The 141,148-nt window shown below is 47.8% G+C and overlaps 5 protein-coding genes across 7 annotated transcripts; 3 read left to right on the forward strand and 2 right to left on the reverse strand.

The window, feature by feature from the left end:
- Nucleotides 1–14,399: 14,399 nt before the first annotated feature.
- On the forward strand, nt 14,400–17,099 carry Tomm5 (translocase of outer mitochondrial membrane 5). Of its 2 annotated transcripts, none has more exons than XM_075967303.1 (2): nt 14,400–14,614; nt 16,873–17,099. In XM_075967303.1, exons 1-2 carry the CDS (start codon nt 14,494–14,496, stop codon nt 16,905–16,907), a joined length of 156 nt encoding a protein of 51 aa, XP_075823418.1. In that variant the 5' UTR covers nt 14,400–14,493; the 3' UTR covers nt 16,908–17,099. The 2 variants fall into 2 exon arrangements, with proteins under 2 accessions (XP_075823418.1, XP_075823416.1); XM_075967301.1 differs by lacking the exon at nt 16,873–17,099 and adding an exon at nt 15,629–15,710 and having other exon boundaries at nt 14,400–14,618.
- Nucleotides 17,100–34,792: 17,693 nt separating this feature from the next.
- Nucleotides 34,793–81,008, forward strand: Fbxo10 (F-box protein 10). The gene is made up of 11 exons (XM_075967436.1): nt 34,793–34,893; nt 56,179–56,769; nt 59,050–59,883; nt 64,386–64,535; nt 66,497–66,633; nt 68,597–68,667; nt 70,463–70,615; nt 71,413–71,682; nt 72,758–73,071; nt 74,056–74,237; nt 79,192–81,008. Exons 2-11 carry the CDS (start codon nt 56,185–56,187, stop codon nt 79,364–79,366), a joined length of 2,871 nt encoding a protein of 956 aa, XP_075823551.1. The 5' UTR covers nt 34,793–34,893; nt 56,179–56,184; the 3' UTR covers nt 79,367–81,008.
- A 1,620-nt stretch (nt 81,009–82,628) lies between these two features.
- On the reverse strand, nt 82,629–95,566 carry Polr1e (RNA polymerase I subunit E). Its single transcript, XM_075967304.1, has 12 exons — nt 95,403–95,566; nt 94,852–94,955; nt 92,107–92,183; nt 91,456–91,541; nt 88,924–88,982; nt 88,042–88,186; nt 87,605–87,712; nt 86,780–86,876; nt 85,698–85,831; nt 84,296–84,377; nt 83,565–83,696; nt 82,629–83,062 (listed from the first exon to the last, which is right to left on the reverse strand). Exons 1-12 carry the CDS (start codon nt 95,521–95,523, stop codon nt 82,903–82,905), a joined length of 1,305 nt encoding a protein of 434 aa, XP_075823419.1. The 5' UTR covers nt 95,524–95,566; the 3' UTR covers nt 82,629–82,902.
- Nucleotides 95,567–104,161: 8,595 nt separating this feature from the next.
- Zbtb5 (zinc finger and BTB domain containing 5) lies at nt 104,162–122,818 on the forward strand. 2 transcript variants are annotated; one of them, XM_075967305.1, is made up of 3 exons: nt 104,177–104,267; nt 105,330–105,520; nt 118,674–122,818. In XM_075967305.1, the coding sequence occupies exon 3, from the start codon at nt 118,678–118,680 to the stop codon at nt 120,679–120,681; it is 2,004 nt and encodes a 667-aa protein (XP_075823420.1). In that variant the 5' UTR covers nt 104,177–104,267; nt 105,330–105,520; nt 118,674–118,677; the 3' UTR covers nt 120,682–122,818. The 2 variants fall into 2 exon arrangements, with proteins under 2 accessions (XP_075823421.1, XP_075823420.1); XM_075967306.1 differs by lacking the exon at nt 105,330–105,520 and having other exon boundaries at nt 104,162–104,267.
- A 571-nt stretch (nt 122,819–123,389) lies between these two features.
- Grhpr (glyoxylate and hydroxypyruvate reductase) lies at nt 123,390–131,241 on the reverse strand. Its single transcript, XM_075967307.1, has 9 exons — nt 131,105–131,241; nt 129,628–129,758; nt 128,775–128,847; nt 128,238–128,354; nt 127,492–127,580; nt 126,544–126,648; nt 125,627–125,762; nt 124,987–125,117; nt 123,390–123,677 (listed from the first exon to the last, which is right to left on the reverse strand). The coding sequence occupies exons 1-9, from the start codon at nt 131,185–131,187 to the stop codon at nt 123,556–123,558; spliced, it is 987 nt and encodes a 328-aa protein (XP_075823422.1). The 5' UTR covers nt 131,188–131,241; the 3' UTR covers nt 123,390–123,555.
- Nucleotides 131,242–141,148: the final 9,907 nt, after the last annotated feature.

Below are 141,148 nucleotides of genomic sequence, written 5' to 3' on the forward strand. Positions count from 1 at the left end.
CCCGTGGGCATGTTAGACTGGGTTTCTGCTGCCAGCCCTGAGGGACTGGCTACCAATCTTTATCTCCTAGTGTATTGCTGAGCCTAACAGTGCCTACCCTAACTCCATTTGCTGGGTTCTGTTGTCTTGGAAACATTCAACAAGACCATTTACCTTCCGACCTCAGGCTGTGTGCTAGAGGCACAGAATTTGAGTCGTGTGCAACCTTGAAATGTCACGACTGCCTTGAGGTATAGTGATTAGTCAGGACACCTCTCCTATTGAACCACCTAGTCTGTATCCACGCTCTACAAGTTACCTCAGGTGAACACTTAACTTTTCTATCCCTGAGTTTCCCACTTGTAAGTACTTCCAGAGTGCTGGTGTGATCACTATAGTCAATGATTTCGAACCACACCTGACATGGAGTTCTCAATTGTGTTGACTATTACCACTTGTGTGTCTTGGCTCCTTTTTCTGGGACCTCAAGCTTACTCCATTTTCTTTTCCTCTCGGTTCTAGCTGTTTCCTCTCCTCCACTCCCCTGCCCCAGGACTTTTTATTTTGCTTCTGGTCCACATCACACATCACTGTTGATCCTCTAAGAAGGACACGCGGCCATCCTATTATTTGGCTGGTGCCTTTTCTACTCGAATTCAAATTCAAAACCTTCAAGAGAGTAGGCCAGTGACGCACATGAATCATTTTGTAACGATTTTTCTAAGGAACACCAGACCTGAAAGGAATCGCCCTAAGCCTATGTTCCTGAGGAAACCTTAGACCTTCGTGCTTCCAGTTCTTTCGAAGACATGGAAATTCTGATGCCGGGGAACAGACTCTTCCCAGAATTGTTAGACCATGATACTGGCCATGATGACTTATCCATGTTATCTCAGAGGTCTTACCTAGCTGGTTATGACATAGTCACACAGTTAGACAGATCTTCTCTCATTTCTTTTCTTTGTATGACAGAGATCATTGTGTAGCCCAGCCTGACCTATATAGTTCAATTTAGCCTCAAACTCACAATTTTCCTGGCGTAGCCTATCAAATACTGAGATTATAGTCATGTGTGACTACGCTGAGCTAGACGTTTACTTTTCCTTGTACTTCCCAAGAAACCTTTAATGTCCTTACCAAAGCCATTACCACCACCCTGAAGAAACTGCTCCGGTCCTGGGCCCAAAGGTGTGAAAGTCGGTACACAACAGAGATACATGCACATTTGTGTTTATCACGGCATTATCAACCACAGTCAAGCTAAGGAATCAGCCCATCTACCAGGCAATGGGCTAAACAAGTGCAATATGTACAAATATATGTATATATTTATATACACACACAAGATATACACACACACACACACAAATTGGAGTTTTAGGTAACCATGAAAAAGAATGAAATCGTCTTTGGGGGAAAATGGTCAGAAATGAGAAGGATGGTGTTAAGTGAAGCAACCCTTAGGAAGACAAATACCTCACATTTTCTCTCCTTAGACTAAAAAAAGAAAACACATGAAAGGAGAAGAGAGAAGTTAGCAAAAGGAAGAAAATCAGCAGGAGGCAGGAGACAGCACTAGAGAGAAATGGGGGTGGATATGATAAAAATAGTGTATAAAATAAAAATAAAACCCATTATTTTGTACCATCAGTACACACAAATAAAATTATTATTATTATTATTATAATAAAAATGAGACTCATTTTTAAGATACTCATAATCAACGAACAGGCAAACTTCAAAACAATTGACCGTTTTTAAAAAATTCTAAATTGTTTAGAATTCTAAATTTCTATAACTTGGTTATTCAGACCCTCAAGCTACAACTAGCCACAGTTAAGGATTTCAACAGCTCAACTGTGTTCTAGGCGGGCCACTGCAGCAACTTCAATATGCACCTGGATAATTTCAGCATTCAAGGCCAATGCTTAAAACTCTCAGCTGACACACATAAAAACTTTCCCCAAACATGGACGTCACATTACCTGCCACAATCTGCCCTCTCCAGTCCTTAGAAGGACTTCTTCCCAATAGACTCCAGTCAGATTCTTAAGACAGCATGGTGAGCAGCTGTCCCCAGAGTCCCACTTCCAGAATGCCTAGCATGGCTTCTTGTTACTGAAGATGTCAGTCAAACCTGGAGCCAATGGTCCAGGTGCCGCAGGCTCCCAAGACACACTTACTTGCTTGCTCCCACAGCTGTCCACAGACTTCACAGGGATCGCCAAGCATAGATCCTGGAAGGAACTTCAGAGACTGCCCAATCCAACCTTTCATCTTACAGACACTGACACTGGAACCCACAGGAGGTAGATACTTAGTCTAGCCAAGGTCAAGCACCTCATTGATTCAAGGACTGAGGATAGAATTGCCCAACTGGAGATTCACGTCCTTGTGTGTCATTCTTCTCCCAACCCGTTTTTCTGCTCTCCGCCCCCAGTCGGCTTTCAGACACTTGACACATTCGCAGTCCACGCCCTCCTGGGATGTGCCGGCAGCCCGCCAGGCTCACCAGGACTGAACAATCCCAGTTGACCTGGGGCTCTTTCCCTTGGAACAAGCGTGGAAGTGTAAACACCGTGTAGGGTTATGAGAGATTTTCTAGTCTGTCCGTCACTGTGTCTGACGAGCCGGTCAGGCTGTCCCACAGGCAGCGCCTACAGGTTGTTATGATCTCGGAGGCTTCTCAGTTCTTCCTCTCCTATAATTTCCAGTTAACTTTGGGACTGCCCCACCACCACCACCATTGTATACAACAGCAAACATTTATTTAGGAGACACTGAGCGCTTATCATTTGCTAAGCACTGTCCTGGCTTTGGGGACGCAAGAATGAGAAGGCATTAAGGTGGGTGCTTTGATATGGTGATAGAATTAGGCATAAGTCTCACAGACAGGCCGGGCGGTGGTGGCACATGCCTTTAATCCCAGCACTCGGGAGGCAGAGGCAGGCGGATCTCTGTGAGTTCAAGGCCAGCCTGGTCAAGAGCTAGTGCCAGGACAGGCTCCAAAGCTACAGAGAAACCCTGTCTTGAAAAACTAAAAAAAAAAGCCGGGCGGTGGTAGCGCACGCCTTTAATCCCAGCACTCGGGAGGCAGAGGCAGGGGGATCTCTGTGAGTTCGAGGCCAGCCTGGTCTACAAAAGCTAGTGCCAGGACAGGCTCCAAAGCCACAGAGAAACCCTGTCTCGAAAACCAAAAAAAAAAAAAAAAGTCTCACAGATAGGCATATGGGAAGGCCAGATTCTTCCTCCCCTTCTCCCTCCTTCTCCTCTTCCTCCCCCCCTTATCACCTCTGCTTCTTGCTTCTGTTTCTTGTGCTTCTCCTTTAAAAGATATTTTTTTTTGTAACTTTATTTTATGTGCACTGGTGTGAAGGTGTCAGATCCCCTGCAACTGGATCTTCAAACAGTTGTGAGCTGCCATGTGAGTGCTGGGAATTGAACCCTGGTCCTCTGGAAGAGCAGTCAGTGCTCTTAACCACTGAGCCATCTCTCCAGCCCCCTTTAAAAGATATTTTTAAAGACTTTTAAAGGTCTCATTGTGTGTCCCTGGATGTCCTTGAACTCATAGAAACCATACCTGCTTCTGCCTTCCAAGTATTGCAATTAAAGGAGTGTGCCACCATGCCAGGCTTTTATAAAACTTAAAATGGTCTGAGGTGTATGGCAAAGCCGTGAAAATCGGGCAGAGAATACTGTATACCCTCAACTCTGTTACCTCTATATGAATATCTTACAAAGAGGGTATGATTTTGGGTTTTTTTTTTCTAATTTTTATAACATTTAATTGTTTTACTTTCTCTGTCTGTCTGTCTCTCTCTGTGTCTCTGTCTCTGTCTCTGTCTCTCTCTCTCCGTGTGTAAGGAGGTTAGAGGACCATTATTTCAGGACTTGGTTTCTCCTGCCACCATGAGGGTCCCAGGGATCTAACCCATTAGACTGATCAGTAAAGGCCATTCCCTGCTGAGCTGTCTTGCCATCTCTGACATATTTTATATACAACACTGACATCACACACAAAAAAATGTATTTAGAAATATCATGTGAATTCCAGGGTGGGAAATGCGCTAGCAGGGATAATATAGAAGGTAGGCTGGTGGGCAGACTCAGCAAAAACCACAGCAGAAAGAATGGAAAGAATATAATGGCTTCTAGGTATACTAAGATGGTATGATTGATAGAAAATAGAGGTTAAAGAACCTAAAGGTGGGAGGTGAATCAAAGTTAACCAGATTCCTGGCTTTAGGACTGAGCAGCAGTGGCCGTTATTAGGCTATGTGACTGTGGTTTGAATGTACCACACTCTCCCCAAATTCATGTAGAAAAAAATGAATCCCTGAAGCAGCAGTGGGTTGTGGAGCGTAACAGGAGGAGTTCAGGGTGTGACAATTCTGCTCTTGGGAATGAATGAGTGCTATTATGAACAGTACCTTCAGGAAGGACCTCTCTCTGCCCCTGCCTCGATGGGGCTCCTCTCTGCTCCTCTGCCTCTCAATTGGGCCTCTCTCTGCCCACCTGCCCCTCAATGGGACCTCTCTCTGCCCCCCTGCCCCTCGATGGGACCTCTCTCTGCTCCCCCTCCCCTGCCCTGGAATGTGAGCATGCGGCAAGCCTACCAGGCTTTGATGTTGACCTTCTCTCCAAGATAGAATAAACACCTGTTCTTCATAAAATACATAGTTTCAGATATTCTGGAGTAGCCTCAGTGGGCTAAGATGGAAGGGAAGATGATTGGTTCCACCATGAAAAGGTGATGTGTTGGGTACTCGTGGGTAGGCAGACAAGACAGTGAAGTCATGCCATCAGGTAAACCAGGTATGATGATAGTCCCATGCAATCCAGACACTTGGGAGGTAGAGACAGGAGGAACAGGAGTTCAAGGTTAGCTTGGCTACATGAGATCCTCATCCAAAGTAAATCAAAGAAGATATTGGTTGTATGTGCAGGCCTGTGTTTCTGGAAAAATATGAACGAAGTCATGTGGTATAAATCACTGTCCTCAGGATGGCGGTGGAAGCCAGACTAGACTGCATATTCGTGTAGAGAGGAGGATCCAGGAAAGGACCTAAAAGAATACTGTCGTTGAAGAAATTCCTAGAAGGACAGGTGTAGAAAGAGGCTGCAGAACATTGGGAAAGTTTGAAAGGATTAGAGAATGTGGCGTCCCTCATGCAAGGGGAACAATGCTCTCTGGAAAGCATCATGTGACCAGTGGTGTCAGATGCCAAAGACAAGCTCAGAGCCTCAAAAGGCCTCCAAGGTAAGCAGCTCCAGAGATGGGAGGGAGCTGCAAACCCAATCTGTCTTTGGGCTGCAGACTGAAGAGAAAGCAAGGACTTGAGGCTATCGGCATCTGTCATTCCTTCAAATTTACTGTCAGCTAGACGACAGTGATAAACGGGACTGGAAAAATGACAATAAATATTGTTGCTGTAAAAACAATTCGTGTTCCATCTTGAGTATGACTGAGCCACGATTTCCCTACTAAAAAATTATGTATTAGGAGTAGCTATCATTATTAAGTGACCACCGCAAGTCAAGCACTTTAAAGGTATTATCTTATCAAGCCCTCTCAACAGCACTTTGAATGGACACCATCGTCCTCTGATACAGAAAGAGCAAGACCATAGGAAGTCTCATATCTGACACTGCTTTCAACATCACAGAGGAGCTAGAATGTAAACCCAACCTCTGCTCCAAGGGTGTCCCCTTCCGTTGCAGTGACACCACCTGCTCTTCACAGTTTGAAGATCAAGATTAGAATGGGGGGCCAGAGAATTCCATCTGTCATGGGAAGAGCCATGGACTAAAGAGATGGATACCCGGATGCACACTTCTTGTTCCAGGACAATTGCTGGGTAAGAAAGTAGAGTTTCTGGCTTTGAATCCCAGTGTCCCCTTTGAGGCTGTGTGCATGTGTGCACCAATGTATGTACATGAGGGTGCAGAGCCAGAGAGCACAGAGTCTCTCAGTCCATTTTGTTGTTAGATAGAAAAGTTAAGGTTGTGGGCTAGGAAGCTGACTTGCTGGTAAAGAGCAGTGGTTGCTCTTCTAAAGGACCCAGGTTTAAGCTCCAGCTTAGTGGCTCACAACGATATGGAGCGCCATTCCAGGGATCCGATGCCCTCTTTTGATCTCAAAGGAAATCAGGCACATAGTGCATAGGCATACATGCAAGCAAAACACCTATAAAAATAAACAAAAAGTTTAAGAAGGAAAAGTTAATGTTGTGCATAAGAGAAAATCCCAAAACTGTACAAGCATTTTGCAAAATGTAGTTTATCCTGGAGACAGGACGTTTTAAGAAAGATTCTAGCCACTCTACAGAGTCATGAGGGAAAATGAAACAATTTCTGGCAGATGGTCAGGAGGCTATAACTGGGGATATTGGGTACATGGTATGGAGAAAGAGAGACATACCTGTCCTAGAGAGCTGGGAAGTCCCCAGAACTGGAGGTGCTCACACAGAGGCGGGGTGCTGAGTCGGTAGCCAAACACCAAAGGCAGCTTATATTGTGTTCCCAGTCTGAGACTGGAAGTGAGCCTCCAAGTACATATAGGACTGTACGTGACCAGCCTGGCCTTGTTCTCCGCTGATGGATTCCAGGTGTTATGACACGGAAAGACCAGCATGTCCCTCCCCTCACTGCCCGTATAATACAGAACAACTGAACTCTGATATGCTGGGAGCAGAAAAGCATTCTCACCTTTAGAAAGATGTGTCCTTCTTTTCTAAGGTGAGAAGAGTAGTGTATGCCCCACCAGACATGCCCGTCATGCTCTAAACGGCAGGGGCACAGTGGGAAATGGAAACTTGGAGAAACTCTGAAAGGATTTCCATCAATATAACAATAGTGGCTGTGGGATTGTAGGGGATGGCTTTCTTTCTTCCTTAATTCCATATTGTATAAAATGGAGAGATGGATGGAGAGATGGCTCAGTGTTTTTTGGTTTTTTTTTTTTTCGGTTTTTCGATACAGGGTTTCTCTGTGGCGTTTTGGAGCCCTTCCCGGAACTAGCTCTGTAGACCAGGCTGGCCTTGAACTCCCAGAGATCTGCCTGCCTCTGCCTCCCAAGTGCTGGGATTAAAGGCGTGCGCCACCACTGCCCGGCCTGGCTCAGTGTTTAAGAACACTTGCTGCTCTTTTTTTCTTCTTTAAGACAGGGTCTCACTCTGTAGCTCTGGCTGCCCTAGAACTCACTGTGTAGACCAGGCTGGCCTGGTTTCACAGAGATCCACCTGCCTCTGCCTCCAGAATGCTGAGACTAAAAGTGGGCACTACCACACCTGATGACTTGCTGTCCTTCAGTTCCCAGCACCCACATGTGATTTCACAACCATCCAAAGCTTCAGTTCCAGGAGATCAGAACCCTCTTCTGGTATCTGAGAACAAGGCATACACGCAATGCACGTACATGCATGCAAATTTGCCAAACACTCATGCAAATAATATAAGAATAAATACATCATTAATATAAATGAATAAATATATACTATTAAATTAAAAATGAGTGATTAAAAACATCAGATGGGTTTCAAATAATTATATTGTTATCGATAAATAAAAGCAATAAAATGTAAAGGTCAGAGTTTAAGCTGTCTTCATTTTATTTTTATGTGTATAGGCATTTTGCCAGCATGTATGTATGTGCACCAGAAGCATGCAGTGCCTTTGGAGGCCATATGAAGGCGCAGAATCCCCTAAAACGGGAGTGACAGGTGATTACCAAGCACCATGTGGGTGCTGGGAATTGAACCAGGGTTTTCTAGAAGATCAGTCAATGCTCTTAGCCACTAAGTCACCTCTCCAGCCCCAATAATACTGTTTTTCAGTGTGCATGTGTATATGTGTGGTATATGTATGTGTGTACATATGTGCGTTCTTATGTACACATGCATCCTGTGTACTTATGATGACCAGATGTCAACACTGGATGTTTTATTGCTCTCTTATGTTTTTGGATTTATTTTTTATTTTCAGAGAACAGCTTGTAGGAATTAGTTCTCTCTTCCTCTGTATGGATCCTGGGTATCAAACTCAGGTCACTGGGCTTGGGTGTAAGAGCCCTCTCTAGGCCATCCTGCTGACCCTCTCCACCTTATTTTTTGAGACAGGGCCTAACATGGAACCTGGAGCTCACGTTTCAGGAAGACTGAGTGGCCAATGAACCCCAGGAATCCTCCCTCTTCTCTGCCTCCCAGTGTTAGGGTTTCAGACTTGGGTCACCACATCCGCCTTTTCCACGGGTGCTGGCATATGAACCCAGGCTCCCTTTCCTTGCTTCAAGGTAAGCACTTCACCTACAGAGGCATCTCCCCAACCCTACAGGTCATTTCTTACTTTTGTAGACGACTAGATTTTTCATCAACAGATGTCTAGATAAAGGAAATGTGGAACACACACACACAATGTCCAGCATGAAGAAGAAGGGTGTCTCTCAGGAGAATAGATGGAACCAAAGGCTATCTGGATAGGTAAGATAAGATAGACTCAGAAAGTCAAACGTGAAACTTCTCTATAAAAATACACACATAAGCCGGGCGGTGGTGGCGCACGCCTTTAATCCCAACACTCGGGAGGCAGAGGCAGGCGGATCTCTGTGAGTTTAAGACCAGCCTGGTCTACAAGAGCTAGTTCCAGGACAGGCTCCAAAACCACAGAGAAACCCTGTCTTGAAAAAACCAAAAAAAAAAACACACATAATACATCATACATACATACATTAATACATAGATATGACTCGAAAGTAGAAAATTAACTACTTTATTTGGGCAAAGGAAGGGTCCTAGTTTGAGTACGGACACAGGAGAGAGCAATGGGACAAATTATTGCAATAGTAAATAATATATTTGAATGAAAGTGTCATTATGTCAAAGAAATCCATTACTTTGTATGATAAATATGCACTAACAGGAATTTTTTAACTAAAAAATATGCTGAGCAGATCTTTGTGAGTTCAAGGTCAGTTTGGTGTACTGAGCTACTGAGCAAGTTCTAGGCCAACTCTAACTATACAGTGAGACCCTGTATCAAACAAACAATGGAAAAAAATGAACTGGCAGATGGCTTCGTGGGTAAAGGCACTTGCTGTCAAACCTGATGACATGAATTTGGTCCCCAGGACTCAGGCTTGGCAGCAATAGCACTTACCCACTGGGCCATCTCACTGGGCCCCGATTTTCCTCAGCCAAACAAAGCCAAATTACCAAAGCTGTAAGAACTATCCTTATTTAGAAATATAATGAATACAATTTGGAATAAATTTCTTTGGGAACTATTTCCTTTCAGCCTAATATATACATGGCCTTTCATTCATTCATTCACTCAACGAATAGTGAGTTTTCATCACATATAAACACGAGCCCCCAGTGACTGAGGGACTTGAGAAGGACCAAATGCTCCTTACACTTGAGTTGCTTCCAGGCTTCTTGGAAGGGGACCATATACTTATAAATCATTCAGATGGTGAAGGTCTAACTACCAAAATGAGAGTAGATGCCAGTGAGGTGGAGTTTATCAAAATTACTTTATTCTTTAAGGGTCAAAAGAGCCCCTTCCTGAAGATGTCAATCTCTCACTAGGCAGTAATTTCTGTAACTATGATACCTTATCTATTGGAAGCATCTGTCATAGAGCAATCTCCGTGTTGCTGTTGTTTGACACAGGGTCTCATTATACAGCCCCAGCTGGCCTGGAACCCACTCCATAGACACGGCTGTCACATCTGCCTGCCTCTCCCTCCTGAGCGCTGGGATCAAAGGTGTGCATCGTCACACCTGAGCAGCAACATCTCTTTAAACTTCTTTTATAGTGTTTGTTCATTTGTTTGTTTACTGTTGAAGGCACAAGTATAGAGGTCAGAGGACAACTTGCCGGAGTTGTCTTTTCATCATGGGGGACCCAGGTCATCAGTCTGGGCAGCAAGCTCCTCTGCCTGCTGAGTCATCTGGCCGACCCCACACTGCAGTCTCTGAAAGTCCAGGCCTCTCTTCCTCGTCATGAGTCTTGCTTCATTCATTCTGAGTCCTGAGTAGACTTCAAAGTCAAGTTTATTTTTATTTTGTTTTGGTTTTCTTTGATGTGGGGTCTCAGGTAGCCCAGGATAACCTTGAACTTGTTGGGAAGTAGAGGGTGGACTTCAATTCCTTATCTTTCTCCTTCCAGCACCATAGAGGTAAAGGAATGCCCCCAACACACCCAGCACCTGTCCAGGGAGTGCTAGGATGCACCCCTCCCCTGAAGAGTGAGGAAGGACAGAATTGGAGTGGAATAATTCAGTCCAGATCAGCAGCCTTCACGGGTGTGGGAGTGTGGAAAGGGGGCCCCTGCTGGGTAAGCCCTGCCCTTCCAAAGGCAGAAAGGGCCTCCATTCTTTCTGTCCTTATCTCTTGGGGGAGAACTATCAATGAAAGTATTCACACTAGCAGGAGACCACGGGAGGAAATGCAGAACTAGAGGCCAGAGATCTACCCAAATCACTCTTACCTTAACTAGCTCCTCTCTGGGCCCAAGTTTCCCTGTAATGTTAAAAAAAAAAGGTTGAACTGTTCAGTACCCAAAGTCTATAGTTTTCTATGGGTCACACAAAGCACAAGCTCACTGAGATTTTATATTGTGTTAATTTCTCAATCAAGAATCACCCGTGAATCCCTGACCATACACAAATAAATTCCTCCCCAGTGATGGAGATTAAAATACTTAATTCTCTTACAGTTTGGCTGTACACTTCAAACGCTTACATGAGAGTTGTCTGGGAAATTGAGTCAAAGTAATGGCTCCTAAGTCCCTCCTGGGATCTAAATGGAAAACAAGACAGGCTATGACATCAGCTGCTATTTCCTCTGTGATCAAACTAAAGAACACAAATATCAATATTAAATTATGTATGCATACTTCTTTATTTTTGCTTCTCAGTGCACATCACAGCAAATCCTTTGCTCTTAGCCTTTAATTCATTATACAGAAAGAACAGAAAACATGGTGAGCTTGGAAATACAGCATTTGAGAGTTACCAGTGACTTCAAAGATGAGACTTAACTCATTCAGCACCCAGAGAAGGAAAGTAATGAGGAGTCGAAGATGGAAATTGGCTCCATTCGATACTGACTTCTGGAGGCATCGTATTTCTTAATTTGCCTCACTGTAATTGGATGAGACCGTCATCTATATGCTTATATATATATATATATATATATATATATATATATATATATATATATATATATCACTATCCAAAAGCCTAAAATAGGGAGCCTGTTTTTATGGGTCTCCTCCAAGATGATTACAGGGGCCATGCAAAGGCAAGGAGGCCAAGTTCCCCAGGATGAGCATCCTTGATGCAGAAGCAATCCTAGATCCAGACTAGGAAATGGGGTTGCACAAGCCAGTTAATGCCTCTCCCTCACATGAGGCAGCCAATAGACCTTCTTAAGGGATCTTCATACGAACTGCATTGCCCTGGCACTGACAAGGAGCCTCAGAGGCCAAGAGCACTTGCTGCTTTCACAGAAGACCCAAGTTCCATTCCCGGCACCCACAAGGAGGCCCACAACCATCTGTAAGTGCAGTTCCAAAGCATTCAACACCTTCTTCTGACCTCCTTGGGCACCAGACACACACATGGCACACAGATATCTTTGCAGGCAAAAATGCTCATAAAATAAAAATAAATAAATCTAGGAATGACATTGCCTTTTAGCAGGCCAGCCATTTGCTACATGGACATAAACAGGGGCCTCTTTAATGGAGCATTAGATAAACTCAATTCGAGTGTTAAATATCTACATTTTTTTAAAATCAATGAGCATAGCTTTTGGCTAATTTAATACCTTCTTTGACGTTCTGTGAAACCAAACTACTCAAAAGGATCTCAGTATAGGCAAAATAAAAAAAGAAAAAAGAAAAGAAAAAAAGGTATTTCTACATCTAAACTCAGTGTTTGGAGTCTAAGTTACCAGAATTATGTAATTAGGTATTTCCTTCCCAATCTGCTTCACCCACTTTTCAGACGAATATCTCCTTGTTGATTTGTTTTTTAGAGACAGGGTTTCTCTGTGTAGCCCTGGCTGTCCTAGAACTCACTTTGTAGGCCAGGCTGGCCTGGAACTCAGAGATCTTCCTGCCTATGCCTCCCACGTGCTGAGATTAAAGGCATGAGCCACCATGTGTGGTAAGATCATCTTATTTAGATTCTTTCATACCTTGGAGAATACACATACGGCTATTTTGTTACCTGTTTTAATTTGGCTTTATTCATGTGGTAAATGCCATAACCAAAAAGAAACTCGGGAAAGAAAGAATTTATTCCATTTTACGGCTGTCATCCATCACAAAGGGAAACAAGGCAGGAATTCAAGGCAGGAACCTGGAGGCAGGGACTGAAACAGAGGGCATGGAAGAATGTTGCTTACTGACTTGCTCAGCAAGCTTTCTTATACAACCTAGGATCAACTGTACTGCTCATAGTAGGCGGGGCCCTCCCACGTCAATCATTAATCAAGAAAATGCCCCACAGACTTGCCCACAGGCCAATATGAAGGAGATATTTTCTCATTTTAAGTTCCCTCGTCCCAGATGACCCAAACTTGTGCCTACTTGACAAAAATCTAGCCAGCACACTATCTGGCCACAGTGATGATGTATTGACATCCACACACTCCAAACTACTCTGCCCTCTGTGTTACAACTAGGGTCAAAATGCAGAGATTGTCAGAACTGGGAGGGAACCTTAGAGCATCTAGCCATAGGCCTTCCCTTTGCTACTGAAAAACTGGAGTCCCAATGGAACAGAGACTTGTTCCTGACTATGTGGGCGGTGGCAGGCATTGCTTTAACCCTTGAAGGCTGGGTTGGAGCCCTTCCTTGGGAGTCAGCCCCTCCCACACCAGAGCTGCCTCCTCGCTGGTCCACGGTTGCAAATGTTTACTAAATCTTGAGTATGCAGATGAGGATTTTTTTTTCCTCCCTAATCCCAGGGTCTTACACTCTGTCAATCAGGAAGGTGGAAAGTTATGCTAACACTATCATTTGTTCTACTAAATGATTGTTCTTATTTAACCCCCAACTCATTGATGTTATACAGTGTGCACTCAAGAAAAGACAATCAGGTATTGAATTATGTAAAAAATCCAGTTAGCTGATTCATGTCTGAGAACTCGGCCAGTGCGGTTGGTTTCCTCTCATCTGTACAATGTTAATCAGATTGAATTTGGCTCACACTTGTGTTCCAAGGTCTGCCTCAGAATGTGTAAGGATCAGCTAACTCCAAAAATGAGGGTACAGAAATGATACGGGAAATGTCCAAAAACTCAGTCTTTGGGGTTCTAGAAGTCTAACTAGGTTTGAAACTCACTGATAAACTTGAAACTGTTTTTTGTTTTGTTTTGTTTTGGGCAGGTCATTGTTTGTTTATTTTGGAGTTGTTTGTTTGTTCTTTGAGACAGCATCTCTAGTCCAGATTTGCTTTGTAACCCAGGCTGGTTTTGAATTTGCGGTAATTCTTCTGCCTCTGTCTCCTGAGGGCTGAGATTAAGGGTGTGTGACACTGTTCCCACCTTGACCTTGAACTATGATCCTCTTTCCAACCACGAGCGGGGAACACGGGTGTGCTGCACTACGCTGAGTAGTTTTTGTCATCTGGGCACAAACTAGAGACACCTGGGAAGAGAAAACCTCAATTGAGGACCGGTCTCCGCCAGCCTAGCTTGTTGGTGGGTCTGTGAGGGGCTTCGCCATGACCACTACTGGAGGAGAGTTTAGCCCATGGTGGGCAGTGCCAACCCTCGGTTGGTCTTGAGTTGTGTAAGAAAGATAGTTGGGGAGACCAGGGCAAGCTAACAGATAAGGGCAGCATCCCCTCCTTGGTCTTCGCTTCAGTTCCTGCCTCTAGATGCCAGTTTGAGTTCCTGCTGTGGCTTCCCTGGATGAAAGACTATAACAGGTTAGGGGAAATAAACCCTTTCCTCTCCAAGTTGCTTTGATGCCGCTTATCACTACAGAAAACAAACAGCTACACACGAAGTTTACGCGGTGCTAGGGCTTGAACTCAGGGCTTCATGCCTGTTAAGTAAACGATTTGGCAAATGAACTACATTCTCAACTAAGTTTTTTCAGGCTGGTGTATTTTAATTTTCGTATCTAGAAAATGAAAATTATAATGTGCAATTCACGATATACTGTCTCTGGTACTCTATAAATGCTAGTTATTGTTATTTATGGTGGTCCACGTTCAGATGCCTCCTTACTGGAAATCATAAAACAACTTTACAGTTGGTACAGACTAAGAAACAGTTCACCAAGACTCTGAGATTTAAGACTGCGGTCGCCCCCTGCTGGTCTCCTTGCTTCAGATGCACGCCGGCTGGATGCGGATTGTCCCTCGCCGGTTCCCGTCGCAGGACGGAAACGAGGGGTGGGACAGGAAGTAGTGTCTGGCTGAGTTCGGGTGCGTGCAGGGCGGCCGCTGGAGGAGGGGAAGGTGCAGCGCCTGCAAGCTTTGGAGAAAGAGCCGCGATGTTCCGGATCGAGGGTCTCGCGCCGAAGCTGGACCCTGAGGAGATGAAGCGGAAGATGCGCGAGGATGTGATCTCCTCCATTCGGAACTTCCTCATCTACGTGGCCCTGCTGCGAGTCAGTGAGTGTCCTTTGGGAGTGTGGCCGTGAGGCCACACGTCCACCCCAGCCCTGCACGCTGTCGTGGGGCCTTGAGCTGAGCATCCTAGGAAGAGCAGGGCGGGCTGGAGGGCTCCTGCATGTCCAGGGCGACCCAACTGCGTGCCCTCTCTAGAGGTCTGCGGGTCCTGAGAATGTGCCAAGTGCACGTGGTGGCCGAGGGCGCATGGCTAAGTCACCTTTGCTCGCCCCACGTTTGTGCTTGAAGATCTTTAGGTGTTATCCCTTGAGCAATACCCACATTTGGCAAACCTAGAAACGGTCCCTGGGAAGTGGATAACCCAAGGTCATTTTGGCGATTCAGAATAAACCTGACCTAGAATCCCGACCTCTTACTCTGTACCAGGCACTTCTCTTCTTGCCTTTAAAATCCGAAAAGATTTGCTTTCTTTGTGTTTATCTGTACAGAGGGTGAAATAAATAGTTGGTTTTCCTTTTTCCAAAAAGAGAAAGGATGGGCGTCTGAGGAGCTACCGAGAATACCTGAAGTATTTGATTTCACCATTGCGCCAAAGTTAATTTCGTTAGTTGATCTCTGTTCCTTTTACAACCGAGAGCTTGAGTTCAAGGGGCACATGAGGGTTAAAGACAGACTGACAAATGGTCTCTGCCTCCAAGCTGAATCCACGCTTTTGGTGGCAGGAGAGAACCAATTCCCGGAAGTTGTACTCTGCCCTCCACACCTGCACCGAGGCATGCAAGCACGCGTGCACACACCACAGAACACACACAATAAATAATAGTGGTTTTCTGAGGGGAAGGAGAGGGGTTCAGACCGGGTTTCTCCGTGTAGCGCTCGCTATCCTGCAACTAGCTCTGTAGATCAGGCTGGCCTCGACCTCAAAGAGATGAGTTCGCCTGCCTCTACCGCCAGAGTGCTGGGATTAAAGGTGTGTGCCACTACTGTCTGACAATATTTTTTAAAAAAAATTAAAATTAGTCCTCTAATGATTTAACAGAATTGACTGACCCTCAGCCGGGCGATGGTGGCGCACGCCTTTAATCCCAGCACTCGGGAGGCAGAGGCAGGCGGATCTCTGTGAGTTCGAGACCAGCCTGGTCTACAGAGCTAGTTCCAGGACAGGCTCCAAAGCCACAGAGAAACCCTGTCTCGAAAAACCAAAAAAAAAAAAAAAAAAAAAAAGAATTGACTGACCCTCGATCTCAGTACAGTGTCCTTCTCATTGTTCCGTGCTTGGCTTGTGTAGAGTTGGCTGCTGTGCAGGCAGAGGCAGGAGTGGCTCAGGTGTGTGAAGAACACACCGAGGCTGGCCTGGAATTCGCTGGGGTGGAGGCCTCATTCACTCACTTCTTCTGTGTTCTCGGTCTTGCTGGCCTCTCCAGGAGAGATGCCCAAGTCATCTTGCTCATCCACAGCTTCTTGAAACTGCTTCCTTTTCCATCCTCTTAACCTTTCCTTGTAGAAGAACTGCCGAGAAAACGTCAGCTTCATGGTCTTTGTGTTTGATGTGCACCAGTTTATCACTCTTTAAAGATTTTTTATTTGTCCACCTGTCTGTATGTGAACCACATGCCTGCAGGTGCCTGCACAGTCCAGAAGAGGGTGTTAGAACCTCTGGAACTGGAGTTAAAACAGGTGATTGTGAGCAGCCAGATGTGAGTGCTGGAATCTGAACTCAGGTCCTCCTGATTGACAACGGACAGGTTTAACAGCTGGCTCATCTCTCGTTGTAGTAATGTCACTTAGTATTCCACACAGCTCTTGGTACACCGGTTATCACACCAGCATGGAAGGGCATAAGTGACTGGTCGGATCAGAGAAAACAGCGGGCGTCTGCTCTTTCAGGGTTTCCCTACCCCATGCCTTCTTCCAGTCATTGGTTTTCCCAGGATTGGGAATTGAACCTAATTCTCACTTGTTAGGATTTTAGTCTGTTTATTTAGGTTAGAGTAAATCCCCAGAGCTAGAGGTTTCCCTTGGGAAAGTGCTTGCCTGGACTGTGTAAGGCCTCTCCCAGTACTGCAAAATAAATCAAAGGTCCCCACAGTCCAGGACCACTGGAGTTGTTTATGACCTGGAGGAAAGAGGCTGATTGTAAGGGTATACTCTATGGCGATGGCAATTGAGTCACACTGGAATCCCTTGTGAGAGTGATCCTAGTAGAGGTTTGGGAGTTGTTTCCAAAACCATATTTCATAAAGCTTTTTCCTTTACTGTGGACTCATAGAATAAAACCTAATTTGGGGTTTTTCTTTCAGCTCCGTATATCTTAAAGAAGTTGGACAGCATATGAGGATTGGGAGTCCCGCGGATGCATGGCATGAAGAACCTGGTGACAGTTTCTCCTCCTGTCTGCAGATGAATTGGCCCAGAAAGGTGTAAGACTGATTAAATGGACATAAAAACTCTCCTTGTTAAGAACACGTCGGGCCTTGGGAACTGACCTTCATAGCTGAAATATAAAAGTATTTGGGAAGTGCAAAAAGATGTCTTGTGGTCATGGTGTGCCCGCGAGCCCGTGCTATCCATCTCTGTGAGTGTTGATGGGACTGTCAAGATGTCAGACTCCGAGGGGCTTGTGTCTGAAATGGCAGTCGTTTCTGTTTACAACTTCCGCTCCAAGTGTATTTGTGAAGAGCCTGTTTGGGAGTCAGCACACACCCACAGTGACACTTAGGCACAGAACCATCAGTCTATATTTTTAATAAACATTCTGATGAAAAAGCTTGGGTTTCTGGCTTTTTGTTTGTTTTGGTCCCACTTTTTGCTGATGATGTCCGTCACTACTGCAATATCGTGACTATTGCCCCCGTAGTGAGTTTCTTTTGAACTTTATGTGGCAGTATGCTTCTCTGCCAAAATCTTAATGAACTGTGCTTGATGCTGAAAATACAAACATCACGAAAAATAGGGAAATGTCTTTGAAAAATCAAATAGTTCTCTAAGTTTGTTGGCTAAAGGGGCAGTCTTCCAAAGCAATTGCTCATGTTTACCTTTTTAACTTTTTTTTTTTTTTTTCAGTTTTCCAAGACAAAAGTTTCTCTATTAGCAGTCCTGGTTGTCCTGGAACTCGCACTGTAGACCAGGCTGGCCTTGAGCTCACAGAGATTCCCCCTGCCTCTGCCTCCTGAGTGCTGGGATTAAATCTGTGCACCATCACCACCCGACTCTATTTAACTAATGTCTATGAGTTTTGTTTTGTTTTTAAGATTATTTTATGTATATATGTGTCTGCCTGCATGTGTGTATGTGTACCATGCAAGTACCTGGTGCCCATGGAGGCCAGAAGAGGACACTGGATTCCCTAGAACTGGAGTTATAGGTGCTTATTAACTGCCATGCGAGTACTGGACCTTCTGCAAGACCAGCAACACTCTTAGCCACTCTCCAGCTCTACCAGTGTGTCTCTTAGTAACGTGATGGTGCTGTCATAGTTTCTGTTTTAGGTATTGCCCGCTTCCTGTGTGATTTTGGTTAGACTGATGGTTTTCTTTTCCTACATATTCTTCCTTTACACCCCCCCCCCATTTTTTTTTTTTTTTTAAGATTTAACTTTCCAGTGAACTTCCCACTGGATTAGCTCACTTTTTTACCAGGTACCAAAATTGTTCCATTCTGTTGTCTGGTTAGACAGCGCGTCTCCTCATCTTCCCTAGGGAATCTCCAAGGGAGCCTTTGCTGCTCCCTCTAGACTGTGTACGGCTATAACTTGGGAACAGCCTTTTCTGGTCCCGCACTGGGTCTCTTGTTTGCTAATGTTTGTTCTCATGGTGCCCTGACATAGGAGGTAAACATGTCTAGACCTATCTGAAGTGAAAATTGCTTTTTTTCTATTCACATGTTTGATGCATGTAAGAGTTTTGGCTTGGGGCTGGAGAGATGGCTCAGTGGTTAAGAGCGTTGCCTGCTCTTCCAAAGATCCTGAGTTCAATTCCCAGCAACCACATGGTGGCTCACAACCATCTGTAATAAGGTCTGGTGCCCTCTTCTGGCCTGCAGGCATACACACAGATAGGCTACTGTATACATAACAAATAAATATTTTTTAAAAAAAAAAGTTTTGGCTTGGAACCTTGGGACTTTAGGAATTGAAGGCACTGAGACACTGGCTGTGGGTTAGAGTCTGTTGAGAAACCTGAAACCATTCTGAGTCCTGGACTTTGTGCAAGGCCTAATTCTTCCTTCCCAAGAAACAAGGATCTGGTGTCCTAGTCGTCCTCCACGGTGACACACTGGGGTGTGTATTTAATTCACTGTGCTGAGCAGTGGATCACCATGTTAAACCTTGAGTCATACCATCCGTTAGTTCTCTTAAGTTTTGTGCTTTGTTTTGGTTTTTGTGCGTTGTTTGTATTTTGGTTTTTTGGGGGTTTTTGTTTTTGTTTTGGTTTTTCGAGACAGGGTTTCTCTGTAGCTTTGGAGCCTGTCCTGGAACTCCCTTTGTAGACCAGGCTGGCCTTGAACTCACAGAGATCCGCCTGCCTCTGCCTCCGGGGTGCTGGGATTAAAGGCGTGCGCCACCACCGCCTGGCTCTATTTTATTATTTTTTATTTCTTGTTTTGCTTTGCTTTTTTTCATGCTGTTGGCTTTTGCTTTCCAGCTTACAACTTTTTGTAACTGTTGTCTCATCTTCTGCCCTTTGAGATTTTAACCTTAAAGTGGACAGAAACCTTTACTGTTACTGAAGGGAGTTTCAGGAGAGAGGATATGCGTTCAGCCTACTGTCTTTACCCAGACAACATACATGTTTTAATCCTGTTATCTGGTGTTGTATGTAGTAACTTACATCCACTCCTTATTTACCGGTGTGCAGTTTTCAACACCATGGTTGTGAGCCCTGCTTGGGTCCTGGCTCTGGTGCCTGAGATGCACAGCTTTTGGTGGCTGAGCCCCTGAATTAATTTTCAGTTGTGGATTGGGGTGTAGAATGCCTGTCAAGGGGGAATATCTGGCACTATGACTTGGCACTTGGTAAAAGCAATAGTTATTGACGGTCAGTCTAAGTTTCATTCCTGGTTCCAGATGTGTAGAGGTAGCCTGTTGATCCTGATGTATTCAGACTCCAGAATTATCAGACACTGATAGGCAAGTGTGGTGCCACCTCCTAGAATCCCAGCAGGAAGGATTCTAGTTTGAGGCCAGCCTAGGCTGCTTGAAAACAACAAAAATCACTTAAATTCACTACTAAAAACGAACCTTGACCAGTCAGTATCTTTTAGCAAATGGTCAAGTTTAGGTTGAAGTTTCAGTGTGGTATCTAGATAGCTTGCCAAGTCGCCGGAAACTTAAGAGTTCAAGGCCAGCCTGGACTACAGAGTGAGTTCCAGAATAGCCAAGGAAACCCAGTCTCAAAAGAAAGAAAGAGAGAAAGAAAGAAAGAAAGAGAGAGAGAAAAAATGCTGCTATGGTTCAGTTTTTAGTGAGTGGCTTCTTTTAGAAGCGGAGCCTTGCTGCTACATGGTCTTGGTGAACCTTGAACTTTGAATGCTGCTGTCTCTTCCAAGTGCGCAGTTCTGTTCTCAGACTGTAAGTAGCTTTTTAAATTCAGGCTATCCCTACTGGGAGTATTCAGTGCTTGGAATAGACAGTTCTGAAATAATATACTAGGAAATATTTAGGGGGCTGATATCTCAATGTAGTATGACTAATAAAAACCCAGAGACAGAAATTGGGGTTCAACCTGAAGGTCAGAAAAGCAAAACAGCCAGCCATTGGCTCTTGCCGCCACCTCAGTCCAAAATGGCCGTCCTGCCTCCAGGAATCCCCAGTTCCACTCTTTTACTCTCTGAACTTCAGGCACGCTTTATTTATTACAACACAAAATGAAATATCACTAGAACTGAGTAAGGTTAAAAGCCATGGCTGTTCTTACAGGGGACCCAGGTTCAATTCCCAGCCCCCACATGGGGGCTCTCAACCTTCTGTAACTCCAATAACTCCATGTCTAACAACATCCCTGGACACAAGGCATAAATGTGATGCTCAGACATCATGCAGACAAAACGCCCATAAGCATAAAATCAATACTTTGTTTTGGATTTTCGGGACAGGGTTTTTTATTTGGACTATGTACATCGCTGGAGTATGCAGTGAATCATAGCAGATTTACATTGGGGAAATGGGGAACAAAAAACTTAATTTCTTCTAATTAGTAAGCGGGTAGGATTTCCATGCTTAGGTCAGCAACTGCTAACAGTGCAGCATTACGAAAACACGTTTTCCTTCCCTTTATGGTTGGTTACTGTTGAAGCAGCACCAGCCTTGCGGTCGGTATATTCGGTAGGTCTTGGGTTGGCAAACAGGAGCCTCCACTTAGGGTGCAGAAACCTGACCTATTCGCTTGCTTGACACGGAAAAGAAACCAGCTGATGTCTGACCTTTTTGTCCTGTCATGACTACTTCATGAACTCGGCATATAGCTCAGACCATCAAAGAAACCACAATGTCGGGCCTGGCTAACTTTGCCCTGGGTCAAATGGCAAATATTTCAGATCTCCGGGTCTGCACAGCTTCTCCTGTGCCAAGTCGGCGATTGTGATGTGAAGAGCAGTCAGACTGTTCAAATGAGCAAACCTGGCTGTGTCCCAGTCACACTTCACAGAAACAGATAGCTGGCACCCGACTAAAGTAAAAAGCATGCCCCTAAATCACAGAGCCTTGACACTAAAGATAAGCTATTCAGGGGTTGGGGAAATGGTTCAGTGGATAAAGACATGTGCTGCCAAGCCTGACAGCCCAAGTTCAATTCCTGGAACCCTGGAACTGTGTGATAGGAGGAGAGGACCGATTCCCACGGGTGTCCTCTGGCCACCGCGCACGCGCATGCAGGTATGAACAAGTGTAATAAAGTTTTTAACATTTTATTTTGTGTGTTTGTGTGCCCCTGAAGGCCAGAGGTGATGGATCCCTCTGCAACTGGAGTTTTAGGCAGCTGTGACCTGCCTAATATGGGTGCTGGTGACTGAACTCGGGTCCTTGGAAGAGAAACATACATTCTGAACCACTGAGCCGTCCATCCAGCCCCAAATGAATGTGTTTTCACAAGATGAGCTATATAAGCGGAGTATTTGTTTTGAAGCCTGGCTCCACAAAGCTCCAGAGATGGCAAGTTCATTCATCCTGAGTTACCCAGCTGGCACTGTGGACCAGGCACTGGACTAGGAGATTTGCATATTGGGCAAAGAGGCTGCCTTTTGAGATCCATCACCCACCCATAGGAGAGTGGATATGTGTGAAGGTGTGTCTCTATCCTTCCTCACCTGCCTAAGGCCTTCTGATTGGTTTAATAAAGAGTTGAACAGCCAATAGCTAGGCAGGAGAGGATAGGCAGGACTTCTTGGGAGAGATAGGAACTCTGGGAAAGAATCTGAGGTGTAGGAGATTAGCCAGTCACATGTAAAGAAAATCAGATGTATAGTATTGAGGAGAGGTAACGAGCCACATGACAAAATGTAGATTAATATAAACAGGTTAAATTAAGGGTTTTTTGTTTTTTTGAGACAGGGTTTCTCTGTAGCTTTGGAGCCTGTCCTAGAACTAGCTGTTGTGGACCAGGCTGGCCTCAAACTCACAGAGATCCACCTGCCTCTGCCTCCCGAGCGCTGGAATTGAAGGCGTGCACCATCACCTGGCAAGTTTTAAGAGCTAGCTGGAAACAAGCGTGAGCTAAGGCCAAGCTTTCATAACTAATAAAAAATCTCCATGTCATTGTTCGGGAGCTGGTGGATCCAAAGAAAGACCTGTTACAGATGATAAAGATAGTGAAGCAAAGGTTTTGGAACTATGGTTGGTGAGAACAGAAGCTCAAAATGATCACTTTTATCGAACCCTCAGTTTCATGTGAAAATAACATAGCAGATTTCATTTTACATTCATTTAGTTGCTTTTTTGAGGTTGGTCTTTATGTATCCTAGGTTGGTCTCAAACCCACTTTCTCTGTAACGAAGAAAGCTGACGTGGGGCTTCTACCTCTCGAGAGCTAGGATTAGTGCGGTGCTGGAGATAAAGCCCAGGACTTCATGCATCCTCAGCAAGCACTGTACAAACTGAGGTACAGCCCCAGTTCTACTATATTTTAAATACTCACGCTTCTTTGTTGAAAAAGAACTCCATTGCAAATGCCTCTTTGCTGTGACCTATATAACAGATCTTCTGATCATATCCTATTAATAGTAGATAGGCCCCAGAGGTCGTATACCTCATATACCTGCAAACCAAAGAATGCATACTCAGGGAGTTGGAAGGACGATTATACCCTGGAGCACCCGGTGGTAAGCTCCCTGTGAGAGTAGAGGTTCAAGTCTAACAAGGAAAACATCGCCTGTACTGTTACGTAAGTTTTGGACATCAGGTGCTGAGGAGCCTTCCAAAACAAACTGCACAGTAACGTCACCTGGGAGGCTTTTAACAAAAAGTCTATCGAAGCAAAATCGCTGTGGATGAGACCCAGAAATCTGTTTCTCATAAGCATTCAGGTGATCTCATTGGCTCGGGATCTGCTCTGGATAACTGATAAATTTATATTAACTTCAGGTCTTTTTCTAGTTATGCAATTACATGATCGTTCAGGAGTAAGAAGCGAACGGAAGGACGTGAGTAGCTGTAGATTTCGTTAGTAAAATTGTAGCGCGGAGGACTGCTAGGTGGGGCTGCACACACCTGCAATCCCAGCATGTGGCAGGCAGAGGCTGGCGGAGGGTTCTGCTTGTTTGAGGTCAGCCCGAGCTGCACAGCAAGACCCTCTCTCAAAGAGGTCCTCTGCAGTGACAGATGCTTCAGAATTGGCCATGCGGGCGCAGGTGAAAGCGTGGTTAGTACAGGAGGACTGGAAACCAGGCTTCCCGAGAGAAGATGGAGGAACTAAATGCAGGTGCTTGACTCAGAGACTATCTTAGGTGCTTGAGAAACTGAGATTTTGTTGTTTTTCTGTATAGACAGGGTCTTTTTACATAGCCCTGGTTGTCCTGGAACTCACTCAGTAGACCAGGCTGGCCTCAGACTCACAGAGATCTGCCTGCCGCTGCCCCCGGAATACTGGGATTAAAGGTGTGTGCCACCATGCTTGGCTGAGAAGCTGTTTTGAATTACATTTCTTTATTGTGTGCACTCACACTCGAGCGTGAACACTTGTGGAGGGGAAAGGACAAACTTTGTGGAGCTGACTTTCTCCTTCCGCCACCACGTGGGTCCAGCTGAACTCAGAACCTCAGGATTGCCAGGGCGCTGTTTTCACAGGTGAAAGGGGCTGCCTTTTCAAAGGGTGATTATCCCAGAAGGCAGAGGAGGAACGCCATACTGAAGCTAAGCAGGAGGATGCCTTCCTGAATCCATAGCTGTGACAAGACAGGCTGGATCAGGGTGGGAGTCTTCCACTGGAAATTAATGTGGATACCCTTTGGGAGACAGCTAAACAGCCCTTTGTCATGGTGTTTTCCCTATTGCCAAAACCTGCCTTGTACAAGTTCTGTCCACATCTCTCTGTTACATCTTAACGAAACGAAGGGATTGACTAAATGACAACTTGAATTAAAGGGGGGAAATATTGACTGTGAGTGCAGCCTGATATCCAGGTATCAAAAGCCATCTACTTAATTTGATGCTCAGAGTCACAGGTCTTTCTCTCATTGCCTGCTGTGCACCAGGCATCACCAGGTAGGAGATGACAGAACTCAACCATCGTCTTTGTTGTGAAGAGACACCACAACCACAGCAACCTTTTTTTTTTTTTGAGACAGGGTTTCTCTGTAGTTTTGGAGCCTGTCCTGGAGCTAGCTCTTGTAGACCAGGCTTGCCTTGAACTCACAAAGATCCGCCTGCCTCTGCCTCACGAATGCCGGGATTAAAGGCATGCGCTTCCACCACCCAGCCACAGCAACTCTTATAAAGGAAAACATTTCGCTGGGGCTGGTTGACAGTTTCAGAGGTTTAGTCCATTCGCCGCATGGCAGGAAACATGGCAGTTTGCAGGGAGACATGGTGCGGGGAAAGGAGCTGGGGTTCTCTATCTGGATCATCAGCAGGCAGCAGGAAGAGAGAGAGAGAGAGAGAGAGAGAGAGAGAGAGAGAGAGAGAGAGAGAGAGAGAGAGAGAGAGAGAGAGAGGGCGGGGGGGGGGGGGGCCTGGCTTGATCATCTGAAACCTCAAAGCCCACCGCCAGTGACACCCTTCCTCCAACAAGGCCATACTTCCTAAAGTGCCACTCCCTATGAGCCTATGGGGACCATTTTCATTCAAACCAGCACAGCAGTGGTCTCTGACCCTAAGAGGCTTGCAGAACTGGAATGATTAAGAGAATTGACTGCTCTCGCAGGGGACCTGTGTTTGGTTCCCAGCACCCACATAGCTGCTCACAACACAAGTACTCCAGTTCAGCTCCTGCATGCATGGGGTGCACACAAATTCACATGGGCACACAGATAATACTTTTAAAAAGAGAGAGAGAGAGGCACATGCCGAGCTTTTAATACTAGCATTTGGGAGGCAGAGGCATGTAGGTGTATATCTCTGTGAGTTCACGGCTACATATTGAGACACTGTCTCAAAAAACGTAGGAAAAAAGAAAATAAAAACGAAAGAAATGTGTTATGGAGTCCAGCAGACATTGCATCACCTCCCCCCTTCATTTCTGATGACCTCATTATGTTAATGACTGAGAAGAAGGAAGAGAGCTTGGACCCTCTTTGGTTGGGGAAGAAGCACAGCAGGCTCTGTTGGGAAGATACAGCAAGTAGCACTTTGCCAGAGAAAGATTGGAGAGTGTCTGAGAAAGCTGAGGCAGCGTGGTTGGGGATTGATGAGCAGAAGAGAAAAAAAACCTCAAGCTTGCTGAGTTCTATTTTCATGCTTCACTCTCAAATCGACTCCCTGCTGACATCTGCTGGCTGCTGCGTGCACTGCAGCTATAGATTCCGCGATACAAGCCTCCACAGTAAACCGGCACCAGGCTGGCTTCAAACTCACAGGGATCTGCCTGGCTCTGCCTCCTGGTGCGGGGCTTAAAGGATGCGCCATTACAGCCAGGTTCACCACCTTTCTATTACAGATTGTAAAAATAAATTTGAAAGGAAACCGTTGTTCAGGCCAGTGAGACGGCTCGGGAGTGAAGGCACTTGCCGCCAAGTCTGAAGTCCAGAGCTCAACTTCCAGGACCTAAACGATGGAAGCAGAGAACTGACTCCCACATGTTGTCCTCTGGCCTGCCCACATACACCACAGCACACCCCCCTCACACACACATACACATACAAACACACACAAAAGCACGAAAAGGGAAACAAGTTAGAAACAGCACACTCTTCCCCTACCCTGCTTTGTGGCCCTCCCTGGAGTCTTTGTGGCCCTCCCTGGAGTCTAAATAGTTGCTCCTTCCATGTTTTCAGGATTAAAGGATGCTTGCATGGTGCCAGTTGTCTACATTAGCACAAATCCACCCAAACATGGAAGCCACATGTAAAGGTGCTAGACTTGCTACTGAAGCATTAAACCATTGCGAAAACATTCACACCCTTCATCTTTTTTGGTAAGAATGTGTGTGCAGGGGCTGGAGAGATGGCTCAGTGGTTAATAGTACTTTCTGATCTTGCAATGGACCAGAGTTCAAACACCGACACTGAACGGCTTACAATTCCAGCTTCAGGGGAATCTGACAACCACCTTTGGCCTCCAGAGCACCTATACACACAGACACATAAATAAAATGAAATTTTTTTTTAAAAAAAGATGTTTGTGTGGCATGCACGTATGTGTGGCTTGTGTGTTTTTGCATGTTGGTGCACATGTGAAAGCAGGCCTGAAGTTAAAGTAGGTTGTCTTCTTTGACTGCTCTCTAGTTCGTATGCTGAGGTAGAGCGTCACTCAAAGTGGAACTAGTGTTTAGGCTGCCTCTGCCAGTCAGTTGGGTCAGGAGAGCCCGCACTGGTGGGCAGCAAGTACCTCACCCTCCAGAGCCACCCTCCTAACCCATCTTCTAGTCTGATATAATATTCTTAATTTGTCTCTTTATGACTAAACCATGAGCTGGGGAGATGGCTCAGTTGTTAAAGCGTTTACTGCTCTTTGCAGAGGACACAGGTTTATTTCCATGCACCCGTGACATACAGTGAGACATACAATCTCACTCCGGTTCCTGGGAATCGAGTGCCCTCTTCTGGACTCCACAGGCAACTGCATGTGCACACACATACACACACACACACACACACACACACACACACACACACACACGCAGACACATTCGCATAATTCAAACAATAAACCTTTAGAAATAAAACATGCAAGGCCTGGAATGGTGGCACACACATTTAATCCTAGCACTCAAGAGGCAGAGGCAGTTGATTCAAGATGAGCCTAGTCTATATAACAAGTTCCAGGCCAGGCAGGGCTACTTGGTGAAACCCTGTCTCAAACAAACTAACTAAAAACAGGCGCCTGAGTTGGGCTGCAGCTCAGTAGCTGAGAGTTTGTCTGGTGTTCCCGAGGCCCTGCTTGATCCTCAGCACTACAGAAAGGAGGAGGGGATCGCTCTGTAAGGCTGAAGACAGCCCTAAGAGACCCGCTGGCCCTCCTGTTCTCAGTTACATTAGTACGTTTCATTTCTACTCATGTCTTTAAAGAGGAAAAATGAAAATAAAAGGTTTTCAGATTACATAGAAGAGGGCTGAGGAGGTGAGTGTCTGCTGGACCAGAGAACCTGAGCTTGGAATGAGCCGGGCGGTAGTGGCGCACGCCTTTAATCCCAGCACTCGGGAGGCAGAGGCAGGCCGATCTCTGTGAGTTCGAGTCCAGCCTGGTCTACAAAGGGAGTTTCAGGACAGGCTCCAAAGCTACAGAGAAACCCTGTCTCGAAAAACCAAAAGAAAATAAGAAAAAGAAAAGTTGGAATGAGTGGCAGCTGGGAGTCTGTAATGTACCGTTGGAAAGGCAGAGACAGGAGGATGCCAAGAGTTCAACGCCCAGCCAGTCTGGCCTAAACAGTGGACTCCAGGCACAGCAATGATGCCATGTCTCCACAAATAAAGGCGGAACACTTTGGCCAGGGAAGCAGGCAGGCTAACTGGAGACTTTCACCTCTCCCTCCACTCCTTCAGATCTAATCCCCCAGTCTCAACCCCAGATCTGTAGTGAACCACCTGTTATGGTCTCTCCTCACTCTCTGTCCCTATTCCCAGGGGACTAAGCAGTAGGACACCCTGCTTTTTTCTCTTCTGTGGACCCCTTTTCCCCCAGCCCATCCCCATTCCTAAGTGTCAGTTTTTAATACTCAGAAGCACATTTTACCAGGAATCCCAGTGACCACACCTATCAGGATCCCAGAAGAATTTCCTACCAGGCAACTCAGCCACCACACTCTCCTAACAACCAGAGAGAGCAACGGAAACCAAGGAACAACACATGGACCCAACAAAGACAAGACCAGATATCAGCACCCAGAATGACGATCTCCCCAAACCTAGATGCCTAGACATCATTGTAAAAATACAATAAAAACCAGGACAACATGTCTCAACTAGAGCCGAGCAACCATACCACAGTAGGCCCTGAGCATTCCAGCATAGCTGAAGCACAAGAAAAAGACTGTAAAACAGCCTTTATGGATATGACACAAGTCCTTAAAGAGGAAATGAATAAATGCCTTAAAGAAATCTATAAAACCCAAATGAAAAGTGGGATAAAATAAATAAAAACCATCCAAGACCTGAAAGTGGAAATAGAATCAATAAAGAAAACCCAAACTGAGGGAAATCTGGAAATGAAAAATTTAGGAACTTGAACAGAAACCTCAGAGGCTATTCTTATCAGCAAAATACAAGAAATGGAAGCAAGAATCTCAGATGTGGAAGACAGGATAGAAGAAATGGATATATCAGCCAAAGAAAACATTAACTCTAAAATCCTGGCACAGAATATCCAGGAAATCTGGGACAGTATAAGAAGACCAAATCTAAGAATAATAGGAAGAGAGGAAGGAGAAGAAACCCAAGCTAAAGGCACAGAAAATATTTTCAACAAAATCATGGGAGAGCTGGGCAGTGGTGGCACACGCCTTTGATCCCAGCACTCAGGAGGCAGGGGCAGGTGGATCTCTGTGAGTTCGAGGCCAGCTCGGTCTACAGAGCAAGTGCCAGGACAGGCTCCAAAGCTACAGAAAAACCCTGTCTCGAAAAACAAACAAACAAACAAAAAAATCATGGGAGAAAATTTCCCTAACCTAAAAGAGATGCCTATCAAGGTACAAAAAGCTTACAGAACACCAAATAAATTGGACCAAGAAGGAAAATACAGGGTACAGAATTAAACAGAATTTTCAAATGAGAAAACTCAAATGGTTAGAAACAAAGAAATGTTCACCATCCTTAGCCTTCAGGGAAATGCAAATCAAAACTACCCATCAGAATGGTTAAGATGAATGAAAACAAGTGTCAGCTCATACTGGCAAGGATGTGGAGTAAAGGAAACACGCATCCACTGCCGGTGATACGCAAACTTGTACAGCCACTGTGGAAATCAGTGTGGCGGTTCCCCAGGAAGATGGGAATCAATCTACCTCAAAATTCAGCTGTTCCACTCTCGGGTATATACTCAAAGCACACTCCATCCTACCACAAGGACACTTGCTCAACCATGTTTATGGATATTCTATTCATAATAGCCGGACATTAGAAACAACCGTAGAACCACTGAGTGTAGGTATAGAGCAAGGGACTAAGTATGATAGCTCTCCCTAGGAAAAGGAAACAGAATAGATAGTTATGGACTGGTGGGGGCGGGGCTGGAACAAGAGGATCAAGTGGTGAGGGGAAGCGAAGGGAAGTAAGGGGATAGACAAAAAACAAACAAACAAACAAACCAAAAACAACCCAAAAACCAAGGCTCATTTGAGGAGTAGCATGAAAACCTAATGCAAGAGAAGTGTCCTAAAATACATGCATATATGAAGACAATCTAAATGAAATTGCCAAATAATGGGGAGGCAGAGTCCCAACTGGCCATCTCTTGTCACCAAATGAAGCTTTGAGTATTGGGATTGGATTACAATACATCTAATTGAGTTGTTGGCCAAAGGTGTTCATGGGAATCCCACAAACAACCCAGGATATTGCCAAGACAAAGACATGTTGGGCTTTACAAACTGACAGCAAGGTCCCATTGCTAAAGACAAAGCCTAAGCCGGGCGGTGGTGGCGCACGCCTTTAATCCCAGCACTCGGGAGGCAGAGGCAGGCGGATCTCTGTGAGTTCGAGACCAGCCTGGTCTACAGAGATAGTTCCAGGACAGGCTCCAAAGCCACAGAGAAACCCTGTCTCGAAAAACTAAAAAAAAAAAATAAAAAATAAAAAATAAAAAAAAATAAAGACAAAGCCTACATAACTCACCAAACATGGAGAAGTCAGGCTGGTGCCTACGTAGAGCCTTCATTCTTCCGTTCCAGCAGCTTTGATACAGGAAGATGTTCTGCATGCTACCGAAAGAGAAATGTCAACACCAAGCTAGCCACAAACCCTCTGATCTACAGTGATATTCTGCCTGCAGAATACGCCAGGGCAACAGTGGCACAAAGCTTGTGGTAGTGACTAGCCAATAGCTGATTTGACTTAATGCCCACTCTAAGAGATGGAACCCATACCTAGCATTACTTGGGTAACCAAGAACCAGAGACTAAAGCCGGGCGATGGTGGCGCACGCCTTTAATCCCAGCACTCGGGAGGCAGAGGCAGGTGGATCTCTGTGAGTTCGAGACCAGCCTGGTCTACAGAGCTAGTTCCAGGATAGGCTCCAAAGCCACAGAGAAACCCTGTCTCGAAAAAACCAAATCCCCCCCCCCAAAAAAAAGAACCAGAGACTAGATAGCCCAGGGACCTAAGGTAAAACCAAATACTACTGGTCTTAAAAAATGCAGTGTTAAAATTACTCCTAATGATAGTCTGCTACACTTATAAATCAGTACCTTGTTCAGCCAACCAGACTCCTGTGGCAGCAGATGGGAACAAATACAGAGACCCACAGACAGACGTTATTCGAGAGTGAGAGGCCTTGGAACACTCAGCCCTACTGGGAAGTGTACACCAAATCCGTCCCCTCAGGGTTCAAAGAATCCCTTAGAAGAGGTTGTGGAAGGAGTGTAAGAGCCAGAGGAGATGTATCAAGAAAACAAGGCCCTCTAAACCAACAAGATCAAAGCTCCGTGGACTCTGCCCCCGTCTGTACCAGGTCCTCTGCACGTGTATTATGGCCTCCAGTACAGCGTTTTTATGGGATTCCTGAGTGTGGGAACGAGTGGGTCTCTGAATTTTTTTGCTTGTTTTTTTTTGTCCAACTCTGTTTTATCTTATTATATTTTTTTATTATTCCTTAGGAAAAAAAAGCCTCCCCCCCCAATGAGAGACAAAAGAGAATGGGTCTTGTTGGGAGGAACTGAGAGGAATGGGGGACGGGAAACTGTAATCAGGATATATATTGTATGAGAACAATTTGTTTCAGTAAAGGGGAAAAGGGAAAATTAAGGCGAAGAACAATAGAGAAAGCTGCTCAATGGTGACGTCTGCCCCCATTCATGTGCACACACACGCACAAACAAACATGCACATACATCCCAGAGAGAGGGAGAAAGAAGAAAATGATATAGCAGATGCCCAGTATTTCTGCCTTTGAGATGTTCTGCTGACAGTCGCCTCCCTGTGAAGCCACTCAAGATGTTTATTTTCAGCTTCCATAAAAATTCAGTTCAAAAAAAAAACTGATACACAGACATCAACACAGAGTGTAAATATTGTGGATGGCTGGGACATGGCGATATGAGCGTGGAAAGAACACAAGAATCTGGAGTTCACAGTCCTGGCTAACAGCTTCAGCGTTTTAATATAAATTATGTGAGTCTGTATTCTTAGTTGCAAACATCAGACTCCATTTTTGGCAGTAGTAAGGAAAATATTTCATTAATAAGATAAAAGGAACGTCAGGATCACCAGAGAATCGGGTTTCCCGGGAGACTGGGAAGCTGGACCATCTCTGTTTGTCTGTTGATGATCAGGTGCGAACACTTACTCTGAGGGATGCGAGCTCACAGCTTCCCTGGTACCCGGAGATGCTCTACATCATGTTGCTGACAGTGTTCCAGAGATGTTGCTATATATAGCGTGTAGGTCTCAATTCTGCAGGGGGAGTATTTATTTGTAAAGTTAGAACTGCATGGAAAGACAGAGGAAGCACCTGGTGCCTTCACTTCCATAACAAGCTCATCAATGAGGAACCCCCAAATGTAGAAAGAAAGTTGAGATCTGCAGGTGGCTGAGAAGGATGATGGCTGTCCTGTTTTTGGACAAATGACTCTGCCTGACTCTCATCTTTCTATAAAGAAAAGGTTCACGTGGCTGAGGAGACAGCATATCCACTTATCCACTTGCCATAAATACAAATTATGTGCCAGGCTGCTAAGATGAGCAAGCCCACTGCAGTCCCATGAAGGAGAAAAGTCAGCCGACAGGACGGGAAATCACTGTGCACACGGAGGGACGGAAGGCTGTACCAGACAGATCAGAGCAGACAAACAGGAGCAACCAACTGCCTACAAATGCCATTCTTATGCACCAACACACATGCAGCCAAAGCACCCTTTGGCACCCAAAATCCCTCACGTGGCACATGACGCCTGCAGCACTAATGAAGAGGACCGACAGCATGCCGCGGCAGACAGCCACCACCGTTCCCCTTTGGAAGTCCTACCTCTTTTACAGAGATGCCAAAACAAACAATAACGTTTGGTGGCACAAATCCAGGAAGTCGGGATTTTCACTGCTTATTGAAATTCATATCCAGCCTGCTGGTTTCATACAATGGGGCACTTTTCAAAGGATCAGACATGTGATGGGTTTGCCAGCCGTCAAAAGCGAGCAACCTCACGGAGTTAATCGTAGTATGAGTGTATCCTGTTCTGCACTGCACTTGACCTAGGCGTAGCCCTCCCACTACATCTGTGGGCCTGGGGTACGGTTTTCAGTCTTTAAGTGGCTGCTTTTAGGTCTGGGAGTTTGGTTTGGGCTTTACCCAAATGAGCAGTTGAGGGCTGGAATTTGCTCCAAAGTGCAAGATCCTGAATTTGCTCCAACCACTACAGAAAACAAAACAACCAAAATCCCTACAGCTACATGGTAATGTACGCCCTACCCCATCATGCCAAATTCATCATATAGTAGTAATAGATGAAATGCATTTTAACAGACTATGTTTTTTTTCCCCTGTAGACCTAGGAGTCAGCAGAGGGCAGTGGGACCATGGGGGTCAGGTGTAGGAACTTCTCAACATTCTTGGTGAGTTGGGTTTTTGCACTTGACAGTCTCTTCCTTAATTCAGATGCTTTTGAAAAATTCTTAAAATTATTTTACGTGTATGTGTGCTTTCTTTATGTGTATATTCGTGTACCACATGTGTTCAGAAGAGGGCATTCTGGAACTCAAGTCATAGAGGATGGCGAGCAGCCATATGAGTGCTGAGAATCAAACCTGGATCTTCTGCAAGAGCAGCCAGTGCTCTTAATGGCTGGGCCATCTCTCTGGCTCCCCCCTCACCCTACCCCGCTACTTTTTGAAATCAATGACCTTGACGCTACACAGGCATCACACACTGAAAAGGTTAAAAACTGAGTTAACTGAGTTACTGATCCTCCACCTCCATCTGTGTTCTGCTTCCAACAGTTTCATTTCTGCGGGCAGCACCTTCTGGAGCTGTGGCAGTCCGTTAAACCAGAAGACGAGATTCCTCCTAGTTTTCCCACAACCCAAATCTGACTCTACTGCAAAACCGTCTCAAATCTGTGTGCCCAAATCCATGACCAGTACTTCAGCCCAATCTCTTGCTTTTTTTCTCACTACAGAATAGCAGTGTCAAAACACTCACGTTCTCTACCCTTTCAATGGCTTCCATGTACATAAAGGAAAACCTTTATCTTGCCTTATGAAATACAATGGCCTCTAATACCCTTTGACCTAAGACTGGGTAGGCCGTGGGGTGGGCGCACATGGCTGGAGAGTCGGCTTAGGGGTCAGGAGGTGTAATGCTCTTGCAAAGGATCCACTTGGTGGCTGGCAACTGTCTGTACTCCAGTTCCAGCAGACCCAACTCCCTCTGCTGGCTTCCGGTGGCCTCTGCAAGCACACAGTGCACATACACTCAGGGGCACACTCATACACATAAAAATAAAACATCTTCTTTGCTGTTGTTAAAAAAATCCACAACAGGGGCTGGAGAGATGGCTCAGTGGTTAAGAGCATTGCCTGCTCTTCCAAAGGTCCTGAGTTCAATTCCCGGCAACCACATGGTGGCTCACAACCATCTGGAATGAGGTCTGGTGCCCTCTTCTGGCCTGCAGACATACACACAGACAGAATATTGTATACATAATAAGTAAATAAATATTAAAAAAATCAAAAAAAATCCACAACACTTTGTATTTCTCTAAGGAGCAATCTTGCCTCCCTCGGCTCAGGAACTTTCTCACACTGACTTCCCCTGCCCCTTTTCCATATAGCTACTCTCATCACCTCTCCCAGCCCCAGGTTTTAAACCAGGGCTCTTTTCACGTTACTTCAGATAATTTTAATTACATATGGACTTAAATAGCGGTTTGTATTTACCGTCTCCAGCATAGAATGGATTTCAGAACAGGGGCCATCACAGCTTTTTTTTTTTTGGTTTTTCGAGACAGGGTTTCTCTGTAGCTTTTGGTTCCTGTCCTGGAACTCCCTTTGTAGACCAGGCTGGCCTCGAACTCACAGAGATCCGCCTGCCTCTGCCTCCCGAGTGCTGGGATTAAAGGCGTGCGCCACCATCGCCCGGCAATCCATCACAGCTTTGTTATCCTGGGTCCGTAACTAGTAGCTGGAGCTACAGCGACTACACATCACTGACATACATCGTGCTTTGTCTGTTCGCAGGGTGAACCCAGGTCCTGTGTGCTCATCCGCACAAAGCCAATGGGGCTGTTAGGCTACTGGTGCAGGGAAGGATCCGCGTTGACCCTGGGATCCTCCTGCAGTTCTCGCCCACGGATGCTATTCCTGCCCCTTCCGAGGCCACGCTCGCCCTTCGCGGAGACCCGCTAACTCCACCTTCCCTCCAGTCTCCCGGCTCTGCGCTCCCAGTCGAGCTCCGCCCCCGCACCACGTGACAGCCGTCGGGGGCGGGGCTCGCGGAGAAGTCGGTTCTCCTGGCGGCGCGCCGCAGTCCTCGGGCAGCCCTGCGGCTTCCAGGGCGTCGCGGACGGGGGCGCGCAGCGCCGCTCCCTGAGGTAAGAGCGCGGGCTCCTCGACGCGCCCCGGAGGCCTCCCGGGAGCCCGCTGGTGCTCCAGGCCACCGGCCGCTCTGCCCTGCCGCGGGCCAAGCCTCTGGATGGGCTGCGGGGACCCGGCCTGGGGCCGTGCGGGGGTGGGGGGGGCTTGGCCGCCGGAGCTCCAGGAGAGCCTTGCCTTGCCCCGCCACCCCCACCCCGGGGACCGCCCGCGGTCGCCTCCAGCCCCAGGGCTTTCCGAGAGTGCGAGAGAATGAATTCTACTTTGTGGATGGCAGCCTTCACCTGAGATGCAGGAGCGAGTGTGCAGTCGGGCACCCAGTGGGTCTGGCTTTAGCAAGACATGGAGACTCGGTTTCTAAAATCTATGAAGGAAGAGGGGTAACCCCTGCCCGGCCTCCCTCCTGCACCCAAGAACTGATGGCAAAGCCATTTGGTGAGCCAGAACTCCGGAGTTGGTTTTAGTCCCACCAACCACTAGCCAGACAACCTTAAGCCACGTCGATGGCGCTTCTGTTAAGAGTAGAGAGATGAGTACTCCGGCCAGAGGCTGCTGTGAGGATTAAGCGTGAAGCGAGATGAGCGCAGTGCGGACCCAAGGGCTCCTTAGAGAGTGCTCTCAGCATGGGCATTATTAAAATAGACTGAAATACCCGGCTAGAGAAACTCCAAGAAAGACGTCTTTCTTGCAGTAAGCACAGCGTCCACTGTGTGTGTATGTGTATCTGAGCCCAAGAACAGTGTTGTTGGTTTTTTTGACTATAGAACCCTCGCCCCTTTCCCAGGCCCCCTTTGCCTTCTGTTTCCCATTGGCATGTGAACCTGTTGTTCCTACAGAATGAGTCAGGATGGGAACGCTAATTTACTAGAGCAGATGGGTATCAGATTCCCTCTGAGGGGAGAGAAAACTGCCAGGCATGTGCTACCACCAAAAAAAGCACAGTAGAGTGATTGACTGTCTCCTGGAAGATGCCTAGGAACCCATGTAATCCGCTGTCTCCTGCACGTAAAGAGACTGCGCCCAGAACGAGGCCAGCACTTTGATTCTGCTCAGACTTCAACGCTGTTGGCACTGGGTAGTAGGAAGAAGGCTTGTGCTTTCCCGTGTTCGTTTATTCCGGCTGCCTGTTTGTACATCTACAAGGAGCTGGATGGAGAGAAAGCTATGAACCAGACAATGGTGTTTGCCCCCGTGACGCTGTTTCCATAACTGACTATGTCAGTTTGAGGTTATATAAAAGTCTCTTTTGTGCACGTGTGTGTGTGTGTGTGTGTGCACACATGTGTGTCCCTCTGCTGGGTCTCAGTATGTTTTAGGATAACAGGGAGTTCGCCTCACTGCAGCTGCTCCCAGGGGACTGGCACACAAGAGAGGTTTGAATTGTCTCAGGAACCTTGTCGGGTCTCCAGCCCCGGTGGAAGCCTGCTGAGATTTAGAGACTGAGAAAATGGTACTCTGTTGAAGCTGTTAGGAAAGGATTTCCTCTGGCCTAGAATGCCTGCATCTCTTTGTTTCTCTGGGTTCTGGCCTCTTATTGCTATCGAAAGAGAGCAGCCTTCACCATAGTGCCTTCGTTTGGTTTCCATGGTTATCAGGGGAATTACATTTTCATGATAGCACCAGCGGCCAACCACCAGTCACTCAGTCGCCAAGTCCTGCTTTCTGGTTTCGTTTTTCAGTGGTAGTGCAGACCTAGGCTCCCTTTTCCCTTTCCCCCGTCTTTCAGTCTCCCCTTCGGTGAGCGGCAGTGTGAAGAGGGATGGGAAGAAGAACAGATAAAATAGAGACAGACCTTGGCCTGAGAGATTGTAGGATCCCAAGCCACGGATGAGGGCATTGGCAGGGGTGAGGTGCGGGGTCAGTGGACCTCTGGAAAGGTGGGAATGGTGAGCCAGCAAGAGCTCACGGGCAGAGGGACAGTTCCCCGGGGTGACAGAGACCGTCTTACCCACTTTCCAAAGAGAGAAGTGTGAGAGAAGCATGTTCTCGGTCATAGAGGAACACTAGCGAGCACAGCGTCATCTTGTTCCTCGAGTTTGCCCTCATGGGTGACCCTTCTCCTCCAGTCACCTGTCGTGGGCTTTGTGTGAATGAGCTGCGGCTTTCCCTGCCAGCTTGTTTCCCTGCTCATGTGACAGTGTGGGTTGTTGGTATAAAGGGGCCAGAAAAGCACCTGTTTGGGACCCACCAACTTTGTTTAGATGTTTCCCCTCTGTGCCTCTTTTCTCGGGGTGGGCACTAATGCAGTCACACATTGTTTTTTCAAGTACCCTTTCGAGTTTCCCAGAAAGGCTCATTAGGAAGGATTCTAAGCTCTCTAGAGGCCTCTGCAGCCCAAAGAGGGCCTTTCAGAGGAGGGAGAGCAGTGGGTGGGGACTCAGATTGGTATCTACGTGGTGTCACTGTGGAAGAGTTGCCCTGCACGGGTCAAGGATGTGTGGTAGTCGCTGCTCAGTGCCCTTTAGGGACCAGCTCCATGCCAGCACAATCCCCTGCTTGGACGCTGAGGTTAGAGCTTTTTTTAGTTCACACGCACGTGTTTAGCTCTGTGTCCCCAAAGCACCACTTGTTGGGCCTTGCACTGAGCCTGCTATTAGGCTGACTGCCTCTAGCCTTGGGGGATCAGCGCAGATCATCGAGAGTCTCTTTTCAAGCCTTTTATCTGAATTTAAGAGCCATGTCTGCCTTCCTTCCTTTCCCCAGTCTCAACCCAAATTCCTTTGGGAAACTGGTTCCACATTGTCAGTAGGGTCTTACCTATAAGCAAAGATGCTCAGGAATGGCAAATTGATTTTTTTTGTTTTGTTTTTTTCGAGACAGGGTTTCTCTGTGAAACAGTCCTGGCTATCCTGCAACTTACTCTGTAGACCAGGCTGGCTTTGAGCTCACAGAGACCGTCCTACCTCTGCCTCCCAAGTGCTGGTATTAAAGGCATGTACCACTGCCCAGCTAGGAATGGCAAATTTCAAGAAGATACCACCTAGGTCTGTGGGTACCCCTTCAGCCTTGTTTTTCCAAGTGTATGTGGGTCCTTGGGTGTTGTGTGGCAAAGCATCCATCTGTTCCCAGGTGACTGTTTCCACCTGCAGTCCTAAGAGGTTAGGCAATTGCAAACATCCCCTGCTTAAGCTGGGGTGGTGCATACTTGCAGTCCCAACATTCTGTAGGTGCAGGCAGGAGGAGCAAGAGTTAAGTCCACCTCCCTTACATGAGACCTTATTTAAAGAAACATAGAAAGAAAATAGGCTTACTGAAAGAGAAAATGTGTTTGGTATGTACTCTGTTAGGAATTTGGGAAGCAAGGTTTCAAATTAAAAACAAAGGTCATGATTGGCAGGGTGACATGGTAGCTCTAGAAAGGCTGAGACAGGAGGATTGTTGGACCTAGAAGTTAGAGTCAGTGTGGAACAATCTCAACTCAGAAACAAACAAAAAGCTGAGTACAGGTTTTTTTTATGACAGTTTTTGTGTCCTTTCAATTTTTCTAAGAATCAAAATATTTATTTATTTATTTTATTTATTTTTTTTTTTGTGGTTTTTTCGAGACAGGGTTTCTCTGTGGTTTTGGAGCCTGTCCTGGAACTAGCACTTGTAGACCAGGCTGGTCTTGAACTCACAGAGATCCGCCTGCCTCTGCCTCCCGAGTGCTGGGATTAAAGGCGTGCGCCACCACCGCCCGGCCAAAATATTTATTTTGTTATATTTGTTTGGAATGTTTTTTACTCTGAAGGGTACAATATACAGATGGAGTGTTGGCTGAGGTTTCTGTCCTGCCGGATTTCTGCAATCATTAAGTCCCAAAGAAATCACACAGAGGTCTACATTAGTTATAAACTGATTGGCCTAGTATCTCAGGCTTCTTATTAACTCTTATAACTTATATTAGCCTGTGTTCTTATCTGTGTTAGCCACATGGGTTGGTACCTTTTTCGGCGAGGCAGTCACATCTTGCTTGCTCTGTGTCTGGCTTCCTCTCAGTCTGGGTGAAGACTGCAGATTGAATCTTCCCTCTTCCCAGAATTCTTGTTGCCCACTCTGCTTTCTGCCTGGTCACCTCGCCTATACTTCCTGCCTGGTTACTAACCAATCAACGTTTATTTAAAATACAAGTGACAGAGTATAGACCATTGTCCCACAGGGGACACAAATGTATAGTTTAGCAAATAATTATGAAGGAAATGACAATGTAAACACTGCAGCCTCAAAAAGTAGAACATGGTCCTGGCGGTGGTGGCACATGCCTTTGATCCCTTTGTTCCCAGCACTCGGGAGGCAGAGGCAGGCAGATCTCTGTGAATTCAGGGCCAGCCTGGTCTAAATAGTGAGTTCCAGGATAGGCTCCAAAACTACACAGAGAAATCTGTCTCAAAAAAAAAAAAAAGCAAAAAGAAAGGAAGGAAGGAAGGAAGAAATTAACAAAAAGAAATAGAACATTGTCAATGCCTACTTCAGATTTTAACCTCCTCCTGAGGGACTGTCATCTTGACCTGTAGACGACCACACACATTTGTGTGTGTGTTGCTGCACGGTACCATTTAGTTTAACTAGTTTAATTTTATACATGCAAGATCACCTTGTCTGCATCTTGTGTTTGGCTTCTTTTGCTTAGTGTATCACTTGGCATGCATCCATGTGGTAGCCCCATGTCTGTCGCCAACAGTATGTGCTGGTGTGAACAGGTCACAGTAAGTTCAGTTAGTGGTAGATCGGCAGTGGAGTGCCAAGAACATTTTCAGACATATTCTCTCTTCTAAATTGTATTTACTCATTTGTTTGTTTAGTGGCGGAGGCATGCACAAGTTGGCTCTCCTTTCGCTGTGTGGGTTCCCAGGATAGAATCAGATCGTCAGGCTTGACTCCCGAGCCATCTTTCCGGCCCTCCTCAGGCATATTCTGTTGTGCCTCTGAACAAACTTCTTTAGGTTACATTCCTCTAAGTAGAGTTGCTTTGTTAGTGGTGGTAACGTGTCCTCCTCCCTCCCCCGACATACACACCTTGATTGGTTGGTTTGTTTTTTGATACAAGATCTTACTGTGTAGTTCAAGCTGTTCTGGAACTCAGTATGTAACCAAGACTGACCTGGAACACACAGCAATTCCCCTGCCTCATACCTGTAGTCGGAATCTACAGGTATGAGCGCCTATGCCCAGCTTCTAAATTTCTGTCTTACTAGCTGTTTATGAGTTCTACTTGCTTCTAAAACTTGGAGATTCTTGCTTCGGTCAGTTTATTTAACTATTCTTGTGAGTATATCTCTCGAGACTTTAACTTGCTTTCCTTGGTTATTGCTGATACTGAACACTTTTCTATGGTTAATACGATGGCATCATCAGGCTTGTTTGGTAATGTGGTTCCAGGTTGGCAGGTTGGCGGGCACTTTATCCACTGATCCGCTCAGCTGGTCCTGCAGGTACTTTAAGTTAAGCATACACTAGGTCCACATTTCAATGAAAACACGCAGTGTTTGTCCTTCCCAAGTCTCGCTCAGTTGCCTCGGTGTCATTTTTTCCGGGCTCATCCATTTTCTTTCATTGTGTACGGGTACCATGTTTTCACTGTTGGTGACTCTAGGCTGTTTCCATGTCCTGTCTATTGTCAAGAGAGCAGCGTGAACACGGATGAGCAGACATCTCTGTGGTGGGGTGTAGAGTTTTTAGCTCTCTCAGGAACCTCCACATTGATTTTCATAGTGACTGTACCACTTTGCTTTCCCAACAAGTGTTTTTCCCCATACATCCTTGCCAACGTTTGTTCTCATTTGTTTTCTTACTATTGGCCTTTCTTACTTGAGTAAATGAAATGTCAAAGCATTTTAATTTGCATTTCCCTGATGGCTAATGCAAATGTTAAATACTTTAAAAGATATATTTTAGACATTCGTATTTAAATTTTTTTTCCAAAAAAAAAAACTGTGCGTGATGATTCAACTATATTCCCCATAGTCTCAGGCATTTAAATTCTCTTTTTGAGATTTATTTATTTAGTTAGTTACAGTCTTCTGTCTGAATGTTTGACTGCACACCAGAAGAGGGCAACAGATCTCATCATAGGTGGCATTTAAATTCTTGGTTCCCATTTGGTAACACTGTTTGGTGAGGTTTAAGAGATGTGGCCTTGTTGGGAAAAAGTCTGTCACTGGATGTGGCTTTGAGGATTTAAAAACTCACACCCTCTGCTTTCTGCTATGGTTTAAGATGCGAGCTCTCAACTGTTCCACCTCTCACTCTGTCACTGTGGATGCCAGCCCTGTGGAACCACAAGCCCAGATAATCAGTCTGTAGTTTCCTTGGTCATGGTGTCCTATCACAACAGTAGAAAAGTAACTAATGAACTGTTTCTCCCAAGCAGCCTGGAATTTGCTATGTAGAATAGGCTGGTCTTGAACTAACAATGATCTACATGCCTCTACCTCTCAAATGCTTAGATTAAAGCAAATGCTACCAAGTGTGCTTGGTTGTCATCATCATCTTCTCTTCATCTTTGATTACATTTGTGTGTGTGTGTGCGCGCGCATGCACAAACATTTGTGCGCGCACACGCACATATGTGGAGGTCAGAAGACAATTTTCAGGAGAGGGTTTTCTTCTTCTACCTGTCTGTTCCAAGGATGGAATTCAAGTTGTCAGAGTTAATGGCAACTGCCCTTACCTTCTAAGCCATCTTGCTGGCCCTTGTATTTTTTTTTTTGAGAAGTCTTTCTTCAGTTCCATTAGCAAGCCTTTATTTTTTTAAATTGGATACTGTGTTTTCTTGATGTTTAGTTTTTCTGAGTTCTTCATATATTCTAACCATTTCTCTGTCAGATGTATACAGCAGAGATTTCCCTCCACATTCCGTAGGCTGCCTCTTCAGTTGATTAACTGTTTCCTCTGCAGTGGAGAAGCCCTTTAATTTCATGAGGTCCCTCTGGTTGGTTGTTGGCTACTGGGGCCCCATGGGAAAACCTTTACCTAAGTAAGTATGTCACCAAGTGTATTCCCTGCTCTCCTTGTGGATTTCAGAGTTTCAGGTCTAATATTGAGATTTTGACCCATTTAGAATTTTCCGCAGGGTGACAGATAAGGACCAACTTTCCCCACAGGACTCAGAGACCTTCTCAGAAGAGGGAACAGAAGGATTGTAAGGGACAGTTTGGGGAGGACTGGGTGAAATAGTATCTTTTGGATATTACAGGATTGATGCACACATAGACCCACAGAAGCTGTGTTACCTGACAAGATCAAGCTGGTCAATATTCCAGCAGAGAGTGGGAGGGTCTTCACGCCTCACCTTTAGCTGAGGAGCTATTGACAGTCGATGGCTTCCGTGGGAAGGCGAGTCAGTTTTCCTTAAGAAGTAGCTCTGAGCCAGGTGGTGGTGGTGCATGTTTTAATCCCAGCACCATGGAGGCAGGGACAGGTGGATCTCTGAGTTTAGGGCCAGCCTGGACTACAAGTGGATTCCAGGATAGTCAAGGTTATACAGAGAAACCCTGTTTTGAAAAACCAGAAAAAAAGAAGAAGCAGGAGAAGAAGAAGCCTCTGGTAGGCTGACCAGTGGGCTGTCCCATACCCATGCATATATGGCCAATATGAACATCAGACTCACCTCTGCCGCCTGCCAAGTGCTGGACATTCATTTCGTGAAAAGAGAGCAAGCAGTTAGGTGGAGGTTAGAGGACATGTCTGGGAGGAGTGAGGGATGAATGCGGTCAAATACGTTTGTCCTAGTTCTGTGGCTGTGAAGAGACACCATGGCCAAGGCAACTCTTACAAAAGAGAGCTTACCATTTCAGAGGGTCAGTCCATGATCATCATGTGTGTAGCATAGCGGGTCAGTCCATGATCATCATGTGTGTAGCATAGCGGCAGGGAGACGTGATGATGAAGAGGCAGCCGAGAGCTCACATCTCGTCTGCAAGTTGCAGCAGACTGAGAAACAGGTACAGAGAAAAAGACACTCTGGGCCTGGCTGTGGCTGGCATGGACTTTTGAAATCTTTGTGTGTCAATCTCAGGCCCCCTGGGGCACACCTCTTCCAACAAGGCCACACCTCCTAATCCTTCCTAAACAGTTCCAGCTGGGAAACAAGCAAATATGTGAGTCTGTGGGGCCATTCTCATTCAGACAACACTGTATACTGTATTAAATTCTCAAGGAATTAATAAAAATATTAAAGAAAATCTCAGGCTAGCAAGATGGGTCAGCAGGTAAAGGTGCCTGCTGCCAAGCCTAATAACCAATCCAATCCCTAAGAACCACATGGTGGAAGGAGAGAACTGATTCCCACAAATTGTTCTCTGACCTCCACATATATGCTATGAAAGGTGCCTCCTCCAAAATAAATAAATGTTTTTTAAAAAGAAAGAAAATCTCTTTGTCTCTCTGAATCCCCATCCTGCATCCTTTAATTTGGCTTCGTCCCTCAGGTGATCTTCCCCGAGTTTCTCCCATTCCTGACAAGGACCATGAATATTCTGTCTACTTTGGGTCAAATATCTATTCTATGTGGTGTCTTGCCCTGGCTAAAGCACTGTGAGTGACAGCCCATCGGCTAAATGGACTGGGAACACAGTTCTAAGGACGAGGAAAATGCTAGGTTTGGTGTTGCAGGCCTGTAATCTCAGCTGCTTGAGAGGCTCAAGAGGAGGATCACAAGTTCAAGGCCTGCCTGGGCAGCAGAGTGAGCCAAGAGACGTCTTGGCAATTTAGTAAGGTTTGTCTCAAGAGAAGGGGACTGGGGATATAGCCTAGCATACACAAGACCCTAGGATCATTGCCACTACCAAAAAATACATGAATAAAAACGAGGAGGAACATACACTGTTGGGGCTTGTGTGTAGAAGTAAAAAGTTTGAGGCCAGCCTAGGTAACACAGCAAGATCTTTTGTGAAAAAACAAAAGGGAAAGGCTTGGTAATGTGTGTAACTCAGTGGTAGCAAGCTTGCTTCACGTGCACAAGGCTCTGGGTTCAATCCCTAATGCCACCAAAACAAAATTATGTAGAGTAATAGTCAAAGGGGACTGGAGCAGTCTGCGGGTCTGACTGAAGGCCTTGTGGCTGCCAAGAGTCCAGACTTTCCACTGTGTTCTGGAAGGCCCCGGCATAAGGTCCTTAAGTGCTACCGTTTGCTCCCTTAATTGTACTTGAAAAATGAAAATAAAAAAAATCTTCCTAGAATTTGATATTTGGAACTTGGGTCCATGCCCATCCGGGTGAATTTCTACTGCCCGTGCTGTTCCAATCCTGTTGCGAATAAGAGAACTTGATCTCTTTGCCGTTTGATGGTCAGGACCCAGGAACCTCCTTCCTAATCCAGATACAGTAAAGAATTGTTGGGGCTGGAGAAATGGCTCAGCATCGAGAACACTTACTGCTCTTTCTAAGGACCTGAGTTCAGTGGCCCTTAGGAATTCCAGCTCCAGAGGACCCAGCACCCTCTTTTGGCCTCCTCATGCATCATCACTCAAGTGTACACAACTCACAGAAAGACAGACATAATTAATATTCTTTTCTAAAACAATCCTTGGCAAGCACTGCTAGTGAGAGCTGATCCTGGGCCAAGGAAATGGATAGTCAGCACTGTCCCTTCCGCATTTCAGGCGTTTTTATTTCTTATGAAGATGCTGAGAAAAGGGCTCAACATGTGGTGAAGGAGAAGAGGGAGGCATGTGATTTAGGAAAACATTCTAGGGAAGGAAGTCCACTGCTTAACTGTGTGTTTACTGTGTGTCAGGCGCATGGTAACTGCTTCCCAGGCATCTTTCATCCGCCTAACAAGTCCCTAAGGTCATATTATCTCCGTTTTTATAGATGAGGCCGGCTAGAGACCAGTCTGACTCCATTGAGTGTTTAATGTCACCAGTAAAGTAGCAATCAGTTGGTGTGAAAATTGCCTCAAACCGAGCATGATTAAAGAGAGGTGGCTGGAGTGGTGTGTGGCAGGTTGGGAGGCAGAAGGTGACAATCTGATTGACAATGTTTAAGTGGTTGGGGTCTCCACTCTGCAGGGAAGGTGCCCTGAACTTTTGTAGATTTTGATTTGAAATCCCAAATCTTTAGACTTCCTGGTAGAATGCTATCAGTCCAAATTAGACATTTTACGATGCTCAGTATCAATTGCAGGACTGATTTCATCTTTGTTACAGTCAGTCTGCATATACATCTGTGATGCATGGTCAGGTGTCCTGTGCCATCACTAGCCCTGAAACCCAACATTGTAAAAAGGAACCTGGACAGCAGGTGGTTGCACTCTGGGGATGTTGGACTTGGTCCAGGATAGGAATCCAGGTAGATTCCCGCCAGATTCTGGGGGTGAGATTTGCAGTGCGGTTTGCGTTGAGTGCACACCGAGATGACACAGCTCCTTAATAAAGTAAACCCTCAAAATACCTTCCTGGGGGGTGTGGTTATCCACACCTACTACTCAGGGATGTAGTTCTTGAATTAGAGGCCTACCTGGGCTACAAAGTGACTTTCCAGGCCAAACAAGGCTTTATTGTGAGGCTCTGCCTCAAAACAAAACAAAACAAAACAACAAAAACAAACCAATAGAAACCCCAAAACATTCCCTCAGCCTTTCAGGTCTGTGTATTGAGTTAGTGATCATCAGGACTAAGGCTAGTTGAAAGGATTCCCAGATTCATGTTTCTTCCTACATGAACCTCAGTGAGCAGGCCCTGGGCTGACAGAGAAGGGGGAAGGGAGAGCCTATGCAGCCTAAACCTCTCAAAGCTCCTGACTTAGATCAAGTGCACAGTGTTCTGAATTACAGCATCTGATTTCCACACTGAAAATCTCATCTCAGACCGAAGAGAACTGAGGCTCAACGAAGTGATGGGATGCCCAGCTGAGATTTGCTACCCCAGAGTCTTGTTTTTTCTCTGTTGTCTGTGGACGTGTGTGGAAACAGGCCTGTGTGTGGCCTTTTTGTGGCTCATACATTACTCTGTATTACTTCAGAATGGATTTGAACTAAAATCTGCAAAAATAGAGGCATCTCCCTTGATTTGAGATTTTAAATCATTAACCTATTACCGTGGCTCTGCTGGGCAGTTTGTTCTTATTTAACTGGTGCTTTGTATGCCTTGCAGTGTGGGTGGAGAGTCCTGTTTCCCCTCCACCACCTCCAACATGGACACTAAAGGTTTGAGCTTCCCTAGATCCTTTGTTCTTATTGATTTTTTTAAACTAAATCTAATCTCCCACCACTTTGAAACTAAGTAGGAAGCAATTGGTTTTTGTTGTTTGGGTTTTGTTGAGACACCAGGTCTACAGCCCAGACTGGCTTCAGACTCACTGGCCTCCTGTTTGCCACCACCCAAGAGCTAGGATTGCAGGTATGTGCAACCATGCTGGGCCATTTTGTCGTTATCTGACCAGAGAACATGAAAGCAGAGTTCGGTCACCTGCTAAAGGTTAGCCAGTAAAGGGGAAGCAGAGCCCAAGCTAGAATGTGAAGCCCACTGGGCTCTTATAGTCATTTCACCATGATATGTAGAACCTTTTGTGCAGGGACTCAGGGCAGCTCCCCAGGTTAACCAATGCCTCCAGTTGCTGTGTCTGTGGGAACCAGCTAACTTTTCTGGCTGACCCTGGAGCTGTATCAGTTTCAGAATGGGTTCCCCTCAGGCTTTTACTGACGCCCAGCTTCTCTACAGACTTTCTTCAGCCTTACTCCTGTCCACATCTCAGGTCCTCACTCACCCATGCAGCTCACTGCCGCCCTGATCCTCTGCTCTGCAGCAGTGACTTGGGCAAGTCCCCTGTCACTTGCGTTCTCTCAGGCTGAGTTCCTCCATATATCTGTAAAATGAAGACGGAACTACTTTAATTCAGGGCTTCTCAAGCTTAGAGTCTACACAGGTTCCTTGCTGATCTTGCTAAAATTCCATACCTGGGGCCAGAAAGATGGCTCAGCAATGAAGAATACTTGCTGTTCTTGCTTGGGCATGATTCTGCACACACCTGTAATCTCAGCACTCAGGAGGCAGAGGCAGGCAGGTCTATCGAGAGAGTGAGTGCCAGGATTGTCAGTGTGGAGACAGAAAAACCCTGTCTTGGAAAATTAAATGAATAAATAAATAAATAAATAATAAAGTACTTGCTGCCAGAATCTTAAAAAAGTGTTACATCTGATCCAGTCAGTATGTGATGACATCCAAGGTTCGCGTTATAACAAACCTCTAGACCCTGGGAATGCTGTTTTGAATTGTTCACTTCAAAGAGATGTGAAGAGAAAAAGATGAAATAATACATTGTAGCACAAAAATAAAAACCCAGAGATAGATACTGGGGTTCAGCCTGAAGATCAGAAAAGCAAAGCAGCCAACTACTGGAGAGTCCTTTTACCTCTACCAAATCTTCAGACCAAAAGGGCGAGATCCTATCTCCATGAATCCTCAGACTCCTCACTCCACTGAGTTCCTGTCTCTTTCCCTCTATATTCCTCTCTCTGTCCAGCCATTTCACTCCTGTCTTCACCTCCGTAGTGCTGGGATTAAAGGTGCGTGAACCCAAGTGTTGGGATCACCTTTGTGTGAGCTCTGTTTTCTGTTTTAGACAGATTTAATTTTGTATAGCCTAGGGTGGCCTTGAACTCACAGTGATCTGTCTGCCTCTCTCTCCTGAGACCTGGGATTAAAGGTGTGTGCCACCACTCCTTGGCCTGTATGGCTGGCTAGTATGGCTGCTTTGCCCTCTGATCTTCAGGCAAGCTTTGTTTCTTAAAACACAAATAATATACCACTATAATACACTGGGGAAAATAACATTTTGTTTGAGACAGGGTGTTGCTTGGATGCTTAGATTGGCGTAGACCCTTTGGTCTCCCTCAGTCATCTCCTGATGGGATTTCAGGTGTGTCTGTCATTCCAGCAGGTTTTTCTTCTCTGGAGACATTGCGTGCTCCTCCATTTATACTGTGTTTTGTTTTGTTTTGGTGATGGATGGCCTTGTTTTGGTTAGAGGATATAGTGGGTTTTTTTTGTTTTGTTTTGTTATTTTGTTTTGGGGTGTTTTTTGTTTTGTTTTGGTAGATGAATCTTTGTCTTTTGTTGGGTAGGGGAGCAGGACCCTTCCTGCTTCCCCACGGACTTGTGAACCCAGCATGTGGTCTCAGACATGGCAAGTGCTGTGCACAGGCTTCCGTTTGTTTCCTGGTTACACAGGCATCTGTGGCAGTGGTCTGAAGTCTCAGCAGTGCCCGTCCTATCACAGTTTATTCATTCAGGACTAATACCCACTGTGGGCAGAGTTCTAGGCAGATTACACGTGGTCATACCGAGTTCCTCCCCTTAAGGAGCTTACGGTTCACTCAGGAAAGGTCAAGAGGAGGAGGAAGTCTCTAGACAGTCTGTTTTGGGGAGTGTCAGTCTAGGTGGGCAAGCCGGGGGTCAGGAACTGAAATATCCCAGACTCTGAGGCTAGGGCGGACAGATAGCCTTTGTTCTAGCGCTTTCTATGGGGAGACTACCACAGTGCTCAACGTCTGCTATGTCCACTTTCTCCTCCAGAGTCCCGATCCATTGCACGTCCTGTGCCTGCTGAACTGGCTGAGCACTTGGTCTCCAGACTTTTCTCTCTCTTCATCTGTCACATCAGGGCACTTTGCCAGAGACCATCCCTGACAGCCTGTCTAAAATAGTCCCTGGCAGTTGTTCACACACGCACACACAACTCCTGCTTCCCTTCTCTGTGGCAACTCCCGCATCCCTTCTCTGTAGTGTTTGTGCTCACACACACATGCACACGCACACACACACACACACACACACACACACACACACGCAGCTCCCGCTTCTTCTCTGTGACGTTTGTGTTCACACACGCACACACAACTCCTGCTTCCTTTCTCTGTGACGTTTGTGTTCACACACGCACACACAACTCCTGCTTCCTTTCTCTGTGACGTTTGTGTTCACACACGCACACACAACTCCCACCTCCCTTCTCTGTGGCGTTTGTGTTCACTTTTGCTGAGTTTCTTGCCTGTCTCTGAGGGTAGGGACTTTGTCTTCTTTTTTGCTCTTCAGTACTTGGAACAGAGCCTGGCTCATAGTGGGCAATCAAGTATTTGTTAACCAAATGTTACTTTTTTAGAAATTGTCAAAATCTGTACACTGTGGCAGAAGAGCCATTTTGTGAGAGGTGCTTTTCTTGGTCTGAAGGTGAGGAAGTAGGCTTAGAGAGGTTCAAGGCCTCTCTCTTTCTACCTGCTGGGAGCTAAATCCTCTGCCCCTCTTCCTGAGGCTGGGGACGCCAAGTGGCCTGGAGGCATGTGACTCTCCAGTGGGAGGCTGGAAGAGACCACAGGAACCCTGAGCTCGCCTCTTAGGAACATGTTAAATATGGAAGTGTTGGGAGCCTCCCTCAGGACCTGCTTTCTCACACACTGTTTTTCCAATTCTTAACAGACGTCACACTACAGGCACACAGGCCCTGGGGACTGGTGTTGCTTTGTAATTCCATGCTCAGAGGCCCCAGTGGCAGAGAGGAAAGGCAGAACTTGTAGAGCACACTTTTAAAACAGTGTTAGCTAGTTAGAGAAATCCCCTTGCTGCATGGCTCCCAGTGGACAATATGAGGCTCGCCTACATAACGCCAAATAGAGCAATAGGGAAGAGACAGTGGGATGCAAGGAGACCCTTATCTGAGCTTCGGGGGACCCTGAAGGGAGAATTATTGGTCCCAACCTCATTCTAGACTCAGACCCCTGGAACTGGGGACAAGGGTGAATCTACAGGAAGGATAGAACTGGCTGCCTCTTGAAAGGCCAGCAGCTAGAACGTTTGCTTCCTGAACCCCGGAGCCCTGGTGGGGTCCATGTGAGATGTGGTCTTTTTCTGTTTCCATTGCTACAACACAATATTTCAGTACGGATTTTTTTTTAAAGGTAAACAGGGGGCTGGAGAGATGGCTCAGCAGTTAAGAGCACTTGCCTGCTCTTCCAAGGGTCCTGAGTTCAATTCCCAGCAACCACATGATGCCTCACAACCATCTGTAATGAGGTCTGGTGGCCTCTTCTGGCCTGCAGGCATACATGCAGATAGAACATTTTATACGTAATAAATAAAAAATATATTTAAAAAGCTAAACAGATTTATTTAGCTTATGGATACATATGGACACATGGGATGTGCCTGTTCCTAGCGACTTGAGAAGCTGGGACAAGAGGATCAGTTGAGCCCAAGAGCTCACCTGGTGTAACAGACCGAGACCCCTATCTTAAAAATTAAATCTAAGAGCATCTACTCTAGGAAAGGCCCCTTGTTCCGAGATAAAACAGCAGGGGTCATTGCATGCTGAGATGGCCAGGGAACTGTCACTAACGCCGTGGTGAGCATCCTGCTCTAACAACCTCATCTAGTGGTAATTAGCTCCCAAAGGCACCTTCAGATGCCACTGACATGATTTTGGAGATTAAGTTGTTGTTGGGAGACATACTCAAGTCATTACAGACACCTTTGCTCAAAATTTTCCAGATAACCCCATGTTCTGAGGGAACATGTCACCATTTAGTATTTGCAAACTCGTGAGCTCCCACCTTCACTGTTCCACTTCCCTCTCCTGGATCATCTTAAAATACAGCTCCACCCAGGCCACGCCCTCCTGAGAAACCTGCGCTAGAGTTCCAGGTGCTGAGTGTGTCACTCGAGGTCTCGGCCAGGCCAGCATGGATGCTGTAAGAGTAGCTCCGGGGAGGCAGGAGAGACGAGCTGAGGAAGGGACTAAGAGCCAGACACCTGCTCAGCTTTGAGAAGAGAGCTGTGGTCTCTGCAGAGCATCCGTGGAATGGGCAGTCTCAGGACTTCCAGAGGCTTTGCCATGTGCCTTTAGAGCAGCGATTCTCAGCCCTCTGTCTCCAAAAATATTTGCGTTATGATTCATAACAGTAGCAAAATCACAGTTCTGAAGTAGCAATGAAGTGATTCTATGGTTGGGGTCACCACAGCATGAGGAACTGTATTAAAGGGCCACAGCGTTAGGAAGGTGGAGAACCCCTACTCTAGAGTCTCACCTGCTCTGCCAGCTGGAGAGGACTCGACTTTCCCATCTTAACAGACTGGCCCCTACGGTCTTAGCACCTTCACTCAAAGAGAGACAGACTCTCACGTGTAGACCAGGGGGCAGAACCAAACAGATCCGTCCGCCTCTGCCCCCTGAGTGCTGAGACAAAGGCGTGCCCCACCCCTCAGGGTTTTCACTCTTTGATTCCTTATCCACATTGTTACTGGAAGAATTTCTGTAGAGAAATTCTAGGTCAGTCTCATTATACATGGGAGGGGGTTTGCAAAGCTACAGGTATATGGTAAATTATTCACCTGAAAATTATTCACCTGAAAATTGGGGTGGAGACTTGACAGATTCACCTCTACCTGTTGATATATTTAAAACTAGTGTAGTAAGCTTGTATTTTGTGCTCAGTTTTAGATGGGTTTTGCTGTCGTCTTTGTAACTGAACTGTGGCCTAGGGCATTCTTTCTTACCAGGCTACTACTGAAACCCATCTGGGACAGAAATTGGCATGCTGGGTACTGCAGCTTATCACATGGGCCACACGATGAGTTGTCTCGGTCAAACACTTGTCTAGTACGCTAGGTTGAAGCTGTACTTAGCATGACCAGTGACTGTAATTGGGTAGTTGTGATTTGGATGTCTTTTAACATCTCTCCTAGAAATGGGGTATGAGTACTAGTCCCCAGAGGGACCCTTGTGGACAGATGTTGCAGGCTATATAAATTAGGATTAAGCCCTCACTCCGGAGCACCTGCCAGTGGTCACTTGTAGAAGTAAAGGACTCAGTGGATAAGGCATCCTGGGAAGTCCCTCCTGACATGCAGTGCCCCCGACAGAACAGCGCACAGTTAACTCAAGAGAGCCAGTGTGAGAACATGGGACATGGAGACAAGGAAAGTGGGTGGAGAAGTAGGTCAAAGCCCCAGGAGTGACCAGAAGATATTCTCTCTAGATGCAGCAAGCGGTCCTGATTCAGATGAGCACGGGCTCTTGGAGACGTTTAGATGATGAGTAGTTGCGTATTTCGAAGGAGAAATGTATGGGGATGTAGTCTTTATGATGCTTTTAAATTCAAGTCACAGATAACAAAAGAAAGCCAAGTGAGAAGTAGCTAATAGAATCTCATAAGTGAACTTCTCTTTATAGGGAGAGAGAACAGAAAAGTAAAGGGTGTGACCAGGGCTCTGTTAAGTGGACGGAGACTGAGTCTGAGCCAGGAAACAGAGATGTAGCGTGAGTGTGTCAGAGCTAAGCAGAAGAAATGAAGAGTGTGATCCCAGGGGTAAGGCAGGAGGTTGCAAATTGCAGTCCTGCCTGGGCAGTTTAGTGAGACCTTGTCTCAAATGAAAAGCAAAAGGAGGACGTGGATTAAAGTTCAGTGGTAGAGCACTTGCCTGGCGTATGAGAGGCACTGAGTTTGAGCCCCGGCATAGCATTGGTGAAGGGGGGAAGGGGAGCAAGAGAGAGCGAGCACAAGCATACTAGCGTTTGGTATTAATAACAGAAATTGGAGTGGTCAGCTTATGCTAAAAGAATACTTATTTATGAGAGGGTCTCATAGCCCAGGCTGGCCTTGAACTCTTGATACCCCTAAGTGCTTGGATTAGAACTGTGGTGACCACACCCAGTCCAAAGGGGAATTTATTAGAGGGACGAGGAATTAACTAGCATTCAAAGGCAGAGGGCAAAGCTGAGCTTTGAGATTGGCACCGTGACCTGCAGAGAAACTGGGATGTCCCTTGCTTTCATTGCTTTCTCTGGTTCATTCTCTCAGTGCCCCTCAGCTTCTACTTCCTGTCCCCTATTGGAAAATGGTCACCAGTACCTACTCCAGAGTTTATTCTCAGGAAAGAAGTTGTTGGTATCCTGTCACCTGAGAAAGAAGCCAGCTAGACTGCCAACTCATGCTCATCTAGAGACGGACTCAGCGGGCCATTTGTGTCCGTTGCAGCCCATTAGATGCAGCCGGAAAGCTGGGCACCATTTTGTTATGTCCTTTCCTTCAGAGACCCCCGGCTCTGCAGTCATGTGGTATGAATTGTTGGTAAGGAGCAGGATATTTTCCAAAGAAAGCAAGGATGCAGACAGTAGGGCAGCAAGCCCAGTAGATGGTTAGGACATTGGGATTATATCAGGGAGTAGCTGAGCCAGGACCAAAACCCACATAGCCTTTCTTAGGGACTCAATAGTGATTAGTTGATCTGGACGTGATAACAGAAAAACAAATAGGTACTTAGTTCTCATTCGTATTCAGGACATCCAGACTCTTAAGACCGTTGCCCTCTGTATGAACCCCAACTCTATCAGGTAGATCCCAGGATTACATACTTTCCATACAGACACCTGCCCTCACCTCTTCTTCCACCTCGTCTACCTAGGTCATCTCTACTCCTTTCTTATGGTTGTTACACTTGTAGTGATTTGAGTGAGAATAACCCTCATGGGATCCCCTGTCGGTAGCACTGTTTGGGGAGGCTTAGGAGGTGTGGCCTTGTTGGAGCAGGTGTATCACTGCAGGTGGGCTTGAGAGTAAGGGTGTGGAAGACAGCAGTGCTCAGAACTGTTCAGACTGTGGAGGCCCAGCTCAGTGTTAGCAGCTTGGCTCGTGACCTTTCTGTGATGCTTGGCAGCGTGTGGCTACTCCACTAGGGTGACCATTCAGTTCCACTTACCACGTGGAATGGCTTTTTTTTTTTTTTACTTTTTCGAGACAGGATTTCTCCGTAGTTTTTGGTTCCTGTCCTGGAACTAGCTCTTGTAGACCAGGCTAGCCTCGAACTCACAGAGATCCTGCTGCCTCTGCCTCCCGAGAGCTGGGATTGTAATGGCTTTTTTGATCCAAAGTTCCAAAGTCCTTCCTTCAAAACCCATGATCAGGTCTGTCTCAGCAATAGTACCAACTGCATCAGCCGCTTTTCTCTTGCTGTGGTAAGAACAAGGCAGCTGATAAAAAGGAAGAATTTGTTTGAGCTATGGTCATAGAGGGATAAGAGTCCATCGCTATCATGGTGGGGAAGCCGGCAGGCAAGGGGCAGGAACAGCTGACACCTGGCAGCTTGAAAGGCAAGCAGGTTACAGAGAGGGTGAACTCAAAGTGACAGGAATCTGTAAACTCTCCAGCTCCCCTCCAGTGACATACCTCTTCCCCAACAGTCCACCAACTCGAGCAAGCGTTTAAACATCTGGGTTTATGGTCATAGAGGGATAAGAGTCCATCGCTATCATGGTGGGGAAGCCGGCAGGCAAGGGGCAGGAACAGCTGACACCTGGCAGCTTGAAAGGCAAGCAGGTTACAGAGAGGGTGAACTCAAAGTGACAGGAATCTGTAAACTCTCCAGCTCCCCTCCAGTGACATACCTCTTCCCCAACAGTCCACCAACTCGAGCAAGCGTTTAAACATCTGGGTTTATGGGGCCCATTCTTACTCAGATTACCACATTCTACTCCTTGGACCTCATAGGTTTAGAGCCATATCAACATGTAAAATACCTGCAGTCCAACTTCAAAAGGCCCCATAGTCTCTTCTGAGACGCAAGGCAGTCTCTTAGCTGTAACCTCCTGTAAAAGCAAAGTACATACTTTTAGAGCATAAAATAGATAGATATGCATATTGCCATTCCAAAAGGGAGGACAGGGGACATAGTGAGGACGTATTGGGCTAACGCAAGACTGATAGTACCCAGCAGGATAAACGTTAGCATGCCTGAGGCCTTAGATGGCTCCACCCTTCCTGATTTGCTGCCTGCAACACTACCACAAGGTTTTCTTCTTAAGGTGGGGACTCTGGTTTCCAGGAGTTCTGGGATCATATATAGTGGTATATTATTTGTGTTTGGATAAATAAAGCAGCCACACTAGTCAGCCCATACAGGTCAGGGAGTGGCGGTACACACTTTTAATCTCAGGAGTCAGAAGACAGAGCAGACAGATCTCTGTGAGGTCAAGGCTACCCTGGTCTACACAAGATCCATCCAGAAACAGATCCAGGTGATGGTGGCTTACACTTTTAATCCCAGTTTTGGGAGTCACACACTTTTAATTGCAGCACTAGGGAGTTGGAGACAGGAGTGATGTGGCTGGGTGGAGAGACAGGAACTCAGTGGAGTATGGAGTCTGAGGATTCGTGGAGACAGGATCTCGCCCCTTTGATCTGAAGATTTGGTAGAGGCAAAAGGTCTCTCTAGTGGCTGGCTGCTTTGCCTTTCTGATCTTCAGCTTGAACCCCAATATCTGTCTCTGGGTTTTTATTATTCGTGCTACAATCATATTCTTAGAGTACCTGACCAAAGAGAGTAGAGACTAACCTCCTACTGGCAGGTATTAGGTGGAGTCTATCGTAGTGACTTTTCTTGTCATTCTGACCCAATACCTGACAGAAACAAGCTAAAAGAATTGCTTATTTGGGCCCATGGTTTCAGAGTTGACAGTTGCTCCTAACTATGTGTGGTTGGGCAGAACATCAAAACAGAGAGTAAGTGGTAGAACAGGTTTGTTTGTTTGTTTGTCTGTTTTAAGACAGGGTCTCACTACTAGCTCTGACTGTCCTGGAACTCACTGTGTAGACCAGGCTGGCCGCAAACTCAGAGATCCACCTACATCGCCTCCCAAGTGCTGGGATTAAAGGGGTGTGCCGCTATACCTGGCTTATAGAACAGGTTTTTAAGAGGAGAGTTAGTTTTATGTGTAAGTTTGTATGTTCATTTGAGTGCAGGTGCCTGTGGAAACCCGAAGAAGGTGTGGAATCCCCTGGGGCTGGGATTACAGGTGGTTGTCAGCCACCTGATGTGGGTTTTGGGATCTGAACTCAGATCCTCTGGAAGAGCAGTACATTTAACCTCTGAGCCATCTCTCTGGCCTAGAACAGGTCCTTTACCTCATGACATATGGAAGCAGAGGAAAGGGTATTACTGGAAGAGACCAGGGCAAGATACAGCTCCAAGGACATGTGACCAGGTCCTGCTTCCAGTAGCTGCCCTACCTCTGATGATGCCATCATAGTGTGCATCTATCAAGGGATTAGCACATGGATTAGGTCCTCCTGGCCTTCTTATCCCTGGAACTGCATCACAGAATCCCCCAGAGGCGCGGTTTCCAATTACTTATCTGCTTCTTCATCAACAAGTTAACGACCAAGATTAGCCATTACAGATGCTTGTTGAGGAAGTGGAGCCCTCTGATTGGCTGTGCCTTGTTCACTTGCTCCTCCCTGGGGTCAGAGGGTGTTATTTTTAAAAAGGAAACAGTAAAAGGGGAGTAGACAAAATCTTCTTTTGTGTCTTTCCCCCAGGTGATCATGGAAACAGGTGGCCTCCCCCTGGAGCTGTGGCGTGTGATCTTAGCCTACCTGCACCTGCCTGACCTGGGCCGCTGCAGCCTGGTTTGCAGGGCCTGGTATGAGCTGATTCTCAGCCTGGACAGTACCCGCTGGCGGCAGCTGTGTCTGGGCTGCACCGAGTGCCGCCACCCCAACTGGCCCAACCAGCCCGATGTGGAGCCTGAGTCCTGGCGGGAGGCCTTCAAGCAACACTACCTGGCCTCCAAGACCTGGACAAAGAATGCGCTGGACCTGGAGTCCTCCATCTGCTTCTCTCTGTTCCGCAGGAAGAGGGAGCGCCGCACCTTGAATGTTGGGCCAGGCCATGAGTTTGACAGCCTGGGCAGTGCCTTAGCCATGGCCAGCCTCTATGATCGAATCGTGCTCTTCCCAGGTGTGTACGAGGAGCAAGGCGAAATCATCCTGAAGGTGCCAGTGGAGATTGTGGGCCAAGGGAAGCTGGGTGAGGTGGCCCTGCTTGCCAGCATTGACCAGCACTGCTCAACCACACGCCTGTGCAATCTTGTCTTCATGCCAGCCTGGTTCTCACCAATCATGTATAAGGTGGGTGCACACTGGGTGCCACCCAGACTTGACCACACAACCGTGCCCTCATCAGTGCGTTTCCCTTTTGGGTTAGAGCTGAGAGTTTAGTAGTTAATTCCTATGCGCACATTCCCGAGAATTGAGCTAGCCGAAAAGCGGGCTCGCGGGTCAGTATAGTACAGAATCGTGCTTCGTACCTCACTTCCTTTAAAACTGCATTAGAAATGAGACGTGGGCTAAGGACAAAACTTTCTATACCCATTCTGTTCCTAAGCAGATCAGCTAGAGCACCGGGTAGAGCAGTGAGGTGGCCAAGTGTGCAGCATGGTGACAGCAGCACGTCCAGAGAGGGGACAGTGGCCCTCAGCACCTCAACCTCATCCTGTGCAGGAGTCATCGCTTCTCAAGGGTACCTGGAGTGAGAGGCTGCAAATGTTAGTCCAGCACGACCTGCGTTAGCACAGAGTGGGCACGTGTGGAGGAGCTGGTGGTCCTGCAGAAGAGCATGGCGCCTGTGCATTGGCGAAATGCACCTCTGACGGCAGGCTTGTCTGTTGTACTGGTCAGCGCCTCACCGGCCCTTTGGGTCACTCAGTGTGCACCAGACGTGTGCTTTATGGCCGTATCTCACTTCCTCTTTCCTACAGCCCTGAGAGGAGGTTGCATCCCTTGGCTTTATAGATGAGGGAAACTGAGGCCTAACAATACAACATAACCAAGGTTTCAGGCTTATGGGCGGAGCTTGGATCCAAAGCCTTATTAATACTCAAGACAAGCTTCCGTCTAAGCAGACATCTGTGGTGATCAGTAGCTGTGCTGCTTTGGGCAAGTGTGGGAAGTGTTAGCAAAAGTCAGAGACGCTAGTAAGTCTCCCAGGTGGGTAATTAGTGAGGTTAGAACTCAAACCAGGTCCTCTGATTTATAAAGTTATATCACGCCAAAGTCTTTGGGAGCCCCAAAGCCTGCTTTTTAGCTCTAGGATGTTTCAGAAGGAATAGCGGGTGTCCCTGTGCTGGTGTGCAGACCTAGGAGTAAAGCTTGCCCTAGAAGCAAGGCTCCCTACCTAACCCTCATGCCTTGAAATTCACTGATAGAAGGCTTCATGTCTTGAAATACATTGATTGCCACAGTGAATGCTCATGTCGGTCTCTGCTGCTGCCTCAGAAGCACAGCTGCCGCCCCTCGTTTTTACAGTCAGCATATGTGAGTGCTGGGTCCATGGCAATCTTCCATCTAAAAAGGTACAGAGGTCTGAGATGTCCTTGCCTGAGAACTGAAAAGGCCAGGACAATATTTCACACAAACAGTGATCTCTTATGAGAATGCTAACTCTGACTGCATCTCCAGAAAACTGAGAGGACCAAGGAGGGAACATGGCTTCACTGGCAGCAGGGAAAGTCGTGGAGGGATATGGAAGCACCTAGAGCACCTGGGGTCAGGGATGTCACCCTCCTCCAAAAACTGTCAAGGCAGGTCACTGATAGAGAGGCTTTTAATTGCTCAAGGGGTCATCTGTTTGGGTTGTGGATTAGACTCATTGGATGCTGCTTTATCCTATGGTTGAGATATAGGTAGAGTTTATGCAAATCCAGAAAAGGGTATAAAGCAGTTTGGTCTCCCCAAGCTTAGCTGTCACTCAGGCCCAGGGTCCCAGTCGAATTAACAGGTTCTGTGCTTTCCTGTCCTTCCGTCAGACTCCTGAGGTCCTGTGTCTTTGATCTCAGATCGGCTAATGTCACTGAGTACCGTCTTTTGATTTATAAACTAGCAAGCCCCATACTACACACAGGAAAGCTGAGGCTTAGCGAGGTGAAGCCGTTTGTCCTGGGTAACGCGGCTGGAAGAGCAGAGCTCTGGTCAGCTGCCAGAGCACACCCCTACCCCTGGCAGCAGTCCCTGTCTTTCTCTTTGAAGACAAGACCTGTCATTTGCTCTGCTCCGCCACACACCAGTAGCCGCACAGACTGGTCTGTCCTAATGCCTGTGGCTGGGCCAACCCAGTAACCTGTCCCAGTCAAAGGAGTGCTCAGTCCTTCTTGCCAGTTTCTACTGTGCCCTTTAGAAGGATAACAGAATTAGAAGGATGCAATGATTGGCAGTTTTTCTTGTGCCTCTTTGATGCAGACCTACTCCCCAGGTCCTCAGAGTGACAGCTGATGGCCAAACCTTTTACAGGAGAGTAGGAAGTGAAACCAAGGGCCTGGTTTCCATCTCTGTCTCCCTGGAGGAGTAGCTTGGTGATGACTGTCAAAACCAAGGATAGGCTTCTCACCGTATGTTCTCTTTCTTTTCCTCCAGACCACGTCGGGTCACATCCAGTTTGACAACTGCAACTTTGAGAATGGTCACATTCAGGTCCATGGCCCAGGAACCTGCCAAGTGAAATTTTGCACCTTCAAAAACACCCATGTCTTTCTGCACAATGTGCCCTTATGTATGCTGGAAAACTGTGAGTTTGTGGGCAGCGAAAACAACTCTGTAACTGTTGAGGGTCACCCATCGGCAGATAAAAACTGGGCCTACAAGTACCTGCTGGGCCTTATCAAGTCCTCTCCCATCTTGCTTCCTGCAGAAGACAATGAGTTTTTAATGTCCTTGGACCTAGAGAGCCGGGACCAGGCCTGGAGCCCAAGGACCTGCGACATTGTCATCGAGGGCAGCCAGAGTCCTACGAGCCCAGCCTCTAGCTCTCCAAAACCGGACTCCAAGACTGGCTCCCAGGAGGCAGAAGTGGGCAGCGATGGGGAGAGGGTGGCCCAGACTCCAGAGAGCAGCGATGGTGGCCTGAGCCCAAGCGGGGAGGACGAGGATGATGAGCAGCTCACGTACAGACTGTCCTACCAGGTGCAGGGCCCGCGCCCTGTCTTGGGCGGCTCCTTTCTGGGCCCTCCACTACCAGGAGCATCCATTCAGCTGCCCAGCTGTCTAGTGCTGAACTCGCTGCATCAGGAGCTGCAGAAGGACAAGGAAGCCATGGCACTAGCCAGCTCTGTTCAGGGCTGCCTCATCCGCAAGTGCCTCTTCCGGGATGGGAAGGGTGGCGTCTTTGTCTGCTCTTACGGCCGAGCCAAGATGGAAGGAAACATCTTCCGGAACCTGACTTACGCAGTGAGGTGTATACACAATAGCAAGGTACTGTCGAGGACCGACACTGTAGACTCTGGAAGTGCCGGGCCCTAACCACATGAGTCCTTACAGGTCATTGGCAGATCACTGTCTCTCCCATATCTGTGTGTGGTGGGGCTTTTTTTTTTTTTGGATTTATTTATTTGTTATTTGTACATCATTCCTTCCATGTGTGCCTGCTTGCCAGAAGGGGGCGGAGATCTACATTACAGATGGTTGTGAGCCACCATGTGGTTGCTGGGAATTGAACTCAGGGACTATGGAAGAGCAGTCGGTGCTCTTTTTTTTTTTTTTTTTTTTTTTTTTTTTGATTTTTCGAGACAGGGTTTCTCTGTAGCTTTTGGTTCCTGTCCTGGAACTAGCTCTTGTAGACCAGGCTGGCCTCGAACTCACAGAGATCCGCCTGCCTCTGCCTCCCGAGTGCACTCTTAACCACTAAGCCATCTCTCCAGCCCCTGGTGGGGCTTTTCTTGAATGTGTTCTAGTGTATGAAGCCCAGGTGGGGAAGGGCCTCCGGTCTGGTCTTTTTCTGCCAACCCAGGGGTAAAGCTGGCTTTTGTTTCCCCATTCTCCTCTTTCCTGTGGGTCCTGGGGTGTGTTGCCTTTACCCTACTATTTAAAGCAACTTCTGTGGAAAGTTAGAGGGTCATCCAGGGCAGGTGTGCCAGCTAGTTTTCTGTCAACCCAAGCTCGAGTCGTTAGAGAGAAGAGACCCTCAAGTGAAAAATGCCTCTTTAAGGTCGGGCTGCAGGCAAACCTGCAGGGCATTTTCTTAATTAGTGATCGATGGGGGAGGCCCAGCACATTGTGGGTGTTTCCATCCCTGGACTGGTGGTCCTGGGTTCTATAATAAGAAAGCAGGCTGGGCAAGCCTTGTGAAGCAAGCCAGTAAGCAGCACCCTCCATGGCCTCTGCATCAGCTCCTGCCTCCAGGTTCCTGCCCTGTTTGAGTTTCTGTCCTGACTTCCTTTGATGATGAACTGTGATATGGGAGTATAAACCAAATAAACCCTTTCCTCCCCAACTTGCTTTTTTTTCTTTTTTTTTTTAAATTTATTTATTTTACGTATATAGTATTCTGGGCACCAGATCTCATTATAGATGGGTGTGAACCATCATGTGGTTGCTGGGAATTGAACTCAGGACCTCTGGAACAGCAGTCAGTTCTCTTAACCTCTGAGCCATCTCTCCAGCCCCCCAACTTGCTTTTTATCACAGCAGTAGGAACCCTAATTTAAGACAGTGGGCACGGTACCTTACTCAAAGTGTCTGCCCTGCTTGCCCCCAAGTATGCCCTATCCTGTCATACTTCGGTTGAGGTTTTGTTTTGGAGACACAGTCTCACTGTGTAGGCATAGCTGGCCTCCAGTTCACAGAGATCCTCCTGCCTCTGCCTCCCAAGTGCTGGGATTACAGGGGTGTTCATTCTTCCACACGCACCTCTGCTAGAATTTTACTATAATGAAATAATTTATTAGTAGAGTGATTTATCTTAATATAAAATTATTTAAAACAATACATATGTTTATACTTATTACATATAAGAAATTGTAACAAGAAACATCCCTTTATGTGGGAGCTACACTGTGCTACACTGTTAAGAGACTTCTTACCATGCGGATTTCTGACCCTCTGGTTTGTTGTAGGAGGTCTTTTTGTTGGGCTACCAGCTCCTCAGTGAGATTTGTTATTATGAAAACTTGACCTTTAGCTTGGCTTGTTCTCAGCTTGTTCTTATAACTTAAATTAACCAGTTTTTAATCATTTACGTTCTACCACGTGCCTTTTTCCCTCTCATTCATTTTGTACGTCTGACTTCCTCTGGGTATGGCTGGCATCTCCTCGTGCACCTACATTCATCCTGAGTTCCTCTCTCTGCCCGGAAGTCCCACCTAACCTGGCCATTCAGCTCTTTATTAAACAAATCAGGTACTTTAGGCGAATACACAGCTTTACAATGTACAAAAATATTATCCTACAGTCTTTCTCCCTTTTTGTCTAATTAAAAGGAAATTTTTTAATTCTAACAGAGTAAAACTATATACAGTAAGAACAATTGTTAGGTAAGAATTACATTTACAGTGTTCAGTTCATTGTATTTAGCAAATTCGGAGAAATTACTCTACTATCTATCCTATGTTGATGAATCCAAAGTTTTATACCTGAACTACTTTCTATTAACTCGTAATCTCTCCTGCCTCACTATTGGCCTTGCAGTTCCTTATTAAACCAATCAGGTGCCTTAGGCAGAGACAACATCTTTTTTTTTAAAAGTATTTATTTATTAATTTTGTATACAATACTCTGTCTACATGTATGCCTGCAGGCCACAAGAGGGCACCAGACCCCACTACAGATGGTTGTGAGTCATCATGTGGTTGCTGGGAATTGAACTCAGGACCTTTGGAAGAGCAGGCGAAGCTCTTAACCTCTGAGCCATCTCTCCAGCCCAGAGACAACATCTTTACAGTGTGCCAAAAGCTTATCTCACAACAGTTTGGAGAATCAGTAGTTTTTACACACCAGTAGCTACACCAAGAAAGATCCATAGGTAACAAGAGCAGGCATCTTTCTTATAAAAGTGAATCTGTGTGTGCACACATGTGCATGTGCAGGCGTGGACTGAACTCGGGTTCCTTCATCCATGCAGCGAGCACTTCACTAACTAAACCATTGCCCCACCACTTAACTAATTTTTGGTTGTAATTTTTTTTTCGTAACTACTTTTTGTTTTCTGGTTTTCTTTTGTGTGAGACAGAGCCTCACCATATAGCTCAGGCTGACCTCTAGCCTTCCTCCCCTCTCTCCCCAGGGCTGGGACTAAAGGCGTGCGTCATCATACTCAGCTTTAACTAAATAATATTTTTTAAATTAAGACTTGGCCATGGGCTGGAAGTGGTGGCACATGGCTGAAATGGCTGGCACCTGAGAGGCAGGAAAGCCCGTAAGTTCCAGATGAGGCCGGGCTATACAGTGAGGCTGTGCCTCAAAACACCGTGGGCTGGGGTGTATCTCAGTGATAAGAGTGCTTGCCTCGTAGGTATAAGGGCCTGAGTTTGAACCCTAGCACTGCAAGAAAAAATCATGGGTCTTGGTTTCATAAATGGGAGGGAATCTGGAGGGAGAATCCCTTAGCACTGTGCTTAGCACTGACTGTGGAATCAGCACTTGCTTGGGCAGGTGGATTTTGATGAAGGCTCAGTGGGAAAGACAGACCCGGAAGTGACTGCTATGGGCTAGGGCCGTGACTCAGTCGGTAGAGCGCTTGCCTAGTACACGGGAAGTGCCAGGTTCACTGTCTAGCACTACATAAAGTAGTGTGTGGTGGTGCAGCCCTGTGATCCCAGGACAGGTGGGTCCCTGGAGATGAAGTCATTGTTGGCCACAGAGTGAGTTCGAGGTCAGTCTGGGCTACATAACACTTTTTAGAGCAAGCTCAAAAGCATGAAGTTTGAAGATGAATGGGGAAAAAAATTTAAAAAAGGACATGACTGCTCCTAGGTATGGGGGAGGTGCAGGTTTATTGTAGGTAAAAGGGAGAGTAGGCAAAGGCAGGGACATCTAGGAGAGTCCAGAGTAGTGGCCCTGAGTTGGACATTGTGAGGAAGAGGGGAGGGCCAGAAGACCAAGACGTCAGGAGGGTAAAGGGTAGACAAAAAGGGAAAAAAGATTGGGTGACCAAAATGTCTAGTATACAGGGAAGAGAAATGAGGAAGGGTAGCCCAGTCTCTGGGCTGGAGAAGTTTAGGATAGGTGGCGGGGTATGGGGCCAAAAGAGCCCCATGACAGGGACTAAGTGATGCTGAGAGAACCTGGTGGCAAGTCCACTTGATATGTTAAGTAGGCACCCGGGTTAGCTGATTGTCCTGGGTTTGGGACCTAACAAAGACAGCTTGGCTTGCTCTGTAAGCTTCTCTCCACCCCATGAGCCCAGGGCCAGGCTTCTGAGCTTTAGAAAAGCTCTGGCTCGAAGTACATAGTGCACAAGGAAGTGTCGCAGTGTATAGGGAGATGGTGTCCTCTGAAACGAGACTGGAAGATTGGGTGCCCAGAGAGGCACCCCTCTTACAAACTGTGAACTGCTGGGACTGTGTGGGAAGGAAAAAACTTGCATGCTCTTCTCGTAGGGTTTGTTATGATTACTACACAGTGTGTGTGTGTGGTGCGTGTGAGTGTGTGTGTACATGTTTGTGTATGCATGTGTGTGCACATGCGGATGACCATGTGTATGTGATGTGTGTGTACATGTCTGTATATGTGCGTGTATACACATGTGTATGTCTGCGTGTGTGCACATGTGTATTCCGTGTGTGTGTGTGCGTGCGCACATGCACACGTACCGCAGCATGAGTGTGGAGGTCCAGACAACTCCTCTCCTCTCACTATCCTGGGATGTGAACTTGTGTTGTCAGGCTTGTCAGCAAGTGCATTACCCCCTAAACCATCTCCTCTGATAGTTTTTGACCATCCTTTGACCAAAGAAATATTTTGTTCTCTCTTCTGCTTAGATTGTCATGCTCAGGAATGACATTTACCGCTGCCGGGCATCAGGCATCTTTCTTCGATTGGAGGGTGGAGGCTTGATCGCTGGCAACAACATTTACCACAACGCAGAGGCTGGTGTGGACATTCGGAAGAAATCCAACCCACTCATCCTGGTACTTTTCTCCATCCTCTTGGCATTTAGCCTGGTCTCATTTTCTAGAACCCTTGTCTGGGGATGTTTAAGTAGTTCAGAATGGTTCCTGCCCCTTTTTGTGTGTCCTCATGACTTCTTTCTAGGTGTCTGAGCGATGACTTTGGACAAGTCCCTTCCTGAGATCGTCCCACCAATAGGAAAAAGATGGGCTGGACAGGACGTTTTCTCAGCACCTCCTCAGAACTCATATGTCTGGCTCTGAAACTGATTCTGTCCTAAATGGCATGTGAATCTAAAACTAAAGCCAGTCTGCTCGGTCATTCTTTGTCAGAAAGGACAGGGATACTTTATCCTCCGGGGGATTTTGTAGGTGTGAGAGCATGGGAAGTCTGGTTTTGCTTTATTCTTGTTATGAGGTTTTTAGAATGATGCAGACAGGTTCTCTTGCAATTCAAGCTGGCATCATACCAGGTGAAGCTGATGTGAACTCTTAATCCTTCTGCCTCCGCCTCCTGAGCTTTGGGGATTATAAACCTGACTTGCAGTTAGGGTTTTTCCAGCATAAAAACTACATAAAATCCTTGCATATGTGTCCCGGGAGATGGCTCAGTTGATGCCATGCTTGCTCTGCAAACGTGAAGTCCTAAGTTCAGCGTTCACAGGCAACAATAGGCATGGGGAGCTGGAGAGACGGCTCGGTGGTTTAGAGCTGTTAACTGCTCTTCCGGAGGAACTGGGTTCAGTTCCTAGCAGCCACATCAGGCAACTCTCAACTTCTATAACTCCAGCTTCAAGGAATTGCATACACCTGCACACATATGGCACACAGATGTGCACATACACACAAACTTAAGAAGAGGCATACTGCTACACCCCTGTAATCCTCACTTTGGGGGGGTGGAAACTGGAAGGTCCCTGGGATTAACTGGACAGCAGGTCAAGTCCAGTTGGCAAGTTCCAGCTCACGGGAGAGGCCAAGCCTCAAGATAAAGTTCAGAGTGATGCAAGCCAACACAGCATCAGCCTCTGGTCCCTATGTTCATGTACACATCCACACATGTGCACAAACACGAGTGTCATATACACAAATCCTTGCCTGTGTGACCGTTATACTAGAGACTCGTTCCCTCTCTGTTCTGACTTTTCCAGAGATTTCAGGAACTGGGGAATTAAGAGCTTAGAATGTGAGGCTTGTTTATGTACCAGATGCTTCTAAAGTTCTCTGTAGCTATTAGTCATTCTGTGAAATAGAATGATTTTCTAGGGGGAGACGTGGGGTGCAGAGGGTAAAGGACCTTGCTGGCAACTAACAGGGCTGGGGTTTGAGTTCAGACAGTCTAAACTCAGGATTGATGTTCTTAGCTCGTTCTAACCAAACTGGCCATGAAAACACAGAGAGAATCCATAACTCTGGATTAAAAAGACACACCCAGCCAGTGACTTCTGCCCATCCCTGCCCCTCACGGGGCCTCTGCTGTGCAGCTGGTGGGTAATGCACTGCCTCCACATAGGAGTTCCCGACGTTGCCAGAAAGATGCGCAGAGTCTGCGGGCAGTGGGGTGGGCAGCTTCAGCAGACAGAGTGGGGTCTGCCAGCAGTGGGGTGGGCTGCTTCAGCAGGCAGAGCGGAGTCCAGGCTTAATGAGATGAGGCAGGGAAGTCCTGTCATATATACCTACCTCTCTAAGCTTCTCAGTCTTTTGCAGGAGAGGTTTGGACACTTTGCATAGCCTCCTTTCTTGACAAAAAAAAAAAAGCACAGGCACCCCCCCCAGCAGCAAAGGCCATATAGCCGTGTTATCTCCACACTCTGCCCGCTGTTGGCATTCTCACACGTGTGCAAGGAAGGCAGCTCCATAGCTTAGCCCCTGTGTGTGTGCCCGGGAACTTGTGATGGTGCTCTTGTGGCCATGGCCATCTTGGTGCATCTCTGCACCCCGACATGCTGGATCTGTCTGCCACGTCTCGCTTTCACTTGCAGTGTAACCAGATCCACCACGGTCTTCGATCTGGTATTGTTGTCCTTGGCAATGGGAAAGGCGTCATCAGGAACAACCAAATCTTTTCAAATAAGGAGGCGGGCATTTATATCCTGTACCACGGAAATCCAGTTGTGAGGTAGGCACCGCTCTGCCCAGACTCTCTGGCTCTTCCACAGTCCCTTACTCCCCTTCTCTGTGCCTTTCTTCCATTTGAAAGCCTGTTTGTTTACTACAGTGGTGCTGCAAAAAAATCTTCATCTATAGTCCCACCGTAGTAACACAGCTGCCCGGTGTTTCTGTCTTCCTTCCAGCTAGCTGCGTGCAGGCATTCTGTTTGGCAGACACTACTGTGCACTTCCAGCAGAGATAACAAAGGCAAGCAGGTGCCAGCTGTTTCTCAGGAGCTGACTCTAGTCTGGAATGAGAAAAGGCACTTGCTAGAAAGCCTGACAAACAGTTTGAGCCTAGGGACTCACATGATAGAAAGAGAGAACCGACTATTTCAGGTTGTTCTCTGACTTCTATAGGTGTGCTGTTACATATGTGCCCAGACATACAGACACATGATAAATGAATGAATGAGCAAATGAACGAATGAACAAATGAATGAATATATAAGAGAAGATGACCCTGACCTCCACATGAATGCATGCTGTGATCTTTCTGTGCTGTAGGTCATCAGGAGGAAGCGAGGGACAGTATTGGGTATGTCTGCCATCCTAGCAGTAGTTGGGACAGACTGTGACAGGCACCATGATGCTGTCCAGAGGAACGATTCATTCTGACTAAGACCATGTAGGAAGGCCTTTTACTGGAAGCGCCTTTCGAGTTGGAGGAAAAGCCCAGCATGCACCAGGCCCTAGAAGGCTCAGTCTTCAACTAAAGAGGAGGAGGAAAAAGAGGACATAGCTGAAATCTTAAATCTGGGGGGGACTTGAACCCTCTTGGAGCTGCCGTGCTATTCCTAGGAAGAAGAGGAGAGGAGACAGCAGCACAGAGTCAGGCGCCCTCTGCAAGAGCAGCAAGTGCTCGGCCACCTCTCCGGGCCCAACTAGTATTTTAGCTTGAGGCTGTCCCAGGGGGTCAGTGCCTTGTGGGCACTGTAGCATGACCTTCTGTACCCACAGGTCCACCTCTTTCTCTGCTGTGCAGCGTAAGAGGGGGAAGAAACGGCAGAGAGCCTTGTGCTGATGGAGACAGGCCTGTGCCAGCTGAGTTGCAGAGGGTGGACTAAGATTTTGAGTGGAAACCTCAGCTGTCGGAGCTTTAGGAAAGCTGGCGTTGGTGTGCAGCAGATGTGCACAGTGGTGCCTTCCCTGCCCTTTCCATAGGAGTTTGTCTAAATGTTATTGCATGATATTTACCTGTGTCACTTGGGGAGATTCCAGCTCATACCCATACCATTGTTCTCCATGTCTTATCGAGTCCTACTTTCAGATAGTATCCCATGGCTGAAGACCACTTATGTAAGCATGATATGTGGACATAGAGTACCGCGCTTGTGCTGGGAAACATTAGAGTTTCGAAGGAAGGCTCTCAAGTCAGCGCTACTGCTTTTTAAGGCACGGTCATCTGAGAGGACAGGCTGTGCTTTTCCCTCCATGTTTATTTAGGAATGGGGTCAACGGTGGGGAGGGGAGGGGACACAAGAGTCTGAGATCCCCAGCTGAAGCACCATAGCACTGAGAGCTGTGGAGCTCTGATCATCCTAAGAAAGCTTGGTACAGCATCCTAGAAATTCTTCCTGCCACCAAGACTTGCCTGGTGGCACATGCACCATGGCCACATCTGTATGGATGGCTTGTGTGTTGACTGATGCAGTACAGAAAAGCCACAGAGAGTTGGACATCAAAGTGATTATGTCCAGAGTTGTCAGTTTAGTTCCGGGTCAAGCTATCCCGGGTCAGATAAGAATTTCCAAGTACTTAGTTTATGGGATTTCAAAAAGTGGCACACACTCACGTGCACACACGCACACACACGCACACGCACACACACACACTCGAACAGGTAACATTTTGAAAATGTTTTAAAGGAAGGGACTTTGAAGCACGATGTAGGCGCCTTTGTCTCACGTCTTTCCCTGTCTTCTGTTTCAGTGGAAACCACATCTTCAAGGGACGCGCAGCTGGCATCGCAGTGAATGAAAATGGCAAGGGCCTCATCACAGGTATATGATAGGAACTACTGGAACCGTAGCCAGCCAGTGCAGGTGACAGCCAAGCCACCATCCCCTGGCATCACCCCCACCGCTTCAGGCCCTTAAGCCACTCTTTCGCTTACCCCAGACCTCCTTCTGTATAGCAGGTGGGCATTCAGGGGTGCCAGTTCTGTGGTGAGGTCGTGCTTTTCATAGGAGGACCCAGCATAGCACCGGGGAGTAGCATCTCTGACAGTTGCTGGCCAGCTAGCTCACACTTCCAGCTGCACCAATTAAACAGCTGTCTGAGGTTTCCATACTTTTGTGTGAGCTTCTGCCTGCTCTGCAAATCTGTCTGTCCAATTCTTACGTATCTGTTATGTCTCAACTCATACCACTTGCTGTGGGAAGCCTGCCCTAACTCTCCTCATCCACAGATAATGCCCACTGTGCCCAGGACACTTCCTCTATTGTACATTTTACAGAATTTCTTACTGTTGTTTTGTCTGTCTTCTCTGGTACCAAGCAAAGGTCACATCTGCCTGGTATATCACTGGAGCCTGGGATTTTTTTTCTTTTGGTTTTTTGAGACAGGGTTTCTCTGTGAAGTCTTGGCTGTTCTGGAACTCAATCTGTAGACCTGGCTGACCTCAAACTCAGAGAGTTAATCTGCCTGCCTCTAGGATTAAAAGCATGCACCACCACCACCCAGTGTGGAGCCTGGGATCTTGATCGCATGTAACTATCATTTACCAAATACTCATAACTCAGTTGGAGGCCACTTGCATGTGTGTGGCCATAGAATCGATCCTAGCATTGCAAAAAAAGAAAACAAACGAACAAAACCACTATTGAGAATCAACTGTGTGTAGCCCTTGTTTCGGGAGCTGGGTATGGGGTGACAAAGGAAACAGATGGCAGCTCTGCTCTGGGGAATTGACAGTTTATAAGGCAGAGCATGGAAATAACTGAAAGCATATGCGGACAAACAAAACTGCCCAGTTATCTGCGTGAGGCGATGGGAGGACTGTGTGGACTCTTGAAGCCGTGATCGTGGTAGACTTCAGGGTGACGCAGAATCCAGAACCTGAGCAGTCGAAGGAGTCCAGAGAAACAGCTCCGTGTGCAGGGCTACCTGTGCAAACAGACTTTCACACCTAAGCGGGACTGCTCGTAGGATGGAATGTGCAAGCGAGGGGTGGCGATAGGGTTGGAGAGGCAGGAAAGGCTATCACACAGGGAAGTGTCCTGGTTCCTAGAACCACGTCTGCCTTGTCACTGTGCTGAGGCAGCAGTGTTTTTGTTTTGTTTTTCAAGACAGGGTTTCTCTGTGGCTTTGGAGCCTGTTCTGGAACCAGGTCTCGAACTCACAGAGATCCGCCTGCCTCTGCCTCCCAAGTGCTAGGATTAAAGGCGTGCGCCACCACCACCCAGCTTGAGGCAGCAGTGTTTAGGACCACCTTTCTGATGTGAGACTCTGCTACCAAGTCCTAGGAGAGGAGGTAGCTCCCAGGGATGGGGCAGGCCTAGGCTGAGGACTAGCATATGGGAATGGGGGGAGGTTTTCCTCATCTGTCTCAAGGCTGCGGGGTAGAGTGAGTGGAGACACAGGAATGTACAAGAGGAACGCAGACTTTGTCCTTGGGAAAGGGGGTGAGGCCCTGAAACACCAGTGGGTAAGTTTCAGGGTGCTGACTGCTGGCAGCATAGGTGTGCGTGCCCTGCTCTGGGGAGGGTTGGGAGTGCTTTCTTTTAACTGTCCTCGCCATCATGGCCTGCCCTGGAGGTGGCTCTGGGGTTCTGACCTTTCCACATCTCCCCATAGAAAATGTCATCCGTGAGAACCAATGGGGAGGGGTAGACATCCGCCGTGGCGGCGTCCCAGTCCTCAGGAGCAACCTCATCTGCTTTGGCTACTCGGACGGTGTGGTCGTGGGTGATGAAGGCAAAGGACTGATAGAGGGGAACACCATCTATGGTGAGGAGGGTGTTCCTGTCCCGTGGTCTGCAGGAGGCCCAGGTCTCAGCTTCAGCTAGTGGGTTCTGAGAAGGCAGTCAGTTTCTCCAGACCTCAAAAACCTCCCTGGCAGAACAGACGTGTGTAATCTCGGGCCTTTTAGCAGGGGTCTCCTTTTCTACCTTCTGACCCACGTTAAGCCCAGAGGTCAGCAAGCAGTGCTCTAGCTCCTTGTAAAATAGTAAAAGGCAGGGAGCTGTCTGCCACAGTGGCCCGTGTGAGCTCCAACTCTTGGGCATCTAACTCCTCCCGTCCGTTTAATGCAAACAGAGGAAGATTTAACATAAAAACAGGGTTATTTAAAAAAAAATACTATTCTCACCATGTGACTTTAAGCAAAGCCTGAGTGTTTCTGGCCTGGATCTAATATCTGTGGCTCTGTTACTCAAGCCTAACTCTGTGTGCTTTGTCAGCCATCAGCCCCAACTTAAAGATGAGGGCCCTGAGGCACACAAGTCCGGTTACTCACTCAGGGTCCCAGCTAGGAAGTGGTAGGACTGGGGTTCACACTGAGCCTGCTCCCTCCTCGCAGAGGCCTTGGTGTCCCCTTGGCAGTTCTTGGAGTACTTCACACCCTAGGTGTGATCCTAGAAAGTGAGGTGAATTGGTCATTTTCCCTTGCATATGCGGGAGAAGCCCATAGCCAGAGCTATGAGGCGACTTGCCTCAGTACCTTTTACTTCCCCTTTTGGGGTGACACTGGGTGCTGCATCACCTATCCTTGGGTGCCGGTGACAGGCTCTTTTCTGTGACCCCAGCTAACAAAGGCTGTGGTGTGTGGATGATGTCCTCCAGCCTGCCCCATGTCACCAGCAACCATGTGAGCTACAACGGCCTGTATGGAGTGGCAGTGTTCAGCCAGAAGGATGGCTCCGGTGAGTTCCCTGGAGGCCACGGGGCCCAGGAGAACTTCAGTGAGGATGGGGACGCCATCCTCTGGGAGACAGAGCTGGAGAAAGAGGACGACCCACTGCGCAGGCCTGTCACCATAGCTCTTGTGGAGTCCAACAGTATTAATCACAATGGAGGTGAGTGTGCTCCAGCCCCTGTGGTGACCTTCATGGCTTCCTCTGTCCTGGGGCTCTCCATGCACTGGCCCAACCTGTCCTTCTAGCTCCGTTAGCTACCCAGTTATTACTCAGCCCCTGGACTTTCCCCCAGACTCAAATCCATCTCTTTTTACCTCTGCCCCACTGACTTCACTAATGTGTTGCTTTTGCCTGAGATTCACTTTCTCCCTATACATCCCACACCAGTGAGGACTTCCTGACTGCAGACACATCCCCTCATCCTGTCTTCCTTGGACTTGTGCCCTAACCCATACCTAATGACATGGGGTCATAAAGTCTTAGTTGGCTTTACTTTTATGTGTGTGAATGTTTTACCTGCATGTGTATCTGTATACCACATTCATGAGGAATGCTCACGGAGGCCAGAAGAGGGCGCTGGATCCCTCTGGAAATGCCCTTACAGATGGTTGTGAGCTGATGAGAGGATGTAGGTGCTAGGACTCAAACCCAGGTGCTCTATAAGAGCAGCAGGTGCTTTTAACCAGCAAGCCATCTCTCCAGCCCCATCCAATGGCGTATTCTATGGGGTAAAACTCACCAGTGCTGATGGAGGAACAGAACAGATTCGTGGGCCCTGGAAGGCTCTTTCCTCTGGAGTGACGTGGAGCAGTGAGATCAGTTACAGCAGCCCCAGGGGAGTGAGTTCTGCCAGCACACCCCCAGGAAGCTTTGCTGCCTGGTAGCCATGTAAGGTGACTCCTCCAAGCTAGGGAACCGCACGGGTGTCACCAAGAGGCTGGCCCACGCTGCTGTTGAACCAGCCTGGGTCTCGTCTCCCACGCCGCCTCTTCAAGGCGTTGTCACTGTCCCTTTGCTAGGCTGTAGGAGACCTGGGGTGGGAGCTCGGGCCGGAGGACCGTTGAACACAAGGAGTCCTCTTACAGCCTGTGTTCCTGGCCACCTTAGCAGGAATTCTGCGCCTCTTCCCTACCATCCTGGAGTGCACACTCGAGGCGATGCTGCTCCTTCTGGCTGGTATTGTCAGAACTGACTCCAGGATCTCCTGTGCTCTTCCCACTCCCACACTCTGCAGCGTCAGGACTCTTTGTCCAGAGCAGCGAGGCGCTGCAGGTTGTCACCAATGTGATCCATGCCAATGGGGACAGAGGCATCACCATTGTTCAGAGCAGCCAGCTCACGCGAGTGACCAACAACAGCATCTCCTGCAACCGCCAGAGTGGGGTCAAGGTCGAAGCCCAGTGCAAGGTGGAGCTCCGGGGCAACGGTATCTATGACAACAGAGGCCATGGCATCATTACCAAGGGTGACAGTACTGCTGTAGTGGAAAATGACATCATTGGCAACCGGGGCAGTGGACTGCAGTTGCTGCCCAGGTCTGACACTAAGGTAAGCATATGATGTGTCTGATGCAAAGTACCAACAGGGCTCAGACCTGACTTGCGCACTTTGCTGAGAAACAGAACCCTCAGCACTCAGGGCTGTAACGAGAATCAGAACTCAGTCTGGACAGCATGGTCCGCAGAGGGGGAGCTTCACAGAGGAGGAGCTTCTTTCCAGAGGGGTGCATATAAACTGGGCCCCAAAGGATGAACAAGAGTTTCTCAGCAGGAAGCCAAAAGAGTCATGGTGCTGGAACCTTCTGGGTGTCTTCTTGTCTCTGGGTCAAAGTCCCTGCTGTTGCAGCTCTTTCGCTGACAGCATAAGCTTGCACTCGACAGCTGTGCAGTAGGCACTTACCAGGAGAGAGCCCTAGGCCTTTGCACACCTCTGGTCTGTGTGGGGCGGCCTCTTAGCCATTCTATGCTTCAGCCTGACTGTCACATTTTTAAGGAAGACTTGCTGAGTCGCCCAGGCTATCTGAAGCGCTTTCTTTTGGACTTTTCAGGCACCCACCCACAACTTCCCCCCCACTTCTCATTGTTTCCTGTTTCTTTACCTGTCCTGGCACGTGACCATGAGCTCTGAGCACATTTTAGGTAAAGCACTGCATGGTGCTAGGGCTTCACAGTAGAGCCAAACAGATAGGACTGCCACCCTGTGGATTATCCTTCTACTTCGCCCTCTTTCTCCCAGCATTCAGTTTAGTTTTCCCCACCTAGCTCTATTCCCTGGACAGGCCCAAAACAGTTTCTTTATTAGCCAATGGTATTCACAGCATACAGAGGGAAGAATTGTCCCCAGCTCAGCCCTCCTACAGCCTATCCATCAACTCTAGGACACTAGTGGCTCCACCAGGCTGGCCTCTGTGCCCCACCCAGAGCTTCCCTTGTTCCATCTGACCTCTCCAACACACTTAGACTCCATGGTTTCCTAGCAGTAACTCACCTGCCCAACTTCCAATCTGTGAGTCTCTGTGGCTGCTTCTTCCAGGTCCTGAAGAACCGGATCCACTCCTTCCGTGCCTATGGCATTGCAGTACGGGGCCGTGCTAAGGCCCTGGTGCAGGAGAACATCATCTTCCAGGGCAAGACCAACAAGACCATCTTCCAGCAGATCACTAACAACCGAGAATGCATCATGCAGAACAATAAGTTCCTGGTCTTCAAGAAGAAGTAAGTGAGCTATGGAGATAGCCCCCGGGTAGAGCACTTGCTGTGTGAGCACAGGGACCCGAGCTTGGGTTCCAGCACCCGCGCAGATGCTGGCTATGTTGTCTTGAATCTGCTCCTTCAGTTAGCCAAATGCAGCGTAGTTGGCCTGGTGCATTGCTGTGAGTCGCTCGTTGTTTCCATTCCTCCTTCTAGGATAAGCGTACAGAGCAGTGGATTTGTTATGGCGTCTCCACACAGGTGTCGTTAGTACAGTGCTCTCCCCCTGCCTGTCCTTACTCTTGCTGCACCCCTCTTGCTGGCCACCCTTGTTCTCCTAAAATAGTCCCCCACTTTCTTTTCAGAAATTTTCTGTTCTGGATAATTGATTGGTTACCATGGCCCTCTAAGATAAGGAATACAAACATAACATTGGGATATGGTTCATGCCTTTATTCACTGGGAGGCTGATTCAGGAGGATCACCAAGGATGAGGTCAGCCCGAGTTGGAATATCTCAAAAAAAAAAAAGTGTCAAGATCGTTTGGATGCATTTGAAAATATGACGAATGCCATCTAGTTCTCAAGCCTGAATGGCATCCAGAGGTTGGCAGTGTTACTAATTCTCTTCTGCTACCTGTTTGTGAGTGGGCTCTGGGAAACTGTCGTTACTTTAACTTCATAATGACCCTGAGTGTTTTAGAGAAGTTGCAAGCTCAGTATTCGGCAGAAAGTTTTGTTAGAACATAGTTCATTTAGCCGGGCGGTGGTGGCGCACGCCTTTAATCCCAGCACTCGGGAGGCAGAGGCAGGTGGATCTCTGTGAGTTCGAGACCAGCCTGGTCTACAAGAGCTAGTTCCAGGACAGGCTCCAAAGCCACAGAGAAACCCTGTCTCGAAAAACCAAAAAAAAAAAAAAAAAAAAAAAAAAAAAAGAACATAGTTCATTTGCTGTTCTCACACACAGTTGCAGCACAGCTGTAAAAGCAAGGCAGTATAAACTGCTGTAGGGTCTCAGTCACTGTGCAGAGACACCCTGACCGTGCAACTGTTATAGCGGGAAACATTTCACTGGGGCTGGCTGACAGTCCAGATGTTTAGTTCATTGTCCTAACGGTGGGGAGCACAGCAGCACACAGACAGATGTGCTGGAGAGGTAGCCGAGAGTTCTTCATCCAGATGTGAAGGCAGCAGGAAGAGAGTGTGAGACACACTGGGTCTGGCTTGAGCATATGAAACCTCAAAGCCCAGCCCTAGGGCTTTTTACTACTCCAACAAGGCTACACCTTCTAATAGTGCCACTCTCTGTGGGCCTTTGGGAGCCATTTTCTTTCAAATGCCCACATTCCACTCCCTGGCCCCATTAGGCTTCTCACCATATCATGATGCAGAAAAACATTATGTCCAACTTTAAAAGTCCCTGTAGTCTGTAACAGTCTCAACTGTCTTTCAAAGTCCCAAGTCTCTTCTGAGACTCATATAATCCCCTGTAGAATCAAAATGATTCTACTTCCAACATATAATGGCACAGGGTATACATTACCATTCTAAAAGGGAGCATAGGGCGTTTTCCCAGCATGTGGTGCTGAGCCGTGGGAAAAGCAGACCCCCTTGGTGGGAAACCTCCATAATGTTAGGAATAATCTTAAGATGAGCCTCTCTGCCAATGCAAATAATTCCAATCAGACAAAATTAGACCGAATTAATGCCCACGTTTACTGCATTGCTCTTGGATGGCGGGGAAAGAGCGGGGAGACACAGAACCCAAAGACCATGTGTTCTTTTTCTTGGCCCAGCCTAAATAGCCTGTGGAAGTGGTCCTGGCCCTCCCTGGGGAGGGGTCAGCGCTTGGTGGGCTTTTCTGGAGCTGGAGTCTGAACCAAGGCAACTCCCAGGGGGAGGGGGGCCTGAGATGGAGCTTTCTGCTCCATTGGCACTGCATTGGCGCCCTAAGGATGAATGCCAGGGCCTGGGGTGACGCTTCCAATCACTGTCTATCTCCTCGAACACAGGACTTAGCTCCATTCCACTTCCTGGTGTCCCCTTTCACCTCAAGCTGTCATTTTGTGTTTTTCTTTGCTCAGCTTTCTCCTCTTCATTATAGATCTGTATAAGAGTGAACACTGGTGACCGCAGAACACAGTCAATACTAGGCTGTTTTGAGATTTCCTCTGCCAGAACATTTTATCCCAAACTCTTCAATTTAGCCTCAGGTAGAATTTTTAGACAAGGGCAAAAAGCAGCTATATTCTTAGCCATAATAGCACAAGACTGGTCTCTAGGCCACACAGAAATATTCTCCTCGGAACCCTCTTGAGCCAGGCACCCACAGTTCAAATCACCCCCAGCACCACTGTCCTCCACGTTCTTACCAGTGTGGCCATTAGACTCCACGTAAAGCTTTCAGTTGCTTTCCTACATCAAAGTCCCAAAGTCCACATTCCTCCAAACAAAACATGGGCTGGTCTATCACAGCAATACCCTAGTCCCTGGTACCAACTTCTGTCTGTGAAGAGACACCATGACCCCAGCAACTCTTATAAAGGAAAATGTTTAATTGGGATTGACTTATAGTTCAGAGGACGAGTCCACTGTCTTCATGGTGGGAGGCCCGGCAGCATGCAGGCACACATGGTACTGGAGAGGTAGCTAAGAGTTCTACATCCAGATCTGAAGGCAGCCAGAGAGACCGTGAGACACACTGGGCCTCGCTTGAGCATGTGAAACCTCAAAGCCTGCTCCTAGAGACACACTTCCTCCAACAAGGCCACACCTCCTAATAGTGCCATTCCCTATGGGCCTGTGGGGGGCATTTTCTTTCAAACCACTGCATAAACCTAAGATACTTAGTGTCTGGGCCATTATAGGAGCGTCATAGACCTTTGGTTTTAAACAGCAAAGTCCTAAACTTTCTGGAATGTTCTCAGTTATTCCAAGATGGCTACTATCTGAAAAACTGCTCTTTTTAGTTAACGAGTGCGTATCTGTAGTGCACAACTGTCATCTAGCGCCTCTAGAATTATAGCTGGAGGCGTGGCTCCGTGGCCCTGGGTGGGAGTCCATTGCTACCCTGTCCCCCAGAGCGGAACTGAACTTAAGCATCTCCTAGAATTCTATCCCAGCTCTCAGTAATTCTCTAGAACAGTTGTAGCCTTTCCGTCCCATCTGAGCTGATGTGTTTTAAACAGGACTCCACGGAAAGGGACTGTATATATTACTCAGCAAAACACCAGAAGTCCTGATGGAGCAGTTCTTACCTGTGCACACTGTTGTTCCTTACGGGCGGGGAGGTGAAGACCACTCTCTTTGAAGTCATCCTGGGCTAGTGTCTCCAGAAATTGGCAGCTGGCTATTCTGCATGTATTCGGAGCTTCAGAGGACACAGTCAGGCAGAGTTCCCATTTCGTCTCACCTGTGGTCTCTTTTCCTCCCTTCCCCGTCCTGTAAGATCTCCTCCCCCTCACCTGGTCCCTTTTCTTGCTGATGTGGCAAAGTGACTGAAAACACGGCTTAAGAAAGACTGGGTTTATTTTCCCTCACAGTGTAGGGGTGAATCCAACACAGTGAGGAAGCCATGGCTGGTGGTTCAGCTCTGGCCCTGTCAGCAGGAGCGTGAGACAGCTGGTCACAGTGTGTCTGCTGTCGCGAAGCAGGCAATGGATGGAAGGCTTCTGCTTGACTTCTCCCTGTTTCTGTCAGACCCTCAGGCCTCAGGAAGGTGCCACCCACATTTCGAGCTGTGTCTTCCATATTCCTCAGACTTCTCTGGGACTGACCAACTCCTGGATTCGTGGACCTTCTGTTAGTAGATGGCTGTTGTTGGACTAGCTGAACCACAGCCTGTAAGCCAGCCTAATAAATTCCAGATAGATAGATAGATAGATAGATAGATAGATAGATAGATAGATAGATAGATAGGCTGGCTACAGAAGAAATAAATATATATACACATATTCACTATATATGTGTATGTATATACATACACACATTCTGTTCGGTTCTGTTCCTTAGAGAACTCATTATACAGTAATTTGTAATCCAGTCATGTTACAGTGAAGACTAGGTTATCATAGTCTCTTTTCTATGTTCACAGTACCATAAATACAAAGGCACCTACAAATCTAAATCTAGATTCTGCACAAAATGTGGTATTTGTCTGAGTCTGCTTCTTGCACAGAGTGTCATTATCTCCCGTTCCATCCATTTTCTGTAAATGGTATAGCTGCATTCACCTATTGATGGGTGTCTCAGCTGGTTTCCTTTGCTGGCGACTGTGCACAGTCCAGGAGCAGGCATGGGTGTGTGAGTGTCCCTGTGCTGGTCTAGCTTTAGTTGTTGGTTTTTATTTGATGTGTAACATGAGTGTCCCATGGATTGCATGCATGTCTGCGTCATGTATGAGCCTGGTGTCTGCAAAGGTCAGAAGAAAGTCAGACTCCCCTGGAAGTCATTCTCTGTCTCTTTGTTTTATTGAGGCAGGGTTTCAATGTGTAGCCCTGGCTGTCCTAGAACTCTGAAGAACGGGTTAGCCGGAGCACACCACTCTCTGCTTCGTGCATTCTTTTTCAGCATCGAGTAGCTTCCATGCACTGGTGCAGCAACTCTTTCTTTCGCCTGCTCGTCACCTGAAGGTGATGATAAATAAGGCTTGTAGACCGTTCGTGCTCACAAAGCTGCTGTGTGTGCACATGGCGGGGAGGGGTAGAGATAAAATCCACTGATTCACATCTAGATCCAGAAAGATGGGGAAAGTTGAGGACCTCAGAGGAAATGTGACCAAGGTTCCATGCAGAAATGCAACAGGGATCTGTCCCTTGGTTTCTCATTCCACCTTATTGGGCAGTCACTGACGTAGAAGATAAAACCCATACCTAGATTTAAACTCGGAGACCCAGAGAACTGGAGCCAAAGGTGAGACGCAGGGGTTCACCCAGTACTCTCTGCCTCTGTATTCACTGGCTCTCCTTCTGCACCTCCAGGTCTGACACTTGGCGCCTGGTGAATCCACCAGCACGGCCTCACCTTGAAAACTCAGTCAGGGGCTCCTCTGGGTCCCACAGTGGGCAGAAGGTGACAGCCATGGCGACCAGGATCACAGCCCGTGTGGAAGGTGGTTACCACAGCAACCGCAGCATCTTCTGTACTATCCTGTAAGCAAGAAGACTTGCCTCAGCCCCAAGCCCCAGTGGGCACTCAGAACAGCTAGAGGCTAAGACTCTTGGGATGGAAGTTAAGCCTGGGAAGACTCCCAGCCCCACCCCCATCCTACACACCACCACTCCTGAAAAGAGGGTCCTAGGCCTCCTGAGGACTAAGAACAAGATACTTCTAAACCCTTTACTCCACAGCCTTCATCAGGAAGGACCTTGAAAACATTCCCCCAGGAGAAAAAGTAAGAGCAATTGGGAGTGTTCCAGCACTTAGAGGTTAGGAAGAGCTAGGGAGGCTCAAACAGCACATGCAGATTTTAGGTCAATCATTCCACACTACAGAGAACCTCACTTTACACAGACCAAACCTAGACTCTTCTCAGGGAAGAGAGTCCTTCTGATCAAGGGAAGTAACTGTGGTGAGGGAGACAACTGCTGCCTTTCCAGGGCCTGCCCTCTTGGTCCCTCAGGGGACAGGACTGCCTCCCAGCTGCCTCTGGGGACTGCAGTGTTTTTATTAAAGACAGTTCTAGACTGGCACATGGCCCTGGGAGCAAGGAAGGGGCTGGGAGCAAGAAGGTCCTCCTGAAAAGCTGTCCCAGGAATGATGAGGGGACACACTAAAATAAGAGGGGCAGGTGGCTGCCTCAGGTGTGCAGGCAGGTGCTGGGCTGGGCCATGTGAAGAACGAAGCTCCACTGTCCCTAAGGAGCCCCCAGGTTCAAAGCATTAGCTCAGTACCTGCCACAGGATTCGGACTGTGCATGGACACGTACTCTGCCCCTGCAAGCTCCAGCCTGTGTAGGTGGAGGTGCCCTCCAGCGTGTCCATATCCTTATGGATGACTAGCTGCCTTGACCAGCCCTACCGTGTTTCCCACTCTGTGCCTTGGCTTGAGCTTGTTTTCCTTCCCGGCATGCCCTCCCAGCTATCTCCGTGTGTGCAGGCCCCACCTCTCACTCCAGGGTTAGCTCAGACACTGCCATCTCCGCGTAACTTCCGTTGCTCTGGTGATAGTGTCCCCCCCACCCCAGCCTCACCCTCCCGTTCCCTCTCAGGGCACTGAGCACTTTCTGCCTTGCTTTGGAACTCTCTGGGTCCATACCCTGTCCTGCCTGTTTACCTGTGAACTCTCCGAAGGTAGAGCCCCTTCTGTCTGTGTCCTTAAGTCCCAGCCCAGAGCCAGAGTTGAGTTAGTGGCCTAAGTGATGGGAAGGCCCACTCCCAAAGGCTTCCCTAGACTGTACTGTGAATGTGACAAGCTTTGAGAGCCAGGTGGGCTTGGACCCCACTGTGGAAGGGGACTGCATGCAGGGCCAGCTCCGCCTTGGTGACCCCCTTTCCCACTTGGCCTTTATTGCAGGGCCCTCACCAGCCTTTGGGGTCAGATCCCATGCTGGTTCTGTGGAGCCCTAGGTGCTGCTGTTGGTGGGTGGGAGGGGGAGCTCTGACTTCTCCCTAAGCACTCTGGGAACAGGAACCCTGGTCTTTCCCATCTGCAGTACTGCCCATGCCCTTGTCTGGTGGCCCCAATATGAGTCGCTGTATAAAACGCTGCCTTTGGTATTTTGTAAGAAATGACTTTTCTGTGAATCAAGTATTTACGAAAATCTCAATAACCAAAATAAAGCTCTATATATTTTAAAGGAGGCGCTTCAGGGTCTTAACTGGGCCCACACATTTGCTGCAGTTCCAAGGGACCAGTAGGCTTCCCCGCAGGTGCCACTGAGACCGCAGAATCAAAGCTCTCGTTGTACCAGAGCTCCCACCACGGCTCAGAATCCAAGGCTGCAGGGCTACATTTCGGGGCCTCCGTACCATCCAGAGTCCTGCCCAGGGGCCTGTCTGGAGATACCCACTGACACTGCCTCCATACAGGTCACCCGGTGCGCCAAGGGGCTTCAGATACATGAGCATGTCTCCCTGGATTGGGTTCTCCCTCAGCATGTACCCACTCAGCTCATGAGCTCAGTGTTAGAACTGTTTCACATCTCTTGTGTGTTTCTATGTGAGCCTGTGTCCCAGCACACATGTGAAGGTCGGAGAACAACTTTGGGGAAGTTGGTTCTCTGCTTCTCCCATGTGGGTTCCAGGGAGTGAATCGGGTCATCTGGCTTGGCGGCAAGTGCCTTTACCAAACACTAAGCCATCTTCTGGCCTAGTAGTAAATAAATACTGTTAGTTTTCTTAGTCTTAAAAGCAGCCCACCCAAGCTAAGGCAAACCCATCTTCTGAACTTTCTTCTGATAAGGGGTGTTCAGAGTCAGCTCCCTCTCCTGGCTTCCCTTGTGGGCTTCTTAACCAACTGCTTTTTCAAGCTGCCCCGGATTAGCTGAAGCTTCCTCCCAAATGTTGGCATTATAGGCTTGTGCTACCATTCCCAGCCCAGACTGTGTTGCCATGAGCTGTTTTATGCATCTTTCATCCAGTGTGGAGCAGTCTGTTTCCTACAGAGGACTGATTTCCTGTGGGGGGGGGGGTGTCTGAGTACCAGGTGTCCTGTTACTCTCTGCCTTTCTCTTTGAGGCAAGCTACTCTGGGAACTCGTGCTTTTCAGTGAGGCCAGCAGCTAGGAAGCCAATGGATTTCCTGTCTCCTGCTTCTCGAGTGTTGGGCATATGGGTGTCAGGTTGGAACTCAGGTGTTTGTGGGACTTTTAACTGCTGAGCTCTCTCCAACCCCGTTTTTGTTGTAAGTTCTGTTGCTGCGGGTGTATGCGCACCACAGCCCACAGTGGAGACAGGACAACTTGCCTGTGCTGGTTTTCCCCTCACCATGTGAACCCATGACAGGCTTCCAATCTGTCTTAAACTCACCTGCAGAATCATGGCCACAAGACCAATTTGGTACTGTCTAAAAAGACTCAAGCCTCTAGCACAGCTCCCCTCCCCAGACCCCAGAACTTTATTACAACAGCGGGTCTGTCAAGGCCTGAATCCAAAACCAAGTGAGACCCTCATGATGATGGTCCATGCTTTCCACGTTGTATTCATCGCCAACCATGCCCCTCTGCATGGTCTCCATGGGGAGGGAAAGCCGTGGTTATCATTCCTGACTGGGCTCCGCTGTGCTGTAGTAGGCTGTTCATTTAGATACCATTGCCGGCCCTCCTCCACCTGCTGCGGCTCGTCCAGGTCCTCCTTTTAAACCATCATCCTTTCTTTAGGCCCAGAGTTCAGCCTGACCCTCCCAAACCCTGCACATGACCCAGCAGGAGAAACATCTGACATTTCTAACCACAGCAACAGCAAAGGAAGGAGACGAAGTCAAACCTAGGCCATCCTTTAATCTCTGCATGAGAGGCACAGCTGGGATGCTGGCTGAGGCAAGATAACCGTGCTAAAGTAAGGCCTTGGGGTGGTGGAGCACAGTAGAATCCCGGACAGGCCCAGGATCCACAATTGTCCTGCCTTAGTCTCCTGAGTTCTTGGGTTATAGGAAATTACCACAACATCCAGTCTGCTTCCTTTTTCAAAAAATAAAAGTGGGACTGGACAGAAGTGGCTGTGACATGGCCAGAGCGAGCCATCTGGAAAAGATCTAGTTCATCTTCTTCCGCTTTGACTGGCGGTCTGAGGTCAGGGCTGGAGGCAGTGGGAGAGACAGAGTACCCAGTCTGTGGTCCTCCTCCCTGCCGTCTGCCAGGGTCACCTTTCTTTTGGAGATCTTCAGCCTCATGGCTTTTGCTATCTCAATCATCCTAAGGAAGAAATGGAACAGATCAGGAGGAGCCCTGTGTGCGCTGTCAGGTCTGACAGGAGCGAGGAGCACACTGTGCTCTGGACCATAAAACTGGGTTCTCTGTTTCTACCCTCGCTTCACCCCTAGATCCACGGCTAGTCACAGCAATGTAGGGCACACAGGGTTATTCAGAACAGAAAGCTGTGGGAGGCTCAGGCCTTAGGCGCAGGCACCCTTTTGGGGAGTGAGATCTTGAAAAAGTTATTCCTTTCCAGACCTCAGAGTCCTAATATTTTTTGGAAATCAGTGAAGGACTGTGAATGAACTTAATATCAAGCCTTGCAAAGAGAAGGCACTCAGAGTTTTTTGCCAACCAATCATTCATTCACAGGAAATTGTCTTCTGGTCCCAAGATTTTTCCGTGAGACACCCCAACCCTTTACCCCCTTCAACAGGGCCTCATGGGCAGGAGGAATCCACCTGGGTGGCCACAGGGACCAGCCTCACGCTGCCGTACTCACCTTTTCTCACTGAGTTTCAGGTCCCCCTGCAGCACTGTCAGGTCGATCTGGAAGTTACTTATATGCAAGGCGAGGATGATTGCATACGCAGTGATCTTGGCCTTCATTGAATTTGAAATTAAGTTCCGTAAACTGCAGTCAATGGCAATGGAGGAGAAATGAAGTTAAACTCCAAGTGCTAAGTAAGAACACCAGAGCCTTACCCTCTATAGTCAGTGGTCCCAGTTTGGGGGGCAGTGGGGCAAAGCCACACACACAGCCTGTTCCTTCCAAGCTGCCCAAGTCTCGTTTCCCCAGGTGGCTGGTAGCTGGTAGCGATGTACTCATGAAACCTTTGTAGGAGCCTGTGACTGTCTGCTCAGCAGGCCACAGGAAAAACCACCCAGCCTCAGTGCTGCCCCTGCTCTTTCCAAACACAGCAGGAGCAGGGAGCACAGCCCCATCAAACAGCGGCAAACAAGGCCTGGATGCACTGCAGTTTCTGTCTTCTAGGTCACCGGGTAGCTGTCCTTTCCTGCAGCACTGATCAGCAGTAAGCCCGGCACTGCAGGGTGCCCCACAGCCAAAGACAAATGAACACTTCCAAAAGGGACAGTGTATGATGTCCCCAGAAGACCGCCAGACGGCAGTGACTCTTTGGCGCTGGATCTCTGGACATGGAATTGCACCTGAGTCCCCACACTTCCCTGCCACCCCCACCTGCGTTCCTTTCCACAGAAACAGCCCCTGACCTGCCATTGTTGTAAGTCAGACAGGTGAAGTGCTTCAGCAGCTTCGTGTTGATGATGTGGGGGATTCCAGGTCCCAGGGCACCTAGAACACAGAGTCACATTGGATCATTTTCCTATAAAGTCCACAGCTGGCACATCTGTAAGTGGGTGGGTGGGGGCTGTAATGGCCAGAACCACATGATAAGAGGAACAGGGGCCTAAGAGCCAAAGCAGCCACTTTAAAGTCAGACACACACAGGAGGTGTTGTGAAGGGGTGTGAACACAGCTAGAACAGACTGATGAGGACGAGGCACACACAGTAAAATACTGGAAAATAAAGACTGCAGATGGAGCTGGTGAGATGACCCAGTGGGTCAAGATGTGCCACAAGGATTCGCATGGATATAGAAAACTGATTCCAAAGCTGTCCTCTGACCATAGGTACACTGAGCACGCACCCCCCCCCCCCAATTACTACCCATAACTAAGTAAATTGAGGGTGGAAGGCGCGAAGAGACCAGAACACGAAACTTGAGAGTTCATCCTTGGTGCTCTCCACAAGAGTGAACAGACACGCCTTGTGCTGCAAACCCCAGGGGTCTCCTGCTGGCTTTTCAGCTTGGGGTGGGCATGAGTGTGTGACCGCCACGTATGGTCTTAGAAGCAGGTGGAACATCACAAACTGCCTCGCATTCTCAGTGTGAAACACACCATCACCACATCCTCCCACACATCACAAAAAGAAAAAAAAGGCAAGCATAGCCGTGCACACCTTTAATCCCAGCACTTGGGAGGCAGAGACACATGAATCTCTATGAGTTCCAGGCCAACCAGGGCTGTGTAGTGAGACTGTCTTAAAAAGCAAAACCACCTGCCCCAAGCTTCTTCACAAGCAAAGCCCTGATTTCCTCCTCCTGTAACTGATGTTTATTCTAACAGCCTCCCGTAGGTTATTCCTCTCATTTGACCAGGACACTGTGTTTTACCGGGCAGAACAAGCAGGGCATGTGCTCTCTGGAAGCCCCATCCACCCTGTCTCCATTTCCAGAGCAGATGAAAGAAATACAGAGAAGGGGGCTGGAGAGATGGCTCAGCGGTTAAGAACGTTTCCTGCTCTTTCAAAGGTCCTGAGTTCAATTCCCAGCAACCACATGGTGGCTCACAACCATTTGTAATAAGGTCTGGTGCCCTCTTCTGGCCTGCAGGAATACATGTAGCCAAAATATTGTATACATAATAAATAAATATTTAAAAAGAAAGAAAGAAAGAAAAAGAAATACAGAAAAGAGAGCCCTGCGAGGCTCAGGCAGGCAGTGGGACCAGCAGGAAGGGCAGGCCACACAGAGAGAGCCTGGACAGACAGACATCCACAGACAAGCAATCACTGAAGATAACAGGATAAAGTGCCTGTGGGGGGCTTACTTTTTCCCTTTATCACTTTCTGAGCTCGAAATCTAATGAGGGCGTCTAGAAACCAGATGCTTCGGGCTTGCCGGTCTCGACTCTGCTCATCTGATGGCAAAGACTTCAGCATTTCTATGATGAAGGAACAGTGGCTAAAACAAGGAAGAGAAACAGGCGGTCAGGAGGCATCACCAGCACACGGTCCCTACACACTCCATCCCCTCTGGGCGGGTTGGCTAGGGAGGCTAACCCTAGCAGGGCACACAGGGTTTGACTGACAGACTCCACGTCATTGAACAAGGTAGAAAAACAACAGAGGACAATTCCGAAGATGATCAACCTCAGACCTCCACATGTACACGCACCCCCACACAAGCACAATCTCACACTCACACAGACACACACAAACTCTAAGAAAAAAACAAAGACAAGTAGGACTAGAGAGATGGCTGAGCAGTTAAACAGCATTGCTCTTGCAGAGGCCTTGTCCGTTTTTTAGCACTCACACCTGATCCAATGACATCGTCTACTGGACCCCTCCCTACCCATGTTATGCACACAACATAATCTTATAAAAAAGGAAGGAATAATTAGAAAGACCAGAACTAAGACATAAACTAGCCATCATCTTTTTTTAAAAAAAGTTGTTTTAAGAGGGTTAATCTCTGTTATTTAAACTAAATATACAATATTTAAAATGTGCATATTTAATTTTAGAAGTTGTTGGCAAACATACTGTCAGACAGCCATCACTCTGGTTGCATCCATGCCAATGCCAGCCTTTGGCCATTGCCAGTGACAGTCAGCATTAACAACAGCAGGACATGGGGCTGGCTTTGGTCCAGGGCCCCAGATTACAGGACCCTGCCACCATCTCTCCAGCTATAGGTGCTACATGCATAAACCAATCCTCTTCCTTAGATCTACCCACACCTCCTGAATGCCTGGTGTCAAAGCTTGCTCCTTACGCTGTGGCTGAGCAGACACCTCCCCATAAACTCCCTGAGCGGCTACTTTCTGAGTGGTATTATCAAGGTCTTGCTTTATGTCAGACTCCGTTTCCCATCATGCCTCACGATGCCCCACCTGCCCACGAATACCTGTTCTCTTCAATCATCTTCAGTATGTCTTCTGATGTAACATTTCTGAAGGCTTCGGAAGGGCTCTCAAGAGCATCGTACTCAGCCGGGGACAGAACTGGTTGCAGGTCAAGAACATAACTGACCAAAATGGACACCTAAGTCATCTCAAGGGACCTCATTTCCCAGGCAGAGAAGGAACTCAGAGGAAGCAGGGTGGAGAACAGAGACCCGATTCCCAGATTCCAGCCTCGGGGTCACTTCCTACCTGGATTACCCCTTCACTACTAGAGCTTTTTTTTTTTTTTTTTTTTTTGGTTTGTCGAGACAGGGTTTCTCTGTGGCTTTGGAGCCTGTCCTGGAACTAGCTCTTGTAGACCAGGCTGGTCTCGAACTCACAGAGATCCGCCTACCTCTGCCTCCCGAGTGCTGGGATTAAAGGCGTGCGCCACCATCGCCCGGCTAGAGCTTTTGTTAGCATTCTCCAACTAGCCAGACCCCCTGAGCAGGGGAGTTCTATGTTCCAACACTTGTTTCAGTATGTCTGCTCTGGACTTTGATGCCAGCCAACTCAAAGGTTATATTCTGTCTGTGGAGAATGACCCCCACAGTGCAAAGCTGTTAACTGAACACCGGGTTTGATTCCCAAGAGTAGGTCCTTCCGCTAATGAGGAAGCCAAACTGACAAACCTTTTGCCAACAGCAATGGGATGTGGGAAAAGGGTTGGATGTTGCATTTATTAATGTCGCAGGACCACGGCTACAGCTACTCTTACACAGCCTGGCTCTACCAATGTGTAAACACAACAGCCTGCAAATTAGGCACCTTCCAAACTGCAAGGATACTGTCTTCAAATCTGTACACGTCTTCAGGCCTGGCCACATCAGCGTAGCAGGGAGGAAGGTACAGGGAGTCATCTTGCAAGTCATCCTGCATGGCATCGCTGACCAGAGCTTTCAGTGGAGGAAAATTAACGTGAGTGCCACCCTGTGCAGCTACAGGCTCCCAACACTCCATGAACCCAATGCAGTAGAAACCACATGGTCCAAAACTCCAATCTGAACACCTGCCAGGATCTGAACTTCCCAGCCATGCAGAAGGTGGATACAGTGTTTGCCCTCAAGTAACTCAGAGCAGAGTTAGAGACGCATGATAGTAAATATTCACTACACAGCATCAGAGAGGCTGCGGCCATGTACCAGGAAGGAATCCAGCCTTCGAGCTCCCCGCTGGCATCTGCTACCTTTGCGGGCACACTCTACCCCAAGCTCCAGCCTCTTACCGTTCACACCCTTTGTATCGATGATGTTCTCTGCAGCTTTAGTTACTGTGAGATTCAAAGATTCGCTGCCAACTTTGTTCATTCTCCTGGAGTTCAGGGACCGCTTCTGCTTGGTGCTTCCAAAGGCTTCAATGCAAGAATCCAACTGTGTAAGAAACAAACCCAGTTACCAAGGACAGGCTGGGCAGCACGGCTGTTTCCAAGTGTGTAATCACAAGCAAGCTGTGGGGTCCTTGAGCCAGGATTACCTCACCTGTCAATCAGGCTGAGTCCTTTCTCATACCTGTCCACATAAGGACTGGGTTTGCTGCACTGACTCCCAGTTACAAATCCACATTTAGTTTTCCATCGGTACAGAAAGACTTGACTGGAATCAGGGTTGGGAAACCTGTGGCACACAGCCCACCCATCTGCCATCTGCTCCCGTAGCAGACGCTGTTAATAAACCACTCCCTCTCCCCAAGTGAACCAGAGTGGTCTTCTCTTTGCTGTGGCCCAGGCAGTACTGAAAGTTCAGTCTGCCACCCAAAGGCGAGACTTCACTAAGAATTCTTTACATCCAGAAGCTCAAAGAACTTACTTTGTTGATATGCATCTCCAGGTACAACACTGTCCACAGTGTGGATCAAAACCTAAGAAGCTTTCTGCTATACCCCCTTCATCCCAGAGAACAGGGTGCAAATACCGACACTGGCTGTGTTCACCTGGCCAAGGCAGCAGCAAGCCTGCTCCCTGGGAGACCAGAAGGCCTCTGCAGGTAGCAACCAGGTGGAGAACCAAAGACCAACTGAGATGGTGCAGCCAGGGAGGCCCACATTCAGGGGGGCTGTTACACTGACGGGGAAACCAGGCCTCGAAGGAGCGTCCTTAACTGTCACTCACCTTTTCCCTGAAAGTCTTGGTCTGATTGTCCAGCAGGGACTCATGCTCAATAGCATCTTCTACAGAAACACAGAACAGGAAGAAAGCACACTGTGAGGCTCACCAATGAGTACTTTACTATATTTGGGGGGGGAGGGACTCACTATGCTGCCCACGATGATTTTAAATTTGAGTTCAGCTGATACCCGGGTCTTAACCCCATAAGCGTGTGCACATGTGCTCAGCCCTGCAAGGTCTTAAAAATATTAAGTGCTTAGTGTTTATTTAACATTAATCTAAGAAAAACCAAGCTCCTTATTCCGAGACTTCCCTAACATGAATGTACACTGAATACTGGCTGTATTCCTCAGTAAATAAGTAAGAATGGCTGTCCTCTGCCCCAGCCTTTTAGGTCAGAAACAAGGAAAGATGAGGCCCGCAGACACAGTGACTGGCCCAGGCACTTTCCCAAGCCAGGCCACGTCAGAGGGAACAGAAACCAAGTCCTTGGCTCTTCCGATAAGTAGATCTGCTTTTCTGGTCAAAGACCTAAAGGCGGGTGTAAACATACTGGGAATTTTCACACGTCACTCTCCAACTTCCCACAATGTACTCAAATAGTGAGCGGTACAATCTGAAGGGCAAGAACACAAGCTCGGGTTAGCTCAGCAGCAGGTCACCTCAGTCAGCCACGTCTCAGTGCTGCAAAAAAAAAGGAATAACACACACAAAAGAGAGAGAGAGAGAGAGAGAGAGAGAGAGAGAGAGAGAGAGAGAGAGAGAAGAAAAAAATCCAGGTGGTGGTGGCAACTGCCTTCAATCCCAGCAGAGGCAGATGTCTGTGAGTTCAAGGCCAGCCTGGACAGAGCGAGTCCCAGGACAGCCAGACCTACACAGAGGAAAGGAAGAAAAAGAAAGAATAGTAGTACCTATGAAGTAATTATGTGTTTCTTGTGAAAGGTGTTCAGAATAGTGACAAGCACACAGCAAAAACCCAAAACTAGCGTTGCCGGGCGGTGGTGGCGTACACCTTCAATCCCAGCATTTGGGAGGCAGGTGGATCTCTGTGAGTTCGAGACCAGCCTGGTCTACAAGAGCTAGTTCCAGGACAGGCTCCAAAGCTACAGAGAAACTCTGTCTCAAAAAAAAAAAAAAAAAAATCTAGCGCGCAGCGAGCCAGAACAAGCCACTATTTATAAACTATCAGCATGTAACACAAATGTATCTCATCAAGAATTAAAAAACCTTAGAGTCTGAAGAGATGACTCAGCAGGTAAGGGCACTGGCTGCTCTTGTAAGAGGACCTAAGTTCAGTTCCCAGCATCCACATGATGGCTAACAACCACGTATAACTCCAGTTCCACAGTATCCAACTCTCTCTTCTGGCCTCCACAAGCAATGCATGCATGTGGTACACAGACACACATGTAGAACCATACACACAATAGAACCATGCACATAAAATAAATCTTTTTTAAAAAGGAATTTAAACAATTCTACCTCAGTAGGCTGGTAGAGGGCCAGCAGGTAAAAAGGTGCCTGTTACCAAGTCTGATGACCTGAGTCACATGTTGTTCACATGTGCCTGGATCCACACACATGTACTGTGGTGTGTGTATGATATTATATATATAATACATATTATATATATAATACACATACACATATATACATCCAATAAATAAGTGTAATTAAATTTTAAAATTTCCATTGGAATTTAGAAAGTCTAGAGGATGGCTCAGTGTGCCGAAAGCTTGCTACCCAAACATGAGGACCTGGGAAGCTGGGCACGGTAGCACACATCTGGAATCCCAGTGCGGCCACAGTAAGATGGGAAGCAGAGACGCTCAAGGGGCAGCTGCCGGCCTACTCAGAGCCAACAGACACAGTTTCTCAAACAGGCAGTCAGACAGCAGAGGTTCTGCTCTGACCTCTTACGTGTGCTGTGGCATGTGAACACCTGTGCTCCCACACATGAAGGATTAAGAAGAGCCTGTGGTAGGAAAGAAAGCCCCATGAGACACCTGCACTGACGACTATTCCTGCTTAAAAAGGCTGCTTTCTGAGACAACATCTGTAAATGCTGGAGAGACGGGATCTTGCCTGTCATACAAAGTCCTTAGCTTAGATAGTAAGGGGTCAATAAATGATTCATTAAAATATATACTATATATATATTTTTTTTTTCAAATAAAAAAAAAAAAACACTTGGCAAGAAGGTGTCCCATTATGGCTGAGGATGAGCTGTGTTTGCCGGGAGACACCACGTTCTAAGGTCACACCCCCTTCACCATATAAGCACGTGTGGTGGCACATACCTGTAAGGTCACCACTCGGGAGTTGGTGGCAGGAGGACCAGAAGTCCAAGGTCATCCTCAGCTGCCCGGAAAATTCAAGGGCAGCCTGGACTACATGAGACCTTGTCTCAGAAAGGTGTATGAGGGGGAAGTCATTTAGAAAAAATTACAAATGCCTCTTAGGAAACAAAAATGAACTAATCCAACAAACCCCTATGATGTGGCCTTTAACTGAGTCTTCATTTCCGGAACCTACCGGCAAACAGCGGCTGCATGTTGAACAGCTCGGCATCATACACCTCCATCTGGCCGGAGGTCTTGTTCACAATCCCCACAAAGTGTCTGGGGAAGCAGAATGACACGGTAGTAGGTTATGCACGGGTTATCATCCACACAACCCTCTTTCCTATTTACAGATCCCTAGCTTCTTTCTGCCGGAGGAGGGCGTCTGCTTGCTCACAGGTATCAATCCCTGCAGAGAGGGAGCAGTAGGGATGAAGAGGGAGGACACACAGAATGGATGAGGACTGAAAAAGCCACCAGATGGTTCTGATGAGCAATCACATCTAGATTGTGGTGGTGGTGCACCCCTTTAATCCCAGTCCTAGACAGGAATATAAGGGAGGAGACAGCTCTCACACACAGTCTCATTCTGGGATCCCTGGAGGCGGGATCACCATTTCAGACTGAGGTAGAGGTGTAGAGGTAAGAGTTGGTGGCTGGCTGTTTTACTTTTCTGACCTTTAGGCAAGTTTTATTTATTAAAATACAAATGAAATATCACTACACACAGGATCTTAGTGAACCCACAGATCCCCCCAACTACCTCCAAAATAAGGACTGAAGATGGTGTCACTGTCGCACTAAACCCTCCTAGCCCCTCTGTCACTGCCCCGTGGCCTAGTACCTGCAAAGAGTGTTGCATTTGAGGGCGCCAGTCCCAAAATTGTTTCCAACATAGGAGAGCCTGTCTGTTTCAGCTGCCTGAAAAACAAAGTGTTCCATTGATGATCAGCATTGAAGGGCACTGAGCATGGACTCGAATCCAGGACCAAACTGTGCCAGCCCTACACACCCTCCAGGAGGAGATCTAGCCCCGTCTCATCTATAGGAACATAGGGAGTCTCTGAGGGAAAGGCAAGAAAACTTTGGAAAGGGAACCCCAAATACCTTAAGAAAGCTTTGAGGTGGTAGGTATAGTTCTTGGGGGAAGTGGCACCTGGGATTTCGTGAAATTAAAAAGCTTTTTCAGAGCAAAGCAAATATTACCTAAAGTAAAGAGCATACAGAAGGGGCTAAATCACTGCCAAGTATAATAATATTCATCCAACAGGGGATTAATATTTAGAATATACAAAGAACTGTAAAAATTAAAAAAAAAAAACCTCAACTAATCCAGTCAAAAAGAGGGCTGATGAGCTAAGTAGACAGCTCTTAAAGTGACACAAACTGCCCAAAATATATGAGAAGTGCTCAAGACCCTTACCCATCAGAGACACCAATGAGAACAGCTGTAAGGTTGTACATGGGCTCCGTGGATAAAGAAAGACCCTTACCCATCAGAGACACCAATGAGAACAGCTGTAAGGTTGTACATGGGCTCCGTGGATAAAGACCTTACCCATCAGAGACACCAATGAGAACAGCTGTAAGGTTGCACATGGGCTCCGTGGATAAAGCGTTTGTGGTTTAGATGACAACCTGAGTTAGCGCCGGAATCCACATGGTAAAAGAGCAGTGTGTGTGCGTGTACATTCAGGACATGACAGTAGAAAGGAACCATGAGAAAAAGAGTAGCAAAAGAAGAGGGAACAGAGGGTAATATAATATGTATGTAATGAGATATTCATGTGTTTTAGAGTGTTTTGCCTGTATGCAGTGCTGGCAAACTAGAATTACAGTTGTTGCCTCTATGTTGGTATAAGAAACTGAACCCAGGTCCTCCAGAAAAGCAGTAAGTGCTCTTAACCACTGAGCCATCTCTCCAGCTGAGGATGGATGTCACGAAAGTGAGATTTGAGAGGGAGGCAGGGGACTAACAAGAGGGGAATAGGGAATGTGGGGAAAGACAGTGGGCAGCGAGAATAAAGATAAAAACATTTCTATTTTTTATTTTATGGGCATTACTGTTTTGCCTGCACGTGTGTCTGTCTAAGGGTCCCCTGAAACTGCCATGTGGGTGCTGGGAACTGAACCTGGCTCCTCTGGAAGAGCAGTCAGTACTGCTGAGCCATCTCTCCAGTCCCCAGTTTAAAAAAATTTAAAGTGAGAAAGAAAAATAAAAGTTCTTGAGTGAGCTGCACAGAGAACAAGACAGTGAGGTCTTGGTCTTCCAGCACTCCCAGGTACAATGATTCTGCGGGTCATTGGCTTGCGCAGCCCTAGATCTTCGCCAACCTTTCCGATGTCAGCTCTTCCTAGACCCAGCTCTTCCCAATTAGACAAGTTCTTTTTTCCCCCTTGTCACTTTGGACACCAAACATCAGCTTCTACCTATTCCCCAATCTTCCAGAGCTCAACTCTGATGTACCTTTCCCAGGAAGGCATTCAGACAAGTAGAGACTTCTCTTCCTACTGAGCTCCCTAGGCCCTAAACCCTGAGCTTTTTCTGCTGTCCACCTGTACTACCCAGAGAATTTGCATCTCTGGAAAGTAGGCATTCTTAACCCTACACCTATTGGGGAGAGACCAGAAATGCTATTAAGTACCCTGTGGAGCTGGGTGGCGCACGCCTTTAACCCCAGCACTCAGAAGGCAGAGGCAGGCGGATCTCTTTAGTTCAAGGCCAGCCTGGTCTAAAGAATGAGTTCCAGGACAGCCAGGGCTACCACAGACAAACACTGTCTTTCATTTGTTTTTGTTTTTTTTGAGACAAGGTTTCTCTGTAGCATTGGAGCCTGTCCTGGAACTAGCTCTTGTAGACCAGGCTGGCCTCGAACTCACAGAGCTCTACCTGCCTCTGCCTCCCGAGTGCTGGGATTAAAGGCGTGCGCCACCACTGCCAGGCAAGAAACACTTTCTTGAAAAACGAAAAACAAACAAGAAGCATCCTGTGAGGCACAGGTCTCCCACCCACAACAAAGAATCACCCCATTCAAAACATCAACAGTGCTCAAGCTGGGAACTGGACAAAGGCTCTGGGGTACTCTACCCGCTGTTCTTCCAGAGGACCAGCATTTGACGCCCAGCACCCACAAGGTGGCTAGCTACCATCTGTAACTCCAGTTCTAGGGGATCCAATGCCCCTTTCTGGCCTCCACCAACTAGCTACACAGACATGGTGCATAGACAAAAACAAAATACACCCATGCCCATCAAAGAGTGCTGTCGCTGAGTTCTGGAGGAATGCTGTCAAATCTGACTCAGGAGCTCCCTTTGTCTGCTACATGAGGACACTGGGAATATTCAGCAAGTTCTACACAGTGAGTTCTAGGATAGCCAGAGCTACACTGTGAAATCCTGTCTCCAAAGAAATGGAACCCAAATATGTGGAAAGTCATCGCTTCACCCAAATCTTTCACTCAGCGCCGCCACAGTCCCATTTGCTACTCCTCCTTTTCTCCCCTTGCCCCTCCCATATCTGCCCCCACCAAGGGTCTTCAGAGGCCTGCAGAGCCTTGCAGAGTTCAGACAACCTGAACTCTGCACTTACCAGGATCCGCTGATTCCTCAGCCTCGGGTTTACCACGTCGTTGCTGTTGTACAAGGTGAAGCGCATGTTGCCTGGATTCTGCAGCTTCCCATTGGAGAACTGAACTGTAAATGTAACCCAAGAATGAGATAAGAACAGGACCAGCAGGGAGTAGTGGGGGAAGAACTGCATTGTGGCTGGGAACCCGTGGTGAAGGCAAGGGAGCTTCTGTCCGACTTTTAGGGGGACTGAAGGAAGTCCTGGTCCAGTAGTAAAGAGGGAGATAGGGGGTGGCCGCTGGGCAAAAGTTATCACAAAATGACTGAGGGAATGTCATTAACTGGCAGAAGAGAGAGAACTCTGCTCCGTGGAGGGGGAAAAGAGCGAATGAGAGATCTGGGCAGTGCCCTGTGAAGTGTCCTTGCATAGATGTGAAGTCGTGACAGAGGAACGGGAGGATAGCCGGGGCTCTGTCCCAGCTCCAGGAAGTGGGCAGGAGGGCTACCGTGGAGCCCAGACAGGAGGGGATGGTAGGGCTACGCGGGCGTCCGCTCGGGTCTCGCAGTCTTTACCCAGCACAGCTTTCTGCCTGTCGTCAGGCTCCCCACAGTACAGCCACCTTGCACACTGTGGCACCTCTGTCTCCATGTCTCCAGTCAGGCCGTCCAGCCTGGAAGACTCCAGGGAAGCCATGAGCTCGCCGGTTCCACACGCGGACGCACACGCCGGAAGTAGATCTCGGGGACCCTCCCAAAACATGCAGGTCGCGAGACCACGCCCCTCGCGCACTGGAGTTTCGTTCCGGACCACTCTTGGCTCCTCCCACGATGGCCACGCTCCCTAGTAGGAGGGCCTCTGCGAGGTGCATCTCGAAAGTGGCACAGTGCTCGGCTTGAGCCCTAAATTAGTATCACCGCTAGCCAAATGCGGAACACAGCCTCTTCAGCCTAGGTTTGGCGTGGAGCTGCCTCCGACTTAGAATCATTTAGGTAGAGGACTGTCTTTCTTCCCCTCCACGAAAATACCACCCCAAGACCTGAAAAGACCAAGTTGAAACTTAGAATTCGCAGACATGAAGTCCTAGAGCACTAAGCAGATGTGGCAGTGGGGGACAGCCGCTGCTCGACAGAGTTTCCCATCCACATACTTGGAGAGCAAGCCCTATACATCTCCACCATGATACCTCCTCTGGCAGAGGCGTTAATGCTCTTTGTTCTAACCAGCTCCGGGAGGATAAGACCATAAGGAGAGACAAGGAGAACTCGGGTCATTCCGACAAAAGCTTCTGAAGTGGAGTATGAGGGAGAGAGAGATGAACAGATTCAACAACTCTTTTTCCTCGTGGGGAACTATCATAGCAAGGGGAAGGAGGAGCTTAGGCCCAGGCCAAAGCACCTTTGCCCAAATACAGGTCAAGGCTGAATCATCTTTGTTCTCCAAAATACTGTCTTTTGAGAACCCCATACCCTCCTCAACACCCAGACAACTACAATGACCGTAATGCCTGCAGGAGCTTTTGCCGCGCTTTCCTAATTCGTTATAGAAACTGATATATATATATATATATATATATATATATATATATATATATATATATATATATATATATATATATATATATATATAAACAATGCAAGCCCTGCGGTGGTGGCACACACCTTTAAATCCCAGCACTCAGGGAAACAGAGGCAGGCAGATCTCTGAGTTTGAGGCCAGCCTGGTCTACAGAGAGCGGTCCAGGACAGCCAGGGCTACACAGAGAAACCCTGTCTTGAAAAACAAAAACAAAAAGAATGCAAGTACATGACAAAGAACTATTCCCCCTAAGCATTTAAACTGTCAATTGGATAACACACTCACCACTGAAGACTAGACTTTCCTATGGACAAAGAACTTGAAATAGTTGAGTGTGGTCTGTCCCCCAGATAGCTGGAGAGACGATGGTTCAGCAGTTAAGAACATTCGCTGCTGTACTAAACTACTCAGGTTCTGTTCCAAACATCCATTGTTGGAGCTCCCCTGCCTGAAACTCATTGGGATTCTATGCCCTCTTCTGGCCTCCTTGCCACCTGAACACACACACACACACACACACACACACACATGCACGCACGCACAATAAGTAAATCTTTAAGAGAAAAAATTCTTTAAAAGCTTGTTTAACATGTCATGAAACTGTTGGGGATGGTGGGAACTTTAAAATTTCGGATGAGTCTCTTTAAGACATGGAAGGGGTGTGGCCTCAAAGAGAATCTGGAAGGCAACAAACCCTCCTGTGCTTTCACACCTGACTGCCAGGTGAACAGTTTTGTTTTTGCAAATTACCGCTCACCACAGGCTCTAAGCTGTGGAACCAATCAGTCATGCCTCCAAACCTAAGAACCAAATGATCTGCCACCCACCTTTGGCAACTATGTAATCCTCCCATTATTCAAATTCACCTACTATCTCCCTGCTATTTTTACAACTAAAAGATCCTGTGACAAATCCTGTTGCAGCCTGATGTTGTGCCTTACTTACACTTGTGATCCCAGCATTTGAGAGGCCAAGACAGGAAGGCTGCTGTGGCTCCAGTGAGAACTCTCTCTCCCTCTCTCTCTTTCAAACACACACACACACACTGTGCTTGCTTTTATCTGTCACAACTCTTTGTCTGACTGGGAGGTTGCTTTCTTTGATCCTACCCAATTGTTTTCAATTGATTGTTTCCAGAAAGGAAAAGGAAAGAGATGAAAAGGGTTTCATTGTCTAATCATTTATCTGCTTCTTCTGTCAACATTTTCCATACTAAGCTTATTTGAAGTTAATAACTAATTTTGGAGCTAATTAGAAACACATTTCATTTTTTAAATTATTTTATTTATTTATTTATTTATTCGTTCTCAAGAAGGAGCTGCTCCTTGGTGGCTAAGTATGAAGGAGGGAAAGCGCTGAGGTCCCCAGCTCCCTTTAGGCTCCGGCTGTCTTCGCACTCCACCTATTCTGTACCTGAGGGTGACTATGTACTCCTCATCTCCTGCCTAGAGCTGGGATTACAGACATGGGCCATCACAACAAGCCAGCAAATCTATTTCTTTCTTTTTCCATCTGCACCTCCCACTCCCAGGAGTTCCTTTAAAAGTGGAGATTCTCAATGAATGTTGGATGAGAAAGCTGGCAAGATAGCTCAGTGGTTAAAGGCACTTGCCATCAAGCCTGGTGGTCTTCCTAGGACCCACCTGGTGGGTTACTACTTATTAATTATATTGATGCTACTTGGCCGGGCGGTGGTGGCGCACGCCTTTAATCCCAGCACTCGGGAGGCAGAGGCAGGCGGATCTCTGTGAGTTCGAGACCAGCCTGGTCTACAGAGCTAGTTCCAGGACAGGCTCCAAAGCCACAGAGAAACCCTGTCTCGAAAAAAACATCAACAAAAAAGAATATATTGATGCTACTTACACAGTAGCGTACACCTGTACATACTAACAATAAGTAAATAAACATAAAACAAATAAATATTGAACAAATGAGTAAAAAGATAGGTAATAGGTCAGCATTGTTACTAATCCTTGGAGTCTGGGACAGGGAGTGCATCTCAGAGATAGTTAGTGATGCTCTTGAAACCAGTTATCATAGGTCTTAGACATAATAGATACCATGTCAATTGCACTGGTTCAGTGAAAATGGACGGTTATATCGAGGTTAAGAGGTATCAAAGACGGCCACAGTATACGGAATAAAATACAGTTCTCAAAGTAAGTGTCTTGACCCCTCTATAGGATAAGGACACTATGGCCATGCTACACAAAGTGCCATTGTCTGTAGAAAGAGCAACATCATTACCTGGGGGCCGATCAGATCTTCTGACCAGAAATCAGCAAGTAATGTGGGTACGGTTGAAGAGTGGGGGCTCTGTCACTAAAGTGAGTCCCTTTTAAGGAACCTCCTTGCCAACAGGACATAATCACCGAAAGTCCTCTGCAGTGGCTGCTGTGTTACTGGTGGGAAAGTAAAGATCCCCAGAATTCCCACGGACAAGAATCCAAAAGATAGATGTTCCTTCCCGCATAAGAAGTTCTACGGATGGGGAGCTGGGTCAGAATTGTAGTGTACCTCAATGCTGCTCAACTAGTTACCAGGGACTCAAAATACATAGACAACATATACATATCCATGCATTAAATAACCGAAATGGGATGGGATGCTGGGAGCCTTATGGATAAAAAGCCAAAAATTCACAGTGGCCTCTTTCGAGTTAAAAGCACGAATTACTAAAAGTACACAAAATTTACCATAAGAACTTTTACTTCTTAAATTTAGTCTGGAGAGTCAGAGATACCTGGAATTCTCTTTTGGTGTGTTCTTTTAGGCAAAGGAAATTTTGAATGGGGTGTGTGTGTGTGTGTGTGTGTGTGTGCAAATTTCTCCTTTTTCAGGCCAACATCCCCATCTGCTGGTGTTTCAGGATATCGCTAATGAAGATGGAAATGCAAGGGAGAGCCTGGTTTGCTGTGATTTACCCAGAACTCCAAAAACGACTTTTTTCCCATCTTATTCCTCATCTTCCTTTCTTGTACCTCTACCTCCCTCTTTCTTCTGTTCTCTTCTTCTGTGTTGCCTCACTCTGTATTCTCCTCTATCCTTCCCTTCTCTGTGTCGCTTGATTCAGGCCTTGCAGAGCTTTGTCTGATATTCCATTGTATTCAACTCTGTATGCTCTCTTTAAAAACATTGTACTGGGAGGGAATAGTAGGACATATGTGACATGAAAGAACGGGGAGAGAATCTGAGAGCTAAAGGGTCTATCTGGGATGGGACTTGAATAAGGGAAAGGAGAGGCCAAATGGAGGTTAACCGAAACTAAGGATTTATGAAGAAGCCTTAGGAAACCCTATTAGCTTATGAACCAACTAAGAATATAATTTTAAAGGAGTTATTTGTATTCAAGTGTACATATGTGTGTGTCTTTGCCCCTTATATGAAGGTGCCTGATGAGGCCAGAAGAGGCGTAAGGGCCCCTGGAGCTGGAGATTAGGCAGTTGTGAACCGCTTCGTATGGGTGCTGTGTAGTCCCATATTTCTATACGGCATGGCAGCCAAGCCATCAAGCCATAGGCCCCACCTGAGGTGGTCATGTAGCCCTGCAGACAGGCTGTCACTGCCCTAACAAAGGGTCAGGATGTTGTTGCTCCTTTCTTTGTAATTTGGAGGATGCCTGATAGAGATGCTGATTCAAGCCTAGTGACAGCTAGCAAACAGAGCAGACAGGTAGCTGTGGACATGACGAAAAGCCATTCACCTGGTTACCTAGGAGACAGAATGCTTCTTCTTCTTCTTCTTCTTCTTCTTCTTCTTCTTCTTCTTCTTCTTCTTCTTCTTCTTCTTCTTCTCCTTCTCCTCTTCCTCCTCCTCCTTCTTCTTCTCCTCCACCCCTCCTCCTCTTCTTTTAAAGAAGTTGAACAGAAAGGGCCCACACTAGGAACAATGCTGCTTCTAGAAGATGGGTTATTAGATAAAAATCTCAGTGCCTGGAAATAGTTACTAGATATTGGTCAGCCTGGTTTACATAGAGAGCTCCAGGCCATCTAGGGTTATAGAGTTAGACTCTATCCTTAAAAAAAGTTTTAAAAAAAATCCAGCCTTGAGTGGGGAAGGGGCCCCAAGTCTGAGGAGCTACTGGCAGTTGATCGACTGCTAAGGGGAAGAGAGGGGAAGGAAGGGAGAGTCACTTTCCTTTAGGATTATGGCCACTGGTAGGTTCCCCAAGTCCAGTTGATGATCCCACAGCCCTGTGCATGTTGGACTCAGTGGCTTATGAAAAAGGAAGCAATTATAAAGGAGAACATGCTAGGAGATGAGATGAGGGAGTTAACTCCCTGGGGGAGTCAGGGGAGGGAGAAGTCAGGATAGGCTCAGGATAAATTGTATACATGTATGAAATTTTCAAAAAAATAAAGATACATCAAAATTTTTTTAAATTGTACTGTATACAGCTCCAGAACCACAGAGAAACCCTGTCTCGAAAAACGAAAAAAAAAAATTGTACTGTATACAGTGGCTATACCTGTAATCTCAGTTCTATGGTGTGGGAGTAGGGGAATCAGAAGTTCAAGACAAGCTGGGCTTATGAGAACCTGAGAGAGAGAAAGAGAAAGAGAGAGAGAGAGAAAGAGAGAGAGAGAGAGAGAGAGAGAGAGAGAGAGAGAGAGAATACCTTGTAAATGCTTTCTCCAAATCTCATATGACAGTCAGCTGAAATTAATACAGTCAAACCCATATGTGAACATTTGCACAATTTCCAAAATTTTCACTATTATCTGCATTATTCTGGTGATCATTTTGCAAAGAAAACTTAGCAATTTTTCTCCCCTTCTTTCATTTTTCCCCTTCATTCCTCTCTCCCTCCTTCCTTCCCTTCTTCCCTCCGTCCCCCCTTCTTTCTTTGATCTCCTGTTGCCCAAGCTGGACTTGTACTTCCGATTCTCCTGCTTTTACTTTCAGATTGTTGGAACTGCAGGCCAGCAATACCACACCCAGCTCAGGATTTTAGCTAACAATTCAAAACCAAATATCTTTTGGTTAGTTTTTTTGTTTGTGTGGGGTTTTTTTTTTGTTTTTTTTTTTAAACGTACATTGGTGTGAGGCCTTCAGATTCCCCTGGAACCGGAGTTACAGACAGCTGTGAATTGCCATATAGGTACTGTGAATTGAATCTTGCTCCTCTCAGAAGGTGAGCAGCAAGTGCTCTTAACTAAGCCATCTCTCTAGCCCTATATTGTGGGGTTTTTTTTTGTATGAGATTGATGGAGAATCTTTGATAGATTTGTGAGTTACCTGATGTTCTTTCTGTGAGTTGTCTCTTCTGTGTTTTCTGTGGGCCCATCCCCACCCCTGCCCCATGGAAGCATTGAACCCAGGGCTTCATCTTGCCAGGTAAGAGTTCTCCACTCAACTACATGCCCAGACTTTTCTTGAAAGTTTTTTCTTTCTTTCTTTCTTTCTTTCTTTCTTTCTTTCTTTCTTCCTTTCTTTCTTTCTTTCTTTTTTTCTTTTTTTGGATATAGAGACTCACTATGTAGACCCGCTGCCCTGGAATTCACTATGTAGTCCAGGCTAGCCTGGAACACAGAGCTCACCTGCCTCTGCCTCCAGAGAGCCAGGATCGAAGGTTTTCTATCATTGAGCTATACAAGTTCCAGTCCCAGCCCCCAGTACAGGTTATTGTTCTTATTTATTTTGGGGTGCTAGGGACGGAGTCAAGTGCATGTTTGGCAACATCCTACCACTGAGTTAAACCTTCCAGGTAACTCTTGGTCTTTTGAGACAAAAATCTCGCTCTGTAGCCGGGAAGGCCTCAAACTTCTGGCTCTCTTGCGCCTGCTTCCAGAGCTCTGTGTTTGTTACAGAGGGTTAAACCCATTGTGGCGCCGGGAGGTGGGGGTGGGTGGGGGGTTACTGTTTATGTTCATGGGTTCACTAGTGAGGGGGAAGGGATTGTACTCATACACCAATACTAAAAACCCTACACACATATTTAGATCGTATCCTTTTCTTCTTTCAGCTATACTTTCCATAGTTTCTATATTTCAGTTGTCTGTGTTTTTAGAAAGAAATCGCTGGCAAGAAGAGCATGTGTACTTTACATTTTGAGGTCTTTCTTCAAATAGAGCATCAATGATAACAGGAAGGGACCTGATTTACAAGTTGTTTTCTTTTTAGCCAATTGGATGATACGAAATATTCTCTAGGTTACAGAATTACCTTAAGATCCACATCAGCGAAAGGCTTTCTCATTAGTCTGATTTATAGTCACAATTCCATATTGCCTTAATTTGTATTTTAGTCACTTGGGAGTCCCAACTGAAGAATTGTCTACAACAGATTAGACTGTGGGTAAGTCTGTCTAGCATTGTCTAGATTGCTTACTAACTGATTTAGAAGGGGCCACCCCCTGTGGGCCTTACCATCCCTAAGTACTGAGCTGCACAAGAAAGATAGCTGAGCCGAAGCCTGGAGGCAGCGTTGGTCTATGGTTTCTGTTTGGGTTCCCTCCATAACTTCCCGCAAAGACAGTGATCTGAGTGTAAGCCCATAAACCCTTTCCTCCCCCAAACTGCCTTTGGTCAGTGTTTTATCAAAGCAACAGAAAAAGCAATCTAGGACATGTATTTTGCTGCTCGATGGTGTACATGTACATGTATAAGAATTATAAAATGTTAAGAATTGACCATACTTCATCAAGGTCTCAAAGAACTAAACACACAGGCCGACGCTTCCAGGAGGTCACGTCGGAAGGGACTCGTCACGCGTGGTATTGCACGGTTCTGAAGGTGTGCTTAGCCGCTTGCGCCGCCTCCTGCGGTCACCGCGGTCACAGCCCGGCGGTACTCGTCAGCCTCTTTGTCTCTAGTACAGATTTGCGGGACAGTGACCCGAGAGACAGGGGTGGCCGCGGGCCTCCCCTTCCCCACCGGGTCCTGCAGACTCTTGCAACGCTAGGAGGGCTGAACCCGCAGTTTTAAGGTGGTGGCGACTGAAAGCTTGGTTCCGGAGCCCACGCAGTGGCGGGCGGGCCTGCGTCAGCCTTGGAGCTGGGACCAGCCAGCGATAACCGGGCAACCGAGACGAGACGCGGGCGACGGCCCGCCAAGCGGCCATTGGGTAGCGTTTCCTACTCATTGTGAAGCTTGCATTTGGGTTCCATTCGACTCAAATGGCGTCCTGGGACTTCGTGTTTCTTCTTCTCCCTCAATTTACAAGTTGGGAACAACATCGAGGGCACTGCGCAGAGAGCCCCCGGTGAGACCAGCTTCAGACGCCAGGATCACTGCCGGACCAGGGTGGGAAAGCTGTCAGCACCAGCCAATGGACGGACACAGGGCTGGCAGTCTTCATTGCGATTGGCTCAACTAGACGGAAAGCCCTACCTTTCCTATCCATGCTGGGTTTTGATTGGGTGTGATGCAAAGCCGCTTCGCTACAGTTCAAACCTGGTGTTGCTTAGTGATAAATCACGCCTTCGAAGGCCTTGGACAACGATTTCACTCTTTGTAAGGCAAACCGTGATTGGTCAGAGCGCTCACGGACCCTTTGGTAGTAAACACAGCCCCGTTCCTGGAGCCTCGGATTGGTCAGACTTTTCAGACGTCGCTCCTTGCCGTGGCACCGCCCTCCCTCCTCCTGATTGGCCACGGGCGGGTTATGAGGGCGGGGCTATGTACACCTCACATCCGTTTACTCTTGGCCGTCGTCGGTTTCGCAAAGAACCGCGCGAACCGGCAGAAGGAGCCGGGAGCGAGAGGCGGGGCGGGCTCGGGGGCGGGGCGGGGCGGGGCGGGCGGAAGTCACTGCCGGGGAAGCCAGGCTGGACCTTCCCGCCTCCTTCCACAGGGTCGGTCCGAGCGGAGGAGGGTCACCGCCTCCTCCTGCGCGGAGAAGGGGGGCGGAGCCCGACTCAGGTGAGGCGACCCTAGCCGCTAGTGGCCTCGGCTCGCGGGCGCGCGGCGCGCTCTCGTGCAGGCGGTTGAGCCCCGGGAGCGCGCAGAGGCTGGGGGAGCGCGCAGACACGTCCCGGTGCCGCTGGTCCACCCTGTCTTGCTGCTGAGGGGTATTGTTACCCTTCGCCTCGGAGGGCCAGGCGAGTGGGAGCCGGGATCTTGTGCGCAGGCGTCCCCCGTGTCCCGACGCCCGGCTGTCTGTGCGGGGTGGGGCAGGGGCCGGTGCCCTGCGGATCTCCCGCTGGAGATGGAGCTTCCCGGGATGCTGCGGGAACAGGTTCCCGATCTGCATCCTGGCGGGATGAGCCGAGGAGCGGCTGCCCTGCGGGATGGAGGCGAGTAGCTCTCTCGCCCCTGTCCTGGGTCCTTCTGAACGAGGAGGTTTGGTTTCATCAGAGCAAGGCCACAGCGGTCTGGATTGGGGATCCCGCGGCCGACTACAGGGGTGGAGTCAGCGTTTAGGAATGCCCTAACTTGTTAGACAAAAGTGTTTAGTAGGCATTTATTGAATGCCCACTTCTTCCAGGCTTCGTGCGAGGAGTTGTGAGATGCGGTGGTAAGAGACAGTCGTCCCATCTTCCCTCCCTGGGGACCGACGACTTTGCACATAACAACAGAAATAAATAAGGCAGTGTGTTAAGGTGGCTTGGAGGTTAGGTTTTTTTGTTTGTTTTGTTTTTCTAAAGTGCCGCTCACTATGGTGAGTCTCTGTCCTAGCTTAGTGGAGGACACTGTAGGAGCCACATTTTGGTTCTTTAATTTGGAGGAAATTTTTAGTTTAAAGGCTCAGCAAGGTCCTGTCCTTAAGTTAATAAAACAAAGTCGTCACTTTCAAGGCTTGAAACAAACATCTTTCCACAGTGCATTCTTGTACTGTTGCGTTGCAGTAGGACGTTAAGCAAATTCTGTGCCTTAAGCATTCGTGATCTGTTTTTGTATGAGATGTTGTTCTTTAGATTATTTTAAAAGGTGGACCGGGCACTTCACTGTTTACTAGAGATTTTTGTTTTCATTGCCAAAAAGTCTCGTGGTTGGCAGTAAACTAAAGTTGGGGAGAGAGAGAAGACAGATGGACAAAGGAGAGAAACTTTAGAGAAAAGCCCCTAAACTAAAGGAAGGACTTCTGCTGCTTGTTTTAACCCTTGTGGAAATCTCAGCAAGCTTGGGAAGACAGACAGACCTGGCCCCCTGCTGCAGACTTGGTGACTTGCCAGGTAAGGTTAACAGATAAAGGCGCATTCTGGGCTTTTGGGTTTTGCTAACTAAATGGACCAAGACTTTTCAGACAGTCTGCTTTGTGAAGATTTGCTTTTTTTTCCTCCCTAAAGATTGTGTGAAAAACAAAACCAAAATAACTTTCTGACATTTGGGGGTGCTGGCCATTTTTATTCTGGGTAATTAATGTGTCTCTACTCAAATTTTGCTGAATTGATGAGTATTGAGATTTGGAGGAAAGCATTTTATAGGTGGGGCATTTTCCAAATTTTAGGGGCCGGTGTGTTCAGAAGGGACTGTTTGAGACTATCCAAGTGAAGGATTTAAAAAATTGAATAGCAAAATGCATGTGCGTCAGTATTTAAAGCTTTTAGCATTGATTTTATTAGAGACTTAGAAAAAACACCCTGTATTCATCCAATTAGTCTTATGTCGGAGACCAGCTTCGACAAGGATACCTCTTACCAGAGTAGGGGCATGAGGATTAGAAAAATAAATAAAGAGAAGCAAGTGAAAATAATAAAAAGAAACGAGATCACATCAGGAGGGCGGTCCAGTGAATACTGAAATTGCCCGCGTTTAATTTCCATTTGCTTAAATATCCCGACCCCAAAGTAGGAGTAAGATTAAAAACTGCATTAGCGTGATACAAAGAATGAGCAGATTACGGGTTACCTTCTTAGTTAAACATTCTGTTGCCAAACAAGACAAAACCTTAGACCAAAACATTCTTTAAGCACATTACTCCCCGGGTGGAATCCATAGATATCTCCCTAAGGGAGTAGGAGCCTAGTTGGATCCTTAGACTTTTGTTTGAGGTAGAAACAGATCTACTTCTTAATTCCTGAAATACCAAGTCTGGATATTAACCACACCTGTTATCTGAACTGTTGATAACCTTGAGGAAACAGAAGTAAGTTCCAACTCTCTGACCTTTAGTCAGGTAGAATGAACCCATCCATGCCTATGGGCCCTGTCGGTCTCATTAAATAAAATCCCGGAGTCAGATATTAGGGGGTGAAAACTGAAAGACAGGCAGACCAAGCAGCCAGAGTCACTTCTTACCTCGACGAAATCTCAGACCAAATGGTGGCTCCTGTTCTATGAATTCTCAGACTGAATGGGGGAGAGATCCTGTCTCCACCTGCCTTATATTGCTGTCTTCACTTCTTGATGCTGGGATCAAAGGCGTGAGCCACCAGCCCCTGGCTCTGTTTCTCTTTTAGAATAAGTCAGTCTCTGGTGGCCTTGAACTCCTGATCTCCCTGTCCGCCCCTGCCCCCCCCCAAGTGCTGGGATTAAAGGTGTGTGCCACCACTGCCTGGCCTCTCTGGTTGACTACTAGTGGCTAGCTCTGCCCTATGATCTCAGACCACAAACAGAGTGTCACACAGCAGTGAGGCTGACAAAAGGTCTCTGGGATTGACCGAATCTTGAGTCTGCCTCCAGTTCTCCTAAGAAAGGGGGGGAAAGGAATCTAAAATAGAGATTCCATGTCAGCTTTCAACTGAACTGAGTCAACTAACGTTTCAGAATGTAAATTCACCATGAATACGTTTTCCCTCTGTCAGTCTGGAGCACATGATTTGTCTCCTAGTGTCCTGGCTCTTTATTAAATAGGGGTGCTGTCTGCTGTAGGCTGACTTCCTCAGTGTAGCCTGTGAGACGGACTGTAACTAGACTGCTCCTCTCGTCTGTCTCAAGTGAACTTCTCACATGCTCAAGAGAAACCCCTGGTCTTCACAGCTTCCTGGGGTGCTTTTGATTTTCTTTACTATCATTCTGGGAACTGGAGGCTGCCTGTTCTTCCAGAGGACCAGAGTTGGGTCTCAGCACTTACATGGCAGCTCACATTTGTCTGTAACTGCAGTCCCAAGGGTTCAGTGCCCTCTTCTGGCCTCCTCATGCTCACGGTGCACAGACACGCTTGCAGGCAAAACACCCACACATATCAAATAATAAGGGGGATTCTTTCAGAAGCTTTTGCATTGGCCTATACAGATTAGGAATTATGTTGGCGCACTGGCTTGATGGTACACAGAAGAGATGGTAGGTTCTTAGTGTTCAAGCTTATTTATCTGTAGATAATTTCCCCTTTGATCTCCTAATACATTTGAATATGTTTTGATTCCAGTAGTTCCTCGACTCTAAAACTAGCTTTTTAAAAAATAATTTATTTTTACTTTATGTGCATTGGTGTTTTGCCTACGTGTACGTCTATATGAAGGTGTTAGATCCCCTGGAACTGGACTTACAGGCAGTTGTGAGCTGCCATGCGGGTGCTGGGAACTGAACGTGGGTCCTCTGAAAGAGCAGCCAGTGCTCTTAACCACTGAGCCATCTCTCCAGCCCTAAAACTAGTTTTATTACATTTTACTTTCTTTGAAGATAAGATAATATAAGTAAGCTTGTTATAGCTTAGTTGATAATATTTAGTCAAGTATGGTGGCTTACACCTTCAATTCCAGCCCTCTGGACACTGGGGCAGGAGACCTTGTCTCAAAAAACAAAGAGAAAAAATCAACAGCTTTTTTTCTTTTCTTATGTTACACAAAGTAATGCAGTTTATAACCACTGACGTTTTAGACTTACTAAAATGTGGGGCAATTAAAAGGCCTGCCCTGAATTAGTTCATTGTAATCAGTGAATTTTACAAATTTGCCTTTGTGCTCGCGAGGAACTTGTTACTAAGAAGAGCTTATTAGGAGTGGGGTTCTCTCTTATATAAATGGAAATTAACAAACTGTTTGCTTTACAAACTTTAATGCGTGATTAAATAGTGGTGTGCTTTTTGGAAATTATACATGATAATCTATTGCTTTTTTATACTCAATAAAACAAATCCTTTATAGTCAGCTTCTTAAATTTAAAATGAGTAGAGTGAATTGCTTCCTGTTTTTCCCGTATATGATATTGTTAACATGGTGTAATTGATTTTTCAATACATCTTAATTATTCAGTTATAATTTACAATCAACTCAGCCATTTCTTTGAAACTGTGAGGTGCTCACCTTTTGTAGCCCTGTTTTATTATTTAGTCTCTACTCTGGGGAGATGGCGGACGCCAAAGCCTGCTCTTTCCTCCCCCCAGAAAGGGTACACACACTCACACAAACCCTCAACACATGTAGTAAGCTGCATACATTGTATTCTGTATCAAACAGAGGGGCAGAAGCAATTCTGTGTGGTCAAGTTCTGAACACTAACTTTCAGAAGTGACTCACACTGCTTTGAAAGTAAATCCAGTATAAGAAATTAACTCCTTTTGCTCCTCTATTTTGCCTACTGGTAAGGGACTATTAACAGAGCTTTAGGGCAAATGTCCTCTAGGAGTCCCATTGGGCTAATCTCAGCCACCTGGCTCAACATGCCGATCAAAGACAGCATTGGTGAAGGTTGGACAGCAGCTTTAGCCACTGTGATCACATTGGGTGGGGCACGCAGGTTCAGTAATCTCAGGTCTGTGTCAGCTTTGTTGGAAGGGGAAGCAGACTGAGACAAAAGGTTTGCAAGGCCTATAGAGCTGATAGGTCATTCTGGTCAGGTCAGTGGCCCCATTCCCATCTTGGGGTAATTTGTTCCCATCTGGGGTTGATTTCATGATGGGGATAACTTTTTCTGCCAGGTTAGCATTGATGGGGTTAGTTCTACATCCCTGTCCTAAAGATGATTTTTCATCTGTTGTATTCCTAGAATCCAAGGTAACTGCAGAACAAAAAGGTAGAGAGGACAAAAGTAAGAGAGGGACAGAATGGAGTCCGTTAGGCCAGTGATTGGGCTGTTCGTCAGTACTATAAATATCAAAGTCCCTGATGCTTAGGCATTGCTTTCTTCTTAAGAACCCTCCCCCCTTAAGAAATAAAATTCCGGACAGATCTTGTAGTGGTGTACACTTTTAATCCCTACTCAGACTACAGGTGGATCTGAGTTCAAGGTCAGCCTGGTCTACAGAGTGAGGTCAGGACTACACAGAGAAACCCCATCTCAAAAAACAAAACAGAATTTCTTCCTTTACTTTTATTTCCTTATTTTGAGACAAGGTAACTCTGGGTGGCCTGAGCTTGCTGTGTAGATCAGGTTGGTATTGACCTTGTTGCCAACCTTGTGCCTTCTGCCTGGTAACTACTAGAATCATAGGTGTATGCCATAGTGCCCAGTAATGCTCGATTAATAAAAACTCAGAGAGAGAAATATGGGTTCAGCCTGAAGGTCAGAAAAGCAAAACAGCCAGCCATTCTGAAATGGCAATCCTACCTCCAAGAATCTAAGGATGAGACTGAGATTTAGAGCTGTTTTCTCCCGTTTTATAATCCTCTCTCTGACTGGGATTAAAGGCATGCACCGCTGGCATTAAAGACATGCCGGTTTCTATGGTAACTAGTGTGACTACTGTGGTATTAAAGGTGTGTGTTATCATTGCCTGGTCTGTAAGGCTGACCAGTGGGACTGTTTTCCTCTCTGATCTTCAGGCGAGCTTTATTTATTACAATACAAATGAAATGCCACTACAGCCCAGCAAGAAGTAATTCTCTGTTAGGAATAAAATGCAGCAAAAGCTATTTGTGTGTACGTGTGCGCACTGTTGTGCAGCTGTGGAGGCCAGACGACAGCTTTCAGGGGTCTGTTCTCTCCCTCCCCTTTACGTGGGTTCCAGGAATTGAACCCTGATTGTCCAGTTTGCACATCAAGCGCTTTTACCTGCAGATCCGTCTTGCCTCCCTTCTTTCCCCCTTTGAGGCAGGATCACATGTAGTCCAGGTTGGCCTCGTGTATTAGAGAATGACCTTAAACTTTTTAAAAATATATTTTATTTATTTATTATATATACAGTGTTCTGCCTGCACACTAGAAGAGGGTTACACTGCTTCCTACTCGGTAAAATGCTCAGTTGTGTGTGTCTCCGTTCCACTAATCACCTGACTGTTAGCACCCCACCATGTAAATCTGTATCATGCAGCATTTTACCTTGAACACGGTAAGCACTAAAAATAGTAGGTGGTACTAGGGCCATAGCTCCATCGGTAAAGTGCTAGCCATGCAAGTGTGGGACTGAGTGTGCTCCCCAGAACTCACATCAAAAATAAAAGCTAATATAGTAGCACGTGGCTGTAGCCCAGCACTGGGGAGGTGGAGACAGTTGGGGGCCACTGGCTGGCCAGCCCAAGTGAGAGACCCTGTCTCATAAATCAGGGTGACTGGCTCCTGAGGCCTCCACACACTTGTACTCACCTGAACATGCAAACACACAGAGACCATTAGATGGGTAGGTTTCTATAGCAGATGTGTATGTGGCTCCAGATGCTGTAGGGCTGTGTCACCCTCCACAGCATGGCTCTGTGCTGCTTTCCTGGGCTCCTGGTGCAGCTGCCAAGGTACCTCAGGTAGGCAGCCACCTTTGCCCTCCCTCACCTAGAGCTGCCATTGCCATCTTACTCTGGGATGAGAAACACTCACATTTCACATAAAGCTGAGGGCTGAGGGACTTTCCAGTTTGGAAATCTTTCACACGTAGGCTTGGCCTTTATTTGGCATGTTTGGAGACATATTCTGTCTCTATTTTGACTGATTTTAGAGTTAGTTGTTGACCTCAGAAAACTGATTATGGAGTAGTTATGCTGTTTTGTCTCATTTAGATACAGCCAGAGTTCATTCAAAGTAATTGGTTATTATACTACTTATCAGTCACTAGGGCGTTGCAGGGAACAGCTTCTGTTCTCAGTAAACCGCTTTAGGAGGAAGAAATTTGAGGTTGTGCTAGGACTCTAACTAGGGGGACGGATGACATTCTTTCACTCAAGCTCAGGTACAGTTTCAGGTCCGTTCACCCCAAGGACTCCGGAAAACAAGGTGGCAAAGCCACGATAGCGGCTTTGGCGTGGGCTGCCTTCTCAGCTGCACTCACACTCGCCTTCAGCTGGTGATGGGCTCTGACGAGAGCTGGAGAGATGCCGTCCTCCTGGCAGGTCTAGTTCCAGGCCCACCAGAAGCAGCCGTCCCTGCTTCTGCTCTGCCGTCCAGCATGGCTGGGTGATCATGGCTCCGCTGGGCCCGACTAGGAGCCATGTCCAGTGTCTAGTTGTCTGACCAGTGCTCCCCGTGCAAACCTAGTGAACTGAAGTCCATCCTGGAACCCACCTGTGGAGGGACGGTACTGCCCTGGGAGTTGTCCTCTCTGCTCTGCACAGGCTCACGCAGGGGGGATGACTCTCACACACTGATGATGATATAATAAGTTAAATAAATTTAAAAAAAGACCTGTACACTGCTGCAGTGGAAGCTCTTTGGTTTTCTTCTCTGAAATGCATTTTCTCCTCTACCTTCTCTATAAAACTGGAGGAAGGTGCTCTTTAGTGCTCTGTTCCTGACAGGATTTTACCCCCAGCTTTAAGTAAATGTTAAGAATTCCTTAGAAGCTTAAGATTCGTCCTGTGTACAGCCTCGCGGGTCAGGCAAGCAGGAAATCAGCTGATGTGGATAATATTTGAATATGGGTGTGCTCTTCTTTATGAATTATGTTCTTGAAAAGCTTGTGAGTATGCCACCATACAAATCAAATAGTTGTAAATGTATTACTAGCTGGCTTATTCCCCTAAGATTTGAGCAGGTGTTTTATTGGACTAAATAAAACATTATTAAGGAAGCCAATCTATAGAGAAAACGGCCTGTTTTTGAGTATTCGTGCTAATGTATGGTGTTATTACATTTTCTTTATTTTTTTAAATATTTATTTACTTATTTATTATGTATACAATATTCTGTCTGTGTGTATGCCTGCAGGCCAGAGGAGGGCACTAGACCCCATTACAGATGGTTGTGAGCCACCATGTGGTTGCTGGGAATTGAACTCAGGACCTTTGGAAGAGCAGGCAATGCTCTTAACCTCTGAGCCATCTCTCCAGCCCCCTACATTTTCTTTATTATATTTAGTTTTGACAATACTAAAAATCTGTTTCTGCAGATAGTAAGTGTACTGTACACTGCACTGTGGGTCAGAGGCACCAAGTGACAGATTGCTGTACCTCCAGCCATATAAATCCAGATCAATCCTATTCTGAAGTCTGTTTCACAACATGAGCCTTTCCCCGCTTCCTTGAGTGGTTTGGACGGGCTGCTTGCATGTAAAGCACTATCTTCCGAGGGTGAGCTCCCAACCTTATTTATGTGCATGCATGTGCATTCCTGGTGAGGCCCAGAGAAGGCTTCGGATCTCCTGGAGCTGGAGTTGCAGGTGGTTTGGAGCTGCCCAGTATGTGGCCAGGAATGAAACTAATGCTGCTGTAAGAACAACATCTCACTGGACGGTGGCGCATACCTTTAATCCCAGCACTTTGGAGGCAGAGGCAGGTGGGATCTCTGAGTTTGAGGCCAGCCTGGTCTACAGAGCTAGTTCTAGGAAAGGTTCCAAAGCTACAACAGAGAAACCCTGTCTTGAAAAACAAACAAACAAAAAAAAGCACTGTGTACTACTGGGTAGCTGCCTTCTCCCCAGAACACTGCCTCATTTAAAAAATTTTAAAATGCTTGTATTTTCTTTTTGTAAAAGACTTTATTTTTAACTTTATGCATACATGTGTGTGCCATAGGTGGTCAGAAGAGGGTGTCAGATTCCCTGGAGCTATAGTTACAGGCAGTTGTGAGCTATTCCATGTGGGTGCTGGAAGTGAATTTGGATCCTCTGGAAGAAGAGCAAATACTCTTAGTGCTGAGCCAGCTCTCCAGTCCCCACCTGTGCCTTGTTTTCAATGATGTGAAACTGCTCGATTCTTGACATTCAGGCACATAGAGCAATCCATTCCTTTCACTCCCTTGGGAAGAATACTTCAACTTAACTGCCCCAGAGTGAACAACCTAGCTTGCCGTGTTGACGTTCTCTGTTTTCGGTCTTCTCTTTGTCTGCTCTTGTGTTTGTTTCCCAAATTTGTAGGGTCAGAGCGTGGGATCTGGCAGTCTCAACCAGCTAGGCTCTGTCACTTGTCCCCAATAAGCCAATTAAAGAGAATAGTAATAGTGGGAAGCAGAGAAAGGAGATGTGTTCACCATGGCCACACTGGGGAGAGGAACAAATAAAGAGGCCCGAGACCTTCCAAATCCATGCTAGGGTTACTGGCACAAGGTTAGCTTTAATCAGAGGGTGAACGGAATTCATATCTACACCGTCCCTGGATCTGAGTATAGTGTGCTCTTTATTGGCCCGTCCTTCTTCCCTCCCCCAGCAAGAGAGTGCTTGGGAAATTTAATTCTCTTGTTCCAGTAGTCTGGCAGGTGCCTCGCTAAAACATCTTCTCTCCTGCCAGGGTATTACAGTGACTCTGTTTCCTATATTGCTCCTTTGTTCTTTGTTTGTTTTCTTGCTTGCTTAAGTGCATCCTTTAGTAATTTCCTGAGACAAGAAATGTAGGAGAAGCTGGGTGGTGGTGGCACACGCCTTTAATCCCAGCACTTGGGAGGCAGAGGCAGGCAGATCTCTGTGAGTTCGAGGCCAGCCTGGTCTACAAGAGCTAGTTCCAGGACAGGAACCAAAAGCTACAGAGAAACCCTGTCTCAAAAAACCAAAAAAAAAAAAAAAAAAAAAAAAAAAAAAGAAAGAAAAAGAAAAGTAGGAGATAACCTTTGTGTTCCTGCTTCTCTGAAAATGCTTTAGTTTGCTTTTTTGAGGTTTTTTTTCTTTTTGATTTTTTGAGACAGGGTTTCTCTGTGGTTTTGGAGGCTTTAGTTTGCCATTATAATTGTATAACAGTTTAGGAGTGGTGTAGTGATATTTTGTTTGTTTAACAAATAAAGCTTGCCTGAAGATCAGAGTGCAAACCTAAGCCACCAGTTAGCCATAGAAGCCTGGCGGTGGTGGCACACACCTTTAATCCCAGCACTTGGTAGGCAGAGACGGGTGAATCTCTGAGTTCGAGGCCAGCCTGGTCTATAGGGCAAGTTCCTGGACGGGTTCTATAGCTACAGAAAAACCCTGTCTTGAAACACCGGGAGGAGAGGAGGGAGGGAAAAAAAATCAAACGTAGTGATATTTTGCTTGTAATCTAACAGAGTTTGCCTGAAGATCAGAGTGCAGAGCTAAGCCTCTAGTTAGCCAGAGAGGCCAGGCTGTGGTGGTGCACACCTTTAATACCAGCACTTGGGAAACAGAGGCAGATGGATCTCTGTGAGTTCAAAGCCACCCTAGGCTACACCAGATGAATCTGTCTTAAAGAGAATCAGAGTTCACACACAAGTGATCCCAGCACTTGGGATCATGTGCCTTTAATCCCAGCACTGGGGAGGTGGAGACAGGTGTGATGTGGCTGGGTGGAGAGAGGAATATAAGGTGGGAGGAGACAGGAGCTCATTGCAGTCTTGAAGCATTCTGAGGACTTGTGGGAGACAGGATCTTGCCCCCTTTCCATCTGAGGGTTTTGTAGAGGTAAGAACTTCAGTGGCTGCTGCTCTGCTCCTCTGATCTTTCAGCATTTACCCCTAATATATGACTTCCGACTTTTATTCTGAAGACCAGTTAGAATTCATGCTACAGATGGAATTCTCTGTTGGAAATAATTTTTCTGAAGCATTTTGAAGGAATAATACCCTTCAATATTTCTTTGAAAGAGTCTAGTGCTAATGTTATTCCTAATGTTTTGTGAACTGCCACTACTACCCTGTCACTGGCTTCTAAACTGACTTTTTTTTTTTAATTTAAGGTTTTATACCATTGACTACTTGTGTGTTTGTGCATGTGTAGCTCAGAGGACAACTACAGTTTCCATTTCTCTCCACGCTGGTTCAGATCCCCAACCTTGGTAGCGAGTGCCTTACCTTCTGAGCAGTGCCACCTGCCCCTGGATGATTTCCTCAAGCATTTCCCTCTCTGTCTTCGAGTTTGTGAAGTGGCGTCAGGCTTCATGAACTACTCCCCTTTTCTTCAGTTCTGCTTTCCTTTCTCTTACTTTGAGGTTTGCTCAGTGATTTTTCTTCCACCTCTATTTGTACAGTTTTTGCCATTTTTAAATTCCCAGTACTTTTTTCTTTCTCTCTGTCCACCTGATTGTCCCCTTTGTTTCCTCACCTCCCTTCCCTTTCTTTTCTCTCCTGTCACCTACAGACTGGCTTTGAACTTTCAGTACTCCTGTTTCAGCCTCCCCAGTGCTGGGATTAAAATCATGTGCCACCATAGACATATGCTTTCTTGTTTCCAGAACATTCTTCCTTATAAATATTTTTTTAAAAAAAGGTGTTGGGTGTGGGTAGAAGCTGAAGAGATGGCTTAGTGGTTAAGAGCACTAGCTGCTCTTGTAGAGGATCCACGTTTAATTTCCAGCCCCCGTATGGAGGCTCATAACCACCTGCAGCTCCAGCTCCATGCCCTCCATCGCCTCCTCTGGCCTCCACAGGCACCAGGTATGCATGTGTCACACAGAAATACATGCAGCAAACACCATACACACCAAGATAACAATAACCCAATCATTAAAGAAACAAAGTTGGGCAGTGGTGACGCATATTGTTGATCCCAACACTTGAAGGCAGAGGCAGGCGAATCTCCAAGTTTGAGGCCAGCCTGGTCTACAGAGCAAGTTCCAGGATGGCAATGACTACACAGAAACCCTGTAACTTTATTTTAAAAAAAGAAAAACAAAAGATATTCTTATTTCATGGATGTGCTATCTTATTTGAGGCTATTAATTAAAGTTTTTTTCAACCTCAGTTTCCCCCCATATCATTTCTGTTTGTTTCAGATGTTTCCCTGTGCTCTTCTGTTTGTTACGTTGCCGCCACCATCATATTATTCCATTATACGTGTATGAGTATTTTATCTGCATATATGTCTGTATACCACACATGTGCCAGTATCCGTGGAGTCCAGAAAAGGGCATCAGATCCCCCGTAGCTACAGACAGCTGGTGGGATCAACCCTGTGTCCTCCGAAGAGCAGCCAGTGCTGACCAGTAGGCCATCTCTCCAGCCCTGGTGCTCTGCACTGTGTGCTTGAGTTCCATTCTCTCAGGCCGTGTGCTCTTCCTTCACAGTCACTGTAGGAGTGAAGCCTACTGTGGCAGCTGAGTGGATGGGTTGGCCTTGAAGATGAATGTATTTTGCTGGGACTCGAGTTTTTTAGTGGGCTTTTCGGTTATCCTATATTGTAAAAACAGCAGTCCCCTTGGAAAGTATGGGCCTGGCTGCTTGTCTTCTAGTCTCGGAACAGGTGGAGGTGGAGTGCTGGAGGTGAGGGACTGTGCGGACTTAAAGCTTCAGCTTCCCGTGAAGTGTTCTTCCCCAGCAGACCTTCAGCACTCCCTTCCCCGCCGGCAGAGGCAGGGCCTGTGCTTGTCCCTGCTGCCGGTGCTTCCTCCTAGCAGTACCTATATTGTCTGTCATTGGTCTGTTCTTTCTGAGTTTAGTTCTGTCTTACTGGCCTCTTTCATCTCTAGTACTGGACATGCTAGGCCTTATGTGTACATGTCCTGTCCTAAGCTTAGCGATTAATTCATTTAAACCCTTGTCCTAGGAGCCAGAAGTTTCTCCCCTGAGAAGAAAAATAGCCGCAGGAGGGGCACAGAAGAGCCCATTGGCATCATCAACCTTGTTTAACCACAGGGAGGGCACGTCTCTGCTCTGGTCTGCGGTGGAGACTTGGAATAATGGGCAGCTACAAAGTCCCTAGAAAATGTAGTGATTTCTTAAATGGAGATAAGCAAGTTCTTATTTCAAATAATTCCAGGAAGTATGCAGATGTTTACTGGGTCCAGACTCAGCATTAAAAGGCACAGGGCCCTTCTTTTTCCCTTGTAACTCGCTTTATTGAAAACTTTCAAATACGTGAAAGTACGTACTTTTACTGTCTTGGCTGTAAGTACTTCCATCTCTTTTAAAAAGAAATCGTAGCACACGCCACCCAAAGGGAAGATTAAATTTATCAAACACAAGCAATATTGCAAGCAGTCATTTTGGTTAGTTTTGTAGGTGCCCTGTACACAGTTCCTGAAAACATTTGGTTTAAGCCTATTCATGGCCTCTCTTCTTTTTCTGTTTTTTTTTAAAGTACAGTCTATTAGGCTTTCTTGCATTGTAATGTATTACTGTAAAACATCTTATTAAGCATGTAATCCATGCACTTATAGCAAATTTGTGAGTTTTGCCACTGTGACCATAATTGAACTTGGTTAACATTTTTGTCACATGCACTGGGATCCCAGTCCCAGCCCTCATGTCAGTACTGGTCACCGTATGTTTTCTTTTGCTGTGCCCTGATTTTTCTTTCTTCTTTTCTTGATTTTATTTCACATGTATGAGTGTTTGCCTCCACATTCTGTGTACCCACATGCGCAATATCCCCAAAGGCCAGAAGAGGTCAGCAAAGTCCCCTGGAACTGGAGTTACAGTGGCTGCGAACCACCATGTGGGTGCTGGGAAGTGAACTAGGGCCTTAGAAAGAGCAGTCAGTGCTCTTAGCTGCTGAGCCATCTCTCCAGCCCTGGCTTTTATACCTTTACTACAACAACCCTCCGGACAACAGTACCTGTAGTGCTGATGTCAGGCTGCAGGAAGCGGTGTGGGAGCGAGTGCCCTGTGCCACCCTCTGTATGCCAGAGTTCCTTTCTGCTGCTGATCTGCCCTTTCACCAAGGTTGCTAACGCTGCTGGAATTTCTTGGCATTCGCTGTTCTAGGAAATGCGGAATGCTAACAAATTTCAGTGGGGCAAATAAGCCTCCTCCCACATACTGGGCTTTTCCAACAGACCCTCAGTGTCCTAAGCAAGTTAACAGGAAGGGCTAAGGGATCTCATGTGCGTACTTGGATCTGGAGCTTGAGCTGGACTGACTTTTGCTCCTTAATTGACAAGTTCTTACATGTAAGCCCATTATTAGACATCACAAGCTTTCAAAGCTCCAAATGTGGCCAGCATGCTTTAAAATTGCCTTAAATCACATTTTTATTTATTCTGTGTGTGTATGCATATGTGCATGTCGCCTGCTGTGTGTTTAGCAGTCAGATCACGGCTTTTAGGAGTTGCTTCTCTGGGACCCAGGGATGGAACTCAGTTTGTCAGCAGGAACGTTGCCTGGCTGGGCCATCTTGCCAGCCCCACACTGTTCTTACTGCAGTCTGTATACTGGCTCTGCGTTAAGCTCCGTTAGGAATTAACATTTTTTTCCTTGTGTTTCCTATAGGACAATGGATTTTCCTGGTCACTTTGAGCAGATTTTTCAGCAGTTGAACTACCAGAGACTTCATGGCCAGCTCTGTGACTGTGTCATTGTAGTGGGGAACAGGCATTTCAAAGCCCACCGCTCTGTGCTGGCAGCATGCAGCACGCATTTCCGAGCTCTGTTCTCCGTGGCAGAGGGAGATCAAACCATGAACATGATCCAGCTTGATAGTGAGGTGGTGACAGCAGAGGCCTTTGCTGCGCTGATTGACATGATGTACACCTCCACCCTCATGCTAGGGGAGAGCAACGTTATGGATGTCTTATTGGCAGCCTCTCACCTGCATCTGAACTCGGTTGTTAAGGCGTGTAAACATTACCTGACAACAAGGACGCTGCCCATGTCTCCCCCCAGTGAGCGTGTTCAGGAGCAGAGTGCTCGCATGCAGCGCTCTTTCATGCTACAGCAGCTGGGACTGAGCATTGTGAGCTCAGCCCTCGGTTCCAGCCAGAGTGGCGAGGAGCCTCCAGCCCCCATGAGCTCATCCATGCGCAGCAACCTGGACCAGCGGACACCCTTCCCCATGAGACGCCTTCACAAGCGCAAGCAGTCTGTAGAGGAGCGGGCCCGGCAGCGCCTGCGCTCCTCCTTGGATGAGGCTGTCATTTCAGATGTTACTCCAGAGAGCGGGCCTTCGGGCGTTCATTCCCGGGAGGAGTTCTTTTCGCCAGACTCTCTGAAGATTGTGGACAATCCTAAACCTGATGGGATGGCTGACAACCAGGAAGACAGTGCTATGCTGTTTGATCGGCCTTTTGGTGCCCAAGAAGATGCCCAGGTGCCCAGCCAGTCAGATGGCAGTGCTGCCTCTCGTGCAACTCAGGTTGAAACCAGTTTTGAACAAGAAGCTGTGGCCGAGAAAGGCAGTTTCCAGTGTGAAAACTCCGAGGTCGGCCTCGGGGAGAAGGAGCACATGAGAGTGGTGGTCAAGTCCGAGCCCCTGAGCTCTCCCGAGCCTCAGGACGAAGTGAGCGATGTGACCTCCCAGGCAGAGGGCAGTGAGTCTGTGGAAGTGGAAGGTGTGGTGGTCAGTGCCGAGAAGATAGACCTCAGCCCTGAAAGCAGCGACCGGAGCTTTTCGGATCCCCAGTCCAGTACGGACAGGGTTGGGGACATCCACATATTAGAAGTCACAAATAATCTAGAACATAAGACCTCTTTCAGCATTTCAAATTTTCTCAACAAAAGCAGGGGGAGTAACTTTAGCTCAGGTCAGAGCACCGATGACAACATCCCAAATACCACCAGTGACTGCCGGCTGGAGGGGGAGGCCCCTTACTTGTTGAGTCCAGAGGCCGGGCCTGCAGGTGGCCCTTCCTCGGCCCCGGGTTCCCATGTGGAGAACCCATTCAGTGAGCCCACAGACTCCCATTTTGTCAGGCCTATGCAGGAGGTGATGGGCCTGCCGTGTGTGCAGACCTCAGGCTACCAAGGAGAACAATTTGGGATGGACTTTTCCAGGTCTGGCTTGGGTCTCCACTCTTCCTTCTCCAGGGGAATGGTGGGTTCCTCAAGAGGAGGAGGCAGTAACTTTCCATACTACCGACGCATAGCTCCCAAAATGCCGGTCGTAACTTCTGTCCGGAGCTCACAGATCCCTGAAAACCCTGCCAGTTCCCAGCTGATGATAAACGGGGCCACTTCATTTGAAAACGGCCACCCTTCCCAGCCTGGCCCTCCGCAGCTGACCAGGGCCTCTGCGGACGTCTTGTCAAAGTGTAAGAAGGCCTTATCAGAGCACAATGTCTTGGTGGTGGAGGGGGCTCGCAAGTACGCCTGCAAAATCTGCTGTAAAACCTTTCTGACTTTGACAGACTGCAAGAAGCACATCCGAGTTCACACGGGCGAAAAGCCGTACGCCTGCCTCAAGTGTGGCAAGCGGTTCAGTCAGTCCAGCCACCTGTACAAACACTCGAAGACCACCTGCCTGCGCTGGCAGAGCAGCAACCTCCCCAGCACGCTGCTCTAACCACCTCTGCTCGTGAGGCGTACACGGGCCAGGTCTGGACTGAAATTAAAGTCGCTGTTGGTGGGCTGCTAATGCCACTGGACGTGAGGCCTCAGCTGGCTGGCGGCTCTTTGAATTTCAGCCAGTAGGAAGCAGAGACCTATTCAGTGTCACGCTTACACGGCAGCACTTCTGAGGGAGTTGTGCACCAGGGAAAGCGACTGGAACCAAGTCCCTGCTTAGGGTTGAGGAGTGCAGTTTGTCACTGATGGTTTGTCAGACGTTAAGAGTGTCACGTTTAGAAATGGAAGCGCTTGAAAAACATTTTAACACTATTTTAAAGCCCTGTGAAGCATTTAATTAAACTTCCTACACCCTCTGATGGGAATATCCCATCCCTGTATAGCAGTGCAGAACATACTGACATGTAACCAGGTAACTCGGTGCTGTCTGAAAAGAAAGGGACCCTAGAGAACAAGGCTGTCTGCCACAAATGCTTTAAAATGGATCCTGAGCTCGTCCGAGGCCTCAGAAAGGACTGGGTTTTTTTTTTATCTGAGTTGCAGTCACCGACACTGCCCTCTGATGGTGCTGACTGGTCCAGGGAACGCACCCTTGGACTAACAGGTGTATATACTTTTGAATCATCTCTGTGGAATAGGTGTTTTTATTTTTTCCGATTTTCAAAACAAAATTGTAAGTGGAGTGTGTACTTGTAGGGGTGATGGTGGGTGTTTGTGTGTGCTGTGCTAGCAGTGTTCTCAACGACGTACTCCCGATGCCGTAGTTCTGTTTGAAGTCAGCAGGAAGCTAGTGTCTCTTGTCCTTCTGGTAATATGGAGTCCTGTGTTTGTGGGGTTCATGGTACATATGCCTTTCACTCCATCCAGTCTGGCTGGCCCCGCCACCTGAGATCAGCTACTCTGCTTTGTTAGTTCTCACCCCCAAGCCCCACAGAACCTCTCTCCGGGCAGGACCAGCTAAACTAACCACAGCAACCACGGTTCCACGACCTCGGCTGTCATGGGGTCACTCCTTTAACAGTCAGCATCTAGTTACTAGAAACCTAAATCTGGTAGTGTTCACGGCTCAGTCTTTCCCAGGCTTTGGGAGAGTTAGGCAGCCACAGCATAGAACTCACCAGAAACATCCAAGGTTCTTGAAGCATTCAGTTCTTGTCCGGGATCTCTGTGTCCTCCCTCTGCCTTGCTGGCAGGGCCGCTGCTCCCGGTGTGCACCCCGGGAACAGCACAGGGCCATGCGTATCTGTAGCTCGTTATTTCATTCGTGGACAAGAATTCTTATTCTTTCATACATCTTTCTTCAGAGACACCAAACCATTGTGCATAATTCAGAGATTCCGTTCTTAAGAGCAGAAAGCTCCACATTTCTGTATTTCCTAAGCAATGAGTGTGCGCCTCCTCTTTAAGCTAGTGTGACCGTGAGTCTGTGGGTAGACCTGTAATGTTGAGAGGGCACGCCATCTGAACTGAGTCCTAGGGAGGAGAGGCCCTGTGGAAACCAGGGCCCTCCTTCTAAGCAGGTGTGTGGGAAAGAGACCATTAGAGGCAATGGCGTCCCTTGAGAGACTGCTGTGCGCTTATTGTCAGCAGACCTGTTGAGACACGATGGGGGTGGGTCTCTATATCCACCATCATAATGTAGGGACCAGTGGGAGTCGTGGGTCAGCATGGAGAACCAGAGATGCCCTGCTGGGCGAGGAGCCAGTGTCACAGGCAGAGAGTGGCAGTCTTCCCTCCTATCTTAAGGATGTGGTGCGTGGAGCCTACCCCTCACCTCAGCTTGGATATAAATGGACTTTGCTTTGGGGCCCTCCTCTCCACTGCTGGATGGACCTGGAATCTCATCTACCTCGTAGTCAGTCTCTACGTGTGAGAAGCAAGCTTGCAGTGTCCTCCTACACGCTGTAGCACTTCAAGATTCCCAAGGGGCCCTGGGAAGCTAGACCCAGGGTTGCTGTGACCTGGAGTTCTGCTGGGATTCTAACCGGTACTGGGGACTTGACTTTTGATTTTCTTAGCCTTAATTATAGCCCGGCATAATCATGTACAATCTTCTGGAGATGGTATCAAGTGTAGAGCACCCTGTTGGTGCTAATGCTGGTCAGAGCAGATTTTGAAATAAAGTATTTGCCATATTCATGCCTCTAAATATGTGTTCTCCTCTACTTAGGTTAAAGTCGAAACAAAACAGGGAAGTGCTTCTTCTCCACTGGCCGCGCTGCTGGGTGGGCTTCAAATCAGTGAGCCTCCAATAGGAGGAATACTGCCATCCAGCAGTTACTCCTGCTTTCCCTCCCCAGCACCTGCCTGTGCCATGGCTATGTGGGAGGTTTTGCCATGGCTTTGCTTGTGGCCTGGCCTTGGGGAGGAGTGAAGGGTGATTTAATAGGGGCTTCTACCTGGGGTGCAAAGGGAACAACAAGTAGATATGGACCCAGATCTTGAAACTGGGGATCCTTCTGCCCTCACTATGGCTGACAAACAGTGCTGACCTCACCACCTCCTTTCCTGCAGCTCTCTCCTCTGCTGTCTGCTCTTTCATCATGGTACCGGTATTGGGTTCAGGTGCTGTTTCTCTGGTTCTCCTTGTCTTTCCTCTATGAGGGCAGTGTGGGAAGCAGAGCCAAGGCAAAGCACCAGGTGCCCTGAGTCAGCAAACACAAGAGATGCTCTTTTGGTTAGTACTGCCAGTCACAGGCCCAGACACCGTGTCAGAAATTATTTAATGCTAGAATTACAGACTTTGGGCTTGGACGTGGCAAGCCCATTTGCCAGTTCCCATGCCCCCATGACGATGTAGTGGAGGCTTCCACCAGGCTCTTTCCTGAGTCCAAAGTCCAGCAAGATGTCTCCATCTTGAAAGCCCATCTGGCTACAGCTTGAGTTCACTGGGCATCGGCTCCCCTCTTAGGCCAGCCAGCAAGTTGTTAGCTGCCAGCAAGGACATGGTGTTTCGAGTTTTGTAGGTGGCACTGCCGATGTGGGGCAGGATCACTGGAGGGAGAAGGAAGTGTTGGTCCCAGACTACCAGTTAACAAGGCAAAGGATCCGTCACTGCACCCTCCGCCTGGTGTCCTCCTAGACTTAGGTTCCTAGGAACATCATTCCTTCAGCTTCAGTGGAGCAAGTGCTGAGACCCAAATCCAAGCAAAACATTTGAACCCTTAAAAATATGGTAGGTAACAGGGAGTCTTGCTGCCTATCTGGACGGTGATTCCAGGCACCAGCTTAGGAGCCTAGCAGTCAACACACCCTGCACCCTTGAGAATGGTGGCATAGGGCTTCTGAACTGAAGTAACTCCATGATCAAACGCTGGGTAACACAGTAGGTGCCTCTGGTCCCAGTGCAGAGCAAGTGAGCGCCTGCCTGCCTTCCAGAGCTGCGTGGGGGCAGGAAGCGGGGACAGGGCCAGCTTTCCCTCACAGCACAGCCAGTGTTCCTTGCATGCTGGCATGGGGATGGGCTCGGAGATTGCCAAGGGCTGAAATAATGGAGCCTTCACTGAAGAGGCACCAAGAACATGTCTGGGCTTCCTCTCCAGAAGGCATGGGGACATCCACAGCCCTGATGCCTCTCGGTGAGTCTAGAGAAACACCACCATTTCCTCAACAGGGGAGGAAAGGCAAGTGCTGAGGCCAGGGTCTCAAAATGCTCCCAGGGTCAGAAGCACCAGCATCTCATTGGGAGCCCATTAAGGGCAGTCTCCGGCTGCAATCAAAACCTTAGGGCAGGACCTGGCAACCAGTGGCTCAGTCCCTCCAAGAGACAGAAAAAAGAAAGAAAGAAAAAAAACTAGCCACCACAATTGCTGACAATGTACCAATAGCCAGAAGCATCTGGGGCCCTGGGTACAAAGGGAGAAGGGAGACTTAAAATGCCGAAGGCCAAAGAAGGGGACTTCTGCCCTCATCTGGTGAGCCAGATGTTGGAAAACCTAAAGCTGATTCTCCAGCCACATCAATGAGCTGGTGGCTGCTCGAAGCTTCAAAACTGGCACCAGCTGAAAACACCGGTGGTGTCATGACCTTTCCATACACTGGTAATAGCCATTCAGAGTGATGAGTTAGCCCCGTGAGTGGCTATAGGAGTGACATCAGCCTTACTTCAACAAACCCCATGGAGGCAGAGACTTAACTGAGCATCACATTCCTGTTAAACCCCAGTCACTAACAGCCTACACACTCCCGGCCCCTGGCTGGGCCCTCTGGGTTAGCATTGCCTCAGCTAGCCCCATAGCCAGGCCTGGACTATTCTCAAAACTCCATAGGGTGGCTACGCATTTGCCTTGGAAATAGCTCTTACCACAGTTCTTCAGGGTCAGCAGTGGATGGCTTGGAGGCAGGGGTTCTGGGGTGGTCACGTCCAGCCCAGCTGCTGCAATCTGACCACTGGTTAGTGCCTGGTACAGGTCGTCCTGGTTTACCACATCTCCCCTGGAAGTGACAGTCAGAACAACCACAGAATGTATTTCCACTCATCGCCTGGCACTGACTTGTAAGGCCATCCGCATATGAACGGTAGTTTTGACTGGAGCCCTGCCACTCACTAGCTTGTGACAGAGCTAATAAACTTACCTGGGCTCCTGAGGAAACCCTAAATTCCAGGCACACTAGAGGATGGGAGTATTTAACAGACTCTGAAGGACCCTCTGTGAGCCCCTGCCTTTGCAGCAGAGGGAAGTGGGCCCGCGGGGGAGCCTCTGGTGACTTGCTCCCAGAATCACACTACCCTGAGCAAGGTTGGGCTACTGCAGGAACCAGAAGGCTGTGCTGACAGATTCTCCCCACCCTTTCCTGTGTTTGGTATGTTGGTTTACCGAGTTTGACATGGCATCCTGAGCGCATGCACCACCAACAGGGACAGCAAATCCAGGTCCCAGCGGTGGGCACTGCCCTTTCCAGGAGTGCTGGGGGACCCAGGGATGAGGGCAGCCCTTGGCTACCTGCTGATGTTGATGAAGACAGCTGTGTTCTTCATCTTCTGGAAGAAATCCTTGTTGCAGAGCCCCCGGGTATCAGGTGTTAAGGAGCAGGCCACTACAATGAAGTCGGACTCCGCAGCCAGCTGAGCAATAGGCACTGGGGGAGGGGAGGGGAGGGGAGGACTTCATCAGAGGCTGAGGGACAGTAAGATGGCACAGGCCAATGACATGGAGTAGCTCTCATCTCCCACAAAAAGGACTCCCAGGATGCCAGGCATGATGGCACATACCAGTAATTCCAATGTTCTAGGGGCTGAGGCAGGAGGACTACCTTAACTTGGAGGCCAACCAGAGCTACAAAGCAAAACTGTCTCCGAAGTCAGTAGGCTAGGGAGGGAGATGTCTTGGTCAGTAAAGTGTCCACTGCATAAGCATGTGAACCTGAGCTTAGATTCCCAGGACCCACCTGAAATGGGCAAGACAGGAATTCCAGCCCCGGAGAGACGGAGACAGGAGGCTCCCGGAACTCACTGGCCTGTCACTCTAGCCGCAGTAGGTGTTAGATTCCGTGAGGGACCGTGTCTTAGAAACTATGATGAAGGGGCTAGAGGGTGGCTCAGCAGTTAAAATGATCAAGAGAGCCAGAGTTCGGGTCCCAGCACCCACGTAACATCCTGAGGACGCCTGTAAGACCAGCTCTGAGATGGGCAGAGACAAAGATTGTTGCTAGGGCTTCCCACCCAGAAGAGAAAACTCCAGGTCTTGGCACATGATGGACGTCTGTGCCCCTGAGTGCCCTTCTGTGTCCCAAGCAGGTAGACTAGAGACACGTAAGGGACACAGAAGCCCCCGGACACCTCAAGCTCCTCTATTCTGCCTGTAAATGCCATAGACCACCACTGCCACCACCATCGTGGTGAAATCAGGGTTTTACTTACCAAACTCGGCCTGGAATTCTGCTGCTTCCTGAGGCCTGGGCTGGCGCCCCGTGTAGAGAAATCTCTGGACACCAAATGGTTTCAGTCGTCCAGCAATGGCTTGACCTAGCGGCAAGGAGTCCACAGCTTGCTCCCACCTTCCAGAGGGCAAGTGCAACTAACCCTTCGAGGGGGACCCTTGTTCTGTCTTAGTGGAGCTTGGCTGCCCCAGTGTAACCAGTCCCTGGGCAGGGCACCGTTCTCAAGGATTCGGGAGGCAGTGCCACATTTTGTAGATGGACTGGCTGACACGGGCTCCACACGGCCCCGGTCATCTTGAGGGTCACTTGCTGACTTTCTCCAAGACCTGGATGTGGTACCTCTGAAGGTAGGGGGATCAAGAGGTCCCCTCCTTCTGTGAACACTGCCTCTTGACTTTGGAGGCTATTGCCCAGCTGCCAACTTGTACCCCCAGACCTACAAGACTTTCTCACGAATGTTACTGACAACAAGCTTGGACTCTTGGGTCCTCAGACTCAAACACAGTCCAGGTTGTTGGTCTCCTCCAAGAGGCTCCAAGGATTTCTGGCTGGCCAGACAGGTTTACCACGTTCTCCACTCCTGTCTGCTGCCTCTATATGGGCAGGATGATGGCACCCTAGCCTCCTACCAGGTTTTTGAGGTCACAGCACTGAAGGAGAGGAGGACCCTTGCAGAGTGGGAAGTAGCCTGCCTTCCAGAACCGGGGTCCAGGGTTGATGCAGGCTTTCCCACAGTCAGCCGCTTCCCACTGCCAGCCCCACCTTATAGCCTTCATAGTCATGAGCTCCTGTGAGCCAGTGAGCTCTTGGGGACTCTTGAACTTGCTTTAGTTTTTTGTTCTAGCCACACACAGCCTCTCCAAACGACACCCATTGTGCAGGCTTATGGCACTGGAGAAGGCTGGGGAGCAGGTAGTGGGAGCCTCACCTATGCGCCCCAGCCCCACGATGCCGACAGTGCTCTGCGAGAGTCCATAGCCGCACATCCACAATGGGCTCCACGTGCTCCAGCCGCCACTGTGGGGGGAAGAGGGGGGTTAGCCCAACCTTGGGAAGAGACGAGGGGCCACAAGAGTCCACACGCTGAGCACTCCTGGCCTTGGTCTGAAGCTAACCCTGCCTTCAGCCATGGGGCTGGAGTGGCCGACAACAGACTGGCTCTTTTGAAGCCACTAGAGGACACAGGAAGTGCGGCCATAAGGGGCCTTAGACAGACGCCTGCTTTTGCAGATGGGGAAGCCTGCAGAAGGGTGACCCGCCTGAGGCTGCACCACCAGAGTTGGGAGCAGAGGCCACACACTTAAGATGTGAGGTTTCAGGACCCTAAAGCAACACAAAAGCTGTCCTCCACGGAGAGCCCCGAGGAGGCCCGACTCCGGCTTCTTACCCAGAACCTGGTGGGCACTGATTGGAAAAATGCTTTCAGGTGTGCCCACACGTTCCGCACATGACGCCCTTGGGCACTGTCAAGAACGCTCCCTGCTCCTCACACTGAAGAGCCACAATAGCGTGATGTGGGCAGCTTTGGCTCCCAGAGCTACTTCCGGTCCTGCAGCTTGTCGATCCCAGTGCCGCAAGTGCGCCGGCACCCAGATCTCCCGACTTCCCTTCCTGTCCCCTCTAATGCAGCTCTGCCCGCAGTCTCAGGCCCGCTGCCTTCCCACCAGGACTTACTTCTTTACCTCCTCTATGGCCTCTGGCAGCCGGCGGCTGGTCGTGAGCAGCAGGGAGACGGCGAGCTCTGCGGTGGCATCGGTCAGGACACCTGGCGTGTAGCCCACTCGGATCCCACTAGGAATCAAACACCTGGTGGTAACACGGGCCTCAAGCGCCACCTCCCCCAGTATCTACCGATGGGTCACTTCCATGGTGTTGCTTTGTTCCTTCTTAGCTCCTGCTGCCGGGAGGCTCAGAACTAAGGTCTGGAGTGGGGAGCTACTTCATGGTCCTGATGTCTTCGTTGGAAAGGGAACTAACACTTGCCTTTCCTACTTCTAGAATACCATGGAGATCAGAAGAGACAGCAAACATGACAGATGGGGTCAGACGTCACTCATAGCTTATAGCTACCTGGGTTTCCATGACTTGTGCAGGTGTCACTGATTTCAGCATCAGCCACTCTGCACGCTCACGGAGGCACACGTGATCAAGCAGAGAGCCCTTCTCGTCCACTCTGGCTCAGCCCTCACCACCCCACCCCACCGTGTTTACCGTTTCTTGATTTCATCCAAAGCCAAGTGGTCAACCCCCACTGAAAAGGTGCTGATGACCTTGAGGTTGGCTCCTGTTGTACAGAAAACACACACGTGAGAGGGCCATCCGGGGAACCCCTACTTATTGTTTCTTAGATGAAGGGGAAAGCTGCCATCTTTGTTGCTCATATAAAGCTCAACACCCTCTGCCACCTACAGAGGCTCAGGGAGTGCACCGGCTCAACCACAGTACTCCTGGGTCTCCTTTACCCACACCAAAGGGCTCCCCATGGATACTCCAAAAGTGGCGGGCTGGGATGTGACCTCCTCCGTGTGGGCCCTCCCCCACCTAAGCGGCTGGGTCCAGGCCAGGGGTGGGAGTGGTTCTGCACTGAATCTGGCAGCCACTGGGTCTGAAGCTCTCCTTAAACTGCCTCAGCGCGACTCACAGGGTGATGTCCACTCTGCTCAGGAACAAGACCTGGGAGCACAGCGGTGCACACACGTGCTTGGTGCCTTTCAGTGCTAGGCACAAACAGCGCAGGGTCCTCTGTCCCGCGCACAGAACCAGAGAGATCCCAAGGTCACAAAGGCGGCTATGGAACAGCAGGAAGGTTCAGAGCCCACGGCACCCTCCTCCACTCCCCACTCCACTCATGAACCACGTGGTCTTTGCCCTTTTGGAGCCTCTCCAGACGGGGGGGGGGGGGGGGGGCAAACGACACAATGTGTGCCAGGTGGAGCTACCGCTGGGAAAGCCCTCAGAAAGACAGGGAGAAGACCAGCTCCAAGGCTGGCCAGCCGCTGAAAGCTGATGTGCTCATAGGGCAAGATGCCCCTCAGAATTCTGCCCAGGAAGGCTCAGCACATACCTGCAGCATCCAGAAGTTTCTTATCCACACGGTCAGAGAGGCGGCAGAGCAAGCCATGGGCCCCCACCACGCTTCGCTCCAGTTCCTCTCTGGGGATGGGCTCATCCGAATTCCACTGTTCCACTTCACAGCTGAGGGAAGGGAAGCCACTCAGAGGCCGCAGGGAGCTTCCTGGGTGCTACAGCACAGCACGCAAAGATGGCCTTCCACTCGCTGTGCCTCAGAACTATTTGGAATATGGTTGGGGAAAGGGGTGAAGGGCTGCCAGAGTGGGGGAAGCTGACAAGAGCCGAGGGGGCCCCCAGGCCAGAGCAGAGCTTAGAATATCCTAGGGACTAATCTCAACCCCAGAGAGAGCTCTCTCCTGTTCAGTGAGTCTCCAGGCAGTCTGTTGTGGAAGAAGTAGGGGAGGGTATAAAAGTGGAGGGGGGGGGTCCTACACCAAGATTAATAGGGCTTATCTTCAGTTATGAGTTCACAAAGTACAACACTTTGCCCTGTGGACTTGCCAGCTCATGGGCGCCTAGCCGCGGGAGCACTGTAGTGTGCTTCCTTAGCTGTCTCTCGTGTGAGGTGCTCCTCCAAACCCTTGCCACTGAATTCGGAGCAGTCCCGGTGTGTGTGCACAGGACAGTGGCTGGGAGGGTCCCAGGTCCACTTGTCCCAGCACTTCAAGAACAAAAGTCCCAACAAAACATGTCCTCAGGAAAAAAATTCAAAACAAGTCACACACACCCAACCCATCAGAACTACAAGGACCTAAGGAATCTCACCTTCTCCCAAACTGACAATGGCAGCGCAAAGCCGAAGTGACCAGGCTGTCATGGGACAGATCTGAGTATAAAAGGCCAAGCTTGCCACCTGGAGGCGGGTGACCATGGCACAAGGCACAAGCCCACCTAGCCTGTGTTTTCAGATCGGTGATGAAGGAATTTTAAGGCTGACTTCACAGTGCTGAAAGGACTGAAAGTTTGTGTTCACAGCTCCTGGCAAGGCTAGCGACGAAAGGTCCAACAGGAAGAACATCCAAAGAGCCGAGCCAAGCCAGTGACTGTTGCAGTCTGACTCCTGCCTGTCTGCCAGCTAACCTCAGAGGGTAAAATCCTGAGCCCGGACCTGGCCTCGAAGGCAATCTCCCTTCCCTGGAAGGCTGGAGACCAATCGCCTGGAGCAAGCTACACCTCGGAGAACTTTCTGAAAGACGGCCCCAAACTCCAAGGCCCCCTTCCCCCACGGACACAGCGGGCAACTCCTGAACAAAAGCCCCCAAGCGCCACCCCCGCCTGCTAGGCACTGGGGTCTAGGGAGAAAGTCCCCAGTCATCGGGCAGCCCCCCGAAGCCCCAGCGGCGTGTCTGGAGACAGCCAATCCATCCTGAGCAGGTGCAAGGGTGTCTGAGTTCGGGGACACCCGCCCGGGGGACGCGGCAAGGGGCCGGGGGCTCAGCTGCAGTCCGAGCACAGACGCGGGCGCTTACTCTGCAGCCTTGGCGAGCACAGCCCTTCCCTCGGCCGGTAACGAGCCAGTGATGAACACCTTCATGATTCGTGCTAGTTTCATAAAATCCGCAGCAGGGAACGAATCAGCCTAGCGTGGGGCTCGGCGGCGGAAGTATGGGCGGGACCGGCGCCGGGGGCGGGGCCGGAGGCCGGGCTCTCAGCCACCCTGTGCGGGTGGGGCTGTGGCCCCGGAGACTGTCCAGGAAAGAGGTGGTGTGTATATGTGTGCTGAGTGTAGGGCTCTATGTGCCCTCAAGGGTATTATGGCCTGGGGACGGCCAAGCATCCCTAGGAGCCTGGATGAGTGAGGGACATACTGAAGAGGAACGTGGATGCGCAGTTATGGATATGAGAGTCTTTCTGAGTACGCTATCAGAATGAGGAGGGGGACAAGGCCCTGATGAGCCGTGCTAGGTCTACTTTAGCCACACTATCCCAGGCAGAGGCCACCAAACTCAAAGCCAAGCCTGGCCTGCATACTCTCAGGAGGCTTGGGGAGAAGATCTGAATCCAGATAGTATGTATACCTTTAATACTTAGGATGATTCCCTACATAAATCCACAACTGTAGTGGGGGAGTTTAACCCTTCACAGGCCACCCAGGAGAACTGGACACCTGCTGACTGGCTGGAGACAGTTCCTGAGAAAAGGTAGAGAGCCTGCTGGGTCACAGGTAGGGTTTGCAGATGGGATTGAATCTGGATCTTGGCTCTAACCCTTATGGGATGTTTGGCCTTGATGAAATAACATGCAAGCCCTAATCTGCACCCCAACCCCTGTTTCTTCAGGCACATGACAAGTATAACACTTCTATTGAAGGTTGTTTTCTTTCCAGTACTGAACAGGGAGGGTTGCTTAGCCTGAGGGATGTGGTGCCCAAGGTGTAGTGCCCATCCGCCTTGGGCTGAATGCCAGCTCCACCACCATGAGCAATCATTAAACTTTTGTGTGCCTCAGTTTCCTCATTTGTAAGATGGGTTGTTATGAAAGGATTTGTAAGATGGTTGTTGCACGGGCCCCTTGTTCCGTCCTGCCTGGCTCCCGGCTGCCTGGCTAGCTTAGCTCCCGAAATAACCACACGGAAATTGTATTAATTAAATTACTGCCTGGCCCATTATCTCCAGCCCCTTAATGGGTATTGTAGTAGTGCTTGCGTCTTGGCTTGTTGAGAGATCAGTACATAATGTGCTTGTAATAGAGACACAGAGTGAGGCGTGCTGATGTGTGCTTATAATTCCAGCATTCAGGAAGTAGAGGCAAGATTGCAAGTTCAAGGCCAGCCCAGACTTCATAGCAAATGCTGCAGATCCTGAAGGCAGACAGGACTAGCTCGGGGCCCCAGGCCTGCCCGTCAGCTCTGCAGGTCTCATTTCAGGCTCAGGGCTGCTTAGTGACTTGCTCTCAGATCTGGGAGGACCCCAAGGGCAACACACTGGTCTCGTCACTGATTTTATGGGGACCCACGAGGGCTCCAGTAGATAATGTGCACAGGGTTGACAGACATCAACTGGCCCATTTGGGGTCTTTATTTTATTTTATTTTTGTTTTTGAAACACATTGACCCAGCTGGTCTCCAACCCACTATATAGCAGAAGATGGCTTTGAAGTTTCTGGAATTATGTGTACCCAGCGCCACTCGCCCAGGCCTAAGTAACACATTAATAAATGTCTCCCCTACTGCCCTTTATCTGTGTCACTAGGCCACCGTGGGGAAAGGAAAGGTCCTGAAATCTGTCAAACATTGACACAAAGGTCTTTCTTGTGTCCCCAGGACAGGCCTGCTGGAGGAGTTTGTGGCCTTGTTCAACTCTTTCCACACACAGAGGACAGGCAAGGGCACTGGGCACTGGACAAGCGTGTCAACAGGGGTCATGGGTCCCTTCCTCAGAGTAAAGCATCCGGCTGACATTCAGAAGGCTAATAGGAATGAAAGCAGAGCACACAGCCAGCCGAGGGCCCTGCAGCCTGTCTGCTCTCTGCCTCAGAGGCTAAAGCATCAGACATTGATGATATTTATGCAACTCACACCATGCCAAACACTTTCCATGGGAACATCCCAGTCACACGGTTTGCCTAATCTTCAAACCAGAAGCTGAGGACAAGAGTGGGGGAATCTGATTGAAGTCACACAGCCACTAAGAGCCAGTGCTTGAGGGCTGGAGAGATGGCTCAGCGGTTAAGAGCACTGGCTGCTCCTCTAGAGGACCCAGGTTCAATTCCTAGTACCCATAAGGCAGCTCACAACTGTCTTTAATTCCACTTGCAGGAGTTCCAACACCCTTACACGGACAGACCATTACAAATAAATAAATTGTTAAGAAAAAAAGAGTCAGAGCTTGGACTCAAGCCCTGACCTTGGCCTTAGATCCTAGCTCTTCACCACCCGAAAGTGTTGTAGGAGACAGGAACAGGGTGCCAGGGAAGGGCAGCTTTTCGCACTGGCTTGGGAGAACACTTGGAGGGGCAGCATTGTGATTAGAATCCAGAGGTGGTCACCAGGAGAAGATGGGGAGTCCAGGTGCCTGGGGTGCGCTAAAGGAGGCCAGGAGGGGCTTATGGCCTTGAAGCTTGGTATATAGTGAGCTGTGGTTCTGGGTTCAGAAGCAGGAGTCTTAATAAGTTGTCCTGGCTGGTCTCAGTATGCCAAATAGCTGGGACAATCAGCCTGCATCACCCCCACCTGGAGCCTCATTCTTTCTGTTAGTGCAGAACTGCACTGTAGGTATGCACCATGACCAAGAGCCAGCCCTGTGGGTGGACGCTTAGGTCGCTTCTCATAGTTTGCTCTGATGAGTCTTACAATGAAGAACTTCTGACACATGACTTCTCCGATGGCTAAAGAAACCCCATCTCATCCTGGGCATCCCTCTTGGTACCCACAAGCCTCTGACTCCAGTCCCTAGACGGTAAGTTGGCAGTAACCCTGACTCAGGGACTCACCAGAAGTATACAGCTGTGACCGTCTACTTGCTATGTTATGACTAACCGCTTTTGACTTCTGTCACCTGCTTATGCAGACAGGCCTTCGAGGACGGTGTCAGGTTGCCTTGACTACCCCTCCTGGCAGAGCAGAGCAGCTCCTGGCTTGCTTGCGCAGGTTCTCAAGGTCTTCTTGTGCTTTTTACTTTTAGAAATCCTTCCTTCACCCCCCTTCATATGGCAATCTCAAGTTTGGCTCAGGAACTGCCATCCTGTTAGCCATAATCATGAATAAATGAATTAATTAATCAATTAATTGTAATTTGATTGAATTTATGGTCTTTACCATAACAGCTTGAACTTATGTAACTGTATGCTAAGTTCCTAGAAGTAGAATTGCGGGGCCAAAAAATATGTGTACTACAAAAAAAAAAAAGAAAAGAAAAATATATGAGCACTATAAATTTTGATAGATCCAGCCAAAATGCTTTCCATGAAAATTATTCAATTTAATTTGCTAGCAGCAATGTATAAAAACACCCATTTCCCAGGATACTGTTGTTAAATGGTAATGTATCACGGCTTCAATTGTCAGCTCTTTCTTGAGCAAAGATGAACCTTCCCAAACATTTAGGAGTTCCGGGACTACCGAGATGACTCGGAGGTTAAGAGCGCTTGCTGCTCTCGAAGAGGACCTAGGTTTGGTTCCTAGAGCCCACATGGTGACTCACACGTATCAATCCAGTCCTAGGGGACCTGGTGTTCTCTTATGGCCCCCATGGTGCACATATATGTGTGTGCAGGCAAACATTCAAACACATAAAAAATAATAAACCTTTTCTTTGTAAAAAGAGCCTGTTGATGCCTTTGGCTTATTTAGATGTTATAGCCGTCTTTGTCTTCGGAATTGGTAGCACAATGAGGAAATTAGTCTTTTGTCTGCAATGGGGGTTGCCAATATATGGAAGTCTCCCAGTTTTCTGTTTATCCTGTGATTTCATCAATTCTCCTTTCCTTCCCTCCCTTTTTGGGGTGCAATGGTGATAAGGATGAACTCCAGGCCCTGCCCCCATCTTAGGAAAGTACTCTAGCACCAACCAGACTACCCCCAGGCCTGTTTGTACTAATTTGTTTGTTTGAGGCAGAGGTTGTGTCCTCTACCTCCTCATTCTGGGATCACATGCGGACTCTACTCAGCTCTTGGAAAATTTTTCTATTTTAAATGCAGAATGCTTTTATTTCTGTGGCTTCTAGGCTTTGTCACACAGAGTCACTATTTCTTATCTTATCTTATGTTGCCAAATGAATGATCTCCCAAACATGGTGGCTTAAAGCAACAGCCACCATTGTTGTTTCCTGTTGTTGTTGTTTATAGTTTGGTAGGCTGCACACAGTGGCAAGTAGGTAGTAGGCGGGTAGTAGGCGGGTAGTAGATGGGTTGAATCTCCTGAAGGCTTTCTCACGTTTGTGTTTGCTTGTTGATGCCAGTTGGCAGCTGAACTGTTGTTATCAACATTTACACAGGACCTCACTGTATGTCTTGGACATCTTTAGGGCCCAGAGACTGCCTTCAAGCATGGACCATCTGGAGACATTGAAAATGGAAGCTTTCTGTTGCTGAGGCCTGCGCCTAGGATGTCCCAGGACTGAGCATCTCCAGTTTCAAGACTCCCTGCTGATGGAAGAGGATCAGAAATCCAGGGCATGCATGAACATTGTCAGTGCCAGTGTGCTCCAAGGCATGCAATGCAACTTTAACAGTGCCAGTGTGCCCCAAGGCATGCACTGCGGCTTTAAGCATGCCAGTGTGCTCCAAGGCATGCACTGCGGCTTTAACAGTGCCAGTCTGCCCAAGGCATGCAATGCAACTTTAACAGTGCCAGTGTGCTCCAAGGCATGCACTGCGGCTTTAACAGTGCCAGTCTGCCGCATTTTTTAAGGCCTTTTCCACAAAAAGTTTAGTGTTTAAAAACAAATCTCACACTTTCTAATTCTGGAACTTTTGTGGAGTTTTTCGATTGCTGCTGCTTTTGTCTGTTGTCTGAGACAAACTGACTATGTAACTCTGGTTGGCATAGAACTATTAAAGACCAGGCAGGCCTTAACTCAGACTTAGCTGAGGCTACAGGCAGGGCACAGGAGGCCGTATCGTTCATTTTGCAGCCCAGGTAAATGATAGTGACTCTGTGTGACAAAAGCTATCTTTAATGGCTCTTGGAGTTTTGGAAATTTCTTTTTTTTTTCATTCAATTACCAGTTGTAAATAATGTCCTTTTTTTCTGCCGAATTTAAAATTTCAGGGCTGTAGATGTAGTTCAGTAGGTGAAGTGCTGGCCTAGCATGTACGAAGCCCTAGGTTCAGTCCCCAGCATCTCCTAAACTGGGAGTGGCCGGACACGTCTGTAATTTCAGCACTCTGGAGGCGGAGTCTGGAGGAGCAGAGGTTTAAGGTCATCTTCAGGGACACAGTGAACTAGAGGCCAGTTTGATACTGTTTCTAAATAATACATAGCAAAAATTTACCACTATTAGATTACTGAACTCGGATCTACTGGGATCTATTTCTAAACTTTATATTCTCTTCTTCGAAACTCTCAGTTTGTCATAAGTGTTACCTGGGGCCACACTAGGCAAATTATTGTACATTTGTAGTTTATCGAAATCATTTCAAGGTTATTGATCGATTAGTCTGTCCTCTGCAGACTAAATTTCAAAGTCTGCTTGTGTTCTCTCTGGATGTTGGACCTGACTTTATTCATCTGCGTGCTTAGTCCATTAGCAATTTTAGCCATAAAGTACATTTTGTTGGAAATAAAGTTTGCTACATAGCCTAGGCTGACCCGACTGCCTCAGTCTCTGATGTGTTAGAATTACAAGCATGCACCATCAGTTTAAAACTGGACAATGGTGGCGCATGCCTTTAGTACCAACCCTCAAGAGGCAGAGGCAGGCAGAGCTCTGTGAGTTCGAGGCTAGCCTGGTCTACAGAGGGAGTTCCAGGACAGCCAAAGTTACACAGAGAAACCCTGTCTTAAAAAAACCAAACCAAACCAAACAAACAACAGAAAGCATTTTATTTTATTTTTATTTATTTATTTTTTGATTTTTTGAGACAGGGTTTCTCTGTAGCTTTGGAGCCTGTCCTGGAACTAGCTCTTGTAGACCAGGCTGGCCTTGAACTCACAGAGATCCACCTGCCTCTGCCTCCCGAGTGCTGGGATTAAAGGCATGTGCCACCACCGCCGGCAAGAAAGCATTTTAATATTAAAGCACAGTAAGTCTCTATTCAAGAAAGCCTAAAAGATGCCAACACCCCTCTCTCCTCTCTCGCTCCCTTCACAGTGAATTCCTGGTTGTTGTTTTTTTTTTTTTTTTTTTTTTTTTTTTTTTTTTTTCCAGGAAGCAGGCACAGCCATTCCTCCTTTGGGTAGCAATGTTGGACACCCCTATAATGGGGAGGCTATCCCTAGAAGGCTTACCTCATCATATCAAAAGGTACAGCATCTGAAGCCCTTCTTCCTACTGTGATGAGGCGAACCTCCCTCGGTGGAGGAAGCCTGTGTCACAGCGTCGCGGGGGTCCCCTGCTTTCAGAAGCCTCAGTTCTGCAGTCACAAGGGACGAAACTTTGCTGACAAAGAGGCCAGAGTTCTGGGAGATCTGAGCAAACACAGGTTCCTCACTATGGAACTGAGAGAAGTCTGTGGTCCTAAGGATCCTGCAACAGGCTTTAACAATGATGCAGTGGGGGTGGGGTGGGGTAGGGTAGGGTGTTTCTCTGTGGAATCGCCCAGACTTTGTGGCCTGAATCACTGCTGAAGCATGGTGAGAAGCTGGCTGCTCAAAGGACAGGGGCCACAGACTGGCAAAGCCTTTCTGTCTAATTGGGGACAATCATTTTCTGTAGGCACCAAACCCTGGACCGGGTCCTCAGGGAGCACAGGAGCGGGTGGCACAGCGGGATTGGCTTACACCGCACCCTGCTGGCCATGGGAGGAAATACATCCTTGGCATGTCCCGGAGGTCCTTGTTGGGCTCTGTCGTTCCTGGTGTTCATCCTCACAGTTTTGACACAAGCCCCTGCAACCCCTGCCCTGAGGGCTGGCTCTGGATCTCTACGACCTTGGTCAGAGGTGGCGAGGGATCTGAACCCAGGTCAACCTAGCTAAGCATCTTGCTTGGTCATTGGTGACTTTTTCTGATCATGCAGCTTCGGTGAGATCCCCGGACTGATCTTCATCCTCCCCTTCTGGAATGTGGAGGCTTGCAGCCTTGTACTAACCTTCCAGCAGCTTCCCCAGTCCGGTGTCACTTCCTTCTCCACTAGCCTCAGCTCTGTCCAGCTTTTGTCCACTACAGGACCCCGAAGCTCTCCTTGCCACCTAACTTCCTTCCTATACCTGCCCAGCACAACATGGGCATAGAGTGGCAAGCTGGGATCTTTTGCCTAGAGACACCCGGAAACCTAACACCCAAGGGCTCAGCTCAGAGAGTATGGTCTGCTTTCCCAGTCAGGGGAGGGGCCGCAGGAGGAGCCAAATCAAACATGCAGCTCAATACTAGGTATGGACAGGGACCTATAAATGCAACAACTCAAACCTTGGATCCAGAATTACGTATTACCCAATTGTTTGTTCAACACGTGGTTAACAAAGCTCACATTATTCTGATGCTGGAGTTAACACTGACGGCCTGCATGGATGCCAGTCACACACACTGGGGTGGTTTGAATGAGAATGGCCCCCATAGCCTCACGTGTTTGCTCCCCAGTTAGTGTAATCATTTGGGAAGGAATAGGAGGTGTGGCCTCGAAGGAGGCGAGTCATTGGATCTGGGCTTTGAGGTTTCAAAGCTCATACCAGCCCAGTCTCTCTCTCTCTCTCTCTCTCTCTCTCTCTCTCTCTCTCTCTCTCTCTCTCTCTCTCTCTCTTCTCTCTTCTAACTTGCAGGTCAGATGTGAGCTCTCAGCTGCTTCTCCAGCATCGTGCTCCCTACTGTGATGATCAGGGACTGATCCCCTGAAACTATCAGCATGGCCTCAATTAAATGCTTTTTTTATAAGTTGCCTGGGTCATGGCATCTCCCCACAGCAATAGAACAGTAATTAAGACAACTAGTTGTTTATTAAACAAACAGTCAACAAGACTCACATTCCCCCGCCATGCCACTAGAGTTAGCATTTACCCCCGGCAGGAATATCAGTCATTTACACTTTAGCAGAAAGAGCCCGTTTCTCCCGTATACCGCCACAGCTCATTCTGGGGTCAAAACTAGCTTTATCTGAAACAGAATTTTAAGCGAGTTTTTATTGTGGTCATAGGTTTATTTCTTAAGATAGGGTCTCATGTAGCCTGGCCTGGTCTCAGACGTACTCTGCAGCCAAAGATGGCCTTGAATTCCTGATCCCCCTGCCTCTGCCCACCACGTACTTGGATTATAGGCCTGTATAACCACATCTGACTTGCTTTTGCTTTCGCTTGTTTCCTTTTTGAGACAAATTCTATTTTCCTGGTCCAGGCTGGCTTCAAACTTCTACATCATACTTATGAGTGCTGAGAACACAGGCAGGCACCACCATGCACAGCAAGATTTAAGAGTTCTGATTATGCCATCAGTTTGTTTTATTATTATTATTATTATCACCATTATTGTGAGTCAGGGTTTTACTATGTTGCCCTGTCTAGAAGGGAACTCCCGTAGAGATCAGATTGCCCTTGAATTTACAGCAATCCTCCTGCCTTTATCTCTGAAGTGTGCTGGATTGCAGACTTTGGTCAGTACTACACATCTTGGAGACACTAACCTTTTCAACAGTGCTCTCTCCAGACACAGACAAGGTGGAGAACAATTGAACCAGAGGCCGACACAGAACTCGGGCTTCTTTATGAGGCCTTGGGCAAGACACAGCCCTTCTTGGGACCTTACTTCTTTATTCGTAAAGCGTGAAGCCGAGAGCTTGTAGCAGAGATCAGCAGACTTTCTCTTCAAAGGGCCGGACAGTAAGTGTTTCCTGCTCTCAGGCCATCCAGCCTCTGTGGTAACCCCTTGGTGGTCCTGAGTGGCAAGGAGAGAGAGGCAAGTATCGGCTCAGTGAGAAGGGTTCATTTTATGACCAATCCCAGTACACAGTCAAGTTCCAGTCAAGCAACATGGGCACACTGGAATCCTGTTTTATCTAATTTCTTACTCTTCTTGTGTCTCCCTCCAGCTTGCTTCCTTGAGAGCAGGGGCCTGCATGCCCGGTTTGCTGGTCCTGTCCAACAGCCTCATGCCCAGCGAGTATTTGCTAATAAACGGGGACGTCATCGCTCTATTGCCACCTAGTGGGCACTTCTCTGAACTGCGGGATTGGGAAGGAAGGTGCTCGTGATTGACTTCAGGCAGCAGGTAGAGGTGGCTGCTGTGAGCCCTCCTATCTGTGTTCTGCTCCCCTACTACAGAGCTCCTTGGAGGAGAGACTTCCTGGAGGAGGTGAACAGCAGGGGCAGACGCTGTGAGCTTGGGCATGTGCCAGCTGAGGTGGTCAGGAAGAGGGTAAGCAGAGGAGAGGCCCCAGGAAAGGGAGTTTCCAGGCCAGTCACTTTGAATGCAGGATGAGGTCATTTACCCCACAAAGATCAGTGAAGCCTATGATAGGACTCCTGTTTTATGCACGGGGAAACTGAGGCACAGGCGAGTGAAATGGCATGTTTTAGGTCACAGATCCTCATAGAAGTGGATTTAAATGAAGACCATCTTTGCAGATAGAGAAGAGTATGTGCTTAGGTTTGTGTTTGGGGACTGTGGTTTGTTGGTGGGTACAGGATGTATATGCAAGATGCCCTTAATGCAGACATGAGCACAGGAGCCCAAAATTGGGGACAGCGGGAGTAGAGTGCCTGTCTTAATGATGTCCAGTAGACAAGGTCAGATGGCTTTTGTCCTGTCTAGACTTCAGTTTGTTGACTTGAAGTTCCCAGTCCCAGACAGAAAGCCTCATCCTTGGCCACAGAGGGTAGCAGAGAGCTTTGTTGGGACCCAGTAGCACAGTGCAGCCAGGCCCCTGAGAAATGGAGAATTTGTGTTTGGGTTTCAGTTCCCAGTGAGGCACGTCCCCAGGGGCCG

This window comes from Microtus pennsylvanicus, chromosome 3 (assembly GCF_037038515.1).
Source record: "Microtus pennsylvanicus isolate mMicPen1 chromosome 3, mMicPen1.hap1, whole genome shotgun sequence".
In the NCBI taxonomy this organism is placed as follows: Eukaryota; Metazoa; Chordata; class Mammalia; order Rodentia; family Cricetidae; genus Microtus; species Microtus pennsylvanicus.

Excerpts from the sequence above, each read along its gene's own strand:
- Tomm5 (XM_075967301.1), top strand. The coding sequence starts at position 14,494 with ATGTTCCGGATCGAGGGTCTCGCGCCGAAGCTGGACCCTGAGGAGATG. Across the intron at positions 14,619-15,628 it reads GCCCTGCTGCGAGTCAGTGA|CCGGGCGATGGTGGCGCACG; the intron begins GTGTCCTTTGGG and ends ACTGACCCTCAG.
- Zbtb5 (XM_075967306.1), top strand. The coding sequence starts at position 118,678 with ATGGATTTTCCTGGTCACTTTGAGCAGATTTTTCAGCAGTTGAACTAC.
- Polr1e (XM_075967304.1), bottom strand. The coding sequence starts at position 95,523 with ATGGCTTCCCTGGAGTCTTCCAGGCTGGACGGCCTGACTGGAGACATG. Across the intron at positions 94,956-95,402 it reads CAGGCAGAAAGCTGTGCTGG|TTCAGTTCTCCAATGGGAAG; the intron begins GTAAAGACTGCG and ends TTACATTTACAG. Across the intron at positions 83,697-84,295 it reads CTGACTTACAACAATGGCAG|TTTACGGAACTTAATTTCAA; the intron begins GTCAGGGGCTGT and ends CATTGACTGCAG.
- Grhpr (XM_075967307.1), bottom strand. The coding sequence starts at position 131,187 with ATGAAACTAGCACGAATCATGAAGGTGTTCATCACTGGCTCGTTACCG. Across the intron at positions 129,759-131,104 it reads GTGCTCGCCAAGGCTGCAGA|CTGTGAAGTGGAACAGTGGA; the intron begins GTAAGCGCCCGC and ends CCCTTCCCTCAG. Across the intron at positions 128,848-129,627 it reads GAAACTTCTGGATGCTGCAG|GAGCCAACCTCAAGGTCATC; the intron begins GTATGTGCTGAG and ends TCTGTACAACAG.
- Fbxo10 (XM_075967436.1), top strand. The coding sequence starts at position 56,185 with ATGGAAACAGGTGGCCTCCCCCTGGAGCTGTGGCGTGTGATCTTAGCC. Across the intron at positions 56,770-59,049 it reads TCTCACCAATCATGTATAAG|ACCACGTCGGGTCACATCCA; the intron begins GTGGGTGCACAC and ends CTTTTCCTCCAG. Across the intron at positions 71,683-72,757 it reads CAGTATTAATCACAATGGAG|CGTCAGGACTCTTTGTCCAG; the intron begins GTGAGTGTGCTC and ends CACACTCTGCAG.